At 36.0% G+C, this 144,179-nt stretch overlaps 5 protein-coding genes and 1 pseudogene across 15 annotated transcripts; 3 read left to right on the top strand and 3 right to left on the bottom strand.

The window, feature by feature from the left end:
- Positions 1–19,314: 19,314 nt before the first annotated feature.
- LOC108990121 (auxin response factor 4) lies at positions 19,315–28,899 on the top strand. 3 transcript variants are annotated; one of them, XM_018963988.2, is made up of 12 exons: positions 19,323–20,200; positions 20,353–20,409; positions 20,615–20,800; positions 20,906–20,990; positions 21,067–21,157; positions 21,508–21,672; positions 26,183–26,302; positions 26,403–26,478; positions 26,919–27,081; positions 27,176–27,915; positions 27,999–28,189; positions 28,446–28,899. In XM_018963988.2, the coding sequence occupies exons 1-12, from the start codon at positions 19,859–19,861 to the stop codon at positions 28,627–28,629; spliced, it is 2,400 nt and encodes a 799-aa protein (XP_018819533.1). In that variant the 5' UTR covers positions 19,323–19,858; the 3' UTR covers positions 28,630–28,899. The 3 variants fall into 3 exon arrangements, with proteins under 3 accessions (XP_018819534.1, XP_018819533.1, XP_018819532.1); XM_018963987.2 differs by having other exon boundaries at positions 27,173–27,915; XM_018963989.2 differs by lacking the exon at positions 28,446–28,899 and having other exon boundaries at positions 19,315–20,200; positions 27,173–27,915; positions 27,994–28,082.
- A 22,762-nt stretch (positions 28,900–51,661) lies between these two features.
- LOC108990130 (transmembrane protein 209) lies at positions 51,662–56,839 on the top strand. Its single transcript, XM_018964000.2, has 7 exons — positions 51,662–52,018; positions 52,818–52,873; positions 52,967–53,880; positions 54,600–54,798; positions 54,909–55,094; positions 55,235–55,611; positions 56,496–56,839. Exons 1-7 carry the CDS (start codon positions 51,828–51,830, stop codon positions 56,634–56,636), a joined length of 2,064 nt encoding a protein of 687 aa, XP_018819545.1. The 5' UTR covers positions 51,662–51,827; the 3' UTR covers positions 56,637–56,839.
- Positions 56,840–71,545: 14,706 nt separating this feature from the next.
- On the top strand, positions 71,546–75,903 carry LOC108990087 (general transcription factor IIH subunit 2). 2 transcript variants are annotated; one of them, XR_004798337.1, is made up of 6 exons: positions 71,704–72,126; positions 72,379–72,669; positions 73,359–73,820; positions 74,073–74,448; positions 75,302–75,530; positions 75,615–75,903. XR_004798337.1 is itself a non-coding variant. In XM_018963938.2 (5 exons), the coding sequence occupies exons 2-5, from the start codon at positions 72,385–72,387 to the stop codon at positions 75,448–75,450; spliced, it is 1,272 nt and encodes a 423-aa protein (XP_018819483.1). In that variant the 5' UTR covers positions 71,546–72,126; positions 72,379–72,384; the 3' UTR covers positions 75,451–75,903. The 2 variants fall into 2 exon arrangements, 1 of the variants encoding a protein (XP_018819483.1); XM_018963938.2 differs by having other exon boundaries at positions 71,546–72,126; positions 75,302–75,903.
- A 900-nt stretch (positions 75,904–76,803) lies between these two features.
- LOC108990085 (E3 SUMO-protein ligase SIZ1-like) lies at positions 76,804–98,347 on the bottom strand. Of its 3 annotated transcripts, none has more exons than XM_018963935.2 (18): positions 98,179–98,347; positions 97,902–98,052; positions 96,122–96,202; positions 95,648–95,690; positions 94,766–94,835; positions 94,347–94,509; positions 94,073–94,203; positions 92,725–92,793; positions 91,865–91,952; positions 91,664–91,739; positions 91,464–91,537; positions 91,137–91,244; positions 86,224–86,382; positions 79,607–79,711; positions 79,421–79,501; positions 78,105–79,332; positions 77,232–77,629; positions 76,804–77,146 (listed from the first exon to the last, which is right to left on the bottom strand). In XM_018963935.2, exons 2-17 carry the CDS (start codon positions 97,923–97,925, stop codon positions 77,493–77,495), a joined length of 2,637 nt encoding a protein of 878 aa, XP_018819480.1. In that variant the 5' UTR covers positions 97,926–98,052; positions 98,179–98,347; the 3' UTR covers positions 76,804–77,146; positions 77,232–77,492. The 3 variants fall into 3 exon arrangements, with proteins under 3 accessions (XP_018819480.1, XP_018819481.1, XP_018819482.1); XM_018963936.2 differs by having other exon boundaries at positions 76,872–77,146; positions 98,140–98,343; XM_018963937.2 differs by having other exon boundaries at positions 76,872–77,146; positions 98,202–98,343.
- On the bottom strand, positions 93,188–93,307 carry LOC118344621 (annotated as a pseudogene).
- Positions 98,348–101,328: 2,981 nt separating the features above from the next.
- LOC108990084 (E3 SUMO-protein ligase SIZ1-like) lies at positions 101,329–133,865 on the bottom strand. 6 transcript variants are annotated; one of them, XM_035685510.1, is made up of 19 exons: positions 133,686–133,865; positions 133,437–133,582; positions 131,813–131,893; positions 131,330–131,372; positions 130,564–130,636; positions 124,404–124,566; positions 124,109–124,239; positions 117,869–117,937; positions 116,910–116,997; positions 116,664–116,745; positions 116,466–116,539; positions 116,132–116,239; positions 105,629–105,787; positions 104,083–104,187; positions 103,916–103,996; positions 102,614–103,832; positions 102,137–102,231; positions 101,840–102,049; positions 101,329–101,754 (listed from the first exon to the last, which is right to left on the bottom strand). In XM_035685510.1, the coding sequence occupies exons 2-18, from the start codon at positions 133,458–133,460 to the stop codon at positions 102,026–102,028; spliced, it is 2,619 nt and encodes an 872-aa protein (XP_035541403.1). In that variant the 5' UTR covers positions 133,461–133,582; positions 133,686–133,865; the 3' UTR covers positions 101,329–101,754; positions 101,840–102,025. The 6 variants fall into 6 exon arrangements, with proteins under 6 accessions (XP_035541403.1, XP_018819477.1, XP_018819476.1 ...); XM_018963932.2 differs by having other exon boundaries at positions 101,840–102,231; XM_018963931.2 differs by having other exon boundaries at positions 101,840–102,231; positions 133,707–133,865.
- Between the last annotated feature and the right edge of the window lie 10,314 nt (positions 133,866–144,179).

The following is a 144,179-nucleotide window of genomic DNA, read 5'->3' as shown; positions in this document are numbered from 1 at the left end:
CAACGGCTATATTATTTCACTATATTTTATGGATGAATATTTAAAGATTGGAGAGACTACGGAATTAAGAAGCCTAAAACTGTTTGTCAAAGCAGTTGTTTCAATTTTTTCTGAAGAGTACTTAAAGAAACCCAACAATGATGACATTGCTAGACTGCTTGCAGTTGATGAAAAATGTGGATTTCCATGTAAGTTAGGGAGCATCGATTGTATGCACTGGAAGTGGAAGAACTGTCCAACTGCTTGGCATGATATGTACTCTGGTCATATCCATGAACCAACAATTATTTTAGAAGTAGTGGCTTTTTACGATCTATGAATTTGGCATTTTTTTTTTGGATTACCGAGATCTCATAATGATATAAATGTGCTTGATAAATCATTTATATTTTCTGAATTGCTCAAGGGCTTACTCCGACTATTAATTACACTATTAATGGTCATAACTATGCAATGAGATACTATCTTGCTGATGGCATTTATCCACAATGGGCAATATTTGTTAAGACCATCTCAGCTTCCCAAGGAAACAAGAAAAAATATTTTGCTGCAGCCCAAGAGTCCGCAAAGAAGGATGTGGAGCGTGCTTTTGGTGTGTTTCAAGCACGATTTGCTATAATTCGTGGACCTGCACGGTTTTTTCATATTGAAACGCTCAATGATATTATGATGTAATATTACATAATATGATTATTGAAAATGAACGGGCTGACAACGAAGAATAAGAGTTCGAATATGAACAATTGGCAAAAAGCACACATGATCCAGTGTCAACTGGCCCTACACCTGAATTTAGCGAGTTCATTCAACGCCATCATGCTCTTAGGGATAGGAAAATTCATTGTCAACTCCAAGCAGATCTCGTCGAGCACTTATGGCAACAATATAATGACTCATAATGAGTTAAAGTCTATGGTTGTATGTTTATGGTTGTATTAGAATCTATAGTTGTATTAAAGTTTATGGTTGTATTAGAATTTATGATTCTTGTTCTATAGTTGTATTAAAGAAGCTAACAAACATAAATGTGAAGATAACACATCAAGTAAACGTTACTCCATAAAACATAACCAACAGGTCACAAATAAAACATTACTCCATAAAATACATAACCAACATTAGAGTCAAAGAAGGCAACAAACATAAAACACTTATAAGTTCAAATCACAAATAAAACATTACTTCATAAAATACTTAATAGTTAGTTTTTCCTAGCACGACTTGCAAGTATTTCCATTTGTCATTGAAGATATTATTGTTGTAACATTGGAGGCATGGTACTTGTATTTAACGTCATAATTCTTTCATCTTCTTTCTTTTCTTCATTCCATACCTTCTCTTGCTCAAGTAGCACATTCTCTTTCTGAATACGCACTTCTTCTTCCCTAAGACTCACCTCCGATTGTCTAAGACTCACTTCTGATTGTCTAAGACTCACTTTCTCTTGCCTAAGACATAATATCTTATTGTCATGATCACGTGCTTCTTGCATAAGTACGAGTTTACTCTTTCTAATTTCTTTCATCTCATTTAGTACCACGAGAGAATCGGACTCCGTCATTTTTTTTTATCTTTCGTTTCTCTTTTTCTACTTTACGACCAATTGGTCGATCCAAATTGGAAGATGCTGCATGAAAATCCTCATATTCACCTAAATTTATTGAATTTGGTATCGAACCATTCGAACTTGGTTTTTTCTTCGGCTTCAGTATTTCCATTCCACCCACTTTGGATGGAATCTCAACACCCGCCAACAATGAACAAAATTAAAAGTTTTCTTCTCTAACTCTTGGAACATGACATTTGCCATGCCAATCTACATACATAAGGCACCATGGTTACTTCATAAGATCAAGTATTTTAATAAATTACTAGCATATTAAAAAGTCAAAATAAAAGGTGGAGAACATAACTTGTCTTGCTCGTTAAAACCACTTGGATGCATTCCCTCGACTTGTGCCAAATAACCACAAAACTTATTTACCGCTTGTTGAATCGTTGACCACCGATTCATTAGACATGAGTAGTTACGTAAAGAGTCAAATTTCTTGTTTTCCTCAAAATATTTATGAATTCTTTTCCATAACATTGTATGTTTTTTATCTTTTCCTTCCACCGCATCTAATGAAATTTCAAGTCATCCCTCCACAAGCATCAAATATTCCTCGTTAGTAAAATTATTACCTCGTAGTGGTTTTCATCCACTCAGTTCAACCTCAATAATCTCAGTTCTGGCACTCATCAAAAAGTCATTATTGTTTAAAAGATTTGTGAAGTAGGCATCACGGTGAGTGGATGGATCCATTCCTAACGAGAGATGTGAGAATTGATAAAATTTACAACTTAAAAAAATGTTTTATAAAATAGAAATGCTGAAAAATGCTGCCGGCCGACTCAAAACAAGACTTGATGAAGTTGGAACAATACTTATCGGTTTCAGTAAAAATAAAAGGAAGTGGGAACAATGCTTATCGGTTAAGGAAACTAAATTCTTACTTTATTGACTCGTAGCAAGACTTGATGAAAAGTCTATCAATAAATAGAATAACAGGGTATATCTATCAAGAAATAGAAGAATAGGGGTATATCAATAAGGATTCACTGATATATTTATTGGACTATTATCTATGTTATTCACTCATATGCAACTCTATATGGGTGAGTACTAAACGATCGAATTTGGAAACTCCAGCGAAGTCTGCTCTAGAAGAAGCTTCCCACATGTTTGAAACTATGGAGCATTTTCACAAACACAAAAAAGGCACATGAGAAAGAACAACAGAGTTCTCTGAAATAAATAAAAAATTATCGCAAGCAAAATGTGGTACCGCATTTTCACAAAACAAGCAAAAAAAAATGAAATAAATCGCAAGAAATTAAGGTTCTACGTAAGGAATTATTGATTGCTGAAGGGGGAAAGAAAAAAAGTAAAGAGATATAATTAGGGCCCCATCTGCTGTAGTTTTCTGGCTGAGTCGTCATCCAATTCCAAGTAACTTTAAAGTCTTGGCTACCAAATACTGAAATAAAATAAAAAATAAGCAAGAAAAAAAAATTGAAATAAATCGCAAGAGATTATCACATTGTTATGAACTTTTTCCTTGGTTACCTGGGAAGGCGGGGTTGAAGATTGAAGATGTCTTGCGATGGTCTGCATCGAGCCTTTGTTTTTTGCAATCATGGATTATGTTCAAACTACACTGGAAAGGAAGAGAGCTGTCTCAAGTTTATGGATTTTTTCTACTGCAAGGGGAAGAGAAGCAACGAGAAGGAAATATTTTAGTCAAAAGTAATATTTGGCTAACCTCCTTTGATTCAATAAATTTAGCCAATCAATTCATCTAAAATTAAAATTATTGTACATTTAACTAGCTCATTGGTACACTTTATTTTACATTTTAATTATTCTTAGATTAAAATTTGATTTTAATTAGCTAGTCACTATTAATGCTCTTGGTACACCAACCTGGACTTGATCAGTCGTTAAGTACTTCATAGTTGTTTCCTATGAACTTGCATTGGGCGTTGTGTCCTAATTATCCTACACAATGATGGGCTTGAGCCACTCATTTTCCTTAGCCTTTATTTGTCCTTTTTTTGTTTTTTTTAGGTTACCAACCTATTGCATTTGCAGCTATGATATTTCATTAATATATCATCACTTGCTTAAGAAAAATAAACACAGTGTTTTGTTATAATGTATAGCTGTTGGTAGGCCAGGCAAACTTAACTATGCATGAATTTATTAGTTGAATACTTAAATATAAGCTTTGTGATGGAGATAAGTTAGATAACCATAACCTTATGCTCGGCAACAAGGCCATCAATCACAGTACTCATGCATAATCCTGTTCTAAAGGCGATTACTTGCGCATGAGAGGCTTACTTGCCGACAAGGGTAGAACAGCATGAGCTAGAGATGAAAGTTCTAAAGGCGGGGGAGCTCATCCATGCCGCGTATATGATAGCTAGATGGAGGCTGAAATATTAAACGGTGGCTTGTGAGACTCACATATAAGTAAAGCCCGGATTTTAGACAACAAAAACAAGCAGCACTAAGACAAATGTGGTAACCCTCCTTCACAATGTGCTCCCTACCTCCCGTACCATATCATGTTCATAAAAAAGATAAACTTTAAAACGACAAGCTAGCCCACTGAATTGGCCATGCCATTATGAGCAATCTTAAGCAATTACCATGCAGCCTGATGAAACCCTGGTTTTCAGTTTTGGAAACGAACATGTTGCCAACAAGATGTTGGAAATTTTAACCCTAGACACAAGACAGACAAAACTCTTCTACCTGAAACATTTGAAGGGAAAGTCCACTCATTTCCCGATCATGCCTAGTACATAATATCAGATACCCCCGATTTGTGAATGGAACTAAATCATGCATTCGACAAAACAAAGAAATAATTGGAGCTAGCGCTCCACTCTCTGAAAGTTATTAAAAACATGTTGGCCCAGTAATGCAAGTGCAGTTGGAGTTAAAACCCTGCCACGGAATTTGACCAAAACAGGAACTTGATACACTACTTGCTGGCCCAAAAGAAAGGCAAAAGAAAATAAATAAATAAATGGTCACTCTTGTTTATCATTATAAAGCAAAATACATCAATGTGAGGTTAACATGGTTGATCATCAAAACTTCAAAAGTCAGTTGGACTTTGGTTTAAGTTCAGTGGCTTCCAGTTATGCTGATCAAAGGTTCTTAATTCATTCTGCACAAAACAAAACATCTTTTCAAGCTTGTAGCCAGCCAATTGCTATAGAGGAGAGAGATTAGGACCCCAAAACCAGACCAGGAATGACCATTAGTTTTTGTCAGGTAGCCCAAAGATTTGATGGGTATAACAGTTGAAGATGATGTTATAACCAATTTGCATGAGGAGATTTGCAAAGATATGGAGAGACTGGATCTTATTCCCAAAAGGACATGGTCACATGAAAAGGGGTCACACACCTTCCTTTGTGTCTGGAAATCAGGGAATCCATGTTTTGGACATCTAAAAGGTCACACACACACACAGAGACACAGTTTTGTTTTGTTTGAAGGTTGTATTGTATATAGGTACCATGGAAGCAGGGAAACAAAAGAGATAGCAAGCTCTGCCATAAGCCTGATGGAAACTGGTTTCCCTGCAAGGCTAAAGCCAACCCAACATAATAACCCAATGCTTTTCCTTCCAATCGACCAAAGCGGCCCCTCGAAATTAGAGTAACCCCGAAGCTCCCTTTGCTTATGGAAAATTACAAGGAAACAGTTGTCTTCGACAACGCCCACTTGGGGCCTGTCCTACATAGTATTATATACCTTTTTTTTTTATGGATTTGTTTATGTGAAATTCTGATCCTAATGATGTCATTCAACCAAATGTCATATCCACACTAACGTTATGTCGATGTCTTTGTTTTTTATTTTGTCCAATGAAAATAATAAAAAAGATTATAGGTATGTTATATTACTCTTCTCAAATTATCAAACCGACAGAGGATTGTTATGGTTATGAATTTTTTCCTTTGTCAAAAAAAACATATCTTAGCCCCAGACCACAAGATCTTTTATCCATAACAATGTTTTTCAATTCAGTATTATCCTTAAAAAAATCAATGATGAATAATAAGGTGTGACCTTTACTTTAATTATCTTTTTCATCAAATATTAAACTTTGCTAATAATAAGGTGTGACCTTTACTTTAATTATCTTTTTCATCAAATATTAAACTTTGCTAAAAGCAGCTTAGCTAGTTTATATGCCTCTGTGATGCTCCAATTGCATGTTTGTAATAATGGGGATACCATTTGTCCCCTCGAAAAGAGGCCCACAGGGTCTATTTTGGGAATCGGACAGGCACCTTAACCTAACTTAAATCGGCTTTTTAAGCTGCACTGCAACAACCTCTTCAGCTTGGGTCTTTTTTCTTTCCTAAATAAGATAAAATTAACTAAAATTAAAAGAAAGTTATGTAATTGTAATTTTTTTTTTATAATTCTTTATACAAGTATGTTTTAAATAAGAGATGTTTTTATAAAATTAATTTATAAAAATAACATCGTTTTACAAAAATATCATCAATTTAAAATATGATTATATTAAAGATTATAAAAATGATTATACATGTATCATTATTCAAAATTAAAACTGTATTAAGCAGAGAATTAAAATTCCAACAAATACTTCATGCATGAAATAATTCTAACAAATGCTCCTTGTATAGAATGAAAAAAATATTTGTCCCAAAAAAAAACAGTCTTGATAAAGATCTCTTGTCCTGTCTCTATAAATAAGTGTGAAATTATTACTTATTTTAAAATCTTAAATGGTTGAAAATGGTAGATTTCATTATTTATATTTATATTTTAACATTTCACTTACGTGTAGGTTAAATTCTTCCTTACTAAGTGAGTCTAACGGCCCACACGTGAAATACTTAATTAAATGAATGAAATCAATACATAATATAAAAATTTAAAGTGATGAAAAGAAATAGATTTTATTATTTATATTTATATTTTAATAATAAGAGAGTATACGTTGATATCTCAAGACAAAAGAGGCTTCCAATATCACTCAAACAGAGTGGTATATTAAGGTTAGGTTTGGATAGTGAGTTGAGATGAAAGTTAAAAGTTGAATAATATATTGTTATAATATTTTTTTTAATATTATTATTGTTTTGAGATTTGAAAAAGTTAAATTTTTTATTGTATTTTATGTAAAAAATTGTAAAAGTTGTAATGATGAGGTAAGATGAGATAGATTAAGAGTGTTTCTCAATCCAAACTGAGTCTAAGTGTGATTTGAAACTCCAAAAGCACAAACTAGCCATGGGAGGTGAGGGCGAAAGACCGCCACCAAAAATAGGGCGGCTGGCTCGCTCTGCTGGAATGGTGGCCTCAGCGGTGTGGTACGGTGAAACTAACGGGCTGCAAATATGGTCGAACGACACATACCATAAGGCGATTGTTTAAAACAAGCCACAGATTTAGGACATGTTAAAAGCACTCTCATTGGACTATGCAAATGCAAATCCAATGGGGTGTTTGGCTAATAAAGTCTCAAAATGTGTTATATTGTATCATACAAATTTAAAAGTGGATGACTTTTTGCTACAATAAGTTAGTGTTGTTGGTCAAATTTGATAGTTACTGTAGTATGGTTAAAAGAAATAAAAAAAAAATATATATTTTATTTCTTACGTCCTACCATGATTTGGTTGTAATAGTCTTTTAGAGCTATAATATTATTACTAATTAACATATAATCAGTAGTATAGTAAAATATAATAAAATAAAATAATTTTAAAATTTTAAAAAAATAAATTAATATTATTTTTTTATTATATAAAAAATATATAGATAATTCAATGTAGGAATTAGATGTGAATGGAATAGACAAAGATAAATTCATATCATATTAGCTAAAACTTGAGTTTGAGTTTAGCTATTCCAATAAGAGTGCTCTAAGACATTTGAAGTATCTCGTAAACAATAAAATAATAATTTGAGTGAAAATGTACTTATATTGAGTTTTAGATAAGGAGAGAAAAAAAAATTAAATAAAACTATTATAAGATTAAAAAATTGTTTGAATATAATTTATTTTGAAGTTTTTAAATTTTTGTGTTTGAATCATCATTAGATAAACAAATATAAAAATTAAAAATTATTTTATATTTGATCGATGTTTAACAATAAAATTACAAGAAGTTTTAAGAATCTCGTATTGCCCAAACATACTTAAAAAAGGATAAATTAGAATAAAGAAACAAGAAAAAATAAAGAAATTACAAAAGAAGAAAAGAGAGAACAATATTGAAGAGGGATCCAATCTCAAATAGTCTGGAAAAGTACGATTGAATGACGGCTCATCCGTGCAAGTTAAAAGAGAACCAGTCATAATAGGTCTAACCTCTTAATTTCAAACAAAATGAGAGAAAATGTGAAAAATGGAGAAGGGAAAAATGAGTTGAGAAAACCTCTTAATTTTTTATAAATAATTGTGAGTTGAGATGATCGAAAGAGTTTTGTAAGACTCACTTAAAATAAATTTTAGATGTGTTTGGATGTTAAAATAAATTTAGATATATTTATAGAAAGTTAAAAAAAATTTTGAATCTCGTATATAAAAAAACATTAAATTAAAAAAGATTGTGAGTCTTACATATAAAGAAATTTTAAATTAAAATAAAAAAATATTTAAAAAAATCTCACGATCTAAATTTTGAACACAACTACAATGAAAAAATGCTTTAATTATGAAAATAAATTTATAAATTAATATATAATACTTAAATTATAAAATTATTCTTATTATAAAAATTATTTTAATATATTATATTAAATTACAATTCATCTTGTATTATTCCGAAAGAGAATATTATGTCACCAGCAATGGACAAGTGTATGCTAACAACCACCACCAGCACGCTGCAGGCATGCCTATTGCCTATTGCCTATTGCCTATTGCCTAGCTAGTAAGTAGGGGGCATCCAATAAAGGCATTGGGCCTAGGGAGAGACATTGACACATGAGAAAGGGTACGATGAATGCGGGCGATTATAAATTTAAGCAAACAAACAGACAAAATGCAAAGTTAATATATGTAATTTATAAAACTTATTTTTTCAGTTATTTTTTTATTTTTTATTTTAAATTTTAAATTTCATAGTTCTTAATATATATCTTTAGGGAAATAAATTTTATATATATTTTTTAAAATAAAATTAACATTTAAAAAAAAAAAAAAGTAGTAAACGACACGAGTCTCGACTAAGCTACATTTGCTTTGCCAGTGTTTCGTGTTGGTCTTTTAAGAAAGTAGTTATCTAATTATATTCAGCGACAAAAATGTTGGTGTGACATCTCAGTATCTGTGTCAGAATGTCACTTATAGAAAGAAAGTATGCATTCCTCACGTGCATTCAACAAGGCGTGGATCACATTGCTCTTCTATTCACCATTTTAAGTTATTTTATAAACAAATTAATAAAATAAAATTATATTTAAAATATTATATATTAATAAAAATAATTAAGAGGATAAAATCTAAAATAAAGAAAATACTTATAAGCAACGAAGTTATAAGGTTATATAATTGAATAAAACTGTACTAAAAGATAAATGTGATAATATACAAGGATGACGGCTGCGTTTGAATATTAAAATGAATTGAGATGATAAAGTCAATTTAGCTAAACAATGTGATACACCATTTCCTTCTCTCTTAATGAAATTAATTTTCCAGTAAGCTCTATTTTTAAACACCCTCTTTACATCTTTTATAATATGTCCATACCATGTCCAATTTTTTTAGGGTATTTAATAGAATTGATTACCACTTGTGAATCCCCATCAAATATTACTTTGTTGAAACCCAATTCTGTACACACATCTATTGCTTTCCACATAGCTCAACTTTATGCCATAATAGGTTGAGTCACCATAGAAGATTGATCAAAGCCAGATGCCATTATTTCACCTGCACTATTTTTTATTTAGAAATGCTACAAAGCAGCTATTGTAGTTGTGCACACAATGCACACACTACGTGACTATTTTTGGTCCTTACATTTTTTTTTTCAATCTCTTTCCCGTTCCTCTCTCTCTCTCTCTGTGGCCCGATTCTCCTCCACACCCGATTCTCCCTTCAACCCAGCCCAACGCCGCCCAGCCTCATCGCCACCACTGGCAACTCCCCCTCATGCCGGCAACCAAGCCAACCACCAGCGATCTCCCCCGCGTGCAACTCTCTTTCTCCCCTGCGGTAACCCAACCTAAATGGGTATCACCCATTTATGTTATATCACATATTATACTAATTTTATGTTATAAGATTAATAAAACTGAATAATAAGATTAGAATTTTATGTTATATTAATTAGTAATTTAGCCATATAATATATATAATATAATATAAGAAATTATAAATATATATATCGATCCGGTTCGGTTTGAACCGGTTTTCAAAATATGAAAATCGGTACCGCACCGATTTCAATTTTTAAGAACCAGTACCGCATTGGACCACTTAAAAATTGAACCGAACTCACTTGTTCAATCCAGCACTCTTTGAAACTCCCATAAAACCCTAGCTCTTCCAATGAATTCCTCTATTTCATTGATTGCTTCCCCACCAAAATTTTGCCAACATAGATGAGATCTCTTGACACGGTTTCTTGGGAATATTAAACACACTCATTGTATAAGTAGGAGCTGCCTGCAGTATAGCCTTGATGAATACTTCCTTCGAAGCCTTAGATAGAAAATTGTTCTTCCAGCTACTAATTTTCTTTCATATTTTATCTCCATGTGACCCCTCATTCTTCAAACGCTTTATTTCATACGAGGTCAGTGATATGGCTTTTCTCTTTCCTTGAGTATCTTTCAGCATAGGATCTATTATTGAGCTTCCAAGAGAAGATGAACATACACGAGTCAATTTCCTCCCTAGTCTCCCTCGTTTGGGCTGGAAAGTTGGATCAACTAGGTCCAATTAGTCCACTAATTTAAGCCCACCACCTGTCATGCGGACGTCTGCATTAACTACATTTGAAACTAATGTGCCCTTAGTGACCTTCCTCAGATCTGTTACACATGTCCCTATATTGATGTCATTTAAAACAACATCTCCTCCTTTCATAATCTCCTCCCGAGAATGTTGCATAACAGGTGCAATTAAAACTGCAATAAGATCTTTGGTATCCAGATTTGCAGCTTCATGATCAACCATTACCTGATTATCCGCCACTTTCCCCATCGGAGAATCAATTCCTAGTTCTTCCATTGGAATAGGGTTATTCTTCGTCGAGGATGAAGGTGGCGAAAAGCTACATTGTATGGCCTCATTCGATCTTGTTGTTTTATGAAAGCCCTCCATGGACACACCGACATGCAACCTGGGACCGAAAGGCAACATTATTTCATTGTTAACATCCACTAGGTTCGGATTATTCATAGTGACACAATCCTTGTACTAATGACCCACCTTTCCACACCCATAGCAGAAATTGGGTAGCCGTTCATACACAAATCGAACCCAAAACACTCACAGTGGACCAATATCTACATGAGTACTCCTCATCAAAGGTTGCGTAATATCTATCTTCACCCTAATACGCAAAAAATCCCCCCAAACTACACCATCTGGAACACTCTCAAGCTCCTCTACTATGCCAATATGTTCCCCTACAAGCCTTCCTACATTTTCATTCATCGCATTGAAGGGTATATTATACACCCTTATCCAGAACGAGGCTTCAAATAAACGAACCTTTGCTACCTTCAACGCACCCTCCAGTTGTTTTAACAAAACCAAATTACTATCAAAGGACCATGGGCCCCCTCGAAGAACCTTCTGTTTATCTCTAACATCATCAAATTCTACCAGCAACATTTTTGCACCCAACTCCTTGAAAACAATCTTCTAAGAAGGCTTCCATACCCACTTCATTTTATTCTTGAGTGCCTCTCTGTTAAAAAATCGACCAGTTACCAAAAACATAATCAAACAATGTTCTCCACGTGCAATATTAGATTCCAAAAATGAAGAATCAATAGGAACAAAATTTTTCTCTTTCTCTGATAAGGACGAATGTTGACACAGAACATCTAGATTTTCTGCCACGAAGACAGCAAAAAACCTGTATGAGAGATAGGAGAGAGACCTGTACTCGGAAAGGAGAAAACTACTTAAAGTTAAGAAAAAATCCATATTCTATCTTTAAGCCCTCTAAAAGTATTTTATTTGGATTAACCAAACATAGAAGACAAGTCCAAATATTTCTCATAACTACCACAAGCCACTGAACCTGCTTCTTTTATAATCAGACTTCTTATGCCCTTTCTAGTATTACTACTAAAAAAGATTGAAGTCTAGTGTCTATTCAATTTTTGCCCAAAAGCTTTTTCATATACATCTAGTAATGACCATAAATTGTTCCAATCTAATTGTCTAGCTCTACAAAAAGATAACACAATCATATGTAGAGACCAAATGATTAATTCTTGGACCCCTTCTTATTATGTTTACCCCTCTAATTAGTCCTTTCTACTGATATGTTAATAAGTGAATTTAAACCCTCTCCACATAAGATAAATAAATATGAAGATAGATGATCTCTCTGTCTCAATCCTCTTTTAGGAGTTATAAATTCACTAAATTGCCCATTTACCAGCACAGAAAAACTCACTGATTTAATACAGTTCATAATAAGGGAAATCCACTTTTGTTCAAACCCCATCTTCCTCATCAAAGCCTCTTAGTAATCCAACTCAACAAGGTCATAAGTTTTAGACATATCCAGTTTCAAAGCCATACTACCCTAAGATCCTGTTTGCTTTGTCTTCATAGTATGTAATACTTCATATGCTACTATTATGTTATCCGAGATGAGTTTCCCTGGAATAAAAGCACTTTGAGAATATGATATAATAGTAGGTAGCACATTTTTTTAGCCTATTTAATATAGTCTTTGAAATTAACTTATAAAGTACATTACAAAGACTTATAGGCCTAAAATCATTTATAGCTTTTGGGTTGTCAATTTTTGGAATAAGTACGTAAAATTCAGTTCTGGCAACATGACCACATTACTTTAAAAATCAATAGCTGCAGTACACACCTCATTCTATATTAGACTTCAATGTTGGAGACTTTAGAGGAGACATCTATCTAAGTGCTTCTTCTGTTTCTGTTGTTTCAAACTTCTGGCCGAGTTCTTCATTCATCTGATTTGTGACTCTAGTCCTAACATTTTCCAAAAAAGCTTCAATATCATTTGTTGATGGAGATGTCAAGGAATAGATTTCTTCAAAATACTCTTTAAATTCCATTTTAATTTCTTCTTTCTATGTGAACATGATTAGATCGATGATTAATTGTAGAAGAATTGTAAGTGTATATCATTACCAATACTTCATTTTTTTTTATGTTTTTTTTATCAATCATAATACTCATAACTAAAAAGATGCAGAGTATAACTTATGCAAAGAAAAATAATAAACCTATATGGGTACGTAACAACAGGCTTTAGATAGCTATGATGATCATTAATTTTCTTCTTCGGTTTCCCAAGCACAGCTCTTTAGGTAAAGATTGAAATACATATATTAGACTAATCCAAAATGTTCAACATAATAACAAACTAAAAATTTAATTCTCTAAATACTTTGATTTTCATAATTATCAAATATTTAAGAATTTTTTTTTATAATAATCAAAATTTTTACCTTATCACATGATGTCTATATATATATATATATATATATTTAATCACAATTGAAAATAGTAAAAATATAGTCATTATTACAGTCTCTCCCTTATTTTTCTCATTCTCTCGTGAGCATCTTCATCTTAATTTCTATAATTAAAATATATAAAGGTGTAACTCTCATCAGCAAGGGTTCGTCACCATCAAGGCTTGGGTTTCAAGATTTTCTTTTGATTTGGATAAGCTCTTTGGTTGTGATTTGGACTGGAATATAGATATATATATATATATATATATATATATATATCTCTCCCCATCGAAGTTTGCATGATTAAACAGCTAAATATATGAAAGTCAAAAGCAGAGACAAGCTTTTAGGCGATGTCCATATCAAAATCTGTCGTCTTCCTTGCATGTGAATACATGTGCATTTCAATCGAATATATAGGAACTTTTTTCTTTTTTTTCTCTTCTTGTCTTTTTTTTTTTTTCATGTGAATTTGTTCAGTGCTTTCAGGTCAGAGGTCCGAAGATGTGGCATTCCATTAATGGAGAAGCTAGCTAATTGGAAACCTAGGTTTACAGCCTAAGTTCAGACAAAACATAGCTAGCTAGGATTGCGATGATTAGAAGCTAATGTATAATAATATGATCATAGAATATGTAAATGAAGAGCTTGAAAAAGTACTTATAATAAATAATATTTTTATATGTATTATGTTATTATCAAGCGGATAACATATCATTCATATAACTTAAATAATTATAATATTTAAATTTTAAAATTAAATCATATCATATAACGGTACGTGACATAGAAATCTTAGAATAGCAACATTCTATACCAAGCGAAAGCTTAATTTCCCCTTTTTACTTAATTAGGAATCCCAAATTTGAAATAAACTACATAAAATAGGAAATCCATAAATAAATATACATGAGTTGCAATGATGCATGGTATTTATAGTGTAATTCATTTGATTTTGATCTCTTTTCAGATTATGATCCGTATTTTGTTTCCGGATTCGTTTGGATCCTAAACTCATCTCAACTCATCATTACAACTTTTTCAAATTCCAATACAAAATATAATAAATAATTCAACTTTTTCAAATTTTAAAATAATAATAATATTAAAAAATAATATTCTAACAATATTTTATCATCTCAACTCAACTCACTTCAACATTTAAATACAATCTAAAATGATGTAGAATCATCTATTATGTAAATTACTTTTGTCACGTACTATTATTCGGCATCTCTTTAATCATTAAGTGAAAAAAAAAAAAAACGACCGTCGGAATCGCCCATGTGTGGCTAGTAGCTTTAGCATTTCTGTTCTTCTTTTTGTCTATTGCATTTGGCAACGAATTAAGCTAGGCTGTCTGTCACGTAGCCATCAAAGAATTTGCCATTCATGGGCTAAATTCTCCCTATATATATAGTGAGTGGCGCTTATGAGATTGTTGTACAATAATAGCATCTCTTCTTAGGGGACATAAAATACCATTTTTAATTTAATTCATAATGCACAAAAAGAATAATAATAATAATAAATAATGACAAAATGTTACATTAAAGAAGCTTATTTTAAGTTAATTATTTGATCTCCATAGCAATTATCAGTAGTATTATAGTTGTAAACAAATAATTCCAATGATCTATAAGTAGCTCGAATTCGACATGATTATGTTTAGTTACCAAATTCATCTCAATTCATTATTATAATTTTTTCAAATTCCAACACAAAATATGATAAACAATTCAACTTTTTTCAAATCTCAAAATAATAATAATATTAAAAAATAATATTCTAACAATATTTTATCATTTCAACTCAACTCAACCCAGTTTAACATTCAAACGTAATCTAAATTCTAATTCAACTCGATTCGGTTATTAAATAGACTATTTGTGAATGAAGAGTTAAACTCAGTTATTAAATTATACAAACATGTATAAAACTAGCTTGACGCAATTAAAGTTCGTGAAAAAGATTAATGTATAAAACTCATGAGCTCAAATATAAAAAGTACATCCTATTATATATGATATGTGTATTACTTATGATGAACATATATATTATATGTGATTCACTATTTTATGAGTATAATTATATAAATATTAAAATATACTGGTATTTAATACAAGTATAATGGATTAGAGTTGGATAAGAGTTAAGTAACTATATAGTCTTGTAGCCATTTAATTATATTGGTAAATAATTATGAATGATTTTAATTTTAAGAATAAATTTGTATTTATTTGTATATTGTGGTCAAGAATATTCTGTTATTTTATTTTAGGTTTTTATTTATTTATATCTTACTTTTAAAATTTAGAAAAATCTTTAAAAAAAATTATAAATGAGTTGAGTTGGGTCAGACATAACTTTAAATTTTTAATAATTGAGCCGAGTTTGACGAATTAGAAGAAAATTATTTATTTGTAACTAATTATTTTTAGTAAAAATAATAAAAAAATAAATTTATAAACTGATATAATTTTATATAATATGTTAAATTTATTTTATAATAAAAATAATTTTATAATCTATAGAAAAATATCAAATTATTAATTTATTTTCGTAAAATTTATTTTTATTAAAATATTTCTTGATTATCGTAAATAAATAACAGAAAAGTTCTCGTGCGCTGCAAAATTTCAGTACAAGGAGAAAGAGAGGGAAGGATACTTTAGTAAATAATATGAAAGTACGAGGGCAAATCGGATTTGAAATACCAAGGCTTTAATTTGAGACCAGTAAGAGAGAGAGAGAGAGAGATAGAGAGAGGGAGGGAGAAGAATGTATGTGGTGGGCTCTACGAAACAGCGCTGAAGGCGCAGGCCAAAACCCTCGAATTTCTCTTTTCCACTCGCTCTTCACACACGTGAATTTCCCCTGCCTTGTCTTGCTCGCGCAAGGGTTTAAAGAAATGAAAATGCTAAACATAAAACACTTTTTACAATTTTTTTATATAATTATATTTTAAACGAGAGATAGTTTTATAAATTAATTTATAAAATTAACATCATTTTATATAAATATCTTCATTTTAAAATATGTTTACATAAAAATTTATAAAAAAAAATTATACGTGTATTATTACTCATAAAAACAAATTAAAAAATCATTGGAACTGAACATGACCAAACCGATCCAATTCACAACCGATTTGATCCGTTTGGATTCTTAACAATCGAATTCAATTAAGAATCAGTTTGGTTCGATTTTCCTGATTTGAAAATTGAATTGGAGGAATTGCGTAGAAATATATATTTTTTAATTTTTTATATTATATAATATATATTATACATATTATAAAATTAATTTAATATGAATTTTGAATCTTATTATTTATACTTTATTGAACATAAACTTACTCTTAAACATAAATATTAATATGTTATTATTTACTTTTATATATTAAGTTGCAAGTCCAAAAAGTACGAAAATCATTAGTAAAATCAGATGGTACTATTGATTTTATTAATCTCACATATGATAATAACTATTGTTAATATAACTAGTTTAATTATATGTAATAATCTAAGATTAAAAAAGTAAATGGATAAAGAAAATTTTTTTACTAAAAATGAATTAGGTATTTTTATATATTAAGTTGCATACTTACGTATACAATATGATATAAATATAAGAGTACATTTATAATATATATATATATATATAAAGGATAAATATATTTTTTATAAGTACTCTTTTATACATTTTTTGTGGTTATATGCATGATGTTTTTGAAATTAATGTTTTGAGCTCTATCATATTTGGGATAAAAAAAAAAAAAATCTCATTTGTGTAAGAAAAAAACTAGCCCAAACAAAATATACCTATAAAACCAAATCTAGTCAGACTGAAATCGAAAAATCAAAAATTTTGATTTTCTAGATAAATCAGTCTGTATCAGTTTTCTAAATTTAAAATCGATTTAGACCGATTCGATTCTAAAATATGTCCAAACTCAAACTGAACCGAACTGATTAAACTCCTAACCTAGTGCTTTACTTTTACCTTCCACCATTTTTTTTCCTATTTACTCTATGAAGAATACCTTTTAAATTTTTATTTGAACTGTATTATTTTGTTCCCTTCGTTTTCTATGTTTTTTTACACTTATCCCAAAGTTTTGGGAGTCATGATGCCGACACAATGGCTTGTTTGAATGATTCAATTATAAAAATGGCATAAATACTCTTATGACTTATCTTTGTACCAAAAGTCTTAAGTACATTTGAAAACTTTTCTTTAATAATGATATAAATTTGACCTTTCCATGCACAATTCAATTAAAAAAAGTTGGCAACTATTGCAATGTTGGGGTCAATGTAATCTTTTACTTCTGATTTTTCTTTTCTAGTAGTTTTTGCATGTCATGAGAGCTTGCGATTAGGTCCATTTGGATATAGAGATGATAATCTCATCTTATTTAATTATAATTAATAATTTCACTATTATTTATAAATTATCTCAACTCATCTCATCTCATCTTGCTATCTAAACGGATCTTAAAATTGACATTCTTTTATGAAATTCACAATTTTTCTTAACTTTTACTACAAAATCTCAACTCACAAAATTTAAACACAAAGGTTAATATGCTAATTTGTCCAAAGAATTATTTATACAGTACATGCTAGGATTGCTAGACCACAAATTAAGCTCTTATCATTTTTATTTAAGCACGAATTATTTTTTTCTATCTAAATAGATCTTTCTCTGCTCAATATAGTTATTTATAAATTATTATATCCCACAATATCTTGATATTTATATCAATATTTTGTGCATTATATCAATCTTAAGCATAACTGATAAATTGTATAAGCTCAAAAGAAATGGACTCAGTTTCAATTTTCTAGCCACTTCCTTTTTTCGATTTTAGTATTGTAGAAACACTAATTTCTTCCTATAAAGGCCTAATAGGAGCAGTGTGATAATTTCTTATAAAATTCAGGATGAGTTTGTTTTTAAACTATGCGAAACTTCTCAATATGCCCCTCACGTGTGGGCTGGTATTTCCGATATCATCGTGAATAGGCCACATGAGCCCATCATGAATTATAGGTTAACCTGACTCTGATACCACATAAAAATATCAATTTCTTCTTATAAAAAGCCTAATAGGATGAGTTTGATAATTTCTTATAAAGTTCAAAATGATTTTATTCCTAAATCATGTGGGACTTCTAAATAAGTATCACACATGTTCGATCAAGAAATTGAAGATATTCGTAGTAGTTTGTAAAACCATTTATCATATAATGATACTTTGGATGGCACGGGGCACAGAAGGATGAAGAGCTCCGTCTGCTAGCTGTTTCCTGAAGAAGGCAACAAGAAAGAATCGAGTCCTCAAAAAGATCCATAAAAGAAGCGTTTGGATGGCACTGCCTTTTAAGTCGAGTACTGGAAAGAGTATCTGCAGAAAAAATTATAAAAGAACAAAGAGTGATGAGACTTGAGATACAGAAAGAAAGAGTAGGACTGCTGAGAGAGACCTCTCTTGAGTCACTCGATGAGTCCTAACAACTGACAACACGCCCACGATAGTTGCTGCCAAAACTCCCCTGGGCCCCAAACTTTTGCATTCACAGCTAGCGCTCTCTCCTTCTCTCTCTCTGTTGATGAACTACTGTGGGCACTGTCTGGTCTGATATTTCAAGACTCCAAGTGAATGCGACATGAATAGAGAAGATTACCCATTAATTGAATCAGTTAGGTCCTTTTCTTTATAGCATTACATGTACCATTGTACATGCTCTTTCATTCAAGAGTAGTAATTAGAATATGGTAACAAAATTAATTATGTGAATCTACCTATAAATCCTGAGGTTGTAAATGGGTTTAGTTTTAATGGGGTAGCTTTTATTGTTGAGGTTGGCTTTCTGCTTAATTGAGAAAAAATTGCTTCTTTTTTGTTTGGTTGCATTGAATGAAAACCCCACTTTTGTCTTGGTGGAGGGCCTCACCCACAGTGAAAGAAATTATTAATAAAAGTAGAAAAAGATAAAGCTAAGACAAAGCGAAGAAGAGAAGGTGGTTTACCAAAAAAACTAAGAAGGAAAAGAAGGGGGTGGGGGGGTGTGGGTTCTGTACTGTCTTAGCCTGTCCCCCCCACCCAACACAGTCTCTCTCTCTCTCTAAGTCCAAGTCCAAAAGCCACTACCAAATTGGCTTTTTTCTCCTTTTGTTTCTGTGCTTCCTACGCAATTGTCTATGTCTGCTGCTTCTGCTCCCTCTTCTCAGTACCTGCAAATGGGGGAGGAATCATACTTTGAATTTCTTGTTATTATTTGATACCCCTTTTTTTTTCTTCTATCTTTTAGCCCTCTTGTTGGGTATCCTTCCAAACATGACTTTCTTCTTGTTTTCTATTCATCCGCTACCATTCCTCTCCTGTTTCAGCTTGTGGGCATCCATCAAAAATATGAATTCCTTACCATGATTTGACCCCATTTCCATTTTCTATAGTTTTTTGCTTTGTGCTACCCTGCTTATGACCACTTGATTACTCTCATCCTCTCGTTTTCTTTTTTCTTTTTAATATTTTGTTCGTGGATAGTTTTTTGGTTGTACTCTACTACTCCTGCTCTGCCACACAAGAACAGCACCGGGGTGTTCATGGAAATTGATCTGAACTATGCAGTGACTGAGGTGGAGAAGAATGCATATTGTAATGGGGACTGTGGCAAGGGTGGTTGTGTCTGTTGTTTGTCCTCTTCAACTTCTTCATGTTCCTCAATTTCGTTTACAGCACCCGTGTCTTCTTCAATTTATCTGGAGCTCTGGCATGCTTGTGCTGGACCTCTCACCTCTCTGCCCAAGAAAGGAAATGTGGTTGTCTACTTCCCTCAAGGTCATTTAGAACAGGCTGCCTCAGCCTCTCCTTTCTCACCCATGGAGATGCCAACCTTTGATCTCCAACCACAGATCTTCTGCAGGGTTGTAAATGTCCAACTACTTGTGAGTTCCGAGTTTTTTTTTTTTTTTTTTGTTTTCTGGGTTGAATGCTGTGTTCTTCCTTCTTACAGCTTCCTCCAATTTTGCTTTCACACAATTTAACATATTTTTGTTTCTTTTAATTTGGTAATAATATTTGTTTTCTCTTGAAACAGGCTAACAGGGAGAATGACGAGGTCTATACACAGGTTACTTTGCTCCCTCAGCCAGAGGTATTATTCTTAATTTCATACTATTGTTGCTTGGTTTTAGAAACCATCAGTGTTATAAGTCAAGAAATTTTTATCTTTTTCAGTAGGGGGTTGTATTCAATTGACATGTAAGGTTCTTATTGTTTTGAAGTTAAATTTTCTTTAGAATACTACTCTAAGTAGTTCAAATATATGCTATTGTGATGATATTCTCGGTGTTCTCTAGTTGGTGGGAAAAAACTTAAATGGAAAAGAGCTTCGAGAGTTGGGGGTGGATGAGGATGGAGCTGGAGGATCACCTACAAAGTCTACTCCTCACATGTTCTGCAAAACCCTTACCGCTTCTGATACCAGCACCCACGGGGGGTTTTCTGTTCCTCGTAGAGCTGCTGAAGACTGTTTTCCTGCTCTGGTGTGACTTTAGGATGTTATATTTTCTCAACCTTATAAAGTAAATAACTTAGCTGATTCAGTCTGATAAAGTTTTGTAAAAATGATTGAATTTCCATTATTTCAGGATTACAAGCAGCAGAGGCCCTCTCAAGAGCTTGTTGCTAAAGACCTGCATGGGGTGGAGTGGCGGTTTCGACATATTTATAGAGGTAATTTTGACAGAACTCTGTTATGAGGTCTAATTGTAGGAAATATTATTGTAATTAATGTGTAATTACTTGACAGGTCAGCCAAGGCGGCATCTACTCACTACAGGATGGAGTATTTTTGTAAGCCAAAAGAATCTTGTTTCGGGGGATGCAGTTCTCTTTTTACGGTATACATGCTTAATAAAACTTCTAATTGCATTTGGATACCACATGGTAGTCAGCCCATTTCATTTTTTATTGGAATTTTTATATTACTTTATTCGATTTAGAATAGTTACTTAACCACACATAAAACATATGCTTCTGCATGTCTTAAAAGTTTTCTATACACGAAATTAATTGTCAGATTTCCTGTGCTAACCGGTTGAGCTAAACAAATAACATTAATTTAGGGAGGAGCTTTTGATGCTTGAAAACAAAATTCGGAACTTCATTCCATTTGGTGTCCAAATGTCCCCAATTTTGTTTACTATTTAGTATTCTTAATATCTTCAACCATTTATGGTGGTCTTTCTAGGGGTGAAAATGGAGAGCTGAGGTTGGGAATTAGAAGAGCTGCAAGGCCTCGAAATGGTCTTCCTGATTCAATTGTTGGAAATGAGAATTCTCTCTCAAAAGTGCTTTCTCGAGTAGCCAATGCAATATCCACAAAGAGCACGTTTCCTGTTTTCTACAGTCCAAGGTACTACCTCTTGGCCCTCTGCTGAAATTATGCCAATAGTTAGGATGGGTGAGACCAAGATAGAAGAAATTTAGTGGTTGGAAATCCTTAAAACTCTAAAGACCATAAATATGATATTCTTCCAATACTGCAACAACAAATCGAAATCATATTGAAGTGTTTCTAAATTGTATCATGTTAGTTGAAATTCCTGTTCGGTTAGACTACTCATAACTGCATATTTGCAATACAAATGCTGTGATCAATAGTACCTTCAATTAATTAACATAGCTCATTTTTTTCCCCTGCATCTTCTTTTGTTGACTAGAGCAGAATTAGAGGGTCACAGTGTGTCCTTGAATAGTGCTTTTATTTTAGTTAGACCATAGGCAGAAAGGGCAGTTAGCATGAAAGTACTAGCTAAAGTGTGGTATCTGTCTTTCTATTGCATTAAAGCAAGAAAAGTTTGGGTAGGAGTGCATCCCTTGCTTCTTTCTTATAGCTGCTGCCCCAGATGAGTTCCACTACCAACTAACAAGTAATATTGCATGTGATGTAAAATGTCACTGAGAGCAGATCTGTTGATTAAAGCCAATCCAAACCATTACATCCATGAGAGAAGTCTAGAGATGTCCTGGAAGAGGAAGTGTAAAGTGGGACTTGGTGAATTCATCAAGACACATGCCTAACTTCTTTTCCATGCTAGTTTTAGAAGTCTTATTGATCTCGAGTTTTGAGCCAATGAGAAATAAATTTCCTAGCTGACATTCTCTACAAGTCCTACCCAAATTTGGTGCCTGTAACTGAATCAGCTTTTTTGCTGTATATATATATATATATATATATATATATATATCCTTGGGTGTTTTCTTTGAAGAAACCTTTTCTTTTAGTTTGTAATGCCACAGGAACAAAAAGATTTTGGTGTGTTGTGCACCGCTTAGCAAAAAGGAAAAAAAAAAAAAACAGAGAGAAGTCCTAAGCTTTCAGATGCCACAACAAGGAGAATAAGGAGAAAATTCTCTCTCGTGTAAAATTCATTGAGGGAACTACGTATATCTTTGTGTTATTGTTTTTTTATTTTGTATAATTTGTAGTATTCATGATCAAACGCATAACAGTTACTGACACTTGCTTTCCAATAGTTAGATAAAACCCCCACAGTTATGATAGAGTCTAAATGAGTGTCAAGTTCCACATCTGTTATTTACTAGGTGAAACTGGACTTTATGATGATTTTGAGAAGCCATAATTTTTTTATTTATAACTGGTCCTTTGAAGTATAAGTATAGAAGTGGCTCTCTTTTTGTGGGTTATTACATTGTATGTGGAATCATGAAGTATATATGAGAGTGGAAGAGCATATGGGCATGAAATCAAGGAAGCAACCACCCTTATGAGGTTTAGAGATATATTTTCAAGTTAGTGCTTCAAAGAAGAAATAATAACATTGAGATGCTGAAAATTGAAGGGGTCGAGTGTAGAGAAGAAGAAGCAATAAAAGACCATGTGGTAAATTTCTTTGAGGTGCTTCTTACTGAACAGGTGGGGTGGAGGCCTACTTTGAATGGATTGGTTTTTGGTAATATAGAGTTGGAGGAAGTTGAAAGGATGGAAAGGGTATTCGAAGAGGAAGAGGTCTATGATGTAATAAAGAAAATGGCTAAAGATAAGGCACCCGGTCCTGATGGTTTCTCCATGGGTTTTTACCAAGAATGTTGGGAGGTGATAAAGGGGGATCTTATGAAGGTGTTTCAGGAGCTTTTCTCGATTGGCAAATTTGAGAAAAGCCTCAACACCACTTTCCTTGCTTTAATCCCAAAAAAGATAGGGGCTTCTGAGATCTCCGATTTTCGGCCTATCAGTCTAGTGAATGGTACGTACAAGATCATTGCTAAAGTACTTGCTAATCGTCTGAGTGGGGTCTTGGGACAGATCGTCACTAAGCCCCAAAATGCCTTTGTAAAGGGTAGACAAATACTTGATGCAGCTCTAATTGCTAATGAATGTCTGGACAGTCGTGTGAAGACTGGTAGCCCAGGGCTTATGTGCAAGCTAGATATGGAGAAGGCATATGATCATGTTAATTGGGATTTCCTTCTATATCTACTGGGTAGGTGCGGATTTGGAGACAAATGGAGGTCATGGATCAGATGGTGTATCTCTACGGCAAGATTCTCTGTGTTAATCAACGGCAGTCCAGAGGGTTTCTTCCCGAGTTCGCGTGGCTTGAGACAAGGGGATCCATTATCTCCATTACTTTTTGTTATTGTGATGGAGGCACTAAGCAGGATGATCTCAGCCTTAGTGACTAATGGTAATATGAGTGGTTTTCAGATTGGATCGCCGAGTAGGGGTACCACCACCATCTCACATTTACTGTTTGCAGATGATACGCTTATTATGTGTGATGCCGAGACAGAACAGTTGAGGGCTGTGAGGGCATTGTTGCTTTGTTTTGAAGCAGTGTCTGGTTTAAAAGTGAATTATGATAAATCTGAGTTGGTGCCTATTGGAGAAGTTCAAAATTTAAGGGTAATGGCTGGTATAATGGGTTGTAAGATAGGGTCTCTCCCTATGAACTATTTGGGATTACCTCTGGGTATAGCCTCGAGGGCGCTTTCTATTTGGGATACTGTGATTGAAAAAGTAGAGAGAAGATTAGCAGGTTGGAAGAGAATGTATTTGTCAAAAGGGGGCAGGATCACGCTTATTAAAAGTACGCTTTCCAATCTACCCACTTATTTCTTATCCTTATTCCCTATACCGGCCAGCGTAGCGGGACGTCTTGAGAAGATACAAAGAGACTTTTTGTGGGGGGGCCTAGGTGAAGAGTTCAAATTCCATTTAGTCAAGTGGGAAATTGTATGTCGTTCAATCTCCAATGGAGGATTGGGTATTAGAAATTTGAGGATGTTTAATCGGGCACTACTTGGCAAATGGTTGTGGCGGTATAACAAGGAACCGGATGCCTTATGGAAGATTGTGATTGAGAACAAATACGGTGGTCTCGAGGGGGGTTGGTGTACTAGAGAGGTGCGAGGGGCGGCTGGAATGGGATTATGGAAACACATTAGAAGAGGATAGGTGGTTTTTCATCAACATACAAGAATGCAATTGGGTACAGGTTCAAAGATCAGATTTTGGAAGGATGTTTGGTGTACCAATTGTACTCTACAAGACAGGTTTCCTACACTTTTTGTGATTGCAAATGCTAAAGATGCCATGGTGGCGGAGGTAATGGAAGTTGTAGGTAGAAATATCCTTTGGAATATCAATTTCTTCAGGGCAGCACATGATTGGGAGATGGGGAGTTTTATAGACTTTTATAGCCTTTTATACTCTTGTCGCCCAAATACCCAGCATACAGATGATTTGTGGTGGTGTCCAACAAGGAAAGGGGTCTTCACTGTTAGCTCCTTTTACAAGGTACTCACACAAGTGCCTGACAGTCAATTTCCATGGAGAAAGCTCTGGTGCAATAAGGCTCCTATCAAAGCTTCTTTCTTTGTGTGGACAGCGGCTTTGGCGAAGATTCTTACTACGGATAATCTGAGAAGACGAAACATAATCATAGCAGACTGGTGTTGTATGTATAAAAGAGGGGGTGAATCGGTGGATCATTTACTTTTACATTGCGAAGTAGCCAGGACTATTTGGGATGCGGTGTTTAACAGAATAGATCTAGCATGGGTGATGCCAGAAACTGTGATGGATGCTTTGGCCTGTTGGACTTCAATTCGAGGAATGAGACAGATTAAAGCGGTTTGGAAGATGATCCCAAACTGTATTTTGTGGTGCTTATGGCAGGAGCGCAATGAGAGGATTTTTGAAGACAAAGAGAGATCAATAGCAGAGCTAAAAATGTTATTTTTTAGGACCCTTTGTACTTGGGCTCATGCTGTGGACTTTAATGGCATGGAGTTTCATGAGTTTCTAGTTTCTAATGTTCCCACCTAGTTAGGATGGGAGCAGTAGAACTTTTCTTTGTAATTGACACTTTTTGGATGAATATATACTTATTTTACTTATAAAAAAAAAAGGATTTCAGTCACGCGGGAAGCTAGAAACGTGTGTTAGATATCCAAATAGTTTATAAAGAAAAAGTTAATATAAAATATGATACAAATTTTGGTGACATGCTTAAAAAAATCCTTTTGTAATCTAGGGTTTGTCTTTATATATGTGTGTGTGTGTGTGTATGTTGTAGAATATTTATACATCTTTTACAAGATTATAGATGTTAATAGAGAAATCAGTTGAATCGGAATGTAAACTACCTCTCATTGTTACTCCCTTTTTTCAAGATAATTTAGTCCATCCTTTTTCCTCCATTTGAAACGATGAATTTTGATAATTCTTTTTGTTGCTTTTCTTTTGTGCCTAAGAGTTTTCCCAAATTGAGAAGTGGTTATGTGCATTTAGTTGTTGTATTACTACCATTATTTGAAATTTGTAAGCATAAATAGTCAGGCATATATTCTTGGAGAGAAAGAACTCTGTGACATATTAAAAAAATGTTTAATTGCAGGGCAACTCATGCAGAGTTTGTAATATCCTACCAAAAGTATATCAAAAGCATCACCAATCCAGTGACAATTGGGACAAGATTCAAAATGAGATTTGAAATGGATGACTCACCTGAAAGAAGGTCGTCTATGATTTGATCTGATCAAATAGCATGACCAACATGTTTACCCCCAAGATGATTATCTCATCAGAATATAACATCAGAGTATGCCTGCTTGCAGGTGCAGTGGTGTCGTCACTGGAATGAGTGACTTGGATTCCTACAGATGGCCCAACTCCAGATGGAGATGTTTGATGGTGAGTTTTGTCATCTTTCTTAACTTGAATTTATCTTTGATGATTTAATAGGCTATTTTCTTGATTTATGAATGTGCACCATTTCATCAAATTAGTGCTAAGTTTTACCAGATGCCAAAAGAAATGCTAACAAAGGTCACCTAGAAATTTTCCTTTTTGATCCAATTATCTCTTAACCAATATTCTTGAATCAAGTAATTGTCCATGGAATCACTCTTTATCTGCAGATTGTATGTCCATCCAGATGCTTTTTGGTCTATAATTGAAGTAGGTACAACCCTAGTATCATTGGATGATGCTTTGGTGGCATTTAAATGCATCTTATTAATGCCCAGCATAACCACCTTTTTTGTGTAATGGAATTAATTTTGAGAAAAGAGTTCTCTAATGACCATGTCATTACCATTTTAGTATTCATATCCTTTTTATAACATCTACAGGTCAGATGGGATGAAGATATTGCAAGTGGTCATCAAGATCGAGTTTCCCCGTGGGAAATTGATCCTTCTGTATCTCTCCCACCCTTGAGCATTCAGTCATCCCCACGGCTTAAAAAACTGAGGACAAGTCTGCGGGAAACTGCACCTGCCAACCCTGTCACTGGTACAGATCTTGCCATTGAGATACTAAAAATAGCATTTAATTCTCGGTATTTTCTAATCCATGCTCCCTTGAAATATAATTTTTCTTGCAGCAGGTGGGGGTGGGTTTTTGGACTTTGAGGAGTCTGTAAGATCCCCTAAGGTCTTGCAAGGTCAAGAAAATGTAGGTTTCGTATCACCCTTCTATGGATGTGATACTGTAAACCGCCCCTTGGATTTTGAGACGCATTCTCCTGTGTATCAAAATCGAGTATCAACTGCTATAGGAAAATCGAATATTGGAGAGTTTTTGAAGGCTCATCCTGCCACTTTTACAGGCTTTGTGGAATCTGACAGATTTCCAAAGGTCTTGCAAGGTCAAGAAATATGCCCATTGAGATCATTGACAAGAAAATCCGAATTCAATTTAGATGCTTGGGGAAAACTGAATCCTGGTTGCAATTCTTTCAATCTGTATCAAGAACCAAAACCTAATTTCTACCCCCTGCAAACAGAGAGCCTTCCAACCATATATTTTCCTTATAATGACATCTACCAAGTTGGTCAAAATCCCAGAACACGATCTTATGCAACTAATTTACCAAGAGAAAATGTCTCCTTCAACCCATCTTCCACTCAGACAGGGGTTGTGACGAATGAATTCGGGCTGCGAAAGCTATCAAATGAGCATAGGCCAGCAGAAAATGTGTCTGCTGCCCCTACTTTAGGGGCAACTATGAGGAATACAATAGATGAGAAGTTTAATGGGAATGTCCCTGGCTGTAAACTTTTTGGGTTTTCCTTGACGGGAGAAACTCCAAAGTCACAAGTTTCTGGTAAGAGGAGTTGTACTAAGGTAAGCTACAGTAGCATCAATTTTGGATAGTTCTGTGCCTTTTTTTTTTACTTGCCCACTTATGTTACATAACATCAGTGAAGGTTCATAAGCAAGGCAGCTTAGTAGGAAGAGCCATCGATCTCTCCCGACTGAATGGATATGGTGACCTGCTGAATGAACTAGAGCGGCTGTTTAGCATGGAAGGCCTTCTACAAGATCCTGATAAAGGATGGCGGATCTTGTACACCGACAGCGAGAATGACGTAATGGTTGTTGGGGATGACCCATGGCAGTAAGTATTCTCTCTTATGGGATAACCTCCTGTTATTTGTTTGACCATTTAATTAAATAATGATAATCTACTCAAATTCATATGTACAACTTGGCACGATTTAGACCCATTAAACAAGCATGCTTGCACATTTAAAATAGGTGAAGCGGTGGAAGGAGGAAACTATGAACCTTTCTTATTGTGGTTGTTTTGGACAAACTTAGAGATGAGTTGTGGCTCGTTTATGATTTTTTCTCCTTTTTTTCCCTGGTGGCAGTGAGTTCTGTAATGTGGTGTCCAAGATCCATATATATACCCAAGAAGAAGTGGAGAAGATGACCATAGGAATGATCAGTGATGATACTCAGAGCTGTTTGGAACAGGCACCAGTGGTAATGGTAGCGTCAAAGTCCTCATCAGTGGGTCAGCCAGATTCCTCTCCAACAGTGATTAGGGTTTAAAGATTAGTGTTGTGTTAAGCATTTCATGTCTGCTCCGTTTGTATGTGCAATTTATGGACACTGGACAGAGACACCTCCATCTGGTTACTTATCTCCTTTCTAGCGAGTTCCGAGTTCAGTAGTTTCAATTGCCAATATAACCTATTGGACATTGAAGTTCTCAGGTATATCACGGGTCTCCATCGGAACTGTTTCGAAACCGTTGATATGTCATGCTATTACCAGTAATAAGTGTAGACTACTATCTGTATTGGACATTGAAGATGCCTAGTTACTTGTATTCCAGAAATGGTGAAAAATGAGGCCAAGTCCATATATATATATATATATATATATATATATATATATATATATATATATATATATATATATATATTCTTTCTGTTAGGTGCCGCCATACAAACAATACGAATTAAGTTTGTATTCCCAATAGCTCTCTCCACCTTCTTCCTCTGATTAATAATAGCATGGGTGCCGGTGGGTAGTTCTCAATGGTGTTGATATCTGTCGTCCTATTCATCATCCTAACCCAAGTAGCTCTCCATCTTCTCTCTCTTAAAAACATTCAGGATGGAGGCAAGCTAGGTTTCATGAGTTGGATACAAATCATAGATGGATTTTGTTACCATGAAAGAAAAAAAAGGGTATTTTATCTCTTTAGAGGAGAACGACATTTGAGAAATCTACGGTTATATATATAATAAATGTATTGAATTTATTGGTCTTTAAGAAACTGTTTGTATTTCTAAAAGGATCGACGCAAGAGATTTATGAATCGGGATCATAACGAATAAGATACAAATGATCCAATGGAAGCAAGAATTTCCAAGAACATTTGTTAATTGGAACATCTTTTTTGTGAACAAAAGAGCCATTTTTATTTTCAATTAAGTAGAGTTTGATCATTTTTATCGCAGGTGTTATAAACACGCAAAATTGGAACATATAAAACATATATATTCCATGTCGGAAAGCCAAAGAGGAAAGGAGAAAGAATATGATACAAGACAATTTTAATGCATGAAACACGTCCACTTTTGCTAATAATTATTTAAAAGAAGGCACAAGTATGCCTAGCTCGTATGCACATAATGCCTAATTCAAACATGATAAGATCATAGATAGCAAAGAAATATATGATATTAAAATGATCTTGACTCGAGAAATTATCGTGCTAATTGTGGAGATGGTGCCGGTGCAGAAGAAGAAGGTGCTGGTGCTGAAGATGGTGGCGCAGATGATGGTGCCGGTTCAGAAAAAGAGGGTGTTGGTTCTGAAGATGGTGATGCAGATGATGGTGCTGGTGCAGAAAAATAGGGTGCTGGTGCTAAAGATTGTAGTGCAGATCCTAAAACGGGTCTTTTTGCTTGTGTTAAAATCTTGTGAGCGCAATATTTATCCAGTTTCTGCCAGAAAAATGTGTTGGAATGTGAAAACAAAGCTCTTGCTATTAGGAACTAGAAACTGAAGAAAAGATAAAAGAAATTGGAGGAAATTGACTTAACTTCATTGAATAACAAACTTGGCTATTATATAATCTTATAGAGCAAATTGAAATAAGTAAATTGAAACAAACGAAAAAACAGCCCACGTATAACAACTCCTACGACGTGGTGAGAAGCCCTAATCAACAGGTAAAAAAATTCCAAAATAAAAGGAACTTACTGACGTAGTGGTAACTAACCACTTAACCAATAAGCTAAAACCTAACATTTCCTCCTTTAAATTGAATGCTACAAGCGTCAGTCTCAGAACAAACTCCCAATTGTTCTCTCAGCTTGACAAAAGTATTCAGCTTGAGTGGTTTAGTCATTACATCAGCCAACTGCTCTTGTGTATAACAATGTACTATCTCCACAGTACCATCCTTTGTAAGGTCTAGAAGAAAATGAAAACGCACATCTATGTGCTTACTCCGACCATGCATTACTGGATTCTTTGAAAGTTTGATTACAGAGCTGCTGTTACAATGAATAAATAACACATGACTTGCTTTGATTTTGATCCAGCTTTCCCAACACCCTTTTTAACCATACTGCCTGACATGCACATGAAGTTGTGGTAATAAACTCTGCCTCTGTGGTAGATAGACTTACTACTGGTTGCTTTTTTGATGACCAAGATACTGCCCCTGAACTTAATAAAAAAACATAACCTGAAGTGCTCTTTCGGTCTTCCAAATCTCTAGCATAATCACTGTCGGTGTAAGAAACAAGTTCATCATCTTCTCCCTTCTTATAGAAAATCCAAAAGTCAATTGTTCCTGTAGATATCGCAACCCCATTTTTGCCGCCTGTAAATGTAATTCAGTAGGATTCTCCATATACCTACTAATAATACTCACTACAAACATTAGATCCAGTCGAGTAGCTGTGAGGTACATGAGACTGCCTACAACCTGTTTATAGTAAGTCTATCCACCTTAACTCCCCCTTCATCCTTCACAAGCTTACAACCAAGAACAATAGGATTATAAACAGAGTTACTTTTATCCATTCCAAACATGTGCAACACCTCCAAGGCATACTTCTTTTGACTAATAAAGATACCATCGGATTTTTGCAAAACTTCAAGACCAAGGAAATACCTCATCTTACCAAGATCTGTCATATCAAACTCATGTTCCATGGAATGTTTAAACTCTGCAAACATTAATTTATTGTTTCCAGTAAAAATTAGATCATCAACATATAAACTTACGATCAATACTTTACCTTCCTTGTTAGTCTTGATGAACAAAATATCTTCGTAGTCATACTTTTCAAAACCTTCCTTCATGAAATAGGCTTCTATGCGACTATACCAAGCACAGAGTGCTTGCTTAAGCCCATAAAGTGTCTTCTTTAACTTAGACCTTTTGCTCATTTTCCTTTTGCACATAACCACAAGACTGCTCCACAAAAACCTCTTCATTCAACTCTCCATGTAAGAATGCAGGTTTCACATCTAACTGATAAATAGACCACCCTCTTTGAGCTGCAAGTGCAACTACCAACCGGATAGTCTACCCCATATTGCTGTGTGTAACCTTTTGCTACAAGCCAAGCTTTGTGTTTGTCTACTTCTCCATTTTTATTAAACTTAGTCTTATAAACCCATTGTACTCCAATTGTCTTTCCTCCCTTAGGTAATTCTGTCAATTCCCATGTGTCATTCTTCCTTATTGCTTCCATTTCTAGATCCATGATTGTCCTCCATTTTTCACTTTTCATAGCTTCTTCAAAAGAAATAGGATCAACAGTTGCAAACATAGCAAACTGGGCTTCATTTTCTTCCTCCGAAATTCCTTCTCTTGTTTCGTAATTTTTCATCCAGACAGGTGGTCTTCTATTTCTTATTGCATTTGGATTTGGAAAGCTGTCTTGAATTGAAGAATTAATTTTTGTAGCTTCTGCAGTAGCATCGACTTCATTTTCTTCTACTTCTTCTTCAATATCAGCATCAAGATTAGATCCACTTCCTTCTTCACTCACAATTGCATCTTCCTCACAATCACCCCATCCCAAATCACACACAATGACTTCTTCATACTTCTTATCCCAACCCCAATTCTTGTCTTCTTTAAATACAACATCCCTACTTATTATGATCTTTTGGGAAATTGGATCATAAAGTCTGTAAGCCTTCGACTCTTCACTAACTCCCAACAGAACAAAACTTAAGCTCTTATCATCAAGCTTAGTTCTTTTAATGTCAGGCACATGAACATGAGAAATACATCCAAAAACTCTAAACTATTCAACTGAAGGCTTGACTTTACCCGAAGCTTCTTCTGGAGTCTTATTTTGTACTGCCAATGTTGGACTTCGATTCAAAACATGCACCATCCAGTTTATTGCTTCAGGCTAGAAAGTTTTGGAAATTTTCTTTGCTGAAAGCATACTGCGAACCATATTTATAATGGTTCTATTCTTGCATTCTGCAACTCTGTTCTGTTGTGGCGTATATGTAGCTGTCAATTGTCGTCGTATGCCATTTATATCACAAAAATTAGCAAATTCTTGTGATGTAAACTCTCCTCCTCAATTGGTGCATAAGCCTATAATAAATGAGCTTGTTTTCTTCTCAACATGAATTTTAAAACTTTTGAAAACAACAAAGGCTTCTGATTTCTCTACCAAAAAATAAACCCATGTTTTTCTATTGAAATAATCAATGAAAGTAAGCAAATACATTTTCTTGCTGTTAGAGATGGGTTTAATTGGTCCACAAATGTCAGCATGCACTAATTGAAGAATTTTTGCAGCTCTCCAGGCGCTCGTCTTTGGAATTGAGTTGTTTTCCTACCAAACAATCCTTGCATAGCTTAGAGGGAGGCTTAAACTGTGGTAAGCCATTCACCATCTGTCTCCATTGAAGAGTTTTTAAACCCTTAAAGCTCAAATGTCCATATCTACAATGCCAAAGCTGCACAATATCTTCTGTAGTTGTGTTGAAACAAGTAGATGCTATAGGTTGAGCTATAGCATGCAGTATAAACATTTGATTTGAAGACATTTTTGTATCTATGATTAAACATTTATGTGAATGAAACACCTTACACTTTCCATGTTGAAACAGAACGGTAAGCCATTTTTCTTGCAATTGTCCAATACTCAACAAATTATTCTTCAGCTCGGGCACATAAAATACTCCTGTGATGTTTTGTGCTATTCCATTCACTTGCAGCCTTATATTACACTTTCCTAGTATGACCATGCTTCTGTTGTTGCCCAGTCTCACATAATCTCTAAAAATTACATCAAAATCTGAGAAGTACTTGTTCTTTCCACACATGTGGTTGCTGTGTCCCGAGTCAAGAAACCACGTATCTTCTCTACTGGCCTTGTTCATATCCACATATGCCATCAACAACATCTCTTCTTGATTCTTTGCATAGTTTGCCTCTGTCTCCTTGTTTGGACATTCCCATGCAAAATGTCATAGCTTGTGACAGTTATAGCACTCCACTATGGCCTTACCAAAGGATTTCCTGCAGCGCCCCTTCCTCTTCCTCTATAGTTTCCACGGCCACAACCCCTTCCTTCGGAGTGTTCTCCATGAGTAATCTTCAAAGCATGTTCTTCTTCAACATGAAAACTCATACGTTGTTCATGCACAAGCAGACTACTTTGCAGCTCATTAATGGTTAAGGTGTCTGTATCTTTAGACTCCTAAATGGAACACACAACATAATCAAACTTGGGAGTCATGGATCTCAAAATCTTTCCAACAACAACAGTACTTCCCTTGTCTTCACCATTGGCTTTCATCTTGTTGGCTATGGTAAGAGTTCGAGCAAAATAATCATTCACAGATTCTCCTATCTTCGTGTGAAGAACTTCGAACTCCTTCCGAAGAGCTTTCAAGTTTCCATGTTTCACTCGTGTTGTACCTTGATATTTCTGCTTCATAGAATCCTAGATATCCTTCTTGTTGAGGATTGTCTCTAGGATTGAACGATCTAATGCCTAAAATAGATAGTTCTTCGCTTTCAAATCTTTCAACTGCTGATCTTCAATGTGCTTCCTCTGTGCATCTATGAGCACAACACCTACTACTGCTGCAAGAACTCCATTCTCCACCAAGCCCCTATACTCCTTTGAACGCAAGAAATTTTTCATGAGCATTGCCCAATGATCATAGTACCCATCAAATTTCGGAATTGTTGGTTGCACAAACGAACTCTTCGTTGTCATAGTTTAAGTACATAGAAGACTGCTACTTCTAATTAACGAGGCTCCCGTGATGGGGTTTTGATACCAAATGCTAGGAAGTAGAAACTGAAGCAAAGATAAAGGAAATTGGTGGAATTTGACTTAACTTCATTGAATAACAAACTTGGCTATTATATAGCCTTACAGAGCAAATTGAAATAAGTAAACTGAAATAAACGAAAAAATAGCCCACGTATAACAACTCCTACGACGTGGTGAGAAGACCAAATCAACAAATAACAAACATCCCAAAATAAAAGGCACTTACTGACGTAGTGGTAACTAACCACTTAATCAGGAAGCTAAAACCTAACGGCCTGGCAACAGTCTGATCCCACCAAAACTCTGTGCGTCTAGAAAGAGAAAAATATATCGTGACTGCATGTTTTTTCTTTGTCATGAAAAGCAGAAAAGCACTTCTTCAATCTAGATTGCAATGCTAGGAATGCCACAGGAAGATATAGATGATGATGAATAGGGAAAATCCATCTGAGCTGAGGGAAACTTGGACCCTGTATCCACTTTTGCGAAGTCGCTATGGCTTCTGCATCACTTGTTATTGCAAATAATAAGGAAGAAAATCGCTACAACCACACTGTTCTTCATCATTGTGTTTAATTAGAACTGATCACTCTTGTTCTCTCCAAAATATGAATCATGAACACAAAATCATATGAGATTTGGCGGAATATACCTATATATATCAGTTCTGCTGGGTACAAGCGAGGGTAACCGATTGCTTACATGGAATAAAAAAAATGAAAAAAAAGCAAGAAAAAAAAAGTAAAGAAAGAAAAATAAGCAAAACTTCTTCAGTGAGTGAGCGAGTCTTCTTCGGCAAGAAGACCACATTTCGTATGTTTCCTTCGCCTTTAAGATCTCTCTTTCTCTATCTCTTTTTTCTGCCGATTCTATCGTCTGGTTTGTTTGTTTTTTTTTGCCTCATCTCTTTCTTTACTTATTTTTTTTTTCTTGAGAAGATGTGAGAAAATTGAAGAGTCAGCCGAACCGGGATATAGCTTTCTTTGGTTTTCTTGTCTAGGTTAGTTCTGTGTTTGTTGAAACTATTTTTGCTGCTCTGTGGTTCTTCTCCGGCTCAGTTTGTGGATTTGTATAGAACTCTAGGGGTGTTTTTTTTGTTGATTTGCTTTTTCTGTCTTTGGGCTCAAGACTGGGTGTTCGAAGGTCTTAGAATTTCTTATTTCTATTTTGTTTTCCTGGGTTTTATCCAAAGAATCTAATGGAAATGTATTTTAAGAGTCTATGAGATATTTCCCTCATAAAAATCCAATATTTTGGTTATAAAATTTGGATTCTGGGCTCATTCACTGTGGTGGAGGACATTTTGTTTGTTTATTTTAATGGATATCCCATAATGTTGGTGTTGAATTTGAATTGAGGGATCCTGCCCATGAAGCTGGACTCTAAAGCTGGAATTTCTCTGATCGCCATTAAAGGTCTACTTCCAATAATAGGACATTTTTTTTTTCACTTTTTTTCCTCTTCCTTATGACCAAGTGTTGTTGATCTCTCATTAAAGTTCTGGATCTTAAAGGAATATTCATTGATTTTTTTTGTTGCTTTGAATGTATGAAAGGTGATAAAGTAAAGGCACCTCAACAATAGACCTAGCTAAAGTTTGAAATGTATGCCATTGATATTGAACTTCTGCAGCAAACGATTTCATTTTGAAAAGAAATCAGAAATCTCATTTGCTTTGCATTCAAGGTCGAGAGATTGGATGTGAGAGGGAGGCTTCAAAGGACTTTGTGTTCGTCTGTGGGAAGACGAAGGGAGGGAGGTTGTCGTTGTGGAACAATTCATGCATTATGAAATGCACCATTTTTATTTTTCCATGTTGCTAGTCGACTCCCCAGCAGTTACGCTGGGTGATTGTATTCAGCATTTCTATATATATATATATATAGATAGAGAGAGAGAGAGAGAGAGAGAGAGAGAGAGAGAGAGAGAGAGAATTAGTTGAATAATCCAGTTGCATCACATCTTATACGATTTAATTTGTTTTGTTTATATTAACCATGATCATCTAGTACTGATAGTTCAAATTAGGAAGATGATGATTATTTCAGAAGTTTGTAGAAGATATATGAGAGTTTTAAACAATTAATATCGTAAAATTCTCTTTGGGAGACTGTATATATAATTTCTAGCCAAAAATATTAAATGAAAAATGTTGTAATGGGTCTAAGTTTATGGGGGGCTTTTTGAATTTTAAAAAAGGAAAATGGTATTCCCACCAATTAGGAATATCACAATAAAAGCCACCGATTGATTCTTTTTATTTAATGATTAATGAAGTATTTTTTAATGAGTTTGTGATTTTTTTTTAAATGTTTAAGGGGTTTTAAAAAAATTGGATGTTCGGTGGGAACTGTCGGTGGGGGGGCCTTGGTGGGTGTAGCAGAACCTTTTTAAAAAAAATATCATTCTAAATTATACTATAAAAAAAATTACTTATTTATGATCAGTTATTTATTACAAAAATGACTATTTTTTTACTAAAATGAGTCTATTACCATCACAAATTGTCATTTTCGTCGCAAAAACTCATTCATCTTTCTTAGGGGTGTAATCGGTCCAGTCCGGTCCGGTTTTGGACAAAATCTAGGACCGAACCGGTATGTAGCGGTTTTGTATTTTCCAAGACCGATTACATATCGGTTACCCTCATAAACCGGTACTTCCGGTTTTACTGATTTCCAGTCCGGTCCGGTACGGTTTTCTGATTTTAACAAAAAACTGCTATAGAAAAATCTGCTATAAAAATATATTGCATGCACCATGTGGTTGGACTACATCATAATTTTATAAACCATAAGTTCCACCAAAGAAACATGATTTATTTACGCTTAAATATAATTATAAAGCATTCTAAATTATATATGAATCATATGATCGTGAATCATGATCTAATTTGTATGCATGGAATGGAAAAGGGCTGCTATTACTTTCAAATAATTGATGATCTGCTATTACTTTCAAATAATTGATGATGGTCCAATAGATGCAATGCAAAATAGATGAAATTCAAATAGATAATTCACACAATGCAAGAAAACATTGTAATGATTCTGGATTCAAAAACCCTACCCTAATATCACAAAACACAATCAACCCAATCGGCAATCACAGATTCACAAAAATCTCAATATCTCAAAACCCAATCACAAAAATCCTAATATCACAAAACCCAATCACAAAAACTCTAATATCACAAAACCCAATCACAAAAATCATAGTAGGCTAGTATGTAATTTAAAAAAAAAAAAAAAAAACGTACCGTGGGGGCAGAATCGTAAATCGGCAGAGAGACTGAGACAGGGGCCGAGAGTTGAGAGAAGAGAGATTGAGAGCGACGAGAGAGTGAAAGATGAAAGAGTTGAGAGACGAGAGAGTGAGAGGCGAGAGAGTTGAGAGTGAGAGACGAAAGAGTGAGAGACGGGAGAGTTGAGACTGAGAGCGAGAGACGAGAGCGTGAGAGACGAGAGCATAGTCAGTCACGACTCATGGGCACGAGATACTTAAACCGGAACCGGCCGGTTTTCACATTCTAAAAACCTGTTCCGGACCGGTTCTAAACCGGTAAAACCTGTCTGGTCCTGACCGATTTTCCGGTTTTTCAGTTTGAATTTACACCCCTAATCTTTCTTATAGATATATATAGATATGTCGGTTTTAATTTTTTTAAAAGTTTAAAAACACAAGGATAGGAGTAGTTTCTGTTGATTAGAAGTAAGTTTGCATCATTATCCTAATTACTAGAATTATTATCATTACAAACAATATCAAATAATCTTTTTTTTTTTTAAATCAGGGATAGAATTTATATTTGTCTCGATATGCATATATGTTATTGCATGGTCGGGATGAACATGAGTTTTAGATCAAGTTTTTAAGAAAGTATTTATTTATTTATTTTTATTTTGCTAAAAATTAATGTGTTTCTGATTTTTCCAACTGGGTAACATGCATTCATAAATAGCAATCGATCAATTATTGATTAATTAAGTTCAATGTAAAATTAAGAGTTTTTAATGAGCACATATAAGCGTTACCAATTATTCATGTTATTTATCCAACATTACTGTTCAATAATAAATTGATAATAAACACGAAAAAAAAAGAGACAAGAAATTAGTGCATGCCACATTATTTCTACATACTCTTCATTCAATTCTAGAATTGGTTCAATATTAGTAAACATTGGCGTCCCAAATAAATAGGGGCCCTAATCGACCAGCCTTGTTAGAATTGTATTAATCAATTCTCTCTCTCTATATATATCAATTGTGCTAGCTTATATATAAGAGGTCAGAGGCTATACATGAGCCTTATGCAACCAATGTGGGATAACACATATATACTAACACTAACATATCCACTAATAGCTCCCCTCAAACTCAAGGTGGATGAGAAACCACATTGCGGTTATCAACCAAATAACGAAATCGAGCCATAGTGCTGGATTGAGAGACAACACTCTATTTGTTGCTATGCCAAGAGACCAATGAGGAATCGAGAATGAAGCAGTAACCTGTGGTGGAATGGCAATTAGTGGGACCATCTGCCTAGTCATCATCAAAGTATGCTCAAAGAACTAGTGGAGACTGAGCAGAGAAGTGTAGACCATGGAAGAGAGTGCCCTTAAGATACTGAAGAATGCGTAGGACAATAGTATAGTGGACTGTTAGAGGGGGCATACATGAATTGGGTCACCTGATGAACAACATAAGAAATGTCTGGATGAGTGACTGTAAGGTAAACCAAGTTGCAAACCAACTGTCTATAAAGTGTCAAGTCAGACAATAATTCCCCACACGAGGGGGTCAAGTGTGCATGAAACTCGATGGGTGTATCAGTAACCTTATTGTAGTAAGGTCAGCTTGAGATAGAAGATTAGAGACATACTTGGCTTGGGTGAGGTACAATCTATCTGCTAAGGAAGTGATCTCCAAGCCAAGCAAATAACTAAGGTGACCAAGATCTTTCATCTCAAATTACTGATTGAGGAAGTCCTTAGATTCTTGAATGCCATTAAGATCATCACCAGTAATAATCATGTCATCCACATATAATAGTTGTAAAATGAGACATTTGTTAGAACGACGAATGAAGAGGGGCCAAGTCATAGGAACTAAGGGAGTAGCCCAAGCGAGAAACTGTAGAGGTGAATTTTGCAAATTTGGTGCAAGGGGCTTACTTAAGGCCATAGAGAGCATGTAGAAGGTGGCAGACCTTGGCTAGTTGATGAAAGAGACCAAGCGAAGGTTGCATATAGATCTCTTCACACAAATCGCCATTCAAGAAGGCATTTTTTACATCCATATGAAAGAGCTTCCATTGGCGAGAGGCCGCAACAACCAAAAGAGTGCGAATAGAGGAGAGACAGGCAACTGGGGCAAAAGTCTCCTCATAGTCAATACCAGATTCCTATGTAAAAACTTTGGCAACAAATCGAGCTTTATACCTCTCAATAAAGCCATCTGAGTGAGTCTTAATCTTATATATCCACTTACAACCAATCATAGAATTTTCATGAGGCAAATCAACTACATCCCATGTATGGTTCTTAGATAATGCATCAAGTTCCTTAGTCATTGCATCTTGCCATGAAGGATTAGTGGAGGCCTCACTATAGGAGTAAGGCATGTGCAAGGTAGCAAGGGCAGTGTAACAATGGAAACCATGTAAATGAGTAGGCAGAGATCTTACCTAAGAAGAATGGCGAAGGGAAATGATTGGTTGTGTGATCCGCAGGTGGGGCAAGAATAGGGATTGCAATCGAAAAGGGAGGCAGCTCAAGAGACAGAGATCCTAACCTAGGAGTGTCCAAAGAGTAGTAGAATGCATGGAACATCAGATATGGACACAGACGGATAATGATTGGATTGCTCATCTGAAAAAAGTTCTAAGGCAAATGATTGAGAAATAGAGGGACTAAAAGTGGATACCTCAATAAATAGGCGATATTCCTAGAACACAACATGGCGGGAAATGAAGAAGCGATGAACACTAAGATCATAACATTGATAGCCTTTCTGAGTCTTGTCATAGCCAAGAAAGCAAGAATGGCGAGAACGTGGCTCCAAATTTGTATGTTCATGAGATATTGAAAAATGACAAAACAAGCGGAACCAAAAGAACGAAGGTGTTGATAGTCAGGGGAGATCAAAACAGATGCTCATATGGAGATTGATTTAAAATAATTGGACTTAAAAAGTGGTTAATGGTATGAACTGTAGTAAGGGCAACTTCACCCTAGAATCTGCTCTTTATTTAAAGTCTTTGCTATAAAAATTCTCTGTTTGTCCAGCTTCATTAATTTAACATCTTACCATGATAGGTTAACATTGATTTTATTACTGACAGCCTATCAATTAGACTTTAATTAATTACCTTTTAAATCTTAAGGAAACAATACAAACAGAGAAAGAAGAAAAATAATACATATCATGAAGAGGTACTTTGCTTCAGAGTTTTCTATGGTCAACTGAGTCTTTCACAAAAATTAGCTAGTGGGGTGATAATGAGAAAAAGGACTAGAAAGTTGAAACAATGGGGAAAGACCTCATGGTATCATGATATCGTCTTAGGCTTGGTTTGAATTGAGAGTAGCTCACAACTTATCTCATTTCATCATTATAATTTTTATAAATCTCTATACAAAATATAATAAATACTTCAACTTTTTCAAATCTAAAAAAAAAAAAATATTTTATTCAACTTTCATCTCAACTCAATATCCAAACCTAACCTTAATCCCTAGAGAATTTTTTTTTTTTTAGTAAGCTATAGGTAGGTTGCCTTCTAGCCTTGTGAACCTCAATAGGAGACAATTAAGAGTAGAAACTCTATGATATAAGTTTCTCTCATTGTCATAGGAAGAATATTATACATCAGTCACTATATATCCTCACACTCCACACCGGATAACTTTTTTTTTTTTTCATAGAATATGGAGTAGTGAATAATGGTTGATAAGAAGAATTTTTCTTGTCATAGCTAGAAAGCTTTTAGGTAGCAAGAGTAAAAAAATTGACATTTCATCTTATAATAGGAAAAGAGTATCAAGTATTCGAACTCCAATAATATTAAATTATAATTTATCGTACTTGGCATTGTTAATCTTTTCTACACAGTTAATTTCAGATTTGATTAATCTCAAGTTCATCAAAAACAGAATCACATATCATAAAATGAGTACCTGATAGTCTAAAATCAGACACTATATGGATTGCTATTTGCTATGTAATGTTTGATCAAAGATGGAAAAGAAGTATTTTTTTTCCTTTTGGGGCAGGTAAAGTTTTTATTTTTCTTTATGGGTAAGTAAAACTAAGAGGTTGCATTATAAAGAAAATCTGCTGCTCTTCTTTACTTTTCTAAGGATTTTTTTTTTTTTGTCGTTTGGAAAATAAATTTGTTAAAGAAAGTCCAAAGCAGATTGCTAGAATTACACCACCTTTTATGCTAGCTGGATAGCTTTTTCTTTTTTTTTTTTTTTGGTTTTTTTGGTGGGGTCAAAATTGCGTGGAGCCCCTCAAAGTTATCATTCAAAGTTATTGCTCAATTATTTTAATTTTTTAATTTTTTTATTTGATGATTAAGAAATTGACTATTAATAAAATTGTGTATTTTTTTTAAAAATTTTTCTAATGATTAAGAATATTAAAAAATTGTTGAAAAAAAATGAAAAAAAAAAAAAACACTAGCGATGGCCCGCTAGCACTGTCCTTTAGATAATTCATGAACGGTGTGTTGTTTGCTATTATATTAGTACCAGAGTTGATGATTGGTAACTGTATATGGTTCAACAATATTTGATCATATAGTTTTATGTGTTTGTTTCAGACCTTTGAAAAACAGATCAGTATTTTTCAATATAGATTTATCTAGGGGTGGGCAGCGAGGCCCTGCCCCTACCCCCGCCCCCCAGCCCTTCTTCCGCTCCGCCTCCGCATGGTGGGGCGGGCAACCCCGCTCCAACCATGCGGGGGCGGGGCCCCCCGGCCCGGCCCGGCCCCACCCCCATTTATATATATATATATTATATACATATACATATATATAAACATAAATATATATTTATATTTTATAAATTGTGTATATATAAATATATATTACAATTTTTTAGACTTGTTCACAAAATATGTATTAGCAAATTTAAAAACTACATAATTTAAAAACTAATATACTACAATTTATACAAAATATGCACTAGCAAATTTAAAAATTACATAGTTTTTAAATTATATTCATATTTACAAAATTTAAATTTATAATTTGAATCTAAAAATGTATTTTTAATTACTTTTGCACTTATAAATAATTTTTAAATCAAATAAATGTAGTGTTTTTTTTAAGTAAAAAAAGGAGGGGCGGATTGGGAATCTACCCCGCCCACCGAGGCGGAGTACCCCACCCTCGCATCCCGGGGGCAGGGACGGGGGTGAAAACCCCACCCCCCGCCCCATGCGGGGTAGGGTGCGGGGAAGGGGTGCCCCCGCCCCGTAGGGGGCGGGTAACACCCATAGACTTATCAATACAAACCTTTGAACCAGACTTGGGAAAGTTACCTTATCTTGGAAATACTAAAACAGAATTAGATTTATTGGAGCCAAACTTGTTGTGATGACTATTCCCTATTGGGTCACATACTCTTTTCTTGATAATTGAATGCCTTTTGAGTTGTAAGGCATTCTTCCTAGAACTATCAGATAGAAGTGTAATAAATGGGCACCCATAGTGGCACCCCTTCCCATTCTCTTGGGGGCTATTAAGCTACTTCATGAGCCTTGATGACCGGCTCTTAATGTTTAGCCGGAGGTTACACTTAGAGGTGTTATTTACCCTCGTTTGGATGAAATACATGTGTAACACAAATAGAAAATCTCTCTCTTAAGCATGGTTCTCTCTAGTCTCGGCTTTTAGGTTGTAGAATATTTGGGTGTTGCTCTGGTCTTACTACATATCACACTAAACCATCGACGTGAAGATTTTGGATGAACAACGACGAAAGAAAATACGTGGAACAACTGCACTAAATCCAAGATATTTTCAATGAAGTAATATCGATTCCGCTGTGTATTCTGATCTAGTATTTCTAATAGAAAGTGTAGTGATGAAACATGAAGATCAGGGTGGCAACTCCAATGTGTCTCTGTCTGGTAATTCTGCAATGGATAAAGGAGCATAGATTGGAACACTCAATGACCTCTATGGTGAACTAGAGAAGAAGGTAAGTTTATATTTGTGCAAGGATGTCCATTCATAATTTCATATGGTACTTTATCCTTATTGTATTTGTTAACGTCGTGTTTCACGGCCTGGGCAACTCTACGCTGACAGTGCTACGATAGGTGTTATTTGGAGCACCCAGCAATGTTTCGGTGCGGTTGTACGGTGGCGGTTCATACGTCTATGGCGGTGAATGAAAAATAAGTACAAGGAAAGTAAAGAGAGATAAACACCAAAATTTACATGGTTCGGCAATAGGCCCACATCCATGGGGGTTTGGGGAGGAGTTTCCATTATAATATATCTGTTTACAATGACTCATGGTTCATCATATCTCACTGTATAAAGAAGGTTGGAACTCTTCCTGTTGGAGGCACTGTCTTCCTTGAGAGACTGCTTGAGAAGAAGATTTGATTAAGGGAGAGTTGAGTCGGAGTGAGAAGTTGTAAAAAATCCCTCTTTTGTGTGTTGCCTGACCCTTTATTGCACATGCCAGCCTGCCATGAGATGTCAGGTCTCCATTGCATGAACTATTTTCCTTCTTTTAACCCTATGACATTTGTAAGCCCTCATGTCCCTCTTGTCTCTCTCTTGTCTCTTTTCTTGTCTCCTTTTTGTCTCTAGTGGTGGCTTGGTGGGCTGGGCCCAATGATGGGCTATGTGCATTTTATCCCTCCACAGCATCATCCATCCTTCAATTTGCAGCTTGAAGATCTTCAGCAACTGGCCCTTAATCCAAAGTCAATTCTTGCTGAAATTCTAGGGTTTGCATATATTAAGTCAAGTGGAAGTGAAAATAGTGCATCTCCAGCATGTTGAGCTCCTCACAGATGGTTACTGCTAACAACAAGGGAGATTTTGACTCAGTCACAGCAGAATCAAGTCTAAAGAAACCCGACATTGGATTCATCAAAAAATAAAGGTGACGGAAAAATCTCTTCTCTAACTAGATGTTGCTATTTGGTGTGAGATTAACTCATTTCTTTTAGGAAATATGTTGAATGTGGCAACCTCTTGTGGTTTTAACTTTTTCCTGTATTCAGATTTGGACCCTAACAAAGAGCCACTGAGCTGGATGGTTTGTGTTCTTGCCTTAATGATTTGTGATAGCTTGGATGGTTTGTGTTCTTGACTATTTGTTGCCTATCCGCTAGTATTAATGATTTGATCAGCCAAGGAACCTCTTTCACTGGTATTATTTATGTCATGTCCTGTTTTAGCTTCAGAGTTAGTAGTTTTTATTAGCGATATAACTATTCTTTATAAGTTTTCTTTTGAATGAAAATGCAGGTTTGCTATGGGAAATATAGGCTTTATATATGAAAAACAGAATTTTGCTTTTCAACATTTTTTCCTCAAATAAATAAATAAATATAGGCTTTTAGATTATTTTAAAAAAAAAACTATGTTTTCAACATTATTTTTTTCTTGAAAAAAATTTAATAATATATATAGCCTCAAGTTAAAATTAAAAAAAAAAATGGCACAACCTGAAACCCGGATTTTTGGGTTTCAAAAATATGGATTCATCTGGGTTCTAGCTCGGGTCTGTAACAGGCTAATTTGGGCTGGGTTCTGACTTCAATTTGAAACCGGGGTTCCAATTCGGGTATACCTGGGTACCCGGGCCGGAACCCGGATGAACAGTCTTATAAAAGACCTCAAGAAACTAACTGTTTAGGTTGGTCAGAGGAGGAAACTAATGAAATGGTAGCCAAGACATTGAGCTTGTTCTGAGTCTGTAACGTTTGCATACGAGTTTCCTCGCGGATCAGCTCATTGACAGCAATATCTAGAAAATGAGTCAGAGTGCAATTAAGCAATTGACTACGGATTGACTCAAAGCCATCATATAGAGCCATGAGAAACTGATAGAGATGATGCTAATCACGACGAATGGCATACATGTCAGCATCAGTGAGATCATTTCCAGAGTGGGTCGGAGAGATCAATTTGATTCCAAATGTGACAAAGAAGATCAAAGAAGTCATTGATGGATTGGCCAGGCTCCTGTCTGAGCTGATACAATTTGACCATAAGTTGGTACTCTCTAGACCCATGAGGGTAGCATAACGTCTAGCTAACATAGTCTAAGCAAATAGAGCATCATCACAGCTACCAAGTAGGTTGGAGATAGTCGAAATGGAGGTGTTGTGCATCCAAATAAGGATCTAGTGATTATGGCTATCCCATTGGGAATGTGCTCTTGAAATAATTCTGCTTGTTCAGCTCCTTTTTGCACTAGCTTTGTCCAATCACCTGTGCAATAGAACCAAAGTTCACGATCTTTAAGAAAGCTATGAAAAGACCAAGACTACACCAAATAGTTTCTACCATCTAATATCACATGAATAGGAAAGATAATCTCATTGTTTTGCGCCATTATGAGATCAGATATGCAAAAATAGACTGCAAAAATGATATCAACTTGCGAAAATATGTAGAAAACACATGGATTGAAAAAGGTCAACGCAACGATCAATGTCAACGGTCAATAGGGGTGGGCTTCGACTCTAACGGAGTCAGAATGCCGACCTTCGACTTCGACTGGGGTCAAAGGTCCAAATGTCCTCTGATTCTGACTCTGTTCAAAATTTGGAGCTCCGATCGGAGTTGGAGTGGGCTTTGCCTTACTCAGATTGGGCCTGAGCCTACATCCCAATTTGAAATTAATCCATGTTTAAAAATCTTAAAAAAAGACAAAATATAAAAAAATAATTAAAAAATTCTAAAATACTGTGTGCAATGACTAAATCACATACAATAAAAAAATAGGTGATTTAATTTTTGTAAAGTGCAAACGATAAATATAAATTTTCAACTGCAAATTTGCAATAAAGTTAAATTTACAATACCAAAATATAAATAATAATCTGGATTTGAAATAGCCCAGTCCCGCATCAGCCCTGACAGTCCATACATTTGAGTTAATGACTCGATAGTGATCATTGATTTCTTGCATGAAGTTTTACTGATTAGATGCACTATCTTTTCTTTAGTCATCTAACTATAGATTTCTAAACTATCAGCCAAGTAATACATGACATAAATAGAAAACATTTACATTATGAACTCACCTCCACCTCTAACTCTGACGAGTTTTGCATGATGATATTAAGTTTCTCACCAATAAAGGGGTCAAAGGGTTCTCCATCCAACAATGCTTCTGTCTCAGTCATCCACAATTAGTCTGGGGTTCACAACTAGGACTACAAAATCATATAAATTATAAATTAAATAATGAAAATATTAAAATTATGTAAATAATCATTTAAAATCATAAAGTTACCTAATTCAAACCTATAGCTCTTGGCATCAACAATATCTACTCCAATGGGCGTTGAACTTAACTAGTTCTGTGTGCAAACGAGGGCCTTGATGGTGGTCAGAGACAATGAACTACAATAAGAATCCAAGACATGACCTCTGGTGCTAAACGTCGACTTCAAGACAACCGTAGTGATAGAAATGACTAGTACATCCCTGACTATTCGAGAAAGGACTGGAAACTTGCTGGAATTCACCTTCCACCAAATTAATATCTGGAATATTTCACAAGGTTCCTTGACATCTTCCATAAAGTAATACTCAAGCTCAGACTCACACTGCATAATATTCCTTGATGCACGATTTTGATGATACCATCGTAGCTGCAATAAATTTGAACTATGTGCATGAGTGTCATCCCAGAAAGATGTCGAGTCGGTCGGGCATGAGAAGCTACAATTGTAATGGCTATATAAATCATCAATATTATATTTAAGCGATCTAATAAATTGATCAGCGTCCTCATCACCGAGGACGTTCCTAATCCAATCTTCTACAATCGCCAACTTATATCGAGGGTTAAGGATCGCAGCCGCAAATAATAATTTATTTATCTTCTCCACATCCCCACAATATTTATTATATTTGTGTTTCATCCTCATAGCCATTACATTCAACAAATCCACACTGTCAGCACAACTCTGTTGCAAGTGGTCATAAAATCCTAAGAGCTCCCCGAAGTATATGTTTGTAGTATGATATTTTGTCCTAGATATTTGCATAGTTATGTCATAAAATAATTTCAAAAATTGAACAAAATACTTGTTATTGGCTCAATCAATTGTGTACGGCGCACCGAGCCTCCTTCTCCCCCCAATTGACTCCAGCAAAGCATACCTCATGCCCACATCCTGGATCTCTATTCGCTCGAACATTGTTTGGTACTTCTACGCTACATCCAACATCATATATGTAGAGTTCCATCGAGTCGGAATGTCCAGTTGCAACATACTGGAAAATGGGATCTCAAGTTGTTTAGCTATTACTTTAAACTAGTGGAGCTGTTGGGGAAAAGCTCTCACATATCTCACAAGGTTCCCGACTTTAATAATTGAATCATCAACCTCCTTGAACCCCTTAGAAACTATGAGGTTGATGATATGGGCACAACATCGAACATCATAAATTGGTTCTCACAAATGATATCCTCATTTACTGCCGCATTCCACCTGAACCAATCAATGACAGTGTCATTCGCACTGGCATTGTCAACCATGATACAAATTTTTTGATCCCTCAATCCTTTATACAATCATCCATCTCCTTGCTAATAGATGAACCCTTGTGATCAACAATTTCTTTGAAATCGATAATCCACTTGTTCAATACCTCTTCAAACAATCATGCTTCGCCATATACTGTGAAGGTATGAGAAATCGTGGCTCTAAAGTGTGCATAAATTTGCAGAAGCCTGCTTTGTCAACCGTGGTAAAAGGCATCTCATCAGTGATGATCATCTCTGCAAGAACATCTCTCAACATCTTCTCACTGTATTGAGGGATTGAAAGCTTCTTAATCTGCAGGCCACTAGTGACCGTAGAAGTCTAGTAACTCGGCTTTGTCTGACCAGTTGCCACAAACCCTTTGTGTATCCTATACTGCTGGCAGCCCGTAAGATGTGTTATTAATACTGACATGCCTTGCTTCTTCGAATGACAAGCACATAATTGCCCACAATAGTGTCATCGAGCCTGAGGGTTCTCACGATCACTGGAACTTTGGTAAAATGTTCCCATGTTCACGACCTTTTTTTACTAGGTCGTGCTGGTCGATCGGCCTCAACATTCATCAACTCTCTCTCATTAAACATATGAACATCTTCTAAATCTATTGGGACTCGACCACTTACACATGAGGTCGCTGCTCTAAATGAGGGTCTATGGCCTGAAGTACTTCTCGATGATGCCAATAGATGTACGTCATTCTCTTTGGAGAATCGCAGCGAGATGGTGTAGCATCCATAATTTGCTATGAAAATAATCTGAAACAACTAACAAACAATTGTCATTTAATAACTAGTCGTATTTGTGATTTTAAAAATAAATAAAACACAAAAACTGAACGTACGCTCGAGTGAAGTCTCGAGAGAACAATCTGTGTGATGTTCGCTCGAGCCAGACTCGAGCAATAAATCAACAAAAATGACAAAAACAACAAAATTTATAGACAACTTCAACAATTTTCGAACCCTAAAAATCATTCAATTAATAAACAATTAAAACCGTTATAACAAAATATAAAATGTAAGTCTTACAAGAAATAATGGTGGAGGATGGAGTTCCCTCTACTATGGCTAGCGGTGGTGCAAGTGACGGGGAGAGAAAAGAGACCAAGAGAGAAGAGTTGGAGAAGCCGAACCAGAGAGGAGAGAGAGAGTTGCTGTGTGAGAAGAGGTGAGAATGAAATGAAGGGGTCCTGCGGTTTGGACCCCCTTGTGAATAAAACGACGTCATTCCAAACTTCAACTCTAAACTCCAACCAAAGGAGCCAAAGTAACTCTGACTCTGACTCTGACCAAAGGAGCCTAAGTAACTCTGACTCAAACACTCCAATTTTCAAAAACTTTGACTCCATCGGAGTCGAAGCAACGTCGGAGCTCAGACGGAGTCGGAGTGGTCGAAGCTTTTGCCCACCCCTAATGATCAACAGTGCTGACGTGACTGCTAACAAGACTAGGGCTAACATCAACGATGAGATGCATGCGTGGAGGCTCATGCAAGCTCTGATCTGACTGATTTTGACTGCATTGAGTCAGTTTCAATGAGATGTTCCCAACAGTATGCCACGTGATCAAAGCAGAGCTTTAGGCACAATGATTCCAAAATTTTGTAGTAGTCCTCACAACGATTGCAACTATTTGACTGCATTTAGCAACACTTGAATGGCTTAGTTGTAGAAGACAAAGGTAACGGAAGAATGCTGAGAAAGATTAAAACTATTAATATTTAAAGGATCATAGTTGTGGCTCTGATGCCATATTAGGATTGTATTAATCAATTATATATATATATATATATACATGTATATAGATCAATTGTGCTATATAGGAGTGGCTTATATATAGGAGGCCAATGGCTATAAAAGAGCATTACTCAATCAATGTGAGACTTACATAACACATATATACTAATACTAACAAATAATTTGTTGAAGTTATCACATTATTGTAACACACCCATCAAAATGCATGTGTTTGGGTTGAGAGAAAATAATAGAAAATGAAATAGAATTTATCAAATTCAAGTATTGGCGTTCTATATTATACGAGTAATTCTACATACAACTGTGAAGTGCGTAAACGCCGCGTAATCGTTTTGAAAAAGAGTAGAGTCTACTATTAAAAAATTAATTTTTTTCATATGGGTCTCATATTTTATTCACATTTTTCAAAACGATTACGCGCCAATTGTAAAATTCACGGTTGTAAATATATTTTCTCATTTCATACATGAGCAATTCTACATACAATCGTGAAATGCGTAAACGCTGCGTAATCGCTTTGAAAAAGAGATATCCACTATTAAAAAATTAATTTTTTTCATGTGAATATCATATTTTATTCACTTTTTTCAAAATGTTTAAGCGACGGTTGCACAATTCACAGTTATAAATATCTTTTTTCTTCATACACTAGCTATGAATTAAAAAAACAGGTTGAAAAGCATACTTAAAAAGGGTGTTTCAAAGTTTCATGCCAATCTATGCTAATCTGCTGCTTTTCTTTTCCTTTCTCTCTCTAAACAAAGTAAAGTAAGGTTTATAGCCATGTAAAAAAATCATGGATTAATTTTTCCAAAAGGAAATTAGGAACTAATCATCCTTCGAGACGGTTAGATCAGTGCAGATACGCAAATTGTTTTTTAAGAAAAAGTGAGATTCCCCATAAAAAAATTGATTTTTCAGGTGGATCCCATTTTTTTAAAACAGTCTGCATGAGACTTTCATGCAACCTGTATAAATCATTTTCCATCAGTTTATATTTTCACGTATAGTTACAACCCAACCGAAGGTTTGCATGATCGATTCTCCACTTACAGTGGCAAAAAGTTAGTAGACAATTTAATTTATTTTAAAATAAAAAATACGAGTCGAGCTTAAGCTTTTCATCGAATTGGATTTTATATTTACGAACTTAGCGAGTTCGAATCCGTTCACGAATTACTTATTTTTATTTATTTTATAATCACGAATTACTTCATTTAAATATAGTGAATTATTTATATTTTATTTTATAACTTCATCTACAATTTTGACAAACGATTTTTGACTTTTAGCTGAAAAATATTTATAAAGTTTATTTATACATATATTATTGATTAGATTCATAAGAATTTCTAATTTTTTTTAATATTTTAAATGTTCTCATTGTAAATATAGAAATAATATTATAATTTATACTGAGAGTTGAACAGTTTAATAATCGATTATAATTATAATTTAGTCCTGATTTGGTCACGTAATTTAGAAGAGATTTTTTTTTAAAATTAAATAAAATATTGTTATAATATAAATTTTGAATATAATTTTTATTTTAAAATTTGAAAAAATTAAATTATTTATTATATTTTGTGTGAGAATTTAAAAAAAATCATAATAATAAAATGAGATAAGATGATTTTGTGTATATCCAAACCGAGTTTAATCTCAACCCACTCGTTGAATAATATGGTAACAATAATCTCTCGCCTTAACATGTTAAGAATGTTGCCTTAGAAACTTGAAAGGAACCGATTCCAATCGTTAAAACCCTTTCCGTTGGAGATTAGCTCCACCAAAGCGGAAGTGTTCAAAACTTCAAAGTTCAAACTTGGAACTCGCAGCTGAGGCCTCCGAGAATAGATCAGTGTCTTGGTCTCTTTCTTGGCCTCTTGCTCTCTGTTCCCAACAAACCCTAGCCCTTACCCCATTTCATAGTCCATGGAATCTGGAGCTACGAGAGACAAGGGCTCCTCGCCGCCGCCCAAGCCCTCCAAGTTCTCAGTTTACCAGAACGAAGCTCTCTCCTCTGCCCTTACCACCAAAAGTCTCCGACCGTCCAATTACTCCCTCCTCTGCATCTTCACTTTCTCCTCCGCCTCCGCCTTCGCTCTTCTCACCGTTATCTCCAGGTGCCAATTTGTTCTAGCCTTCCCCCCACCCTCACTTCTTTTTTTCCCCTTTTTATAACCGTACTTGAAAATCCGGGCATTTTTTTCTCTTAGCTTTTCCAGCTTTGATCCTTGCATTCTGTGAATTGAATCAATGTACAAAAAACACCGTGTTTGAAGCTTTTTTTGAGTGCTTTTAAGTGATAAAATTGAAGCAGATGTTGTGTTTGTTCTGAGAACTGCGAGCAGTGCATTAACTTTGAAGATTTGAGCTTTCTTTAGCTTTTGTTCTTGCAGTATAGAACTGAATTGATAAGATAATTTCTCAATTTGAACCTTGCTGCGTTTGCTGTTCAGTAGTTCATGGATATTATTTTTTGATAGGTAAATACTTCATAGATATTATTTAAATGGCTTGTCGCTTTGAGGAGCCAGAAAGCATTTTTTAAATGTAAAACGGCCAACCCCGTAGAGTTGTGTTGGGTTCTTATGTCAATACTTCTTTTTTACCAACCGTTTGAATGTGCACCAGCCTTAACAACTGGAAGGCAAAAGTTACATAAGTTCGAATGGCTTATCCTACGACTATTCAGGAAACCCTCCATTGGGTGCTAAGAATTTAATTGAGTCTATCGGCTAAGTAATGCAGATTCCAGGTTTTATTAACGATTTTATTTCCTCACCAACCAAACAAAAATTTCAAATTAGAATAATGTCTAGACCTGTCCGATTCCAGTTAATCCAATCTAGACTTGGTTGTGTCTATTGCTTTTGGTTTTGAATTCCATGTGGCTAATTATCTTCTACTGATTTGTTGAAGGGAAAACGGTTTCATTGACAGTTTGAAGTTCAAAAATGTTCCCCAGGCAGTAGCGTGTAAGCATAAACTCAACTCAAGTTTCTTAGATTGGTTTAACTTATGGTCTGATTGCTATAGCTATTTTTTGAAATCTTGTATTTGTGCTTCAGATTTGTTTGCCAAAGCAATACAAACTGTGGTGGGCTTAGTCTTTTTTGGAACAATATTTGCCCTGGTCAAAGCGATCTCTCTGCGCAGAGCAAGGAATACTGCCGATGTGCCTGTTTTATCTTCCAGTAAAGGAAATAAGGATCAAACACATCTTACGAAACATCAACTAGGACTTTTGGGTATAAAATCAAAGGTTGAACAAGTTGTGTCTGAAACTTCAAAGAAACCCCCCAAGTCTAGACCTCACTTGACACCTTCTTCAGATATCCTGGTTCCACTTCACCAGCCAATGATCAGTCCAAATCGTTCATCTCGCACCATCACAGATAGATCGAACTCAAGTGGGGGAAATAGGATGCGCTCTGTTGGCACCCCGTCCAAATCACCAAGTTCTTCATCTTCTTTATATCTTGTCCCTGGTGGTGTTTCACAATTGTCTTCTGTTCAAAATTCACCAGGAGTGGATTCATTGGTCTCAACCCCTTGGTCAAACAAGCGGGCCTCTTCTGGAAAAGAGATAACATCAGAAGAAAAGCTTGAAAAGTTCTTGGCAGAAATAGAAGAGAAAATCACAGAATCAGCAGGGAAACTGTCTACTCCACCCCCCACAATTAGTGGTTTTCGCATAGCTAGTCCAAACACTGTTTCCAGTTCAGCCAATACCTCTGGAACTACTAGGAGTACTCCATTGAGGCCTGTGAGGATGTCTCCAGGTTCCCAGAAGTTCAGCACTTCCCCCAAGAAAGGAGAGGGCGACCTTCCTCCACCTATGTCCCTTGAAGAATCTATTGAAGCTTTTCAGCATTTGGGCATCTATCCTCACATTGAGCAATGGCGTGACCACCTCAGGCAATGGTTTTCTTCGGTTTTGATTAATCCTCTTCTTAAGAAGATTGAAACTAGTCATCTTCAGGTCAATCATCATCACCTTTTACTCTTCCACTTTTTTTTCTTCAACTATTTTGTCTTTGGAGCAAGAGTATAATGTTCTTAATATATACTGTGTGAATTTGTTTTAATTAGTTTTTTTTTTTCATTGTAACCTTTTGTTTATGAAAAAATGTATTTGAAAAGCTTTCTTCCGAAATTAAAATTCTACAATGTTTTGAGGATGTGCACTTGAGTTTAAATGAAACAAGAAGCGTATGTTGTCATAATTATGACCTATACCGTACTGGGAAATAACACTGCATGATATGAATATTTTTCAGCTTTGCTTAGAAACAGTGAGTCATAATGTTCAAAAGTTGGCATAATTTGGACCGCAACTTGAAAAGGTTAGAAAATTTATAGCAGCCTGATCCCTCAAATAATAGCGATGCAAGTTCTTTGAACACCCACCCCCCTCCCATGTTCTTGCTGTTTATTGTTGGGGTTAATGGAATTTGGTTACTGGAGTGCAGATACATTGCAGCATCTATTTAGTTAGAAATTTTACTTAGTAACAAACATTTTAAATATTAAGTTACACTTATAGGATATACACATGTCACAATTACATACGAAGGTCCACATTTCCTTCTCATGCAGGATAGATTGTCATCCTTCAAAGAGGAAACTAATTAGACTGAGTAGCACATTTTCTCTCTGATGTCTATCTATTATGCTGATTAAACATTGTAGTATTTGTAGGTAATGCAAGCAGCTGCTAGAATTGGTATTTCAATGACAATCAGTCAAGTCGGAAGTGATTTACCAACTGCAGGAATTCCTGCTACCATGTTTCCAATTGATAGGACTAAGGACTGGCAACCAGCATTTACTCTAGACGAAGATGGAATTCTTCATCAATTACGAGCTACTCTTGTGCAGGCTATTGATGCTTCCTTGCGTATGCTGCTTCACCCTGTATTATTGATATTTTTATCTCAGCATTTACTTGAGTGGTCTCAATTACAAATCTTTGCTGAAAATTTTCATGGTTCTTCCCATTATATGCAGTGAAGCTGCCTTTAGCTAATCTGCAACAACCCCCACAGCAAAATCCCTTGATCCCGGTTATGCAGCAGTGTGTAGATGCTATCACTGAATACCAGAAGCTTCATGCTTTGATGAAAGGAGAGTTGGTTAAAGGTTTGCTACCTCAAATCAGCATTCAAGCAGATTATATCGTACAACGGATACAAGGTAACTGGAATCTGTTCTTATCACATTTCATGCGTCTCCAATATACATCTGAAATATGGCATGTTAATCTGGAGTAGCTCTTGTGGCAATTTTCTACCCTGTGCAATCTAACCTTAGACTACTTGCATGGAATTTATCAGAGCTTGCTGAAGGAACCTGCTTGAAAAGTTATGAGTATCTTGGAAGTGGGGAGGTTTATGACAAAAAGAATAAGAAGTGGACTCTTGAGCTTCCAACTGATTCTCACTTGCTTTTGTATTTATTCTGTGCTTTCCTAGAGCACCCAAAATGGATGCTACATGTGGATCCTACATCGCATTCTGGTGTCCAGTCTATAAAGGATCCATTGTTCTTGGGAGTTCTACCTCCAAAAGAAAGGTTTCCTGAGAAATATGTTGCAGTCATCTCTGGTGTACCTTCTGTTCTTCACCCAGGAGCTTCTGTACTGGTTGTTGGAAGGCAAAGCCCACCAATCTTTGCCTTGTACTGGGATAAGAAGCTTCAATTTTCTCTTCAGGTTGGCGGTTAATAAGATCTGTTTTGTGTTTACACTGAATTTGGTTTGCTGTTATTCTACAAGTAATTCTTTTGCTGTTATTTTAGAATGTAGAGGGATCAATCTGCTAGCCTAAAGTTATTATAGGGATTCTTGGAAAGTGCAATGCATGTCTCAGAAGATATGTTTCTGAGCACATTGTTTAATGTCTTGGCGTGATTGAAACAATAGGAACCTACTTGTAAATATGGTCCACTGATTTGTATACAAGAGTCATCTCATCTGCACTGAAGGAGCATGCATGCGAAGCTAAAAATCTGCCTGAGTGATTATTGTACTGTGGTTTTCTTTTCTTTGGTTTTTTTTTTTTTTCCTGATATTAATATATTAATTGGATTCTTCATTCATGAGCCGAAATGAGCATGCTGAACATAAATATTTTTCTTACCCGTACTTACAAGCAAGGCTTAACAGCCTGTCTGTCGCTTAACAGCCTATCTGTCGTCTTGCCTGTTTGGTCATGTCTTGATAGCTTTATTGGTTGAGTCAAGCTTCTAAATTTTCTAGACACCTTTTCTAGTGTAGATTAAGATTTGGGACCCATTCATGCATAGAAGGTAAATGTTCTCATTAGCTAATTCTTGCTAGTCTTCCATTAGAGCAAAGCAGTGTCGGTCTTGCCATTTCTCATGCATGCAAAAGCAGATATGAATATATATATATATATATATTTTTATCGGTAATCAAAGTATTTTATTCATAAAAGTAGGCAAAACCCAAGTGCAGATATGAATATACTTGATTAGATGAAATGCTATACCAGTTGACAGTTCGCTCTACTTCTATTAGAGTGGTGCAGAAATTATTCTGTGGAAAATAACAACAATTATAATCTTAATTTTCAGGGAAGAACAGCACTCTGGGATTCCATCTTGCTTTTTTGTCACAGGATTAAGGTAGGACATGGAGGGATAGTTCGAGGTATTCATCTTGGTTCTTCAGCCCTGAGCATCCTTCCAGTGCTGGATTTGGAAACCGACGACTGAGTTCTTGTTAGGGAGGCTGCGTTCTGCTTGTAATATGCTTCTCAGCGCTGACATCAGGCACAAAGGATTCACCAATACATGCTCTGATTGTGCTTGTCGGTGCAGAAGTTGTTCGACTCTGTGGAATTCATCTGATATGAGAGCTCTGGTTGATAATTTTGTTTCATGCAGCTGATTTGCTAAGTTGGATCATTCTTAGAACACCTCCTCCGAGTCTGTTGTCGATTGACTTTGGTTTGCTAGGGTTCCAACTTATTTCTATTTTTTAGGTGAAGATAAATTTTTGAAAAAAAAAAAAAAAAGAAAAAGAGAAAAAACAGGCGTAACTATGTCAGCTGTATTGTTAGTACAAATTTGCATTTAACCTCGCCATGCTGAAAGGAATGTCATGCATTCTTCCAACAAAATTACCTGATCATATGCAAAATATCCATGCTTGATGATCCAAGCCATGCTGGAGTGCATTTTGATCATGACATGAATGAAGAACAACTTGAAAAAAAAGAACAGAATGAAGAACATGATAGCGAATAATCAAATTTTTGTATGTATGATTCAATAATTGTTCATTATCCGGATAATTTTGAAAACAGTTAAGGTGAAAATACGTTTTTTGCTACGGTGAATTTCAAGCCTTTTTTGCGCATTTAATGAGTTTCCGGATCAAAGAGGCTGTAAATAATAATAATAAAAAAATGCAGCTAAGCCCTCTCAATGTTACGTTCAAAGTTACTGTTTGAATATTTTAATTTTTTTTTATTTTACAGAAAGTAATTATTATAAAAGTTGTATATTTTTTTAATCTTTTTTAATGATTAAAGATGTTAAAAATATATTTAAAAAATGATAAAAAAAGTTACACATTTATGCTAGCGGTATGCCTAGTAGTAAGTGTTGGGCAGCCCGCTAGCATCACCTATTGAAAAAGGAGAAATCGGTGAACTAGAAGTAGACCGTTCCAATTTAGCAAAATCGGTTGAAAATTAGACTGGTTTCAATTTTGATTTTTAAAAAGGAGAAATCGGTGAACTAGAAGTAGACCGTTCCAATTTAGCAAAATCGGTTGAAAATTAGACTGGTTTCAATTTTGATTTTTAAAACATCGTTTCAAACTGAATCTAACTGGTACATATATATTATTTTTAGTTTTTTATATTATATATAAAATATTTTTTACATGATTTTATATATTATATTATATGCTAAATTATTAATGAGTAATGCTACATAAAGTCGTAGAGTCCGCAAGCGCCACACAATCATTTTGAAAAAGAGTGGGGTCCACTATTAAAAAATTAATATTTTTTTCATGTAGGTCCCGTATTTACTCACTTTTTCAAAAAGATTACGTAACACTTACACATTCAATGACTGCTAATATCATTTTTCATCAATAATTAATATAACATAAAATTTTAAAATCTTATTATTCATTTATATTAATTTTATAACATAAGATTAATATAATATTAATATAACATAAAATAAGGGATATGGGTCAATCACTTCCTGAAGTTTTGTTGGAGTATGATTTTGTTTCTCTGTAAAATTGAAACAACTGGACCAAACTGAAATTGGAAAAATCGAAAGTTCTGATTTTGGTGGTGAATCGATCCGAGATCGATTCTTGAATTTAAAAAATCAGTATATACTGGTTCAGTTCTAAAAAATGTCTAAAACCGGGCTGAATCGAATTGGTTAAACCCCTAAAGAACAGCTCATGCACCAAAGTAGAAGTTGGGGATCATAGAAGTCAAACCTTCATTCTAAATTTCTTTTTCTTTTTTTAACTAGGTTTCCATAGTCATAGAAGTTCTATGGCAAGTGGCATACTGTCATACTTCAGTACTTTGGGTGGATCGAAGTTGGCTTTGGTTTAGGGGTAATAAAGATTTAGGAGAGATTTGGATAGTGAGTTGAGTTGAGATTAGACGATATGAGATTTGAAAATTGAATAAAAATCGTTAGAATATAGGTTTTTAATATTGTTTTGAAATTTAAAAAAATTGAATTTTTATTATATTTTGTTTGAAAGTTTGTGAAAGTTATAATGATTAGAGGTCTGGGCTCAGTCTTTTTGGTTATGTGTAGGCCCGTGACCCATTTCTTTGCCTTGTTTTGCCTTTTGGCCCTTCAATTGTTGTGTTTAGCAGTGTGCTTGGCCTTTGTTTTAATTGTTATTTTATGTATGCTGGCTTTTGTCTCACTAGTAGAAAATGTTTGGTCAGTATATGTAGGGGTACGAGACTCTTGTAATGCATCTAGAAATTAATAGAAACTTCTTCCTACCATCTTCTTCTTCCTCATGAATTTCTTGGAGGTCTTTTCACTCTCAAAGAGAGATATTTCATTTTATTTATTAACAATATATAGGATGTGTTACAAATTGAAATCAGAGAGACACCGATCTCTATACTATAAAAACAATGCAAGGATTTCTTGCATCAATTTAGAAGATTACGGAGCTCGTACATCAAACATAGCAAAGGTATCAAGTTTTCCACCAACATTTGAATGATTTTGGGAAGAATTTTTAGGAAAATTTAACCCAATTGGAGCACCAAGTTTGTGCTCAGATTCAGACTCTTGAGGAATTAAAGAAAAGAAATGCCAATCGCCAACAATCACAACGAAAATGGAAGAACCGAGACACCAGTATGGAACTTTTGACCTAGGTGGTTCAAAGATCAATGATGTAAACTTAGAGAGAGAAACCACAAATTGTGGATTCATTATTCGTTGAGTTAGTGTTACAACTACACTCACAATATTTCTGACACCCACAATAGCACTTAAACCCAGTACTCACATTCGAGGTCCTTATACGCCCTACACTATAAATAGTGCGAAGGTGATATTCATGAATCAAAGGCTCATGAATGAGTAGTACAAGATCCGGAAGAAGAACAAACCCTTCCTCTACGATAAGGTCATCACCCACACCCTAGAGTGCCCTTCTTTCACCGTCGAGTGGCTTCCAGACTGAGAGGAGCCGTACAACAAGGACTATTCCATCCAAAAGATGATTTGTGACACCCACATATTCGTGAACGAGCCCACTTACCTTATGCTCACACAAGTCCAGCTTCCCCTCGAGGACGCTGAGAACAAAACCTGCTAATACGTTGATGACCGCGCCGATGTCGGTGGCTCCACCTTTCTCATCTCAATCTATGTGAACCCAAGTCAGTTCTCTCCCACCAAGGACCCTTCCCATTGACTTTCATGGTGATATCCGAAAACTCATGGTTGTCCCTGGTGGCGTTGATGTGGTCTTCCATCCCCATAATCTATATGATTATGGAAAAAGTAAAACCATTGGATTAAAAGATAGAGGTAGTAACAGCGATTGGGAGAATTCTAGTGGTGGTGTTGATGGTGAGGTAGAGAAAAAATGGGTGATTACCTATGTGAAGGAGAGAGGGTTAGGGTAGGAAACATAGGTAAGAGTTGTGAGGTTGGAAAAGTGTACATCTGGGAAGAGTAGGCCACTGTTTTTTAGAGGGATTGTGATTGTTGTATTTGGCAAGAACTTGTTTGTTTTGGGTGGATTTATGGATGCTCAAAATCTATACAATGACCTTTATTCACTTGATTTCGATACATGTGTATGGGCCAAAACTGAGAGTATTCCTAGCCAGGCTAAGGCGCTTACCAATGTTAAAATTGTTCAGGTTGCCATTGGGGGTGTCACTATTTAGCTATTGATGATCAAGACCGAGCTTATGATTGAGAGGGAATGAGTATGCGTTGTTTGAAGAAATGTACCACAGAGCACCCGAGCCCGATAGAATTGTTGAGGATGGAGTCAAGTTCCTAGAGATAATGGAGTCTGTTTGAAAGGATTGGGGGGTCGAAAATATATTTAAGCCAAACATTGGTCTTTACAAGCGAGTAATGGTTTCAGTAAAATTGAAGGGAAGAAAAGTGGCAGCTGGGTCATTAGCATCCTTAGAGTTGTCAATGTAAGAATGTGCTAAAATGAATATTGGCGTTGGTGGAGCAAACCCTTTGCATATTGCTGCCAATAAAGGAAGCTTAGAGACCTGCCTCCTTGCTGAGAATTTTAGGGTAAGAAATTTTGTGCTCCTTATTTGCTTGATGTATTGTTGCTTAAGAGTGTTTTTGAGCCATTTGATAGAGCAAGAGAAAGATTTACATCGGTAACTACCAATACTTTGTTTATGTTGATGGTAGGACTTTGATTGGAATTATTAGTCTATCAAGTGATTCACGGCCCTTTCAAGAAATGAGTGTGAAGTTTGGCCTTTTGGAGTCTTATGAGTAAAATCAATCTGGAGAGCTCAATTGTATTTGAGTCACAGGATTGTCTTAAAAAATCAATATGTTGCCTCTTGTGTATTACATCAAACTAGATGGTTCTGATCTATCTCATGATGATAATGATGATGTTTATTTTGATGATTTTACTGATGTTGATGAGTATGCTATTGTACAAACCCATTTTGATAACATGGATACTCCTCCTAGAATAGAGGCACTAATTCCTTGGTTGCCAATTTTTGCTCAATGTAAGAAGAAGTCAATTACTAGAAGTATTTCACACCATTCGGGGCCACTAATCCACTTGGATTCTATGAGTACCCATGGGATGGACTCATCTCTATCTTCATGGTCAGTAAAACCAACTCATGTCAATATAAAGACAATTACACTGGGCAGTTTAGTTGTTCAAACCCAAATGGATTTAGTAGTTTAACTTCCGAAATAGTTATGATTTCACTTGGGAATCATCAACAAGTTTCAACACATAGAAGGAGTGCTCTGAACCTCCTGCTTGGGAAAGAATAATCTAAATCATTGTGGTTTTTGGAGCCTTTCAAAAGCAAGAAGAAGTCAGCTGCTTCAGTTCAATTAATTATAGCTAGGTCAGTTTGCCATCACTTTCCCATGGAGCTGATCATCTACTTAGGCGCATTATAAACCTGAAATGGTAATGAAGCAAGATGGTACGAGTATTACATGTTATCCAACTTTATCGGTGCATGCATATGCATCAAATTATCCTCCAAGAGAAGAATTTGAATGCAAGAAGTTTGCCTTAGCTACAAAAGAAGGGTTGAAACATAACCGTACCTTGTGGTCAAGGTGCTTTGAAGGGAGACGGTTTATCAAACTTCAGTACTTTTACATGAGTGGACTGAAGTCATTATGGGCTTTGGTTTGGGGCAATAAAGATTTAGAGGATTGGGCTCTAGTCCTATTGGTTATGTGTAGGCCCATGGCCCATTTCTTTGCCTTTTGGACCTTTAATTATTGTGTCTGGCCTTTGTTTTAATTGATGTTTTAGGTGTGCTGGGTCTTGACCCACTAGTTAGAAAATGTTTAGTCAGTATATGTAGGGAGACGAGACACTTGTAATGCATCCGAAAAGTAATAGAAAATTCTTCCTACCTTCTTCTTCTTCTTCCTTCTGAATTTCTTAGAGGTTTTCTCATCCTCGAAATGAGATAGCTCATTTTATTTACTAACAATCCATAGCGTGTGTTACACAAACCTTGTGGTCGTGGATTCTAAGCCCCACTTACCTAGTTGATGCATTTGAAAGGAAATGAAAAACAAAAATTTTTATGATTGTGCAAGGACATTGGATAAGCTCATAGGACATTTTCTATCTGTAATCTTTTATTTTGAGTTCTCTCCCTAAGTTTTATTGGGATAAATCCAAACGAGTTAATTGTATTTTTATCTTTCTATTGGATAGGTATCTCTGTATACTTTCCTGTATTCTTTATTACTTTTATGTTTTGGTGACATGGGAAAAATATACCCACATCTATTATATGATAAGAGAGCGAGTTTAGAGTTAAAGAAGTAGAAATTCATGTGGATTAAAATGTTCATCTTCATCTATAGATCCTACGTTGGACTTAAATGCCCTTACTACGGATGTTGATCTCACCAAAGTGTCCTTGCAAGAGACCTGTGTTAGGCTAAAATGCCCCTGTTATATAGCCAAACGGACTAATATACTCATACAACAAAACAAAATAGATACAAATAACTCTGATCCAAATCAAACCAAAATCTCTAAAAATATAGACAACTAGAAATCTCCAGATCCAGACGATAAATCTCCATAACCAAAACTAAAAAATCTCTAGAACCGATGACCCATGGCTGCATCGACCCAATGACCCACAGCACACGGCGTGGCCCACTACAGCGTCGACCTAGTGACCCATGACATTATCAACCTAGTGACCCACGACAAAGTTAAGAAAACTCATGACAGCGGTGTGACCCACAGTAGCATAGACGCAATGGCCCACGACAGAGTTAAGAGACCACAGGATCATGGTGCGACCCACAGCCACATCGAAGATGGACCACGACACCCACAACCAAGAAAGAGATGGACCATAGCGTGACCCACGGCAAAGTTGAACGATCGAGTTGACATGACGCATCGAGCACTTTTACTACGCATTATGCTCATTGGGAGCCTAGGTGGTGAGCAGTTTTTAGTTCACCTCATGGTCGAACACTTTTGCTTATCCCTCCATGGTGCTCACACCTAGGAAAGCACTTTTCCATCTTGTGCTTGCCTTGCTGGCGAGCACTTTTGCTTACCCTTGGTCGAACCTTCGTACTCATTCACGTACATATCTTTCACTCTCTTCATGTTGCTTGCTAACCAGTTTGATTTTGGACAAATTTTGGAACCAAACCAATATACACCAGTTTTAGAAATTTAAGAATCGATACGAACTGATTAATCACCGAAACCGAAACTTTCTATTTTTCCAGTTTTAGTCTGGTCCAGGTTTTCTAGTTTATCATTTACACATGTGATACTACATAAGTTGAGACTTAAGAGTCAGTTCCTCTAATGCCCGTTTTCCTCAAAAGTAAATTTATATTAATAACTTAATATCAATGTTCATGTTATATTAATTTTATGCTAAAAGATTAAAATTTATATGTTATATCAAATATTATATAAATTAACAATTTAACATATAATATATAATATAAGAAAAAAATATTTTTTATATAATATAAAAAAATAAAATATGTACATATATACCAGTCTGGTTCGGTTCAAACTGATTTTCAAAATATGAAAACTGGTACTAAACTGGTTTTCATTCAATTTTGATTTTTAAGAACCGATACCGGACTAGATCGGTTATGAACCAAACCGAACCCATGGTTCAGTTGATTCAACCATTTTTTCAATTTTTTTTGCACCTTTACTCGCCATGAGTTCAAGATATTGTTTCTAGCTTCGGGATTCAAGCCATTATTGCTTGACACGAGGTTCGAGCACTTTTTGCTTACTCCAGGTGTGAGCTCTCTATGCTCACCCCGGTATGCGAGCATTTTTGCTTGCCCTTGGACAAACTTTCATGCTCCTTCATGGTGCTCGTCGAGGGCCCGAGCACTATTGCTCTTCAAGGGGATGGGCTTTGTTGCTCTTCATGGTGCTCGCCTTAAGTATGACCTCGAGGTCAAGCATTTTTGCTCGCCCTTCCATGGTGCTCGCACTTTGCCATCCTGTGCTTTGCTTGATGGCGAGCAGTATTGATCTTTATGTTGCTAGCCCTCAAATTAAAGCATTCTTTGCTCACTTGGGGTTCGAGCTCTCTTTGTATGCCCTAGTATTCGATAAGGCCAACATTCTTGCTCTTTCTTCAGGTTGCGAACACTTTTGCTTGCCCATCCACCCAAGCGAGCTCTTTTGCTCACCCCTGTCCGAGGGGGTGAGCATTCTTGCTCTTCATGGGGGTGAGCTTTGTTGCTGGTCATGGTGCTCGCCTCTAGCGCAAGCACTTTCGCTTGCCTTGCTCACCCCGAGGTACGAACAGGGTTCAAGTACTTTTGCTTGTCCTGGGATACTTGCATTCTTTGCTTGCAAGCACAAGCACTTTCGCTTGTCTTAAGTGTGAGTTGTTGTTGCTCGCCTCAGGGTTCAAGCTCTCTTTGCTCACCCCTAGGTCCAAGCACTCTTTGCTCGCCCCTAGATCTGATAAGTCTTTGCTCACTCCTAGATTAGAGCATTTTTGCTCACCCTAGGGTGCGAGCATTCTTTGCTCACCTCTGGGTCTGAGCACTCACCTCTTATGATATTTTGAAAATGTCATTTCTTGTTTTATTTTTCTTTAAATTTCAAATAATCTTTATAGGAAGAGCCGAGCGCATGCCCTCCTACTGGTCTAGCATAAAAGGAGTCTAATGTGTAAGACAGTCAAATCACAACGGTATAATTTGATAAAATTAAAAATTAATTAATGTAATTTCTTTTGTTATAAAATAAATCTCAAATTGTGAAAAAATATTTAGTAGAATATTTAAGTCAGATCGTTTGCCTTAATATTTGTTCATTGCTCGATTAGTAGGCAATTTATTTGCTTTCCTCTAGGAGTGACAATTGATGTTGTATCATTTGAGTTCGTGTGGGGGTTACTCGGGCTAGTTTCATGAAAGACTAAGCCTCGATTGGCATAGAAATACTCTCAACTCATTTCATGTTATCATTAGACATTTTTTAAATTTTTATATAAAATATAATAAATAATTTAATTTTTTCAAATATCAAAATAATAATAATATTAAAAAATAATATTTTAACAATATTTTATTCAACTCATTTAAAACCATCTCATCTTATTTCACTATCTAAACGAGTCCTAAACTTTAACCAGATCTAAATAATTAAATGAGTCATTCAAGTTCATGTCATTTGAGTTCATGTCGAGTCAGTCGAGGTTCGTGGCGAGTCAACTTATTTTTTCAAGTCTGCGTGCACTTAACATTATTACTTACATTTTCCAATAAATGTATTAAAAACATAATTAATATATGCTTTAAGTTGTTCCTATACAAGGATAAAAGATCTACTATACATTAGCAATTATTAATTAATAAGTAATTAAAATTGATAACAAAATATAAATGTTTTATTTAAAAGTTTGCAACGTTAAATTGTTTTAAATATTTTTCTGACTTATTAAACATGACTCTAAATCTTTTATTATTTCTCCTAGAAATGATATATTTTATCATCTATATTTTTTATTATTTACATAATTTTTGTTTCAGTAAAGGAATGTTGAAAATAATTTTCATCTCATTTTATTTTCTTTTCTTTTCTTTTCAAATATTATTTAAATATAAATACTTTCAAATTAATTATTCTAATTTTTTAAATTTATAAAAAAAATAATTCAAATTTTTTAAATTCTAAAATAAAAATAATATCTATGCAGAAAGCGCACAAATAGAACCAAATCCATCATCTGACCTAGGGGTGGGCAACAGGGCCCTGCCCCCGTTGCCCCGCCCCGCTTCCGCTCCTCCCCCACATGTCGGGGCGGGCAACCCCGCTCCGCCCATGCAAGGAGGGCCCAACTCTGCCCCGCATATAGGGCTAAGTGGCGGGGAAGGCCCAACCCCACCCAGCATTTCCCTCGTCTCCATTATATATATATATATATATATATATATATTTATATTTTACGTTGTTGCGTTACGGCCTTGGAGAATTTTTTCATTAAGGGTGAGTGTGGATGTTTGGTAGTGGGTAGAAGTGTGGACTCTACGGTTAAGCTTCATTCCATTATTTACTTATTTTTTGAAATTAAAGTGTTTTATTAGCAAAACATAAAGGTAGACTCACCAAAGAGAGAGAGAGAAGAGGGAGGGGTGGGGGAAGGGGGGTTTGGGTTTTTGTTATGTTGCTAGTTCTAGAAAGGAGAAATTAATGGATAGAAGAAGAAAGATACGAATCTGTAATGGAATTTTGACAAGAATTCTCTAAATAATACTGATGAAATATAAAGATAGTTGGGTTTTCGAGGAACCCTAGCCTCCAATGTTCTGAATAAAAAATACAAGATAATCGATACCCATGACTCTGCTGCCCCACTACTTATATCCCTTCAACCCACTACTAACAAACTCTGACATTTCCCGTAGCAATTACAAAACAGAAAGCAAATGACAGAAGTAAAATAACAGAAAGTAAAATAACATAAGGTAAAATAGGATAATGAAACGGTGCGTTCCCAAATGCCTTAAACGGTGTGCTTTCCCCTCCTCGATGCTGTGTGTTTTGGACTCTTTTTTCCCTGTTTGTAAACGACCCCGTATAACCCAAAGCTTTGACTTCCTTTCTCCTTCTTGACTTCCAGCCTCAGACTCTTTTCGAATCCCTAACTCCACTTCATCTCAATGGCTATTCCTTGAGGTCATAACAAGCCCCCACAGTTAGAGAACCTTGTCCACAAGGTGGGGATGGGTTTCCTGCAACTTCCATAGGGGTTCCCATGTGTTATTCTCGGTGGTGGCTCCAACCCATTTTATGAGAACTTCGATGATGGCACGACGGCCATGGCGCTTGACCCTGCGATCCATGATACACTCCGATTCGGCTTGAACTTCACCGCTCGCATTAACTGGTGGTAATGAAGGAAATGGCTGGATCTGCTCGCCGAGCTTCTTTTTTAGGCTGGAGACATAAAACACCGGGTGAATTCGGGAGGTAGGAGGTAAGTCCAAACGGTAAGCTATCTTGCCCAAACGTTGGACCACTTAGAACGGCCCATAAAATCTTGGTGAGAGCTTGAGATTGTGACGAGGTGCCATTGATTTATGTCGATAGGGTTGGAGACGAAGGTAAACCCAGTCCCCAATTTGGAACTCTCTTTCTGTCCTTATTTTATCTACATATGCTTTCATCCGTTGTTGAGTAAAGTGTAAGTTTTCTTTCAGTAATTGCTTGATCTGTTCTCTACTTCGTAAACACTGATCTACTGCTTCATTTCTTGCGGTGCCTGGAACATATGTAGTGAGTTTAGGGGGTGGGTACCCGTATAAGGCTTCAAACGAAGAGACCTTGGTAGATGTATGATAGGAGTTGTTGTACCACCATTCCGCCATAAATAACCACTAAGTCCAACCCCTTGGCTTAGCCCCTACATAGCATCTAAGATAACATTCTAAGGTCTTATTTAGTGCATCGGTCTGACCATCAGTTTGGGGATGGTAGGCCAAGCTATAATTCAATGTAGATCCCTATAAGGTGAACAAAGAGTTTCAGAACAAACTCAAAAACAGGGGGTCTCGGTATGAAATGATGGCCTTAGGGAACCCATGCAACTTGAATACCTAGTCCAAATAAACCTTAGCCACCCCAGCAGCATTGTAAGGGTGAGACAGGGTTATGAAATGCCCATATTTGGTCAAACGATCCACTATTACTAGTATTACACTTGCCCCTTGAGACAGGGGTAACCCCTCGATAAAATCAAGTGATATTTCCTCCTCCCAAGCTTGGTTAGGAACTGGAATGGGCTGTAACAGACCCGTTGGGTGGTTTGTCTCACACTTATTCACTTGGCAAATGTCACGTTCCTTCACTAGACTTTTAATATCCCTCTTCAAGCCTTTCCAATAGAAATCTCGCTTCGCCCTTTGGTATGTCTTAAGGTACCCTGAATGGCCAGTCTATTGGCTGTCATGTATGTATTGGAGAATCTTCTTCTTAAGTATGAGGCCTTGCTGCAAAGCATAACCCTTGGGCACCTCTTGACCAGCCTGCAATTTTGCTAATAACTCTTGCATTTCTTGCGAAGTAGTATAACTCAGTTTGAGTTCTTCAATCCAAACAGGTGTGGGAAATGATATGATAGCTCAAACTGCCTCTTGTAACTCAGAAGAACCCTCATTCCTTCGGGAAAGAGCATCCGCCACCCTATTTTCCCTCCCATTTTTATATTCAATCTTAAAATCATAGTCCATTAACTTAGTCAACCATTTCTGTTGTTGAGCTACAGTCCCCACTTTCTAGTCTAATAAATATTTTAGAGCTTGTTGATCTGTCCTAACAACAAAGGACTGTCCAAGAAGATACGACCTCCATTTTTGCACCGCCGTGACCAAGGCTAGAAGTTCTTTCTCATATGTTGACAATGAGAGTGCCTTCCCTTTCAAGTCCTTGCTCAGAAAAGCAATAGGTTGGCCCGTTTGCATGAGTACTACTCCTAACCCAATTCCACTTGCGTCACATTCAATTGTGAAAGGTTTAGTAAAATCCGGAAGCCTTAGGACTGGGGGTTGTGTCACTGCAGCCTTAAGTTGGTGAAAGGCTATTTCTGCTGCCTCATTCCAATTAAAAGCATTTTTCCTCGATAATTCCGTTAATGGGGCAACAATGAGACCATAGTTGCGAATAAATTTTCTATAATATCCTGTCAAGCCCAATAATCCTCTTAAAGACTTAGTATTTGCTGGAATTGACCAATCCAGCATTTAGGCCACCTTGTTTGGGTCGGCTTTAACCCCTTCAGTAGTAACTATATGGCCCAAATACTCGACCTCTCTCACCCCAAAGCTGCATTTAGATAATTTAGCGTAAAACTGATTTTTCCACAGCACCTCCATAACCTGCCTAAGGTGGCATAAGTGTTCTTCCTCCCCCTTACTATAAACCAGATATCATAAAAAAAAACTAACACAAATCTTCGGAGAAATGGTTTAAAGATGTCATTCATTAATCCTTGAAATGTCGATGGAGCATTGGTGAGCCCAAAGGGCATCACTAAGAACTCATAGTGGCCTTCATGAGTTCGAAATGCAGTTTTGGGTATGTCTTCCGGTACAAGTCTGATTTGGTGATAACCGAACCTCAAGTCCAATTTAGAAAAAATCACCAATCCATGTAATTCATCTAAAAGTTCTTCAATAACGAGTATAGGGAATTTATCCTTAATCATCTCCTGATTAAGGGCCCTATAATCCACGCACAAGCGCCAACTACCATCCGCCTTGCGCACTAAAATCACCGGGGATGAGAATGGGCTAGAACTCGGCCTTATTACTCTTGTTTTTCAACAAATCAGTCACAATCTTTTCGATCTCAGATTTTTTATAATAGGGGTATCAGTAAGGCCGAGTTGAGATAGGAGGGGTTCCCTCCTTGAGGACGATTTTATGGTCATATTTCCTTGTGGGAGGTAATTACGTGGGTTCTGCAAAAACTTTGTTAAATTCCTCCAGCAGGAGCTGCATTTTTGGGTCTAATGGTTGCTGTTTAGTGGGAACTGGGGAGGTAATTAACTGCAGAAATAGTCCCCTACCTTTAATAACGCTGTCCCGTAAGGCCTTCTTCCCCCCCTCAAACGAATAGCTACTTAACTTCATACGCAATAGTTGAATTAGTTTCTCCCTCCAAGTGAACTTCATGGACAGTTTAGAAAAATCCCAAATGATAGGACCCAAGGTCACCAACCACTAGATTCCTAAAACAACATCACATCCACCCAATGGAAGTAGGTAATAAGATGGGTAAAAAGAATTACCTTGAATTTTAGTGGTTGCCTCCTTACAAAGTCCTTCGCTATGGATGGTATCTCCATTGGCCACCTTGACTGACAGCCTTGCTGTTGAATCTACACATAACCTTGTTCTCTTGCTCACTGATGGGTCCAAGAAATTGTGGGTGCTCCCAGAGTCCACCAAAATACCAACTTCTCTCCCCCAATCGTTCCATAAATTCTCATAGTATTTGAAGTAGGAGTTCCTATAATAGCATTAATCTAAATCTCAGGTCCCCCTTGCGCAAAAGGCAACCCTATCCTTTCCTCAAACTCCGTAGAATCATAGAAAACCTCATCAGCCTTCTCCCCTTCACCCCCCTTCACACCCTTGCAGCAAATACACCTTGGGGGATTTACATACATGGTTAGGGTGTCATTTCTCCTCACAATGGTAACATAATCATTTTTTTCTTTTTTCATCCATTTGTGTAGAGAAAACCTTACGTAAAGGAACTGTTTGTTTGGACCCCGTGGCCTCCCCTACTGAATAGTTTTTTTCTTTCCATGGTTTTATAGCTTTGTTTATACTAACCAAATACTCCTCTTGTATTCTTGCAAGGCCAAATGCTGCACTTAAGTTTAAAGGATTCAGCAGACGAAGTGTAAGACGAATCTCATCCTTGAGCCCACTAATGAAGCAGCTCAACTTGTGAGCGTCTGGAAGCCCCTTGAGCCTATTCGAAAGTGCTTCAAACTCATCTTTATACGCTGCTACCGATGAAGTTTGCTTCAGCCTCTTCAGTGCTTCCATGGGGTCGTTCTACGCAATGGTTCCAAAACGCGTTTGGAGGGCTTGAAGAAAGGTCTGCCAGCAAGTAAATTGCCCTGTATCTTCTACATCTCTATACCAAACCAGTGCTTGTCCCTCCATGTGGTATGAGGCCATGAGTAGCCTTTTGAGCTGGAGATGTTTGATGAAAGTCAAAGTAGTATGTGGCCTTAAATATCCACCCTTCTGGATCTGCACCAGCAAAATGTGGAAAACCCAGCTTGATTCCCCTCATTCCATACCTTCGATGGTCCACATTTTCCGCTTCCATGTCTCCCTTTCGATGGGGTCCTCTGTTTTGATTAGCTACCACTGTACGCAGCATATCATTGGTCTGATTTTGGGTGGCCATCATAGCCCGCATCTGCTCCCTGAGCTCCTGTATCCCTTGTTCATGTGCCTCAACTTGCCTTTGGATTGCCTCGTGTTGCTGTTTGGCAGTCATTAGGAAAGGTGTCTCTAGATACCAATTGTTATGATACTAGTTGTAGAAAGGAGAAATTAATGGATAGAAGAAGAAGGATACGAATCTGTAATAGAATTTTGACAAGAATTCTCTAAGTAATACTGATGAAATATAAAGATAGTTGGGTTTTTGAGGAACCCTAGCCTCCAATGTTCTGAATCAGAAATACAAGATAATCGATACCCATGACTCTGCTGCCCCACTGCTTATATCCCTTCAGCCCACTACTAACAAACTCTGACATTTCCCGTAGCAATTACAAAACAGAAGTAAAATGACAGGAAGTAATATAACAGAAGGTAAAATAGGATAATGAAACGGTGTGTTCCCAAATGCCTTAAACGGTGTGCTTTCCTCTCCTCGCTACTGTGCATTTTGGACTCTTTTTTTCCTGCTTGTAAATGACCCCCCTAATAATCCAAAGCCTTGACTTCCTTTCTCCTTCTTGACTTCCAGCCACAGATTCTCTTCGAATCCCTAACTCTACTTCGTCTCAATGGCTATTCCTTGAGGTCATAACAATGCTCGCCGGAACTTAAAGGAGCTGAGAGAAGGAGACGCTAGAGCCTTGGAGAAGAAGAAGCTGGAGAGAGGAGAACGTGAAGGGAACTTGAGAAGAAAGCGTTCGGCGACGGGAGGAAGGAGCTGCTGTTTTAAATTTTGAGGGTAGAAATGACAATTTACAGTTTGCTTATGTGGAGGGTGCGTAGGTGTGAGGCCTCCGTTTAGATTTGTGATTTCCTTTATTTCGTGTCACACGTACGTATTGCACTGGGCGCGCTAAATACGAGCCCTACTTTGCTCAAATGTCATGCGGCTGCAGGGTTGTGTCGCTGCCCAAGGAATACTCACCCACTCACACTTCCAACTCCAAAGAATCTCTTTCTAGGGTTCTCGTCTTCGGACGAACAGGTATCATCCTTTTTCTCTTCACAACATTTAATTTTATTTTCAGCCTTCACATGTGTTCACTCTTTAGGCTCGATTCGTTTTTTCATCGAACGATTTGCCACGAAATGTTTCATTTTATTTCGATGGATATTTATGTTATTTTTGTCGGTTAAATTTCATATCTGAGTACAGTTTTAGCGTTTTATTTTTTATATGATAAAGTTTTCTATTGATAAAAGGTTGTTTGGTTCAAAATCTGCTTTTTTGGTTTAGGGGAACATGAACAATGGCGTTGGAAAACGATGGAATGGAGGGGGAGAGGAAGATGAGGATGAGGATGAGGAAAGTGGAGGCCCTGATGGGTGGCAGATAACTTACGCAGATGAGAGGTCATGGGAATCTCTGCAAGAGGACGAGTCCGGACTTCTTCGCCCCATTGATAACAAGATACTTTACCATGCTCAGTATCGCCGGCGCATTCGCTCCCTTTCCTCCCAGGCAACTACAGCTCGTATCCAGAAGGGCCTCATTCGCTATCTATTCGTTATTATTGATTTCTCAAGGGTACTGAATTCATATCACTCGACTGCTCTTTTATTCTATGTAATTCCTTTTCAATTATGTAACTGTGATCGCCAATATGATCTGCGAGAGAGAATGTATTGGTTCCAATTCCACACATTGAGAAATGAAGTTAGTGGGGTAGGTAAAAGGTGCATTTCTGCAGTAAATACTCACTTTTAAATTGTAAGAGTTGCTTCATTGTGTTTTTGGGGTTTCCATTTATGTTCGCTAAGGCTAATGACCGTATCCAGGTGATTACAAAACTATGTAACATTTTTCTGAACCTTTAAAGATTTACCATCCAAAGTATCTAAAAGTTCTTCAGTGAACTTGAAATTTCTCGTTTATAAATTTCTAACCTAAAAGGAAAATGCTTTTTTTTTCTTCGAATTGAGTATAACTTTCAAATTAATATGCAATCCAGCAGTATATGCTTTCTCATGGATTATTGTGAGCCGGACAATGCATAAGCCTAAAAGGCATGTCAAACATATAAAAACTGCTTAAAGTACTAGAAATCTGGCTTGTAATTGGGAATTAACTGCACTGAATACTACTTTTGAAAATAAATATCTCTGCTGAATAATGACAATAGTAGATTAGAAGACAAGGATTTAGTTTTTTTGCAGTTCTTTTGATGAATTATTATTCTCCGTACTCTCTTTTGATTTTCCTTCCTATATGTTTAGGCAGCTGGAGAGACAGATTTTCGGCCAAGCCGAATGGTCGTGGTTGCAAAACTCGTTGAAGCTTTTATTAGAGAGTTCTTTGACCAGAATCCACTTAGTCAGCTTGGTCTGGTGAGTGTAAAAGATGGGGTTGCTCAGTGCTTAACAGAGCTTGGTGGCAGTCCCGAGTCCCATGTGAAAGCTTTGATGGGTAAACTGGAGTGCTCTGGTGAGTCCTCCCTACAGAATGCCCTGGACCTTGTTCATGGCTATCTAAAACAGATTCCATCATATGGTCATCGAGAAGTTCTTGTCTTATACTCTGCTCTCAGTACTTGTGATCCGGGTGATATAATGGAGACTATCCAAAAGTGCAAGAAGTCAAAAATTAGGTGTTCAGTTATTGGTCTCTCTGCAGAACTATTTATATGTAAACATCTGTGCCAAGAAACTGGGGGCTCGTACTCTGTTGCATTGGATGAGGTGAGATCAACTAAGTAGTGGGTGTTTACAGACTACATTGGAACCAAAATGATTTAGTTGTAGTATCAAGGAATGTGAGCACAACTGCCATCTAGATGATGTAATAACTTATAGGGGAACGAAAGATTGTTTTCATTGGAATCCACTTAAGTCTAAAGGGGTCCAAGAAAGTGACATTGCTATGAGAAATTATGGTGTCTAATTGCTCCTTACTGTATTGTTATCATATTTACTTATTTCTTTTTGGTGCAGGCCCACTTGAAAGAGTTAATACTGGAACATGCTCCCCCACCTCCAGCAATAGCAGAGTTTGCCATTGCTAATTTGTTAAAGATGGGGTTCCCACAGAGAGCAGCAGAGAGTTCTATAGCAATATGTTCATGTCACAAGGAGGCTAAGGTTGGAGGGGGTTACACTTGTCCAAGATGCAAAGCGCGTGTATGTGAGTTACCTACTGAATGTCGAGTATGTGGGTTGACACTTATTTCTTCACCCCATTTGGCGAGATCATATCATCATCTCTTTCCAGTAGTACCATTCGATGAGGTGCCTCCATCATTTCTGAATGATGCACATAACAGATCACCAAGATCTTGCTTTGGCTGCCAACAAAGTCTTCTAAATCCTGGTAAGTAGTTGTCAAGGAAGAAAATATATAATTTTGCAATGATATTCTATGATTAGTAAAGCTGATGTTCCATCACTCGCATGCGTGTGCACGCATATGCAGCTGAATCTTATTTCTCTATACAGACTAACTTAGAATTTTGGATATCAAAATGGCAGAGCATAAATACTCTTTTAGTAAAAGTTCTATTGTGTGTGATGCTTCAAGGTGTTCTAACTTAGTTAAATAGAACATTTTTTATTCAATAAATTTAGTTTTTAGTGCGCATCATGCAGGTCTCCGACTAGTTGAAATAATGAGTAGAGATTTAGAAGAAATCTAGCAGCTAATTTTGGTATTTTTGAATCCGACAAACCTTGGAGTAATAGATTTCTCATGGACATATTTATGATATACATTCCACAAGTTTTTTTTTTTTTAATCAGTTACATTCTACAAATAATTGATATTTAAGTTTCATGAAAGATGAGATAGGTCTACGTAGTTTGCACCCTTAGGATAGTGCTGTAGTGCCTCAATTTTGTCGTACTGTAACATCACAGGCTATATAGCCTATGGGCAGAAGGGTCAGGTCTGATGTATAGAAACAAGAACTAGGATTGGACAAGTCGTGGAACGATTTCATATTTGAGATATAATGATGTCTGAAGAAAGAAAGGAAAGAAAAAGCTGATAGACTAATATAAGCTAAGCTACTGGAATCTTTGAAGTGGCTAGCTATTAAAGTTTAAAAAAAATCCCTTGATTATTTTTTTCTTTCCTGAAGTTTGTATATTCTATATTTGTCTGTGAGTGCGTGGCATGTCCTACACTTCTCGTCTCACCCATTTTCAATTACCTAATTTTGACACAGGAAACAAACCTGGCCTTCGTGTTTCATGCCCAAAGTGCAAACAGCACTTCTGCCTTGATTGTGACATTTACATTCATGAGAGCTTGCATAATTGCCCTGGTTGTGAGAGCTTCAGGCATTCCAAGTCAGCCATTGCCAGTGAAGAATGATGGTTCTTGTGATTTTAAAATCTGCTGCCCCAAAAAAAAGTTTTATTTCCTCATGCCTTCACGAAGCAGGGTCTTTTTTGGTAACTATTCCAAGCCAAAGTAACAAGACAAATAAGTGTGCGCTTTTGGAACCATTCTGAATACCTTTCAATTTGGCCACACAGGTATGGCCTTGATTCATCTTTGAAGAAGGGATGCATAATGGCTGTATGGGAGAGAGAGAGATGGTCATTGGGACCAACCGTGGAAAGAAACCAAGTTGGTTATTTTTCGGCCTGTATTTCCTTGATGGTATTTGTTTATAAGTTCTAAGAAATAAAGTTTTTACTCTTGAAGCTTTGTATTCTTTGATGTCTCCTGGGTTTTGAATGTACCTCAGTAGCAATCCATTTCATCACTATCTGTTAGTGGAAAGTTTTCTCTTTTAGAATATCACAGATGAACTTTTATCTTTGATTGTTTCATATGGTGATGAACCACGATTTTCAATGTTTGTTTAGCTTGGCTTGTTTTGATGCTCTTTGTAATATTGAGGTCGCCATTTTAAGCATTGGTTTAATTTCATTGGATGCTCCTATTGATTCCTGAAAGAAACCGCCGATGTTAACAATTTGGAACATTGATGCTTTCGAGTGCCCTCTAATAGATTTTAGAGAGTGAAGGATGAAGCTACTGCGGTGTTTTTGGCAGAGACTATTTTCAATTGCCTTGAAAACTCGTTTCCAGACGCTCTTCCATCCCTAAATCATGATCTTACCTTTCAACTCAAAAGCTTATCGATCCAATTACAATTACAATGACATCCAAAGATCCATATTTCATTCTCGCCATTATTTTAAAAGATCTGATATTCACACTTTCTCAAAAGCAGCTAAACTCAAAATGCTAGTATGACTTCTAGATGTGCCTCCACTTTCTCAAGTTTGTAAAGCATTTCCAAGTCATTTACTTGAAAATAAGCTTTAACAACACTTAAAAAAAGACACTGTTAATTTCAACAAAACCCCGAGACCAACTCCCCCAACGTGACTCAACAATCTCAAAGGTTGAAAAGGGTTCACATGAAGCCATAAAGTTGACTTAAAGGAATACTTTATAATCAATTCAGAATCAATTCAGAAGGCATTCTCAATTTCGATGCATTCCTAAATTTCGGATCCAAACAGTTTCCGAAAATTCAGTAATTAATCAGGCTTATCATGGCTACAGAGAAATGTAAGCATTGGAAAGGTTTCCAAGTTTTGCAAGCCGTTGCTGTGAAGTGGTGGTAGATGACACAAATCAAAACCATACTTTTATGCGGTTCCAATTTGCTTGAGAGAGAGAGAGAGAGAGAGAGAGAGAGAGTAATACTTACAATCAATCATCTTAAATTATTGAACCACCAGGGTGGTCTGCCTCTCAGATATGCGACACTCAAGTAAAGGTCTATTTGAATAAACTATGAATTTCTCTATAAATAGCTCGATTCGAATGATCATTTACAGGCTATTTGGTCTCATTATAAAACAGAGACAAATCGGCAGATATATGTATTTCTAAGGGGGACTCCCCCTTCAAAACCCAAAGGTTTTAAACCAATGGGTTTAATTCCATCTATCCAGAACAAAATTACCATCTGCTGTACAAATTACCAGCACTGCACCTGCAGATCTTCAATGTGGGGGGGGATTGAACAGAAAAGCATGAACTGAACCTGTCAAACCAATGGTCATTAGAAGCACGGTTTATTAAGCCTAAACAGAAACATATGGAAATGACGTACAAGACCGGTAACTTACCAATTGTTATAACAAAAGGAGAAAACAAATTCTGCAGGTGCTAGCACAGTTTTCGCACTAGGCAATAACAATTTTCTTGATTTCTTCTGCCATGGATCATTAGACCACATTTGAAACTGCCAATCAATGCACACCAAAATGTTTGTCAACATTCTGACTACTAATCCTGAACTTCGTCCTAAGACCTATGCGACAGATCACTGGAAGTTATGTTTTCTATCCAGAAAAAGTTCAAATGCCGACAAAATAGGTCCAGTTTCTCTATTCGGAGTCTGATTCAATAGAGAGGTACAATCGCGGCCTTGAACGTTTTTGACGAGGAAATGAGAAAGGGCTATCTGATCGTTGTCTGCTTGACTTGTCGGTTCTACCGTCATTCATACCAAGAAGCAAAGAAGCTGCAGTAGGGAGGACAGAACATCAGCCTAACTATCAGAAAGGATAAACAGGGAAAAATGCACAAGACAGAAAAGGCAATATCATCTGCTTCCAAAATAAAATTCCCTGACGCTGCATTCACATGCAGATGCAGCAGGTTAAGATCAAAGACAGAAGAGTTTCTTAAATTCCAGGCTAAAACATCACACAATAAAAACAAAAAATAAATACACAAATGAGTAAACACTAACGTTGCATTCTGATGTCAAGATGTGGTATCAAATCCTGAGAGATATGTCTGGAGGAAAATTTCCAAAGCTACCAGAAAATCTCTCTAACCAAATTCCACCAGTGACCAGTTATGTCACAAAAAAAAAAAAAAAAGAACGTGCACTTGCATAAAAGATCACAGCTGAAGCATTTCTCCAAACAGCCTATCAGGATGTGATCTCTTAGTTAAGTCTGAAGCTAAATTAAAGTCAAATGGGAACATACCAGTGTCCGCCAAAGAATCCAAGGCACCCTCCTTGGATGATATTTGCTCTCTCGGATTCAAACCATTTGGAGATGCAGACTTGCCATTACTGCCACTGGCATGACCCCCAAGACTAAGAGATATCCAATCCTCAGTATGAACACCATTTGACACATCAACCCGATCTCTCATATCAGTCTGTACTGATGCATCTGAAGGTCTTGTGGGAAGAAATATTTGAAGCGACGGATCATCCCCAGCAAAACCCAAGGGATTATCAACTAAACCATCAATTATGTCAGTATCATCAGAGTGACCAATAGAAGGATCTGGTAGTAGGGTAGCAGATCCCATGGCAGTATCTGGAGCCAATGTATAGCCGTTCATTGAGGAAGAACAATTCATAGAGCCATGCTGCAAACCCACTAGGCCATCTGGCACATCTACATCAGAACTAAATAATTGAAAACCTGGGCCTGCTTGAGTTCCGGGAGGTAGTGACCAGAGAGGCATACCAAATTCATCATCATTAGTATTAAAAAGACCCAAGCATGAACTTCCACCCACACCAAGAGTAGGATCTTCTGGAAATGTTTCAGCAATCCCAGAAGGGGGAACAGAAAAGGTTACCCCACTAACATCAGTTGGATTGTTCTTGTAGACAGTTCCGGAAGATATCATTATGTCATCCTCTCCTTCTGAGTCACTCAGAACAATAACATCTGCACTCCCTATTGGTGCAGAGGAATTACGTCCAGGAAATCCACATGCTGAATCAACATTCAAAGACATCGAATCCATCTCGATCCCATTGGGGGTAGCAAAGTCAAAATTCCCACCTCCATCCTGATTTACACTTTGATCTTCACCATCCCTACCACTTCCAGTGGCACTGCTGCTCATTGGAATAACTTTCTGCTCATACTTTGCAAACCTTTCTTGTAATACATTCTCAGAAGAGGTGTTCATATCTTCAGGTTTGCTGACCTCCCATAAGCCATTACGATTCTTCCTTATTCCTAGTTTCAAACCAGTATGACCTTCTGAAATACCTTCATGTTTGATCTCCTTCAACATTTCCACTCTTGGTCTAACTGGTGTATCAGGGATACAAATAGTACCATCAGGAAAATGCCACTGCGCAAGATCACCCATATCTCTCCGTTCATTTTCATTTTTAGTCTTTACCCGCCAAGAGCCATCAGGCTTCACCTCAATCTCTGTTACGTCTTCTCCACAGAACTTCATCTGTACCACAAGAGAAGTACATAGTGTTAATTCATCTCATCAACATTTTTGTGACAAATAATTTCAGAATGCAAAAAAAAGGTAATACCATAGATGTAATACGATTGAAGTAAGGATCAATAATGATATTCTCCAACGCATAGTTCTTGAGACAGATGGGGCATTGCCACTGCATCCAAAATCCAATGTTCATTTAGACACATAAATAACTATAAAAAGGACCAAAAACAACAACAAAAAAAAACAAATATCCCATCATGTATTTGAGGCTTGCCTTTCTAGAACGTTGATTTAGCTCCACAAAGACCTCAAGATCAAAACAGCCCATGTGAGCACAAGGTTTGAATCTTCCAGCAACCTTCATTCTTGAACCACTCATCTATAAATTACATGAAAAAGTTAATAGTCATAAATTCCAAATGCCAATTACTAAAACCTTGGAATCAAGCATTTAAGTCATATAAAACTTCGAAACTGCTACAAAACTAAGAAAAGATAAAAACAAATGTATATTTATGACCAACATACCTAATATAAATTTTTCAAAATGGTGCGTGCAAATAATTTTATTTTTTTTTATAAGTAAACAATTATATTGATATGAATAGGCATAATAGCCCAAATACACAATAATTTTATTTTTTTTTATAAGTAAACAATTATATTGATATGAATAGGCATAGCCCAAATACACAAGATGGTATACAAAAGGTCACTATTCAGAGAGAAGCAATAGAAACAAGAAAATTATGAAAATCGAGGCCACGAAAATCTACAATTGTGGCCCAAAGAAAATGAGTGCTAACAAAAAATAATCGAAGTTCTTCTAGTGAGCGCTCCTTGTCTTCAAATGTCCGGTCATTTCTCTCCTTCCATAGGCACCACAGGATACAAATAGAGACCATTTTCCACACCATTGAGATTTATCCAGCTGGTCATGAGCTCTGTCACTGTGGCATGCATAACCCAAGCTAAGTCCATTCTATTAAACACTTCATTTCATAACTTTCCGGCCACCTCACAATGCAACAGTAAATTATCCACAGTTTCACTATTTTTCCTACACATGCAACACCAATCTATTATGATCACCTTACGTATCCGTAGATTATCCATCGTCATGATCTTACCTAATGTTGTTGTCCATACAAAAAATGCCGCTTGGGAGGCGCCTTGTTTCTCCATATTTTTCTCCATGGGAATTCCGTATTCTGTGGTTGTGTAAGAGACTTATAGAAAGAGCGGACCGAGAATGTAACTTTACCGGTGGGAATCCACCAATCTTGTCTACTCCTTGGGTTCTCGACATCATGGTGTATAGAAGACCAAAGAACTCCACAATGCTGCCAACTTTCCAATCTTGGGCGGCTCTAGTAAAATTCACGTTCCACAGGATTAGGTCCCCAGATAACTCCATGCAATTAGCCACTGAAGCATCTTTCTCACCTGCAATCCTAAAGACTGGTGGAAATGAATCCTTTAAGGCTTAGTCTCCACACCATAGGTCAGTCCAGAATTTTATTCTAGATCCATTGCCCAACACCATTCTTGTATGCCGATTAAAGATCCCCCACCCTCTTCGAATGTGTTTCCAAATTCCCACTCCATAAACCCCGTGAACCTCCCTAGTGCAACCCCCCTCGGGACCAAAAAAAGCCCCCATATTTGTAATCAATCACTGACTTCCATAGGACTTCCAGTTCCATAATATATCTCCACAACCACTTCCCAAGCAAAGCTCGATTGAAGATCCTCATATTCTAATGCCCAACCCACTTGAAGAGACTGGAGAACATACCTTATCCCACTTGACTAGATGATACTTGAATTCTTCTCCTATTACACTCCAAAGCGAATTACAATACAGCTTCTCAATACGGTTCACCACACTTGCTGGAATTGGGAATACAAATAAAAAAATACATTGGTAAATTAGAAAGAGTACTTTGGACAAGGGTGATCCTACCGCCTTTCGAGAGATATAATCTCCTCCAACCTACGAATCTGCGTTCAATCTTCTCCACCATTGAATCCCAAATCGATATATAGATCTTGCAACTGCCTCCAAAGGAAGACCAAGGTAGTTCAAGGCAAAGAGAGGAAACCTTACATCCAAGGATACTAGCCAACTGCCTGATGTTACAAACATTGCCAACTGGCACCAATTCTGATTTATCAAAGTTCACTTTCAAGCCGGATGCCGCTTCAAAACAAAGTAATAATGTCCTCAATGTTCGAACTTGGTTTTGTTCTGCCTATCTGCAAACAATAAATGAGATAGGTTAGTAGTGCCCCTAATAGGATCACCCACCGAGAATCCCTCAATTAAGCCACTATTCACAAGGCAAGAATCATTTTGCTAAGTGCCTCCATGACAAGAACAAAAAGGAGTGGGGACAAAGGATCTCCTTGTCTTAGGCCCCGAGAGCTATTAAAGAAACTATTCGGGCTACCATTTACCAATATTGAAAACCTTACCATTGAAATACACCATCTAATCAACGAGCACCATTTCTCCCCAAAACCACACCTCCCAAGTACATACAGTAAGAACTCCCAGTTAACATGATCATACGCTTTCTCCATATTTACCTTGCATAGGATTCCCAGGTGGCCAGATTTTAGCCTACTGTCTAGGCATTCATTAGCAATGAGAACTGAATCCAGAATTTGCTTATCTTTAACAAAAGTATTTTGGGGTTTTGAAATAATTCTCCCCAAAACCTTTTGGACGATTGACAAGCACCTTAGAAATAATCTTATATATCTCATTCACAAGGTTGATGGGTCGAAAATCCTTCACCTCCGAAGCCCCAATCTTTTTAGGAATGAGTGCTATAAATGTGGCATTAAGGCTTTTCTCAAAATTCCATACTAAAAAGAATTCTTGGAACACTTTCATCAAATCCACCCTCACCACATCCCAACAAGTTTGAAAAAATCCCATGGAAAAGCCGCGGGGCTCGGTGCTTTATCTTGAACCATTCTCCTTATCACGGTGTGGACCTCTAATTCCTCAAAAGGCCTCTCCAGCCACAAAACCTAATGTGGATCAATGGACTCAAAGGCTAGTCCATCGAGTTTTGGCACCATCCCACCTGTTAAGAAAGCAAGTGTTCAAAAAATCCTACAACATGTTCCCTAATCACAAGAGCCTCCATACATTCCACTTTGTCTATTTTCAACATCTCAATGGTTGTTAGTTCTCCTATGGGAGTTGTCCGATTTGTGAAAGAACTGTGTTACGGTCTCCTTTCAACCATAAAGCTCTTGATTTTTGAAGCCAAGAGATCTCCTCCAATAACACCACCCTTTCTAATTCTACCTTTTAACTCAGCCTTCAGAGATGCTTCGTCAATAAAAGAGTTTGCCCCTCCTGTGTCCTCTCTTCCTCTTGAAGCTTCTCTAGCATAGCCTTTTTACGATCTCCTACATCACCAAAAGATTGAATATTCCATAGCTTTAAATCATTTTTTAGAGCTTTCGTTTACCTGCAAAAATGAAGCTAGGAGTGCCATTAATCTGATAAGAATCCCACCATGCCCAACCCTTTCTACAAAACCTTCAGTTTTCAGCCACATTTTCAAACTTAAAATACCGACACCCACCTTGAATGCCTCCACAATCTAGTAATAATGGGAAATGATCCAAACATAAACGAGGCTACTCTTTTGACAAAGCCTAGGATAATGAGTTTCCCACTCTGATGATACTAAAAATCTGTCCAATCTAGACCACGTATGATTATCGGACCACGTATAAGCACCACCCACGAGAGGAATATTCATCGAACCCAAGTCGAAAATACACTCTGTCATCGCTGGTCGTAATCTACTGTCACCAGAACGTTCACTAGGAAATCTTGTAATATATCACCACCTATGCACCATGGTAGATTCCACCAGTTATGAATTCCAGCAAGTTCTTCCCATAGGATTCTTCTATTGTTGTTCATATTCAGCTCGTCAATACCAGCAAAAGCCCATAAATAATTATCATCAACATTCCTAAAGGAACATGCCACAATATACTCTCCAATAAATTCCTCCATTTTCTCCACCACACTTCTATCCCACATCACCAAAACACTTCCTGAAGCCCCGTCAAAAGCAAGATAAACCCAATCCATGTAAGTCAGCTCCATAAACTCCTGACAACTCTCCTGGGAATAAATTTCAGCTTAGTTTCCTGTAAACACACTTATGTCTGCCTTCCACTCACGAAGCATGTTTTTCACCCGAAGGCATTTATTTGCCACATTGAGCCCTCGGACATTCCAAGAAACAATCTGGGGCTTCATAAAGCTGGAGCTGACCTCCACCCTTTAGCTCTCTCTACTTGAACTTTAACTGCCCTCATAGTTTAGAGACCATGTTAGCCTCTTTAGCTCCCTTTGTTTTTTAGAATCTGACTTCTTCGACTGGCCATGTCCAACTTCAATGGTTGTTAGTAAAGCCATGAATTGTTCCTCAAAACCCTCACTCGATTCCAACACAGTGCTGGATCTCCTTTACTTTATGCAACACCCCATCAGAGACATTAACCTGGTCTGGCAGCAGGTATTTTAGTGTTATCAGATCTCCCCCGGTCCATCTCATCTCTGAATGTCCACTGGGTCTTCATCGGCACAACAAGATCTTCCACAAGGCAAATAAAGCTTCCATCCCCCTCAGAAGGGTCATTTGCAACAACTAGCAGCCGAGAAGACCCCACATCTTCCCCCCCATCCCTTTCTATCTCTGAAAATAGCACTCGGGGCTACTTTCATATAATTTAAGGAAACTATTGCTATCCTTGGGACCCCCTTCTCGCCCCACAATCCTAAAAAGGATAACAGAAGAAAAATACTTCTTATTTATAGTGTGCCAGGGAAATTGGCATTCAGGCATACCCAGTAACCCTAGAATTTTCTTGACCATTTGCCTCTTCGAATTTAAATGGCACACTTTGTCAACTCTTGTAACACTCCCAGCGCACAGCATGCAGCACATTTTTGTAATTAGAATTATAAAGAGAAGAAGGAACTTCAACATCCTCTTTATTCACCTCAAGCCTTTACACAACAAATCATTTTGTTATAAGCTGAAGGAAAACTTCCACAAAAAATCCTAAAATACCTTCTTTAATAGAGATGATACAGAAGAAACAAAGTGAGTAAATGACATCAGTCCATATACTTCACAAGGTAAATGGTACATTAAGCAAACCCTGGCATGGAATGAATATCCCATAATTTCCTTTTGTTTTTATTCAAGGAATAGGAGTAGCTATCCCATTTCGATGGCTAGGAATAGCTATTCCTATAAATGAGGAAAACAAAGGTGTTGAATTTTTTTTTTTTTTTTTTTTTATAGGTAAAAGTAAATTTTATTGAAATAAGAATAGAAAGAGAGTACCAAGGTGTTGAATTTTGTTGACAAGTATAGACGATTCTATTATTAAAAAAAAGGCAAAAGGCATAGCTCAAATACTCAGGACTAAAGAATTAAGAAAAGCTTTACATCTTTTCCAAAAAAAAAACTGTAGTACTTTTTGGTTGCCAGCCACCCAAAGCACAAAGTCATGGGGTGGTCAGACCACCCTCGAAACTAGTCTGACCACCCCCGTGGCTTTGTGTGGGTGGTTGGCCACCATGTCCAAAATGTTTTTGCACTCTTTAAGAAAATAGAAATTTTTGGTTGTTTTTTTTTTTTTTTTTGGAAAAAAATGGTCTTGGGAATTTTAAGAATTTTAATCACAATCTAGTGAAGACAGTGTTGTCACCAAACCAAAGAATAAATATACTTATTCCTAATCCTAAAAGAATATTAATACCCATTCCATATATTGAATGTACCCTTATGATAATTAGATATGGGATATAAATGACGATCCATTAATTTCTCCAAGCAGTTGAGCTGCTTCTTTCAAAAAACCTTAACAGAAACATCTCAAAGTACTTTGCATGATTAGGCCCTGTTTGGATTCAGAAAGTTTTTCACCTCATATCATCTCATCATTACAACTTTGTCAAATTTTCATACAAAATATAATAAACAATTCAACTTTTTCAAATCTCAATTCAACTTTTTCAAATCTCAAAACAATAATAATATTAAAAAATAATATTCTAACAATATTTTTTCAACTTTCATCTCTCATCTAAAACCATCTCATCTCATCAATGAATCCAAACCAGCCCCAAAGTGGTAAGAAAAAAATTATATTCATATACAAATTAAACGTCAAAAGACTATTCAGAAAAGAGAAGGGGAAAGTGTAATTTGAGAACCAAAAGAAACTAAATTCCTCCCTTAGCAGTTAAATTAATTTAGAAGCTTGTTGAACATTGACAAATTACCAATTTTTTAGACTTCATTTTATAGGTATATATTCTTTAGACAAATTACTATAATTTTAGACCAATTTTTTAGACTATATACAATGGAAAGAAATGAAATTTCAAATCAATAGCTCCTTTATTGAATGAAAGGAGAAATTAATAAAAGCAAATACATATTGTTTATTAATAAGAATGAAAGCTTCACTCATCTAAAAGATTTTTTTAAAATACAATCAAGATAATGCACTGGTGAAATGCTCGATTAGGCACTTTCATTTATCAGTCAACCGGTAGCATTAAGATAATTTCTTGGTATCTTGAGTCAAAATAATACAGAAGCATTGAGAAGAGAATCATTAACATGCATTAAAAAACCTAGTTCTTTATATTCCAACTGTGAGATAGAGACTCAGTTTGCAGCACATACACTAATAATATACTTGTAAAAAAATATTAAACAGTGTACTGCACTACCTAAATGTATTATATTCCCTGTGAGTACTGCCATACTCTTAACAAAATCAAAGAAAACATTTCCACTTCATCAACAATTCTGAAGAGCAACTTACTGGACACCGTAGATTGACACCAAAATAATCCGCAACAACTTCCACATCACTGTCACTGTCAGCATTATCTGTAGCTGTTCCACCGCCGAGGCGACAAACGCGAGAAAGAGAATCTTCAAAACGCTCACCATCAGACTCTTTGGGAATCATGCTGAGAATCTAGACGACCGAGGCAAAATAACATAAACTCAGATATTACTAAGAAAATGGTAGGTAAATTCCAAGCAACATAAATATCAGTTAAAAAAGTTTTACCAATGACTCAAAACGTGAAGAAAAAGAATATGAAACTTACAGAGAAATTATTCAAGCAAGACAATCATTCAACAAAACATGTCATAAGAAAACACAAAAAGAACAACCAAGGATGCCTCATCAGTGCACATAATGCTTGTCCTGAAGCATTATAGTTCAGGAAGTATCAGAACAAATAACATTTTTTTTTATATATAAGTTCAGAACACAGATAACATTTTTTTTTTATATAAGTTCAGAACAGATATCATGATCCCAGAACAAAAGAAAACTTCTTGTATTCAAAGTCAAGGACTGAGAACCTTAAAAAAATGTACCCTCAAGCCCATCTAGGAAATTACTGTATGAAGCTCATATGGTTTCACAATCAAGTTTTTCAGCTATACCTAACAGAACCAGAGAAGGGCAAGATGAAAAACCATAACATAACTATTGATACATTCCTTGGGATAAAAGGGAAAAAGAAAAAACCAGATATATGGCTGAGTATACATTGAAAAAGACACCCAGAGAGGTAGGATAGCACCATATTTACAAGAGTTTTATAAGCCTATCATTACTGGAAAAGTGTCCAGATGTGATATAGAAGAATGGATCAGGAAAAACAAACACTCGGTAGCATAAGTTAAAGATAGTACGATAAAGATATACAGCACTAGACCCAAGCACCAGCATACCATAGAAACAAATCAGAATATATCAAAAGGCTATAAAAGCTGAATGTGCCTCATCTCGTTCAGATCAGAATCAGTAGCAATAGCAACAAGAATTTTCTTGCTTTTTCTGTAAGTGATTTTATGATATACCCCATACTGAGTAGTGTGTATAGGATAGGATCCCACATTGCTTGGGCCTTACCTTAGGGTGTTACAAATAGAGTATCGTAACCAACCCCAACCAAGAGTGTGGGACTTGAGTTATGCCACATATGATGGAATAACCCAATGAGGATGTTGGGTATTTAAGGGAGAAATTGTGATTCACCTCACCAAGTAGTGAGTATATGAGGTGTATGGGGTCCTACATTGAAGTTCTTGCTCTTTATAAGGATTCAAACAGGGCTTCAATTGTACCATTGACTAGTCCTTTTGGAAAATCGCCTAAATGTGGCTTGGGCCTTCCCTTAGGGTGTTATAGATTTTCTTGCTTTAATTTACAGCAATTTGCTGGGATAATCAGATGCTTGCAAATAAAGAAATTTCAGATTAAGGCTCGGTATGGATTGAGAGGAGCTCTCAACCCATCTTATCTCATCATTACAACTTTCACAAATTCCCACACAAAATACAATAAACAATTCAACTTTTTCAAATCTCAAAACAATAATAATATTAAAAAATAAAATTCTAACAATATTTTATTCAACTTTCAACTTTCATCTCAACTCATCTAATCTCAAACTCACTATCCATATATAACCTAACTCATTTTATTGTTAGAGATGAAGTGAGAGGTAAGAAATAAAGGTGTGATACCCCCATATGATAAGAGAATAAGGTAGGTTGTGTATGGGATCCCACATTGCTTGGGAAGGAGAAGTTTTTGCTCTTTATTTTATTTTTTTGATAGGTAATAAGAGATTTTATTCCAAGTAAATAGGCAATAGCCCAAGTACTAAGGGAGTATACATGAGAATACACCTAAATACAAACTAAAGCAAAATATAATTAAAATAAAGCATTACAAGATATTCATGTCCTTCACTAGATTGTTCACCCAAAAATTTAAAGCTCTAAAGAAAAAAACCCTAAATTCCCCCATTGTGCGTTCACAATCTTCGAAGCACGTCCCATTTCTCTCCAGCCATAGGCACCAGAACAAACACAAAGGAATCATCCTCCATTCAGCTTTATTGCCTCCACATCCCGCAGCGCCTAGCCAACTAGCCAAGAAATCCACTACTTGAAAAGGCATCACCCAAGCAAAGCCTACCCTTGCAAATAACTCATTCCATAAAGCAGTCACCAGTTCTCAATGAAGAAACAGGTGATTAACTGATTCGCCATCCTTTTTGCACAAGCACCAATCCATCACATATAAACCCATTTTCCTCAAATTATCAGTTGTTAAAACTTTCTCCAGCGACACCAACCAGCAGAAGAATGCAACTTTACTGGGCACTCTAGCTTTTCAAATGCATTTCCAGGGGTATGTATTATTATCATGTCTATTTAACACCTTGTAATAGGAATTCACCGAGAATCTGGATTTATTATCATGAACCCACTACATCCTGTCCTCCCTGATCAGATCAATCTTCGAATCATAAAGTTTTACAAAGAAATCAGCAGCTTCACTCACTTCCCAGTCCTGTAAATCTCTAGTAAATTCCACATTCCAATTCAGCATGTTATTAGAGAATAAATATGAATCAGCCTCAGCAGCCCCTTTGTTTTCAGCAATCTTGAAAAGACTAGGAAATGCTAATTTAAGAGGTAAATCACCATACCAAACATCGTGCCAGAAGAGAATATTAGTCCCGCTCCCCACTTTGAAATTAATATTTTTAACAAAATCGCCCCATCCCAATCAAATGGATTTCCATAAACCCACCCCAAATACCCCTTTTATATCAATAGAACACCAATTCCCCCACATCCTTCCATATTTAGCATCTACAATCTGTCTCCACAATGCATTTCTCTCATTGTTGTATCTCCAAAGCCACTTCCCAAGAAGAGCTTTATTAAAAAGCTTTAGATTCCGCACACCTAAACCTCCACAAGACACCTGAGTACAAACCTTATTCCAACTCATCAAATGAAATTTTCGTTCCTCCCCAATGCCATCCCATAAGAAATTTCTAAAAATCCTCTCAATTTTTTTAACCACCCCTGCTGGAATAGGGAAAAGAGAGAGGTAATAAGTGGGTAAATTAGACAAGGTGCTTTTAATTAATGTAACTCTTCTCCCTTTGGACAAATATAGCTTTTTCCATCCAGCTAGTCTCTTTCAATCTTCTCAATCACCCCATCCCCAACAGCCACATATTTATGAGGAGCCCCAAAAGGTAACCCAAGATATTTCATGGGAAGAAGATACTTTACAATCCAGAATATTAGCAAAATTATAAATATTGCTCACGGGAACAATTTCAAACTTATTTAAATTGATTCTAAGTCCAAAGACAGCTTCAAAGCATAACAATAAAGCTCTTAAAGCACGAAGATGATCCTTGTTAGCATCACTGAAAATTAGAGTATCATCCATGAAGAGAAGGTGAGAAACCATGATGCATCCCCTAGAGACGTCTCCCACCTTGAAGCCCGACATAAAACCTCTTACAACTACCATTTCAATCATATGACTCAAGGCATTAATGATTAAGATAAAAAGGAAAGGAGATAATGGGTCTCATTGCCTTAATCCACGGGAGCTATTGAAAAAACCAGCCAAAGAGCCATTCACCAAAAAAGAGAACTTTGCCATCGAAATGCAATGTCTTATCCACGAGCACCATTTCTCCTCAAATCCAAATCTCCCAAGCAAGTAGAGAAGGAAATCCCAATTTCCATGATCAAAAGCCTTTTCCATGTCCAATTTGACTAAAATTCCAGATTGTCCCATCCTTTTCCTACTTTCAAAACACTCATGAGCAATTAATACCGAGTCAAGGATTTGTCTTCCCTTCACGAATGCATTTTGAGGCTTTGTTATAATCTTGTCCAAAACCACGCAAAGGCAGTTAGCTAGCACCTTAGAGCTGATATTGTAAACCCCATTAACCAAGCTAATAGGGCGAAAATCCCTCATATCAACAGCACTCACCTTTTTAGAAATAAGAGTTGTGAAAGTTGTATTAAAACTTTTTTCAAATTTTCTGAAGGAATGAAATTCATCAAAAACTTTCATAATATCATCCTTCACGATATCCTAGCAAGCTTGGAAAAATGCCATAGAAAAACCATCGGCCTTATCCTTGGACATGACCCTAACTACATTAAGAACGTCATCTTCCTCAAAAGGCCTCTCTAACCAAACTGCAGTAGAAGGATCCATGGGCCTCTCTTTATAATGTTCCAATGGGATTCTAATTGTATCATTGACTAGTCCTTTTAGAGTATAAGTCATGTGGTTCGGGCCTTCCATTGGGTTGTTAGAAATGGTATGAGTATATCCCAACCAGAAACGTGTGACTTGAGCCATGTCACCTACGACAGATGGGCCGAACGAGGATGTCGGAAATTTAAGAAGGGGAGATTGTGATACTCCATATGATAAGAGGATAAGGTAAGTGGTGTATGAGATCCGAATGAGAAGTTCTTGCTCTTTATAATGATCCAATGGGGCTCCAATTGTATTATTGACTAGTCCTTTAGGAATATAAGTCATGTGGTTTGGGCATTCCATTGGGGCGTTAGAAAGGTAAACATAATTTCACTCTATCAAGGAAAAATTATAAAAAATTAAATCATCGGACACACCAATAAATCAGATTTTATATGAAAGATTAATGATCAATGCATCATATATGCAATTTCTAACCACATGAACGGGCATCATGTTTTACTTTCATTTCAAGATAAATGACCATGCAGTTCCAAAGTACATCATTCCAAACTCCATCTCCAAAATCCCATAAAAATAGCATTCTAAAGTACTGCATGGCAATTTCCTGATCCAATACCAGAAGATACTGAAGGAACAAGCAATGTTACCTGATGAACAGTACGCCTCTTTACAATTCGAACACCTACACAGAATATGCGAGTATCACATCCTGTTAAGGAAATCTTATTAATTCCGTCTCTCGTGTACGACGTGATCTGACAAAAAAAAGTACAACAATAAATTAAATAAAAAATCAAAGGAAGAACCACAATAATTCTATATTAATCTTCTAATTGGAACATGTGATGTACTAATGAACCAAGTCTCAATCATGCACAGCATTCTCATAGAGGAATAAGCACATTAAGTGAACCATAACAAAGATGTTGAAAACTACAAGAAAAAGTTTCTATCTAGGACAGGTAGATACTCACAATTGGACCATCATCACGACCATTAGCTCCAAGCAGCTGTGAGCCAGGTCTATTGATTGCACGTACAGGCATGCCTATAGGTGGGTTATAGGCATATACAAGACATGAACAAAAGTTATGATTTAAACAGAACCTAAAGGCACAATCATTCACCATACACTAATGCAAAAAATGCAAAGTTTTTTACTAGATCCCCATACCATTAACTTGAAGATCTGCATATTGCGGCCACTGCATCCTAAATGGAACCTTGTCATTCAGAAGCATACACCAGGCCTAGTGAAGTATCATTATGCACAAATCAACACAACTATAAGTGAATAGGTCATGAGTTCATTGCATGTTATTTTATACAATAACTATGGTGTAAAATCCATCATTGGCTAAACAATCAAACCAACCTGAACATCATATTCTTGTTTTGCCAATAAGTCCTTGTCAGCCCTCGTGAGTTGAAACGTTTTCTCCAGACTTTGCACAGGGTTTGTACTAGATAAATCACAAAAAGGATCAAGACAAAAAGGTAAATATAAAGTGATAACAGGGAAGTGATGATAACAAGACTTTGCACAGGGTTTGTACGAGACAAATCACAAAAAGGATCAAGACAAAAAGGTAAATATAAAGTGATAACAGGGAAGTGATGATAACAAGACTTTGCACAGGGTTTGTACGAGACAAATCACAAAAAGGATCAAGACAAAAAGGTAAATATAAAGTGATAACAGGGAAGTGATGATAACAAGTGAAGATTGCCTTAAAACTCCCAGGACGATGTGAAGCTATGTTCACAATATGACCAGATTAAATTTGGGAAGAAAATGAAGCCAGATTTTAATGGCATCTTTCATTTAGCTCAGTGAACAGAATCAAAATCAATCCTGTTACATCCCTGGCTTAAACAGCTAACATTTTATTTGGAAGCACTAGAATGACTCGTGATTAATAGGTAATTACAAATAGGCATATTGTGTCACAAAAAATAAAAAAATCAAAAACAAAATTAGCAGAAAAACTATTTCTGAACCAAATCTAATGTTGTAGTCAAGGAGAACAATACGTCTGCATAACTACAATCATTTTCTTTCTTTCCTTCTTTCTCTTTTTCCTTTTTTTTTTTTTTTTTTTTTTGAGCACTACAATCCTTTTCTTTTTCTTTCAACAATTAAACTGAGTTCCTACTTCCAACTTTCTCCACTTCCAAATTATCAATAAAGACCCAACATCAGAGGAAAGATTAAAAACTGCCTGACCCACTCACCCATCAGTTGGAATATTTGTAGTAGTCAACTTCAGAGGATATAAAGGGTTTGCCACTGTAACCCAAAAGCTGTATACAAATTAACACATTAGAAAAATTATAAACACAAAAGGAGCAGAAGTTCATAAAACGCAAGTTGCACACCATAACAAGGGGGCAGGGGGAGGAAGAACAACTAGGTTACACACGACAACTTAATGCACAGTGAGGTAGCATGCAAATACTATTGACTTTAGCACATCAAGTTACAGTTGAAAGTGAGTACAGCAGAGAATCCTAAAAACTAGTAAGATGGCTTAAACCCAAACAGCTCTACTTCTACATCAAGCCATATCCAAAACCAATACCATCCAAATTAAACACCCACCAGCTCAACTCATCATCTCAAATGTCACAGCCTCTTATTCACCCATGGGTCATATCTACATTAACAATGCCAGAATTTTTCTTGATAGGTAAAGGAGGTGAGCAACACGAGGGGTCTCCCATGAGGTCACCCATCCAAGTACTACTCTTGCCCAAGCACGCTTAATTGCAGAGTTCTGATGGGATTCGGTGCATTAGTGCTAGTATGAACGCACCCACCATAATTTACATAACACAAAACTTTGAATATATAAATAAATCATAAGTACCGAGTTTCCTGCTTCCACTTCCACCGACCAATAGGCACTTTTGCACATCATCACTTGCACAATTCTATTTTAAGCAATCTCGAATCCGGACAGCCTAGCACATGTATTAACCGTAATGTCTGGTCAAAATTTTTAGAACTTCTTCCTAATTAACCCGAGTTTTCAATTGAGAAATAGAGTGACTGCATCAGAGGATCCCTATTGTACCATATCTCATCCAGTTTTTACACCCACACAAGAAAGCTATTATTGCTCAATCCCCAACCAACTTTCTAATTTAAAAATAATTCACAACTTGTATGATACTTTTCTAACATGCATGTGAAAGGTTCTACAACTAAATGAGAGAATGCTGATGGCTGGATCAAACATGATAGGCCTTTAATTGCACACTGGTCGGAACTTAAAAATGTTTGGGATATGGCTATTATAAATAATAAAGACCAACTGAAAGCAAGTACATAAGAACCACAGGTCACATAAAATATAAAAAAAATTACATGATATAATAAACTCATGCATGCGCATATTTAATACATGAATTACCCCCCTCCCCTCATGAAAAAAACAAAATCCTAACAACAAAAGAAAAAATGATGTTGCCATCAGGTATAGTAAAGACCGAAATAGTCACATGCCAAGGAAAAAAGTCATTTGAGTGCCCACCTCCCCATATACAGTACAATAAACAAAAATGAACATGATATACATACGGGTCAGCACGACTCAGTCGACAAAGTTCACAATAAAACAAGTCAGGAACTTGGGGATTCACTTCCGTAGGTTTCTCCATAATTATAACACAACCAATGTGTTGCCACACATGGCATCTCGGATCCTCGCACTGCCAATTACAAAAGGGTGACAATAAAAGGCATTACCAATCAATTGAAGAAGTTAGGAGGAATTGTTACTCACATATTTATTATTTATATCATTCTGAAAGAAATTGAACAACCTAAATGCAATCCAAAATATCAAATATACCTTGATCATTGACTCTGACTCCAATGAATTCCCACAAAGGCAGCGAAATTTTGTATCCGATTGAAACTGGTCATCAATCTCCGCTTTAACTATCACATTACTACTATCTGAGATACCTTGTCCCTTTGATGCTAAATCGGTAGCCCCAGAGACCTGCATTTTTCTGGGGAAAAAAGAGACATGTAATTCAAAGAGTGGGAGGTGGAAAAAATTAAGAGTTAAGTACCACTGAGTAGACAGAAATCATTATGAAGCATAAACTACGGCAAGATTAGAAACCAATACATGGGATAGCTGTGAGAATGATGCATCATAACATTTTACAGAACTAAAACAAAGTATGAGTAGAAATAAAAGCACGCCATCATTAACTTGCCAATAAAAACAATGAAGAAAAGTATCGAATAGAGAAGACGAACCTAAATATGTCATCTACAAGTTTCGCCGCCTGTTCCTTTCCAACACCATTCTTTGGCCACATTTTTGAAACTGTAAAAAAATAACATTTGACTTAATTTTTTCTCAAACTGATCAAAAGCAAATTCAAATTTAGGAATCACGAAACTAGGCAAAAAATTGGAAGAATATAAGTGCATAGTGAGAATCAACATGATTCAAAGATGACCGACACATTACAGATAAGACACGTGCATTCAACTTCCCCGCCACCAATAGAAGAAATAAGGCACACCACAACAATTTAAAACACCCGAAGCAAAGTAACATGAGGAGCAAAGTTGGTTGCATGAGCACAAAGATCTCATCATAAGAGAGATACAGATCTGGAAAATGAATTGAAAAAAGGGACCAAAAAGCAAAACTTGATTCTATGCCATCAATGGAGAGGGAGAATTAAGTTTGTTCAAAGAAAGAGGCTTGTCTCCAACATCTTGAGATTCTACGATATCAGGATCATAATTGCTACAGGTTTGTATATTGGTCACAAGATTCTAAATAAAAGTAACAGGACAAATAAGAACCTACTCAAATACTACTAGCCACCACAGGGGGAAAGCATCGGGGAGACATGTCACAAGTACAAAAAAAGCAACAAATCTTTGCAATGCAGAAGATTGAATCAAAAGGTTAATCAAGCATCGCAGAAATTTCCACTAAGCTTTTATGAGTGTTATTCAATATAATCAGTATAAATTTGTGACATTTTCCCACAACATATAAAAGGACAACATAGAGGATCGTAGGAAAGTTAAAAAAAGAAAATACATAAAAAACATGTGAGTTCGGTGGAAACAATATATCCAGTTTAGCTACGGAAGAATACTATGGAAGAAGGCTTATACCTGGCTCCTCAGAGAGAACAGCTAATATCCGGTCAACAAGGTTCTACACACAATAAATCATGGACAAGTCAAATTATTAAATCGAATCAGAAGACTAAAAGAGACAATAAAAATTATTCTAATGCATGGTCTCATAAATCAATCGGCAATGAATCAGTGAGACTAGGGCTAAACCTTTTTCCAATTTAATATCATCTCAGCAGAAAACCCAGCGAATTTATATCCACAAATAACTATCCTTCTAGACTGTTACAAATTAAGCAAGCTCCTATTGGTGGTGCAAAGGCAGCAAGTGAAAGAAAGATAAATGGAAAGATTCCAAACTAAGTGAGCTTTTTTTATTCTACATATTAAAAAAATACACAATGTAGGTGCAAAACTTAAAAACCCATTTCATTAGTTGATGTAATTACATCATTAACTAAGGAAATGGGTTTATAAGTAGCACCAAAAGAAGTAATTCTGGCATCTCACCTGCTTCTTCCCCTGCTTTGAAAGACCCAACTGAGTGAGAACATCCTTGAGCTCTTTTATTCGAAAATATGCCAATTTATCCTACAAGGGGAAACAAGAAGCTGATATAAAAATCACTCCAATGAGAGAACACCGACCAACAATCTAAAAATACCCTATCCAAAGCTTGCAGGTAATAGTGACACCAAAAGCACACAGCATTTGAACAGAAACCCAAAAATAGAACATCTATTTCCTTTCCAGGTTTAAGGTCAAGTATACTTAAAGCTAACAATAGCAAAATCCAAAAAGACCCTTAACCACGTAGATTCCAGCCATTCTTCTTTCCCACACTAACAGTATATGCTTCAATTTTGAAAGAAATCAATACCACAACTTGTTCACAGTGAAAAGTTGCATATTTGCAAGCACACCAAGACAATGACAGGGAGAGAGAGATTAACCCAGAAACTCCAAATCTACAAACAATGCATCATCTTCTGCGAGACCAGTATAGTAAATTATAATATCGAGAAGACGTCTAAATGATACAAAATCAGAGTTCGACAAAGGGGAACGAGAAAGAGTCCCCAAAATACATTAGATAGAGGAGGACTTATTCAATCACATACTATAGGCTCCAAGATATGGTGCCCAAGCATGCATTGCTTCAAACAAAAAAAAGTAGTTAATAAGTTCATTTTCTAATGGACACTCAAAGGTTGCGATTCAGACTCCGGAAGTTATTCACAGGACGATGACATGGCATTTGGTCCAAGAAAAATAAACATGAAGTAAATAAGTTGACAAAATTTATCATATTTCCTAATAGGATTTCTTCAAATTAGAATTATTGAAGCAGCAAAGAGGCTGCATATATTGCATGTTGAAATTTTGAGGACAGTTAGAAGACTAATTTTTCGGGACATCTTTTTCTTTTCTTTTTTATTTTGATTAAGTTTGGGACATCTTGAATGCATGTTAAAAGCTCTATGAGACACCTTATTTGCTGCTAAACAAAATAAAAAAGAGGGGGGCAACAGAAAACTAACACGAGTGATGTAATCATTTATATTAAAAAAGCATAACAAACTACAATTATATAAATACTTTATGGGTGATAATTTACTTATTCACATTCCTGCAATATTTCCCTTTCCTTTCCTTTCCTCTCATAACTAGCATCACGCGCACTCTATAGGAACTGACAAACAATACCTTTGATCAATCAGCAAGTAAAGCCATTTGAGTTTACAACAAAATCCAATATTAAAGTTAGTATTTGCAGACTAGCAACCAAATCAAACATGTGCTTGCGCCTCGATCAGTATGTGCCAAAACTGCTCTATCTTAAGCTACTTTCACTAGGAGAGTCACCACTACACCATTGCATTAACTTGTTCTCAACATTCTCAATAGCAAGAAAAATGTTACGTACTAAATTCTCAAGATTCTCAATAGCAAGAAAAATGTTACTTACTAAATTCTCATTATGCTGATATAGCATTGTCCATCAACCTTTGAATTCTTTTTGTTAAACAAAATCTGATTCAATGTTCAGTGCCAACAGTGGAATGGAAATAGGATTGGGTGTGGCAGTATAAACTCCAACAGAAAATTAACTATTCTACACAATTGCATGATTCCATAGCATACCTCGAAAATAACAGTAATAAAATCAACACAAACATAATCGACTGGTATTTTTTAATAAAAAATAATCAACCGGTAAATTGTAGAAGTTCAAAAACTATATAAAGGGAAATATTAGAACAAAAATTAGCTCAGAGTGGCTAAATACCTTACAACTAGCTGCCAAATCCATTTCTTTTACGCCAAAAAAAAATTAAGCCCAAGCCAGTACAAAGCCTGAAGCCGGAACCACGGATTAACAGCACTACAGAGCAAACCAATAAAACCAGCGAAAGTCTCCCAGGAAAAAAACAATCGATCTGGTACAAAAACATACCCAAAGCTAATCAGATTTCAAAACTAAATCACAGAATTACCGAAGGTGCAAAAAAAGAAACGAAACCCACGAATTCCGCCAAAAAACCCGAAATCGAAACCAGATGTACCGAGAAACGATGGGAATCTTTACGTGCGTGATGGAATTGAAGGCTGATGGTGTAGAATAGGGTTCGGAAAAAAGGGCCGCGCCGACTTTTTCTTTTTTTGTGCCCTTTCCCACTCGTCCCCGTCCTGTTGTTTGTGATTAGCGTTTCCTTTTTGACCGAGACCCACCACTTCCCCAACCAGGAAATCCCCAACTACGACGTTCGGACCTATCCACCATTTCCAATCCGATTTTTTCACGCGGACAAGTCCGGGTTGGGTTTCGGTGCGCTCACGTGTAAAAAGATTGTCTTACACGCCTTATGCAATTATTTTACTTTTAAGCTAACGTGGTAGTGCATATAATTCTTGTTTTTATTAAATAATAATATATCAATTAAAGTGGAATTAAAAACGGGATATAAATATAATATATATAATCACTCAATTTGTGATATTATTAATAGAGATTTTATAAAAATAAATTTATAAATTATTATAGATAGAGATGTCACAAAAATAAATTTATAAATTGACGTAACGTGATGTATACGTTAAATTATAAAATTATTTTTATTATAAAATAAATTTAACAACGTATTTTATGAAATTGTGTCAATATATGAGTTTATTTTTATAAAAAAAAAAATTATAATTGTATCACTTCTTAGACAGCTTCAATAACAAACTGTGATGCATAAAACCTTTAAAGCAAAAAGAATTTGGTTCAACCCAAGCACAGCAGGACAACAAGCGAGTCCCGCAAGATCCAAGTTGCCAGGCTTTTTATTTTTTCTCTTTTTTTTAAAATGATTTTCTAATTTCTTTTAAATGTAGAACTCCATCGATGTATTAACAAACTGTTAATAATATAATAAAAAGAAAAATGCTTGGTCTATATATAAATTTATAAATTAACGTAATTTAATATAATTTATCTTCTTTTTATCATATAAAATATATTTGATGTATTATATCAAATCACGTCAATTTATTAACTATCTTCTATAAAATTTTAATTTTGCTCTTAATCTTTAGTCTTCAGGAGGATTTGAGAGACATTTTTTATTTTAGATGAAAGTTTAAAATATTATTTTGTTAATCTTATTATTATTTTAAAATTTTAAAAAAATTAAATTTTTTATTATATTTTATTTAAAAATTTAAAATAAAAATTATAATAATAAGATAAAATAAAAATTATGTATCTCACCCCACTTGTCAAACCTATCCTTCCAATTAGGAATTAACTTTACTGCAAGGGTCTACTTTACTCATGTAGGTCTTCAATCTCAAAATGGAACCGACATCAAAGATTCAACGATGGTAGAAGGTGTAATACGGGGAATAATCTTTTGTTGGGTACCTCCAAAGATTATCAAATTGGTGGCGTGATCTAAAAGGTAAAAGAAAAGTCCACCAACCAGTCAATATTTAATAAGAAGAAAAACAAAAACAGGCCACGGCACTCCAGAGTCAAACAAATGTGGGGAGAATACCGAGGTGATCTAAGGGCCAAGCCTATAATTTTTTAAAAAAATTTATTAAAAAAATGAGAGCATATTTTACTTTAGAAAAACCTGTGTTATTTCTCGGGTTTGTGAAAATAGAGTTTAATTGGAAGATATTTACAAAGAAAATTAACTAAGATGTATATATATAAAATAATAACACACTTTCTATATTGTTATGTCTCTCTACGATATAAAGGTATTTCCTACGCACACTTAGGGCTACAACCCGACTAAAACCGTTTAGTATCTGGGCCCGACAACCCGCATGATTGTGGAAACAACTTAGCCCAGCCCGACCCGATATCGGGTCATCCTGTTCTTAATGTTTTCTTGCAAGAAAAAGGCTGCAACAAATGTACACTCGAACAAGGAGCAAACAAGTCCGAAGCTATTGAAAGGGCGAAAAATGCAATATCAGGTGAAGAACATCAAGTCAGAGAGCAACGAAGAAATCCAAAATCAAAATGAGGAAAACGAAGATGGAGAGGAAGGTGAAGAGGAGGAAGGGTTTGTAACGATTGTTAGGTTCACGGAGTAAAACCCAACTGGAAGAGCAACGCTTGGAGCTAGAGATTGGGGTTCTGTAGCATTCATCTTTCATATTACTTCTTCAATGGCTCCAATCCACTGGGTCTCTCTCGGCAAAGGGAAATCCCGACCTACCCACTCTTGACGAAGCACATGCAGTTTTCCAAGAATTTTACTTCTACTTTCTGAAACTTTCTAGTTCGGTGGTGGGCTGAGAGGAGTTGGTGGTGCTTCGTCTCAAGTCTTTCGATGGAGCAGGATGTCGGCTGCCTCAATCTCATCGGCAATGAACTCGTCGAACAGAGTGTCCTCAGCGGCCTCAATCCTTTAACAGAGAAAAATGGAGAAAAATGAGAGAGAGAGCAAGAAGTAAAGAGGGTAAAGGATTGGGTTGGGAACACAGAGGCAACGAGACAAAGCTAGGGTTTGATTTGCGTGACTTTAGGGGGGGGTTTCCACACCACGGGTTCGACCCAAAAATACTTTTAACCATTTATCAGCCAGGTCGGGTCGGGTCATTTGGACGGGTTGGGAATCTTCTATTCTAAACTTTACCCACAAAATACAAGACATCTACCCGAGTCTCATATACTTTGAAAGTCTGCTTTTACCAACAAAATCTTCTATTTTACCCACAAAATACTTGTTAATTTCAATAAACGGCCGAGAGCAAAGTTCTTGCAACGTCAAAATATAAAGGATCCACCAAACGTAACTCAACAATCTTCAAGGTGTCATACGAGTTCTAATATATTCAGGCAAGACAGACAAACCTCTAGCATCTGTAACTAAACCAGCCACCATGCCGTTTCAGTAATATTGGCCAACATACAGGAAAACTAATAATCAGGTAGAAGACATTCTCGATTCTGAGACATCCCTAAATTTTAGGATCTGCACGGCTCCGAACATTCAGAAATAAATCACACTGCATCTCATGGCTTCCAAGTGTGCGATTCATATCAGAAAAATGCAAGCATCAGACAAGTTTCCAAGCTTTGCAAGTGAAATGGTGACAGAGAAAACAAATAAAAACCATACTTTCAAACAGTTCCAATTTGCTTCAATTCAATTTAGAGAGAGAGAGAGAGCAGCGAGAGAATAATAAGAAGAAGAATAGGGTAATAATACTTGCCAAGAAGCACTCACTTTGTTTTTATTTCAACGATCTTGAATCCTTGATATGGAGGGTTCCCCAACAAACCACCAAGTGCTTTTTAACATAAAACTTTACATGATTGATTGTGAAGACAACAAAAAGTTTGAATACCATGCAATACTCGAGTAAAGGCGTCTATTTGAATAACTATAAATTTTTCTAAAAATAAAACTCGATTCAAATGAACATTTACAGGCTATTTGGTCTCATAAAACAGAGACAAATCGGCAGATATATGTATTTCTAAGGGGGGCTCTCCCCCTTTAAAACCCAAAGGTTTTAAACCAATGGATTTAATTCCATCTATCCAGAATAAAATTACCATCTCCTGTACAAATTACCAGCACTGCACCTGCAGATCTTCAATGGGGGATTGAACAGAAAAGCATGAAGTGAACCTGTTAAAACAATGGTCATTAGAAGCACGTTTATCAAGTCTAAACAGAAACATTTGGAAATTAAATAGAAGACCAGTAACTTTACCAATTGTTAGTACAAAAGGGGAAAACAGATTCTGCAAGTGGTAGCAGTTTTCTCATTAGGCAATAACAGTTTTCTTGATTTGTTCTGCCATCGATCATTAGAACACATTTACATTCGATGCACACCAAAATGTTTGTCAACATACTCACTACTAATACTGAACTTGGAAAGCGACCGATCACAGGCTCACTGGATGTTGCGTTTTCTATCCTGAAAAAAAGTTCAAATGCCGACAAAATAGGTCCAGTTTCTCTATTCAGAGTCCGATTCAATAGAGAGGTACAATCGCGGCCTTACAGAACGTTTTTGACGAGGAAACGAGAAAGGGCTATCTGATCGTTGTCTGCTTGACATGTCGGATCTACTGTCATTCATACCAAGAAGCAAAGAAGCTGCAGAAGGGAGGACAGAACATCATCCTTATCAAAAAAGATAAAAAATTAAAGACAGGAGAGTTTTGAATTTTCTGGAATTCCAGGTTAAAAGGGTGCTCAATAAAAATACAATAAATAATTTAACAAGTCAACACCAATGATGCATTCAGATTTCAAGACGTGGTTTCAAATCCTAAGAAATATGTCTAAAGGAAAATTTCTGAAACTACCAGAATAATCTCTCTAACCAAACTTCCACTGATGACAACAGTCACGTCTGCAAAAAAACCATGCACCCTTGCACAAAGATCACACCTGAAGCATTTCTCCAAAAAGCCTACCAGGATGTGTGAACTCTTAATTAAGACTCAAGCTAAATTAAAGTCAGATGGGAACATACCAGTATCTGCCAATGAATCCAAGGCACCTTCCCTCGATGGCATTTGTTCTCTTGGATTCAATCCATTTGGGCCTGCCAATTCACCATTACTGCCGCTGGCACCGCCCCCAAGACTAAGAGAAATCCAATCCTCAGTACGAACACCATTTGACACATCAACCCGATCTCTCATATCAGTCTGTACCGCCACATCTGAGGGTCTTGTGGGAAGAAATATTTGAAGCGATGGATCGTCCCCAGCAAATGCCAAGGGATTATCAACTAATCCATCAATTATGTCAGTATCAGAGCGACCAATAGAAGGATCTGATAGTAAGGTAGCAGACCCCATGGCAGTCTCTGGAGCCAATGTATAGCCATCCATTGAGGAAGAACAATTCATAGAGCCATGTTGCAAACCCACTAGGCCATCTGGCACATCTACATCAGAACTAAATAATTGAAAACCCGGACCCGCTTGAGTTCCGGGAGGTAGTGGCCAGAGAGGCATCCCAAATTGATCATCATTAAAAATACCCAAGCATGAACTTCCACCCACTCCAAGAGTGGGATCTTCTGGGTATATTTCAGCAATCCCAGGAGAGGGAACAGAAAAGTTTACCCCACCAGCATCAGTTGGATTGTTCTTGTAGACAGTTCCAGAAGATATTATTATGTCATCCTCTCCTTCTGAGTCACTCAGAACAATAACATCTGCACTACCTACTGGTGCAGAGGGATTCCGTCCAGTAAATCCATATGCTGAATCAACATTCAAAGATATCGAATCCATCTCGATCCCATTGCGGGTAGAAAAGTCAAAATTCCCACCTCCATCCTGATTTACACTTTGATCTTCACCATCCCTACCACTTCCGGTGGCACTGCTGCTCATTGGAATAACTTTTTGCTCATAGTTTGCAAACCTTTCTTGTAATCCATTCTCAGAAGAGGTGTTCATATCTTCTGGTTTGCTGAACTCCCATAAGCCATTACGATTTTTCCTTATTCCTAGTTTCAAACCAGTATGACCTTCTGAAATACCTTCACGTTTGATCTCCTTCAACACTTCCACTCTTGGTTTAACTTGTGCATCAGGAACACAAATAGTACCATCTGGAAAATGCCACTGTGCAAGATCCCCCATATCCCTTCGTTCACTTTCATTTTTAGTCTTTACACGCCAAGAGCCATCAGGCTTCACCTCAATCTCTGCTACATCTTCGCCACAGTACCTCATCCGTTAACAAGAGAAGTACGTGTTAATTCATCTCATCAACATTTGTGAGAAGTATAATTTCAGAAAGCAGAAAAAGGTACTACCATAGATGTAATACGATTGAAGTAAGGGTCGATAATGATATTCTCCAATGCATAGTTCTTGAGACAAATGGGGCATTGCCACTGCATCCACAGTCCAATGTTCATTTAAACACATAAATCACTAAAAAGGACCTGAAAAAAAGTCACATCATGTATTTGAAGCTTGCCTTTCTAGAACGTTGATTTAACTCCACAAAGACCTCAAGATCAAAACAACCCATGTGAGTACAAGGTTTGAATCTTCCAGCAACCTTCATTCTTGAACCACTCACCTACAAATTACATGAAAGAGTAAATAGTCAAAAACTTTACATTTTTTCTAAATTTGAAAAATTGTAATACTTTTGGGCGACCAGCCACCCAAAGTAAAAATCAATGGAGTGGTCAGACCACCATGTTCAAAAAAGTTTTCACATTTCACTTTTAGAAAATAAAAATTGTGGTCTTTTAGGGAAAAAAATATCATGGGTATTATAAGAATTTTAATCTTATTCCAATGAAGACATCGTGTTGTCACCAAATTAAAGAATAATATACCTAGTCCTGATCCTAAAAGAATACGAATACCCATTCAATGCATTAAATGTACGGACAAAAAATGTATTACATATTCCCTCATAACAATTAGATGTAGGATATAAATGACGATCCACTAATTTCTCCAACCAGTTGGACTGCTGTTTTCAAAAAACCTTAGAAAAAACATCTCAACGTATTTTGCATGATAAATGTGGTAAGAAAAGCATTATATATATTGAATCTCAAACTTTTCACTAAAGAGGAGAAAGTGTAATTTGAGAAGAGAAACTTAGGAGATGTTTGGAAACAAATCTCATCCCCTCCCATCTCATCTCATCCCATCCCATCTCATTTCATTCTCAAACATCATTTAAACACAAACACTTTCAAACTAATCATTACAACTTTTTTAAACTAATCATTATGACTTTCCTAAATTTTCAAACAAAAAACAATTCAACTTTTTTCAATCCAAAAAAAAAATTATATTAAAAAAATTATATTGTAACAATGTTTTAACTTTATACTATTTTTTATTCAACTTTTTCTCTCTCCTTTCCCAAAACCCAATAAATACTTAACTCAAACTATCTCACTGCCATTCACAAACCATCTTACTACTATTCACAAAATTCTCATCTCATCTCATTTTCCAAGTATCCCCTAAATGTTCCCTTAGCAGTTAAATTAATTTAGAAGTTTGTTATACACACTAAACAAAGGGAAAGAATGAAATTACAAATCAATCACTCCTTTATTGAATGAAAGGAAAATTTGATAAAATTAAATACATAGTGTATTAACAAATGAAAACTTGACTCATCTAGAAGACATCTTTTTAAAAAAAAAAATAGAATCAAGGTAATGCACTGATGGATCCTCGATTAAGCAATTAGGCACCTTCTGTTATCCTTCAACCAGTAACATTAAGAAAATTTCTAGGTATCTTGAGTCTAAATAATACAGATTCATATGAGAAGAGAATTCTATAGATGCATTAAAAAAAAATTGTTCTTTATATTCTAACTGTTAAAGAAAGACTCGGTTTGCAGCACAAACACAAATAATAAACTCGTAAAAAATATTAAATAAAGTACTGCATAAATGTATTATATCCTGTGAGTAGTGCCAAACTCTTTCAAAAAATCAAAGAAACCATTTCCACTTCACCAACAATTCTGAAGAGTAACTTACTGGACATTTTAGATTGACACCAAAATAATCTGCAACAACTTCCACATCACTGTCACTGTCAGCATTATCTGTAGCTGTTCCACCACCGATCCGACAAACACGAGCAAGAGCATCTTCAAAACTCTCGCCTTCAGACTCTTTGGGAATCATGCTGAGAATCTAGAGGACCAAGGCAAAATGAGATAACTTCAGGTATTACCAAGAAAATTGTGGATAAATTCCCAGCAACACAAAGATTGCATTAAAAGGTTTTTAGCAATGACTCAAAACATGAAGAAACAGAATGTGAAACTTACATGTAAATTCCTCAAGCCAGATAAAACCATTCAACAAAACATGAGAAAAAAACAAAAACTGAAAGCACAACCATGGATGCCTCATCGGTGCACATATTATTGTCCTCAAGTAGGGTTGTAAATAAACAAGGCTACTCGACAAGCCGCTCAACACCGACTCAGTTAAACTCAAGTTCAGCAGAGTGGGGGCTTATATAACCCACCACGGTTAGGGCTGGAGTTGTCACCCCCGGGCAAGAATTTGAGGTCCTACACTCACTCACAACCGCTTATTTAGTTTATATTCTTGGTTATGGCCCGTGGACATCCCATACTATTTCAGGGGATATTGCTATGGTGCAGACAGTTTGTATGGCTACCCCCATTTGTGTCAAAACCGGGGCCACTCTAACCCATTAACTGATTCTCCGGATATCAACCCTTTGGGAGGTAAAGTTGTTGATTCTCTGGAAAAGAAAGAGGCTCGATTCGTTTATTAAATAAGCTTTCATGAACATAAGATTATGACCAATTATTTTTTTATAGGTAAAAGTAAAATTTTATTGAAACATAATGAAAGGCGCTGCCCGAGTACACTTTTTTTTTAATCGGTAAACAAGATTTTAATTATCAAAATGATAGGCGAGAGCCCAACTATAGGGACATATACAAGAGCTATGCCTAAGCATGCTAGTTTAGAGATACAAGGATTCATGAAAAGTCATGCTATGAAAATCAATTACAATAGACCAATGGAGTAAGTATTGAAAAATAAATTTCTAAACTCATCTATTGACCGCACTTGTCTTTCAAAACTTCTTTCGTTCCTCTCCCTGCAAATACCCATCATATACATATTGGAACCATCTTCCAAATTGATGTGATCTGAGAGTTACCCTGAATGTCTATCCAAGAAGCTAGGAGATCAATTACCCATTTCAGCATCACCCAAGCTAATCCCATCCAAGGAAAGACTTTATTCCACAATTTCCTGGCAATCTCACAATAAAGTAGTAGATGGTCAACCAACTCTCCACTCTTTTTGCACATACAATACCAATCCATGACTATAATTCGACATTTCCTTAAGTTGTCTAGGCTGAGGATCTTCCCCAAAGAAGTTGTCCATACAAAAAATCTTGCCTTTGGGGGTGCCTTTGTCTTCCAAATACTCTTACATGGGAATGGATTTGTATTGTGCTTGGTCATGGCTTGGTAGAAAGAGCGGACAATGAACTTCCCTTTCTTAGAGGGGCACCAAAAGATCTTCTCTTTGACTCCCCCAACAAACAGGTGGAGTACAATAGGTCATAGAACTCCAAAAAAAACCAATTTCACAATCTTGAGCATCTATAAGGAATGTAACATTCCATTGGGGAATACCATTAGAGTATGAAGAGGTCCGCAATCGAGGCTCCTTTCATACTTGCTATACCATAAGGTTGTGGATAAGTTTCCATGAATGCCCTATTACCACACCATACATCGTACCAAAATTTAATTTTGGATCCATCACCCACCGTAAAGCGGGTATATCTTGAATGTGTCTCAGCCTCTTCTTATATGCTTCCATAGCCCTACACCATAAGGCCCGCTCACCTCCTTGGAACACCGTCCTTCCCATGGTTCACCGTGCTTCAATTCGATGACAATTCTCCACAAGGCCTCCCTTCATTGTGGTATCTCCATAGCCCTATTACCACACCCCCCAATCTCCCCAAAATAAGAAGTCATGCTGGAGTTTCTCCATGCAATGAGCCACCTTGGTAGGGAGCGGAAATAATGAGAGGAAGTAGGTTGGCAAGATTAGGGGTGTAAGTTGAAACCGGAAAACCGGTCCGGACCGGACCGGTTTTACCGGTTTTGAACCGGTCAGGTGCGGGACCGGTTCTTAGAATGTGAAAACCGGCCAGTTCCGGTCCGGTTCCAGTTTTAAGATTTTTTGGACCGAACCGGACCGGACCGGTTGATAAAGTTTTAATATATTAATATATACAATATTTATATTATTGTATATATAAGTTTTATACAAAATATAATATATATATTAATATATAAAAGTTGTTTTATATATTATGTATAATTATAATTTTTTATGTGAAAGTTTTATATATAATTATATATATTTATATATGAAATAATTTCTTATTATAATTTATAAATTATTACATAAAATGTTAATACTAAATCACTAAAAGTTTATAACTAATACTAATATTAAATATATAGTTTATAACTAATACTAATATATAACTTATAATAAAAGTATAAAACAATATTTTTTAAATTATTATTATTTTTTTTTATAAACAAATTTATAATGACAAATTGTGAAACTTACATTTTAAAAAAACCGAAAAATCGGACCGAACCGGACCGGAAACCAATAAAACCGGAAGTACCAGTTTAGGAGGGTAACCAGTACGTAATCGGTTTTGAAAAATACAAAACCGATACATACCGGTTCGGTCCTAGATTTTGTCCAAAACCGGACCGGACTGGACCGGTTACACCCCTAGGCAAGATGGAGTGCTTTTGATTAGGGTGACCCTACCACCTTTGGATAAATACATCATCTTCCAACTAGACAATTTCCTCTCCAATTTTTCTAAACATTATCCCAAATTAGGGGTGTAAGACTATCGGTCCGGTCCAGAAAAACCGACATGACCGAATAGCTAGGTCTGGACTAGACCGATAGTCATATTAGTCGGTCTCGGGGTGTATTTTTTTAGACAGGACCGGACCGAGACTGACCGAATGTGTATATATATATTTTTTTAAATATTTTATATATATATATATATAAATATATTATTCTATATAGTAGTTGTATAAGTTAATTATGTAATTTTCATCCAAGGGATCACCATTGACCATATATACAATGAAACTTATACTAGTCTATTTATATTACAGTATAAATATATTATTTTATAATTATTAGCTCATACTAGTACATTATTGAATTTAACTACATTGGTTCTAGTCATATAACTATATAACTATTATAGTATATATGATCAATATAAAGATAAATGCATATTTTTATAACATATTTACAATATCGAAGTCGGATTCAGAGTTGGAGTTGGAGGGCAACTTCAAAGTTGGATTGGAGTCGGAGTTGATCTGGCGACACCTCCGATTCAGACTGAAAGATGAAGGAAAAAAAAAAGGGACTCTTAACTCTGTTTTGTTGGAGTCGAAGCATAGTTAGTGCAAAGTCGGATTTTTAGATTTTTGCTCAACTCTACCTAAAAGAATACCAAAACAGAGGCATACATCACCAACTGAGACACTCACTAACCTGCAAGCCAAACCACTCGTCGGAAACCTACCCAGACTACATAGAAAGTTCTGACCGATCACCTCCAGTCAATCTCACACGGCTCTAGTAAGCCCACGAACATCCCCTTTGCTTTGCCGGTTTCTCGATTTAACGACACCAAACTCTTTCTCTCAGTATCTCACCACCACGTTCAGAGGAAATCCCAGCCACACCACCGTCGTAGCCTCAACTCAGGCACCCACCATTACCCTCTGCTCTCCTCTCAGTAAACCTTGCCACACGTTCTTTCCTATTCTCTCTCAAGTGACTACTTGCTTTCAAATTGAAAGGGAGTCTTTTATTTCTTCTGTAAACCTATTACTCTTACAACTAGGGGTAGACCTTAGTTATTTTACAGTTGTGTCCCTTAAGTAGTAACTCTCGGTGACGAGCTACGAAGTAAGATTCAGGAAGCAGCGCTACGAGGTAAGTAGCATGATCATAACCATTACATGAAAAAGGTGTTGTTTACCTATGCTATGTACAACCAATTCAAGGTTAGCCCCTTTTTATGAACCCTCGATAAATTATGACAATCTGCTTATGGATGCAATTATGTATGCTATGTTGATTCGATTGTTTGTTAGAATGGATGTTGTGTCACGAAAATCATACTTATGTTATGTTATATGATGCTTATGTTATGTTATGTTATGTAATGCTCATGTTAATATGCCATGTTTAGTGCTATGCCATGCATAGGAGTATGACACGCCATGAAAATTCATGAAGTCAACATGTTCACGTGCATAATGATAAGATAAGTAAGAAGTCATGTGAACTTTAAGGCTGCGTTTGGTTGCAAGACTCAGCTGAGCTCAGTCTAATTTTAAGTTGTGTCTAACATCAAAACACCCAACTCTCAAATTATTAAACTCATCTCAACTCAAAACCTCCTTACACGTGGGACCCACAATTTTTTTCAACTTAACTCATCTTTATACGTGAGACCCACAACCTTTTTCAACTTCTCATAAAAAGTATTAAACTCATCTTAACATCTAAACACACTTTAAACTCAGTTTAGATATGCTCTACATAACTCCCTCCACTACTCAACTTCCTATTATTCATAAAGAACCGAGCTCAGCTCAACATCCATATGCAGCCTAAGTAAGCTTTAATGATTGACCTTATATTATGAGCGGAGGTGCAAGCCACGGACCTAATCGTGGTCCACCATATGTTATGTTATGATTTATGCGGAGCCACGGACCTAAGTGTGGTACGCCATATGTTATGCTCTAATTTTATGTGGTGCCACGGACCTATGCATGGTACACCATATGTTATGCTTCGATTTATGCGGTAAACAACAATTGGACTGATGCACATATGTTATGATGGCCACTATACAAGTGAAAGACAAGATGAATAAGTCATGCATGAGTCATATGGGATGCATGGAGTCAATTATTCATTCATCCATGTTATGTGAAATGCCATGATTTCTTCCTAAATTCGGCCTATGTTACTGATGAATGATCCATATGCTATGTATATGCATGATTATGCATGAAAGTTTTCAAAGTCAGGCTTAAGGTCAAGTTAAATTAAGTTTACAATATGATGTGTTATTACTGAGTCTTTGACTCATTTGTTTGTTTGTTTTATGTTTTGATGTCCCAGATGATGATGTCATGGACACCTGGCAAGAGTTCCAAGAGTAGATTTATGTTCCACAGAATTAGACCTTGAATAGGTGTTATTGCGACACGGGATTAGTTTATGCTTAGACATTTGAATAAGTGTTACTGCCACATAGGACTAGTTCATGTTTACTTTATTATGTTTTAGCCTTTATATTATAAAACCCTGTTATGCTAAGCTAGTTTTATGATCCAATAAATGAGGTATTTTTATGATGTTGAATCTCTTTACCAACCATAATGTTACAAATGTATGTGACATTCTTGACCCACAGGAAGGGATGTTACAACACAAGAAGTATACACAAGAAAACACCTAATTACAATCTAGGAACTAGAAAATGATACAAGGAAAAAATTACGATCAATTATTAAATGATACAACTCATATAAAGCTCGACTCAACTCGTATAAACTCAAATAACTTCATATTTATTATAGTATTATCACTATAATACTATATAGTCACTATAATATACTATACTATATTATCACTAAACTCAAATGATCCACCGATTCACCCCCTCTTTTACACATACAACACCAGTCTGCTATAATTATATTTCTTTTTCTCAGATTATCCATAGTAAGAATCTTCCCCAGAGCCGCTGTCCACACAAAGAAAGAAGTTTTGAGAGGAGCCTTATTGCACCAGAGCTTTCTCCATGGAAATTGACTGTCAGGCACTTGTGTGAGTACCTTGTAAAAGGAGCTAACAGTGAAGACCCCTTTCCTTGTTGGACACCACCACAAATCATCTGTATGCTGGGTATTTGGGCGACAAGAGTATAAAAGGCTATAAAAGTCTAAAAAACTCCCCATCTCCCAGTCATGTGCTGCCCTGAAGAAATTGATATTCCAATGGATGTTTCTACCTACAACTTCCATTACCTCCGCCACCATGGCATCTTTAGTATTTGCAATCACAAAAAGTGTAGGAAACCTGTCTTGTAGAGTACAATTGGTACACCAAACATCCTTCCAAAATCTGATCTTTGAACCTGTACCCAATTGCAATCTTGTATGTTGATGAAAAACCACCCATCCTCTTCTAATGTGTTTCCATAGTCCCTTTCCAGCGGCCCCTCGAACCTCTCTAGAACACCAACCCCCCTCGAGACCACCGTATTTGTTCTCAATCACAATCTTCCATAAGGCATCCGGTTCCTTGATATACCGCCACAACCATTTGCCAAGTAGTGCCCGATTAAACATCCTCAAATTTCTAATACCCAATCCACCATTGGAGATTGGACGACATACAATTTCCCACTTGACTAAATGGAATTTGAACTCTTCACCTAGGCCCCCCCACAGAAAGTCTCTTTGTATCTTCTCAAGACGTCCCGCTACACTAGCCGGTATAGGGAATAAGGATAAGAAATAAGTGGGTAGATTGGAAAGCGTACTTTTAATAAGCGTGATCCTGCCCCCTTTTAACAAATACATTCTCTTCCAACCTGCTAATCTTCTCTCTACTTTTTCAATCACAGTATCCCAAATAGAAAGCGCCCTCGAGGCTATACCCAAAGGTAATCCCAAATAGTTCATAGGGAGAGACCCTATCTTACAACCCAGTGTACCAGCCATTACCCTTAAATTTTGAACTTCTCCAATAGGCACCAACTCAGATTTATCATAATTCACTTTTAAACCAGACACTACTTCAAAACAAAGCAACAATGCCCTCACAGCCCTCAACTGATCTATCTCGGCATCACACATAATAAGCGTATCATCTGCAAACAGTAAATGTGAGATGGTAGTGGTACCCCTACTCGGCGATCCAATCTGAAAACCACTCATATTACCATTAGTCACTAAGGCTGAGATCATCCTGCTTAGTACCTCCATAACAATAACAAAAAGTAATGGAGATAATAGATCCCCTTGTCTCAAGCCACGAGAACTCGGGAAGAAACCCTCTGGACTGCCGTTGATTAACACAGAGAATCTTGCCGTGGAGATACACCATCTGATCCATGACCTCCATTTTTCTCCAAATCCGCACCTACCCAGTAGATATAGAAGGAAATCCCAATTAACATGATCATATGCCTTCTCCATATCTAACTTGCACATAAGCCCTGGGCTACCAGTCTTCACACGACTGTCCAGACATTCATTAGCAATTAGAGCCGCATCAAGTATTTGTCTACCCTTCACAAAGGCATTTTGGGGCTTAGTGACGATCTGTCCCAAGACCCCACTCAAACGGTTAGCGAGTACTTTAGCAATGATCTTGTACGTACCATTCACTAGACTAATAGGCCGAAAATCAGAGATCTCAGAAGCCCCTACCTTTTTTGGGATTAAAGCAAGGAAAGTGGTGTTGAGGCTTTTCTCAAATTTGCCAATCGAGAAAAGCTCCTGAAACACCTTCATGAGATCCCCCTTTATCACCTCCCAACATTCTTGGTAAAAACCCATGGAGAAACCATCAGGACCAAGTGCCTTATCTTTAGCCATTTTCTTTATTACATCATAGACCTCTTCCTCTTCGAAAGCCCTTTGCATCCTTTCAACTTCCTCCAACTCTATAGTACCAAAAACCAATCCATTCAAAGTAGGCCTCCACCCCACCTGTTCAGTAAGAAGCTCCTCAAAGAAATTTACCACATGGTCTTTTATTGCTTCTTCTTCTCTACACTCGACTCCTTCAATTTTCAGCATCTCAATATTATTATTTCTTCTGTGAGAATTTGCAATTTTATGGAAGAACTTTGTGTTCCGATCCCCTTCCTTTAACCAAAGGGCTCTTGATTTCTGGCGCCATGACATCTCTTCTTGTAGAATTATCCTCTCAAGATCTGCAGCCAAACTAGATTTATGTACTTGTTCCTCCTCAGTAAGTGGTCTCCCTTCTTGGAGTCTTTCTAACTCCTGTATTTCCTCCCATTTTGTATTTTTATTTTCTACATTGCCGAAAGTATGTTGGTTCCACACCTTTAGATCTCTTTTTAACTCTTTCAATTTACTTGCAAAAATGTAGCTAGGTGTACCTTCAAGATGATACGAACTCCTCCATTGTTTGACCCTATCTACGAAACCTTCAGACTTCAACCACATATTCTCAAACTTAAAATACCTTTTACCGCTACGAATGCCTCCACAATCAAGCAAAATTGGCCAATGATCTGATGCTAGGCGAGCCAAACGAGTTTGCCAGATATCAGGAAAATGACTTTCAAACTCAGGTGAAATTAAGAAACGGTCCAAACGGGACCAAGTCTGATTATTTGACCAAGTTGCTCCACCCCCAACAAGTGGAAGGTCGATCAAATTCAAGTCGAAAATACACTCCGAGAACTTCAAACTTGCTGGTCTCAATCTTCTACTTCCAGAACATTCACTTTGAAAACGAACCACATTGAAATCCCCTCCAATGCACCAAGGGAGCTCCCACCAACTATACACCCCTACAAGCTCATCCCACAACATGCTTCTGTCTGAATCTAGATTAGGCCCATACACCCCTGCAAATGCCCACGAAAAACCATCTGAAACACATTTAAATGCGCAAGCTATCAAATAACTCCCTATATATTCCTCCACTTTCTCCACCACTCTCTTGTCCCACATCACCACCATTCCTCCCGATGCCCCTGAAGAGGCCAAATAAACCCAATCTACGTATATGTTGCTCCATAAACTCCTCACAATCTTCCTGTTGATCATTTTCAGTTTTGTCTCCTGTAAGCACACAATGTCCGCTTTCCACTCACGAATTAAATGTCTAATTCGAAGACGTTTCTCTACCACATTGAGGCCCCGAACATTCCATGAAACAATCTTGGGCTTCATTGAGAAATATTCAGCCCCTTCCCTTTTGCCCTATTCCTACTCGAACCACCTTCCGAATTCATCGACCACATCAATCTTTTCAATTCCCGGCTTTTATTCGATTCCCCCTTCTTATTTTGGCGGTGACCAGCTTCCATAGCAATTAACAAAGCTATGAACTGCTCCTCAAACCCATCACAATCTATCCCTACCACATTTTGAATTTCCTTTGCTTTGTGTATTACCCAATCTGAGACTTGGTCTGGAAAATAATAGTTCAATGGGATTGGATTCCCCACTCTGTTATCCTGAAAACTACCCCCTACCGAAAGCTCCTCAAAACCGCAAGCCTCAGGGATGAAAAGTTCATCCTCCACGGAGTGCATCAAATCATCCGAATCATTCTCCTCCTCATCCACCTCAAGCTCCTCCAAATGTCTCACAGAGAGGTCCACCGGAGTCGAGAACCCCCCACCGCCCTTCATCGGCAGTATCTGTCCCACGTGTGGCGGAGAAAGACGATCCTCGAAACCCACCAGCGCCTGTTGCGCGCAGAACACCGGCGTCGCTTCATCGGTGACATCCTTTACCACCGTCGGCACTGTCTGTGTAACCGTCGTCTGACCCAGCGCCGTCGGTAGGCTATCCGGCACAAAGCCGAGGCTGCTCAGATCGGGTGGAAGTCTGCTAGGGCTCGAGGACGATACGGGTTTAACAGAATAGATCTAGCATGGGTTATGCCAGAAACTGTGATGGATGCTTTGGCCTGTTGGACCTCAATTCGAGGAGTGAGACAGATTAAAGCGATTTGGAAGATGATTCCAAACTGTATTATGTGGTGCTTATGGCAGGAGCGCAATGAGAGGATTTTTGAAGACAGAGAGATCAATAGCGGAGCTAAAAATGTTATTTTTTAGGACCCTTTGTACTTGGGCTCATGCTGTGGACTTTAATGGCATGGAATTTCATGAGTTTCTAGTTTCTAGTTTCTAATGTTCCCACCTAGTTAGGATGGGAGCAGTAGAACTTTTCTTTGTAATTGACACTTTTTTGGATGAATATATACTTATTTTACTTATCAAAAAAAAAAGTATTATCACTATATTTATAATGAGAATAATTTTCATATTTAAACAGATATGGGAAATCATGTTCCTAACACTAAACATGTTACTTGAATCATGATAAATATAATCATTCATATATGTATATATAAACTTCACAAAGATCATCCGGCACACCAATAAATCAGATTTCTTTACAAAAGATTGATGATCAATGCATCATATATGCAATTTCTAAAACAAATGAACGGTCATCACGCTTTACTTTCATTTCAAGATGAATGACCATGCAGTCCCAAAGTACATCATTCCATGCTATACTCCCATCTTCAAAATTTCATAAAAGCATAGCAATTTCAAGATCCCATACCGGAAGATACTGACGGAACAAGCAAAATTACCTGATGAACAGTACGCCGCTTTACAATTCGAACACCTAAACAGAATATGCGAGCATCACATCCCGATAAGGAAATCTTATTAATTCCATCTTTTGTGTACGGAGTGATCTGACAAAAAAAGTAAACTAATAAATTAAATAAAATCTCAAAGGAAAAACCATGATAATTCTATTTAATAAATAAAAATATTAATCTTCTAATTAGAAGATTAATGAACCAACTCTCAATCATGCACAGCATTCTCACATAAGAATTATAAGCACATCAAGTGGGACCACAAGAAAGATGTTGAAAACTATAAGAAAAAGTTGCCTATCGAGAGGCAGATACTCACAATTGGACCATCATCGCGACCATTAGCTCCAAGCAGTTGTGAGCCAGGTCTATTTATTGCACGTACAGGCATACCTACAAGTGGGTGATGGGAATATACAAGACATGAACAAAAGTTTTGATTTAAACACAACCTCAAGGAACGGTCATTCACATTACACTAATGCAAAAAAGCAAGTGTCTGACTTAATCTCCATACCATTGACTTGAAGATGAAGATCTACATATTGCGGCCACTGCATCCTAAATGGAACCTTGTCATTCAGAAGCATACACCAAGCCTAGTGATGTATCATTATGTACAAATCAACACATCTATAAGTGAATAGGTTATAAGTTCATCATACATTATTACTTATAAAAGAAAACAAAAAGTTCATCATACATTATTCCATACACTAAATATGGTACAAAATCCATCATTGGCTAAACAATCATAACCAACCTGAACATCATATTCTTGTTTTGCCAGTAAGTCCTTATCAGCCCTCGTGAGTTGAAATGTTTTCTCCAGGCTTTGCACGGGGTTCGTACTGGACAATTCGCAAAAAACAAATCAAGACAAAAAGGTAAATATTTTTTTATCGGTCAACAAACTTTGATTGATAATAAGGATAGGCAATAGACCAAGTACAAAAAGGAAAATATTAAAACATATTTATATTTAGATTAACACATTGATATACAGGTATGAAGTGTGCTCTTCTGTGTATACACATGGATCAAAAAACAATTAGTTAATGGGTTGGATGCATATCCACTTCAGTAACTAAAACCAGCTTTACAGACAAATCCTCCAAAAATTTTCTTTACTTTAAGTAACTAAATTTTCCTTACTGCATATCCGCTTATCATTTCTTTTTTTGATAGGTAAACATTCACTTGTCATTTCTTTGTGCCTTGTGGGCTAAATATACAGTGATAACAGGGAAGTGATGATAACAAGTGAATCTATGCCTTAAAACACTTGAGAAAATGTGAAGCTATGATCAAAATATGACCCGATTAAATGTGGGAATAAAATGAAGCCAGATTTAATGGCATCTTTCCTTTAGTTCAGTGAATGGAATCAAAATCAATCCTGTTATATCCATAGCTTAAACAGATATCATTTTAATTGGAAGCACTTGAATGACTCATGAATAATAGATAATTACAAAAAGGCATATTGTGTCACAGCAAAATTGCACCAAAAAATCTTTACAGTAAAACAATTTCTGAACCAAACCTAATGTTTTTAGTCAAGGAGAAGAACAAATTGTCTGCATGGTTACAATCTTCTTCTTTTACTTTCAAAAATTAAACTGAATTCCTATTTCCAACTTTCTCCACTTCCAAACCATCAGTGAATACCCGGCAGCAGAGGAAAGATTAAAAACTGCCCCAACCCAGTAACCCACTCACCCATCAGTTGGAATATTTGTATTAGTCCACTTCACAGGATATAAAGGATTTGCCACCGTAACCCAAAAACTGTACACAAATTAAAACATTAGAAAAATTAAAAACACAAGGACCAGAAGTTCATAAAGTGGAAGTTACGGTGCAGGGGGGGAGAAGGAAGCATGCAGATACAATTGACTTTAGCACATAAAGTTACAGTTGAAAGTAAGTATAGCAGAGAATCCTAAAAACTAAATCTGTCTTAAACCCAAAGAGTTCTACTTCTACATCATGCCATATCCAAAAGCAAATACCATCCAATTAAACAACCACCACCGCAACTCATCATCTTGAATGTCAATGCCACTTTTTCATCCATGGACCATATCTATGTTAACATTGCCATGATTTTTCTTCCTGATGAGTAGCCATAATTTACATAACCTTCAAATAAGTAAATAAATGGAGAGTACTGAGTTTCCTGCTTCCAACTATCTTTCCTAACATCCAGTAGGGAATCGCGCACATGGCATGTGCTAGATCAAACATGATTCTTACATCTAACTATCGTGACTTGAGACAACAACACACCCAGAAATCTTCAATTTAACATTTTGAAATAAGGAAAAAAGGCAAAAGAAAAAGAAAAGGCAGTGATAACAAGACAGCACATGAATATTTTCTCATTTCAAAAAATGTTTGCATTCAAATACCTCCACATATCATTGAAGGCTACAACTGTATTAATCATTTTTTTTATATAAGTAAAAGCCACAATCCAAATACACAGGACGCATACAAGTGATTCACCTAACTAGAAAGAGAAAAAGACGCAAGAAAACCATGTAAACTGAGACCATTGAAATCTATAGAAGCTGTCCTAAGGACAAGAGTATTATCAACTGAATCAAAACATTTTTTTATTGGCACCAGGTGTCCAATAAGAGCATCTCAACTAATCCCGAGGGTGCACAGGTCCTCGGCAAAGAGTTTCCCACAAGTGCACCTCGAATAATTCAAGCAGAAAATCCTCTAGTCCGATGGCCCATAGAAATTGTTTGCATCCAAGAGGATTCGAACCTTAGACCTGGAGGGAGCATACCACTAAGATCAAAGCATTTACCACTTGAGCCAACCCCTAGGGGTTATCAATGGAATCAAAACATGCCAGTCACCTCTACCCTTTTTCAGATAAGTAGAACAGAATTTTATTAATGCCTGACAAAGGCATGGTCCAGGTACTCAAAACATATACAAGAAAACATCTAGTTGGGAGGTAGAGATAGATAGATACAAGGAATTCGTCAAAATTTAGATTGTTGAAGCCTCAAACAATTGCCCACACAAATAGGGTGTTGAAAAAGAAACTTTCAAGACCATCCAATGAATGTCCCCCATATTCAGAGCTCCGGTGATTCCATTTTGTCCATATGCACCACAAAAGGCAAATAGGGGCCATTTCCAGATTGCTGCAATTTGGGGATAACCAAAAAGACCTCTCTAGCTTGCAAAATGACCAACCACCCTCCCAGTTATTCCCATAGAATCCCAACTCCAGTGAAAAAATCATTCTAACTTCACTATACCTAGAGGGGTGACAGCAACAAATTCTTCAGCTATTTTGTTTTTCAGCAGCTGTGACGTATTGAAGACGCAACATTGTTGTCTATCATGTATAGTAGCCAACATTTCACAAATTTTCTATTTTGTTTTATTTTATTTTATATTACAAGTACACCAAGTTTCACGTTCACCAATCAATAAGCACTTTCGTGATTCATCACTTGCACAATTATATTTTAAGCAATCTCCACTCTCGACACCCTAACACATATATTAACCGTAATGTCTGCTCCAAAGTTTTATGACTTCTTCCTAATAGATCAGAGTTTTTAACTGAGATATAGAGTGACAGCATCAGAGGATCCCTATTGTACCATGTCCCATCCAGTTTTTACATCCACACAGGAAAGCTATTATTGCTCAATTGCCAACAAACTTTCCAATTTGAAAATGAATGGACAATTTATATGATACTATTCTGATGACTTTGTGTGCGCATTTGCAGATATTTACAGGCCGAATGCAGACAGCACCCGAGGACTATTATGGGAAGACTTAGCTGGAGTACATAGTTGGTGGGACCTCCCATGGTGCATAGATGGCGACTTTAATGTCATAACATTCCCAAGTGAACGTTCGGGAGATAGCAGGCTGCGACCAACAATAACAAAATTCTCTGAATGTATTTTTTATTGGAACTTGGTGGACCTTCCGCTCATGGGGGATACTTTCACGTGGTCTAATAATCAGACGTGGTCTCGATTAGATAGATTCTTGGTCTCACCAGAATGGGAAAGTCATTATCTGGATGTATGTCAAAAGAGACTATCTCGTCTCTGTTCGGATTATTTTCCTATCTTGTTGGATTGTGGAGGGCATCGGTACTTTTAAGTTCGAAAATATGTGGCTGAAAACTGAAGGTTTTGTGGACAGGATCAGGCAATGATGGTCCTCATATCAGATACATGGTACCCCTAGATTCATATTTTCGGGTAAATTAAAGCTCTAAAAAAATATTTAAAGCTTTTGTAATATTCAATCTTTTGGTGACATAAGGGAACACAAGAAAGTCAAGTTGGAGGAGACTCAGAACTTAAGAGAGGATACAAGAGGAAAGGGTTCTCTCCCAAAAAGAGCTATCTCGAAAGATAGACTTGGTTTTAGATTTAGAGAGAATTATCTTATTAGAGGAGATTTCTTGACGCAAAAAATCAAGAGCATTATGATTGAAAGAAGGGGATTGAAACACGAAGTTCTTCCACAGAATTGCGAACTCACACCGGAGAACCAATACCATTGAGATGCTGAAAATAGATGGTGTAGAATGTAAGAAGGGCCAAGTGATTCATGAACATGTTGATTTTTTTGAAGATTTGCTTATAGAACAATAGAGGTGGCGGCCAACACAAGATGGCCTCAGTTTTGAGTCTATTGAGCAACATGATGTTTCTTGGTTGGAGAGGCCTTTTGAGAAGGCGGAGGTGCATGAAGTGATGAGAATGGTAAAAGACAAGGCACCAGGTCCGGACGGTTTTTCTATGTGCTTCTCTCAAACATGCTGGGAAGTAGTGAAGGAGGATCTAATGAAGGTGTTTCGAGAACTGTTCTCAGCTAGAAAATTTGAGAAAAACCTTGACGCTACTTTTATTGCATTGATACCTAAGAAGGTTGGGGCATCGGATGTAAAGGAGTTTCAACCCATTAGCCTGGTGAATGGGTATACAAAATAATCGCCAAGGTGCTTGCAAATCGCCTAGGGGAAGTTTTGGGGAAGATTGTTACAAAACCTTAAAATGCATTTGTAAGGGGTAGACAAATCCTAGATGCAGTACTTATCGCCAATGAATGTCTGGATAGTAGACTAAAAGCTGGCACTACAGGGATCCTTTGCAAGTTGGATATGGAGAAGGTCTATGACCATGTTAACTGAGACTTCTTACTATACCTACTTGGGAGGTGCAGATTTATGGAGATGGCGGTCATGAATCAGATGGTGTATATCAACGGCAAAATTTTCAGTTTTGCTAACAGCAGTCTAGTTGGCTTTTCTAGTAGCACCCGAAGCTTAAGACAATGGGATCCGTTGTCTCCTCTTCTTAGCCCTTGTCATGGAGGCGCTAAGCAGAATGATCTACACTAGTTATTAATGGCTTTATGGCGGGTTTCCCAATTGGTGGCCCCAATAAGGGTCCTATTAACATTTTTCATTTGTTGTTCACAGATGATACACTAATCTTTTGTGAGGTAGACCAAAACCAAGTTCGGGCACTGAAGGCCCTCCTACTTTGTTTTGAAGCAGCATCCGATTTGAAAGTGAATTTTGACAAATCAGAAATGGTGCCAATTGGAAGTGTTTACAACATAAGACAGTTGGCTAGCACGTTGGGATGTAAGTTTGCCTCTCTCCCCAGGGAATACCTTGGCCACCCATTGGGGGCTGCCTCAAGAGCTATTCCAATATGGGACACAGTAATCAAGAAGATAGAGCGAAGATTGGCAAGCTAGAAGAGATTGTATCTGTCAAAGAGTAGTAGGATTACTTTAATTAAGAGTATGTTGTCTAATTTACCTACTTCCTATCTCTATTCCCTATTCCTGCACGTATGGTGTCCTGGATTGAAAAACTTCAGCGTGATTTCTTGTGGAGTGGAGTAGGAAATGAATTCAAATTACATCTAGTTAGTTGGGACAAGGTATGCTCCCCAATCTCCTCTGGTGGGTTGGGTATTAGAAATATGAGAGTTTTTAATCGAGCATTACTTGAAAAATGGTTGTGGAGATATAAGAGGATGGGGGTCTTTACTCGACATAAAAGATTCATTCTGGGAGAGGGCACTAGGATTAAATTCTAAATTCTGGAGCAACATATGGTGTGGAAATAGTGTTCATTTCCTTCTGTGTTCCAAATGGCATGTGAAAAAGAAGCTTCAGTGGCTAATCTCATGGTGATATTGGGGGAACAAGTCCAATGGAACATCAATTTCAGTAGGGCGGCCCAAGATTGGGAAGTGGGCAGCTTTAAGGATTTTTTCAGCCTACTGTATTCCATAAAATTGAGAAACCAGCGAGTTGATGTATTGTGGTGGATACCTACAAGTAAAGGTAAATTCTCGGTTCGCTCTTTAAGTCTCTCGCACACTCGCCAAATAATCAATTTCCATGGAGAAGGATTTGGCAACATAAGGCGCCTCTTAAAGCGGCATTTTTCACATGGACAACTTCCCTGGGTAAGATCCTGACAACAGATAACTTTTGAGGAAATGCAGGGTGATTATAGCGGATTGGTGTTGCATGTGTAAGAAAGCTAGGGAGACGATGGATCATCCATTACTATGCTGTGAGACTGCTAGTGTTATGGAATGAAGTGTTCACTAGATTAAAGGTGGCTTGGGTTATGCCCGCTACAATGGTTGTACTATTGGCAAGCTGGACAAATTTGAGAGGCATTCAACAAATGAAAGTTGTGTGGAAGATGATCCCGATATGTATTTTGTCGTGTCTATGGCAAGAGCGCAATGAACGGACATTCGAAGACGAGGAGCGCACAATAGAGGAATTAAGAGCTTTGTTTGCTAGAACTCTATGTACATGGGCCATAGCTGTAGACTTTTATGGCCTCAACTTTCATGACTTTTTTGTCTCTATTGCTTCAACATAGATAGGACGTACCTTTGTATATCATCTTGTGCACTCGGGCTATGCCTTTCACTATTCAATAAAATTGTTTACTTCGGACTTGTTTGGAAAAAGTTTCTATCCCAAAATTATCATCTCATCTCTTTTCCAAACATCACTCAAACACATATACTTTCAAACTAATCATTACAACTTTCCCCAAACTTTCAAATAAAAAATAAAAAACAATTCAACCTTTTCAAATCCCCTAACAAAAATAATATTAAAAAACTAAATTCTAACATTATTTTAACTGTATAATATTTTTTATTTAACTTTTTCTCTCCTTCCCAAAACCCCATAAAACATTAACTCAAACTATCTCACTATTATTCACAATCTATCTTATTACTATTCACAAAATTCTCACCTCAGTTCACTCCCCAAACTATCTTACAACTTTTTTGTTTTGGGATTTGAAAAAGTTGAATTATTTTTTATTTAAAAATTTAGGAAAGTTGTAATGATTAATTTGGAAAAGTTGTAATGATTAGTTTGAAAGTGTTCGTGTTTAAATGTGAAACGAGATGGGATAAGATAAGATGAGATGAAAAATTTTTCCAAAAAACCCCTCAGTGTATACTCCCCGTGTACTTGGGCTATGCCTTTTTCTATTAATAAAGTTTTACTTTTAATTATAAAAAAAAAGTATACTATTCTGACCAGCATATAAAAGGTTCTACAGCCAAAAGAGAGAATTCTGACAGCCAGATCTGACGCAATGAGCCTTTAATTTCGCATCCGTGCACACTAAAAAAATGTGCAAGATACCATAGGTCACATAAAATATAAAAAGTCAATAAAACAAACAAACTCATGCATGCACATGTACCATACGTGAATTGGGTTTTTTTATGAAAAAGAAAGAAGAAAAAGTCTCATAACAACAAAAGAAGAGAGGCCACAATGTTGCCATCAGGTATAATAACAGACCAAAATAGCCACATGCAATTAAAAGAAATCATTACAGGTCCCCCACCCCCATATACATTCAAAAAACTAAAAGGAACATGATATACATACGGGTCAGCACGACTGAGTCGACAAAGTTCACAATAAAACAAATCAGGAACTTGGGGATTCCCTTCCGTAGGTTTCTCCATAATTATAACACAACCAATGTGTTGCCACACATGGCATCTCGGATCCTCGCACTGCCAATTACAAAAGGGACACGAAGTAAAATAAACATTACCAATCAATTGAAGAAGTTAGGAGGGACTCTTACTCACATAGTTATGATTTAAATTATTCTGAATGAGATTTCACAATTTAAATGCAATCTGAGCATCCAGATAAAAGAAAAAGTATCATATACCTTGATCATTGACTCCGACTCCAATGAGTTCCCACAAAGGCAGCGAATTTTAGTATCTGGTTGAAATTGGTCGTCAATTTCCCCTTTAACTTTCACATTACTACTATCTGACACACCTTGTCCCTTTGAAGCTAAATCAGTGGCCCCAGAGACCTGCATTTTTCTGAGGAAACAAAGAGACATGCATTTCAAAAAGTGGTAGGTGGAAAGAAAATAAGAGGTTAAATACCCCCAAGTAGACAGAAATCATTATGAAGCATAAAGCATGGAAAGAATATATGCAAATATATTAGAAAACAAGACATGGGATAGCTGTGAGAATAATAAATCACAACATTAACTAAAACAAAGTATAAGCAAAATTGTAACAACCCGATCCAATATTATTAGAGATGAGATATGGATAATTTTAATGGGCCTAAATTAAGTTAAATGAGCTATTTTTGGATAAGCCCACAAGCTACTATAATTTTGTTGCGGCTGGCTAGGAATTTTAATCAAGCTCGTAGTCCCAAAAGTTTATTTTAAAACCCGTAAAGGTTTAGTGGATGATTTTGGATAGTACTTACTAATGGGCCAATATTTATAGAAGCACAATTGAGGTTTATCGGGTTATTTTGGATAGGCAACGTGCCCATAATTTATTATCGTAGATTAATTATTTGTATTGAGCCCAATCATTGGATTTAAGCTCATTTAATATTTATAGGCCAAGTGGACCTGATTTAGTCAGCCTTAGGTCCAAGAATTGTTTTAAAAGCCCAAAAATGTTTATTGGACGAGTTGGGCATATTTTGGACCCAAGACCAGGCTCATTGGAAATTATTGAATGCTTGGCCCATGAAATCGACCCAAACCCATGAGAACCAAGGCCCAGTTTGTTTACACATCCATTGTAACATACGGGTCTAAATTTAGGGCTTAAAATTAGTATTTTATTTATTTATTTATTATTAGTATTTTATTGTCTTTATATTTATTTATTTTTATTTATTTATCATTTTAGATTTTGTGCTAACATATAGATTAAATTAGTGATTCCTTTCCCTTAAACCTTCGTATATTCTATCCACTTAGTCCCCGTACTAGTTTCGGTTTCTAGTGTGTGATCAACTCCAATTCAAACTCTTCAAACTCTCTCAGAAACGGTATCCACGTGAGAATAGGTTCATAAAGTCTAGGCAATTTCAAATTTCAGCCAATCTCCTAAGTGTTCACGTTGTTTCCTCCCATCGCCTATAAGAAACTCTCAAGCCTCTGTGATGCACGCGTTGAAATATCAAGAGAAACAACATTCCCGCATAAACCATATCTCTGCCCAGCCATCGCCGACCTCCCCGGGACGTTGGAGCCCTACCCACGGCGCCAAAAAACGCCGGCCAACTCAACCCCGTTGAACCCACCCCCTCAGGTAAGCCCCTGCCGCCGCGCACCACCTTCCTCCCTTTCAGTTATTTGAGTTTCAAACCCATCTCTCTCTAAACTCTCCCTTTTTCTCTCTCTCTCCCTCTCTCGGTGTCGCACCATCATAGGGACCCCCCAGTCACGTCGCCGGTCACTCCCAGCCACCCAGAGCCGCCGTTGCACACTGCTCTCCCTCGGTGAGCATCGCACAGCTCTCTCTCCCGTAAGCCTTTTTTTTCTTGTTTTTATTTCTTGTGCTTCAGTTTCCCAAAAAGCCCTCCATTAATTCTGTAATTCCATGCATGCCCTTTTGACCCGTGAGGGTGTAATCTCCTGAGCCTCTACTTCTTGGGGCCTTAAGTCAGTCAGATAGTGTTTTCTTTAAGTGGGTAATATTTGGGTCGATAGAAACTGGTTTATAATTTTAAAGTGGGCTAGTTATATTTTCAGAAATACATTACCTTTACATGGGCTTTATCTACTTGAATAATTATCAGCATTTAGACTCAATTTTTATAAAGATTTTTGAAGGATTTCAAAGCGTTTGTTGGAGTCTATTAGTAGTTAAATTCCTTATACGTATTTAATTACGTAGAGTATTACGACACATTTTGCTAGGAAGTTATTAACGTCTAGAATCTCGTTTAGGTAACGCGCTACAAGTTGGAAATCAGGAAGCAGCGCTAAGAGGTAAATAGTATGATCATATTAATAAATGCGTATTGTGAATATTATTATTATATATGAAAATGTGATGTGCTTATGATTGTTAACTACGCTACGCTAAGAGGCAAGTCAAGGTTAGTTTACTTTTCGATCTTTGATGAAATATGAGATTATGTTTGAGTAAAAGAATTTATTGTTTGATTGATTTAATGTTACTAAATTCATATGAAAGCCATGAAATGTTGAAATAGTAGTTCAAAGTCAAGTATGCCATGTAATAGTCAGATTACGCAAGCCATGTTCATGAAATGCTTAGGTTATATATGCCATGTTTGTGTAATACTTAAATCATGTATGCCATGTTCAAGTAGTACCTGGATCATGTATGCCTTGGAACGTCATAAAACATTCATGGCATGTTATGTAATATCACGTTATACTATGCCATGTACAAGAATATGCCATGCTAAATCATACAAGAATATGCCATGTACAAGAATATGCCATGCCATGTCATGTTACGCTATACCATGTACAAGATTATGCCATGTTAAAGATGTTCATGAAGCCTAGTCAAATCTCATGCATTAAGAAAGATAAGAAATGTAATGGTACCACAGACTCAAGCGTGGTTAACCACAAGTTTAGTAAAACACGGACTCAAGCGTGTTTCACTCCATGATATTCAAGTTAAATGAAACGCGGACTCAAGCGTGTTTCATTTCATGATATGCAAGTTTAGTGAAACACAGACACAAGCGTGTTTCACTCCATGTTATGCAAGTTAAGTGAAACACGGACTCAAGCGTGTTTCACTCCATGTTATGCCAGATAAGTGGAAACACGGACACAAGCGTGTTTCACTTCATGTTAAGACAAGATAACCAAGATATTATGCATTCACAATGACATGTTTTGATTATATATGCTTCCGCTTATGTTAATAACGAAAATGTATGCCATGTAAGTCTGTGATGATATATGTATGTAAAGTCTTTCAGAAGATCATGTTACGTATTTGATTGAAATTCATGAAGTTGTATGTACGTTATGAAGGGTATCATAGAAATGAAATGTATGTTAGGCAAAGACTATATTTTACGATACGATGTACTACTTACTGAGTATTCAACTCATTATTTTTGTGTGTCTTCTTGTTTTCTTCCATGTATGATTCTCGCAGATGATGTCTCTGATGATGAAGAGCTGGATGGCCAGGAATAGATCTAGTACCAAGACTTAGGAATGAGTAAGTGATTTTATCACCAGAATTAGATTTCTTTTACATCATGCATAGGATTAGTTTATGTTCCTTTATATTTCGTTCAGTTTCCAAAACAATCATGTTCAGTTCAGTTTTAACGTTTTGAAGAATTTCAATAAATGAGGTAATTCAGGATATGAATCTCTTTACCGGGCATTATGTTCTAAAGGTTGTAATATCTCTATCCTACGGGAAGGGGGTGTTACATCCATGCACAATCCAACCCCCTCACGCACATAGAGAAATTCCAGCCATTGCTAGGGTTGCCGTCGACCCACCTATCTACCAAGCCTCATGTTGTTGCTGTCTCCCTAGTCCACAACCAGCACCCTCATTGCCTCCCCTCTAACGCCCTGTCGCACGAAACAACAACCTCCAAGAAGACCCACGCCGCTGCATCGTGAGACAACCAAGTCCTTACAATAGCCACAGCCTCACACAAGTTGTTGTCGTTTGAACCATTGCAAACAACACAGACTAGTCTCACAGCCACTGGCCACTGGCCACTAAACACCCAGACCACTCCCTTGACCCACCGTGTAGAGGTTGCATCTAGAGCCACAAGCCTCCACATCTCGGCCACCGCCACCCCCTATTTTTTCCTAAACCCGAAACAAAGTACCTCAACCCAACCGCAACGCTTGCGCTACCGATGATAGAAGCTCCATCACCTGCCGAAGCAACCCACTGCAAGTGACGTCCAGCCACCAAAAACTGCCTAGACACTACCTAGAGTCGCCCAACTTCCTCAGCCACGTCCAAGAACTATGCAATGTACCGTGAACCAACCAGCCTTCCTCGTTACACTAGCATTGAAGACCACATAACATAGGCTCCTCCACCGTCGGCCACCCTCCATCCACACCGAGCCAGGATACCACAGTGAAGAGCTCAAGCCAACCATCAGCAATAGCTCCAAGTCGTAGGTGATTGTCAGACTGCAGCCCCCCCCACCGCTTGGTCGTGCTCCTCCTCTCAACACGATTGACTACCTAAGACAACTCACTCTCAATACAACTTATTCTCCCTCTCTCTCTCTCTCAACGTGAGACACGCACACTCTCTCTCTCTCTATGTCAATGCAGCATGTCTCTCTCTCTCTCTCTCTCTCTCTCTCTCTCTCTCTCTTGTGAAGTCAGCCTCTAAGTTTTTCATGGGTTGGATATATGGGTTGAGGTTATAATATACGTGGGTGGACCCTAAAGGTGATCTTGATTTGTTATAAACACACCATGGGCTTGGACTTATGTTTTATGGGTATAATGGGGAATATTGATGTATGAGAGTTCGGGCCCATAAAAGGTTAGACTATTTTTGGGGTAATTGACGGAATGTCAAAAATTAAAGTTGGACACATGAACACTAAATTTACAGTTTTAGCGTCAATGTGATTTTTTTAGGATTTTAAGCTTTAGGAAATATAGGTTAATTTAGTATTTCAAGTTTTAATTACAAAGTACGTGTTTGATTATACATTGACGAAAGTTACATGCCTATTTCATGGGTAATCGATTTCCCCTCAAAAATATTGGGTTAAAACTACAAGATAAGTAACATGATCATACCCTTACACGTATGTACAGTAAACGGCATATCTTTTATAAAAATATTATGCATGTACGCCTTCCATTGGAAGCCCCTTTTTACATACTCATGTCATGAAGGAAATTATTTTTGACTGTCATGATAGATTTATAAATGCCATGATTTTATGCATAAGTTTCATGTTAGTTGCACGACATATGCATCAAAATATTTTTGAAAAGCCATGATATTATGTTAAGAGTTATGCATCAAGATATTTTATGAAAAGCCATGATTTTATGTGGAGCTATGCATCAAAATATTTGTGAAAGGTCATGCTTTTATGTGATGAAACATGTATCACAATATTTTATGAAAGACTATGATTTCATTTAAATCTAAGATATGATAAGATACGATTTCATTTAAAATCTATGATATGATAAGGCAAGACATGACAAAAAAGTATGCATTTATGATATGATGAAGTATGACTAATGAGATATGTAATGGTCTATGTTATGATATGAAGATGGTATCATATGTTTAGGGAGCATATTGCACTGCCAGGATGTACACACTGGTAGTGCATCCATTGTTGTCTTCTTTATGTATGAATTTCCAAACCCGCGGCCACTGGTAGAATCGGAATCTTTTAAGATTCGCTAACCCTAATTCACGAGGGTCAACAGTGGGTACCGACCTATAACAAGTGAAAGACAAGTTAAGGCATTTCATCCACAGATCAGGTTTATCTTCATGCTATTTATGTATGTAACCATTAGCATGCATGTTTTCCAAGGACCCTTGTGTTTATATTATGTTTACTGTATGATGTGTTGCTTATTAAGTCTCCGACTCATTTTTGTATGTTTTTATATTTTAACCATCCCAGACGATGATCTTTGTGAGAATGGAGCTGCATGACAAGACTTGGCCCAGGGAGGCAAGGTAGAGGCCTAGGCAATTTATGACATGCTCAGTTTCATGATTTTTAGTTTAATAAGTTATTTTGTTAAGGACATGAGACTTGACTGATTTTAATAAGTGCTTCCACGTACTCTTTTAGATTTTAAGTACTTTAATAAAGAATGACTTTGTTTTATTTTATGGAATCTTTTATACTTGGTGCTTCATTAAGAAGAAAATTAAGTCAAGTTTAGTAGCACGGCGTTCCCTTAGATTTCTAAAAATGATGTTTTTCTTAACCCTAGGGGTTAGGGTGTTACAAAAATAAAAGCACACCATTAGTAACTTGCCAATAGAAACAAGGAAGAAAGGTATAGTATAGAGAAGACGAACCTAAATATGTCATCCACTAGTTTCGCCGCCAGTTCCTTTCCAACACCATTCTTCTTTGGCCACATTTTGGAAACTGTAAAAGAGTAACATTGAGACTTATCAAACCTATCGAAACCAATTCACATTTAGGAATCATGAAACTAAGGTAAAAAGATGGAAGAACATAAGTGCATAAGTGAGAATCAATATGATTCAAAGATGTTCAACAAATTACAGATAAACTTGTGCATTCAACTTCCCTGCCACCAAGAGAAGAAAGATGGCACACCACAACAATTTAAAACACCTGAAGCAAAATAGCTTGAGAAGCACAGTTAGGTACGTGAGCACAAAGAATGAGGCTTGTCTCCAACATTTTGAGATTCTACAACATTCGGATCATAATTTATACAAGTTTGTAACTTGGTCAAAAGATTCTAAATGGAAGCACAGGACAAATAAGAGCCTACTCAAATACCACTAGCCACAACAAAAGGAAAGCGTAAGGGAAGATGTGCCACAAGTAGAAAGAATACAGATAAATCTTAGCAATGCAGACGATTGAATCAAAATGCTAATTAATCATAGCATAGAAATCTCCTAGGCTTTATGAGTGTTATTCAATCTAATCACTTCAAATTTGTGACATTTTCCCACAATATATACACTAACAACAGAGATGATAATAGGAAAGTTAAGATAGAAAATACATGATGAACACGTGAGTTCAGTGTCAACAATTTATCAAGGTTGACTCCAGAAGAATAATATGGAAGAAGACTTATACCTTCCTCATCAGAGAGAACGGCTAATATTCGGTCAACAAGGTCCTACACACAATTAATCATGGACAAATGAAATTATTAAACCCAATTCAGAAGACTAAAAGAGACAAACTTAATAAGAAGTTATCATAATGGTCTCATAAATCAACCAGCAATGAATCAGTTCCACTTGGGCAAAACCTTTAGCCAATTTTATATCATCTCAGCAGAAAGTCCAGCCAATTTTAATCCACAAATAACTATCCAGCAGAACTGCTACAAATCAAGAAAGCTTCTACTGGTGGCGCAAAGGTAGTAAGTGAAAGAAAGATAATGAGATCGATTCCAAACAAAGCAAGCTTTTTTTATTCTAAGTATTAAGAGAAGAACAAGCATAATGTAGTTGCAAAACTAAAATACCATTCCATTTTTCACACAAGACAACCATGATTGCACATTAGTTAATGATGCAAGTAGAACCAAAAGCAACAATTCTGGCATCCCACCTGCTTCTTCCCCTGCTTTGAAAGACCTAACTGAGTGAGAACATCCTTGAGCTCTTTTATTCGAAAATATGCTAATTTATCCTACAAGAGGAAATAAGTTGACATAAAAATCACTCCAAAGAGATGAACACTGGCCAACAATCCTACAATACCCAATCCAAAAGTTAACAGGTAATAATGACACCAAAAGTGCTCAGAATTGTAACAGACAACCAAAAATAGAACACATATCCCCTTTACAGATTTAAGGTCAAGTATATATAAAGCTAACAATAGCGAACTCTGAAAAGACCCCTTAGCCGCCCAGATTCCAGCTATAATTATTTCCCATACTAACAGTATATGCTTCAATTTAGAAACAAATCAATGCCGCAACTTGTTCACAATGAAAAGTTGCATATTTGTAAGAGCATCAATACAATGTCAGAGGGAGAGAGAGATTAACCCAGAGTTGAAACTCTCAATCTACAAACAACCCATCATCTTCTGCAATGAACAGTATAGTAAATTAATATATCAAGAATATGTCTAAACAATACAGTTATCAAAGAAAATGTCTAAACAGTACAAATCAGAGTTCGACATGGGGGAGGGAGAAAGAGTCCCCGAAACATAACCGATAGAGAAGGATTTATTCAATCATGTAGTTTAGGATCATAGAATATGGCACCCAAACATATCTCGCAGCTCGCTCTCCAGAAGTTATTAATGGGAGGAGAACATGGCATGAAGTAAATAAGTTGACAAAAATTATCATATAAATTCCAAATGGGATTTTAAATTAGAATTATCAAATCAGCAAAAAGGCTGCATATATTGCATGCCGAGATTTTGAGGACAGTTCAAACTTAGAAGACTGATTGTTTGGGACACATCTTGAATGCATCTTAAAAGCTCTATGAGACAACTTGGTGTCTAAAGAAAGAAGAATGAGGAGTTGATAGAAAACTAACATGGGCGATGCAATCATTTGCCTTATACTCCAAACAAGCATAACAAGCTAGATTAAAAGCAATACCTGGAGGGTGAAAATTTACTTATTCACACCCCTGCAATATTTCCCTTTACTATCCTTTCATAACTAGCATCACATGCTTTATAGGAACTGACTAGCAATACTATTGATCAATCAGCAACTGAAGCCATTTGAGTTTACGACAGTATCCAACATCATATTTAGTATTTGCAAACAAGTAACCAAACCAAATGTGTGCTTGCAATAAGCTCGTGCCAATAGTACTCCATGTAAGCTGATTTCACTAGGAGAGTCACCAATACGCCGTACATTAATTTGTTCTCTAGATTCTCAATAGCAAGAAAAAAGTTACGTATTAAATTCTCAACATGTTGATATAACATTGTCCATCAGCCTTTGATTTTTTCTAAAATCTGACCCAAAGTTTGATTTCAGTGCCAACACTGGATGGATGGGTTGTGGTATAGTATAACTCCAACAATAAATAAACTATTCTAGAAAATTACACGATAGCTCATACATATTGCATGATTGCACAGCTTACCTCCAATTTAAAAGTAATAAAATCAACACAAAATCCACCGGTATTTTTGTAATAAATATAATCAACCAGTAAATTGTAGAAGGTACTTAACAATAGCTAAATACCTTGCAACTAGCTACCAAATCCATTTCTTTTACGCCCAAAAAAAAAAAAAAAGCCCAAGCCAGTACAAAGCCTGGAGCCGGAACCACGGATTATCAGCAGCAAAGCAATAAAACCAGCGACAGGCTCTCGGAAAAAAAAAGTCGATCTGGTAAAAACAAAAAGAAGGCTAATCAAATTTCAAAACTAAATCACAGAATTACCAAACGGGGAAAAAAAGAAACGAAGGCAACGAATTCAGCCAAAAAAACCTGAAACGAAGGCAGCAGTACCGGTAAACGATGGAAATCTTTACGTCCGTGATGGAATTGAAGGATGATGGTGTAGAATAGGGTTCGGAAAAAATGGTCGCGCCGACTTTTTCTTTTTTTCTGCCCTTTCCGACTCGTTCCCCTTCTGTTTTGTATTCTGCGTTTCAGTGTTTTGACCGAGAACCACCACTTACCCAACCAGGAAATCTCCCAATTACGACGTCCGGACCTATCCACCATTTCCAATCCGATTTTTTTACACGGACAAGTCCGGGTTGGGTTTCGGTGCGCTTACGTGTAAAAGGCGTCGGATTTTTTTGAAAAGTGAGATAAGAGGGAATAAGAATTTTATAAATAATTATAAAATAATTTAAAAATAATAATAAAATAGTTTGAGTTAAATATTTTTTAAAATTAAATAAAAATATTATAAAATTAAAATATTGTTATAAAGTAGTTTTTTAATATTATTTTTATTTAAAAATAAAAAATTAATTATATTTTATTTTTTATTTGAAAGTTTGAAAAAATTATAATTATTAATTTAAAAATATAGTAATAATTAATTTAAAAATCTTGTATTTAAATTATGTTTGAAAATGAAATGTTTAGATGAATTTTATTTTCAAACAAACTCTTAAGTTTCGTTTAATTATATGAGAAGAGATAACAAAAATTATTAATAGTAATAAAATAATAATAAATAATTTAATTTAAATTTTTTATAGAATTTTTTAAAATAAAAATAATTGAATAAAAAAATTTAAAAACTGGGAGAACTGATGCAGTGTGAATCCTATTCTACGCCACAATCGTTGACATATTAGAGCATTAGTTTTGGCTTCATTAAAATTTTAGAATTTAATGAAAAGTATGTATTTTTCTTAAATCTAAAACTTTTCTAGTCATAATTTTACATTGAATTAATCAAAATAATAATATAATATTATTTTATTAATAATAATATTTTTTTTTTTTTTTATTTTATAATTGCACTAACTATATGTTAATTAATAATAATATTTTAAAACTGAATATAAAAATGAAAGTGAAAGAGCATTCGAAGGAAGTAAAAACTATGGAAAATGAAAACTAAAAAGCAAAGCAATTGGGATAATTTTTACAATAAAATATTACTTTTGAAGATAAACAGTACTCAAAATTACTGTAGCTAATAGTTCAAACTTTTACTTTCTAAAAAAGTCAATGTAAATCATTTTATCTAAAGTTGAATAGTACTTAAAATTATTATAGCTCATAGTTCAAACTTTTACTTTCTGAAAAAGTCAATATAGATCATTTTATCTACATTTTTTCAAATTTTGAATATGCATTGGCTTTTGAAGAAGCCAATGCATTTGAAGATGAAACTTGTCGTGTAATTAGAGCATTAGCATTGGTTTCTCTATATGCATCTTTAAAATTACATCTTTTAAAGATTGATTTTACATATCAAGAAAAATTCTCATATTGAATTATGCATCTTTGAACCAAATAATAATAAAATATTATTATTTTAAATTTTTTTTCTTAAACTTATTATTTTTTATATATTTTACAATTAGCATAATTTGCTCAAAAATACAAATTTCATATATCTAAATATTACCAATTTTATATATCAAAATGACCAATTTTATCAATAAATATTAATATGTACTAAAAAATACTTTGTATCATCAACTTAATACAAATTTCATATATCAAAATCATCTTAATACAAATTCTACAAAATTGATTTTAATGGGTAGGAGAGAGAAAACAAAATTAAAAATAATGTTTGAAGAGTGAATAGTATTTCTTCAAACTTGAAGAAGTACTATTCATAGCTATATAAAAATTTAGATGTGCATAAGTCAATATAGATGAATTTAAAAACATATTATGCAAATATGAAGATAAAGATAAAGATGAATAAGTCATTGCTAGTGCTCAAGCATCAATTTCAATTACATCTTTGATTTTGCATATGAGATGAGATGAATGAAAATAAAAGTTAAAAATTAAATAAAATATTGTTAGAATATATTGTTGCAATATTATTTTTAATTTAAGATTTGAAAAAACTGAATTGTTTATTTATTTTGTGTAAAAATTTAAAAAAAGTTATAATGATTAAATTATATGAAATGAGTTAAAAAGTGTTATGAAAACAAACAAGACTTCATTTGTTGGAGTTACCTTTCTCAAATCCGGTGAACACACTCTCCCTCATCTTCTCTATTTCTTTTTTATACTTCTCAGTTTTTTTGCATCTGCCCATTATCGCAAAAGTGAGCCTTCGAACCATAAGGACTCATTTGGTTACGCAATTTAGATAAAATGTGATGAAATATTTTATTAAAATTTGAATAAAATATTGTTATTATATGACTTTTTAATATTATTTTTATTTGAGATTTAAAAAAATTAAATTATTTATTATATTTTGTATAAAATTTAAAAAAATTATGATGATTATATAAAATAAAATAGAATAATTTGATTTTACGCAAGCAAATGAGTCCTAAAACTTTTCCAAAAAATGGTGCTCTCTCATGACAATAAAAAATGGCATTGGAATGATTTAGGCTTCGTTTGGTTCCTCAAATACTCTCAACTCATCATTACAACTTTTTTAAATCCCAACACAAAATATAATAAACAATTCAATTTTTTCAAATTTTAAAATAATAATAATATTAAAAAATAATATTCTAACATTATTTTATCATCTCAACTCAACTCAACTCAACTCACTTTAACATCCAAACACAACCTTAAAGGGTCGTGTCAATCTTTTTACGTGCCACCCTTTTCAAATCCCCTGTAAGTATAACCATTTTTGGTTAAATAAAATATTTAAAATAATATCCGTTGAATGCCTTTGGCCCTTTACCCAGAACCAGAGTATTTCTTTTCTAAAAAGTGGTCTTTTTTTCTCTTTGATTTCTAAACTTCGGTAGTTTTACATTTTTTGTTGGTAAAATTGGATTGAAGCTGGTCTGAAAATGGTGGTGGGTGAAGAGTGCTTAGAAATAGAAGATGCAAGAAAGTGTGGCCATTGATGTTCAGAAACAATTTTTTTTTGAAACATAAAGGGTTTGTGGGTTATGTAAAATGCTGAAGTTGAAGGATGCTGCAAATGAAGGTCTACACTGGACTGATTTTAAAGATAAGCCAACGAACCCAATGACTCATAGCTACACCATTGCAATTAGATCTCTATGTGCTTTTGCAGCAATCTGTTCTATGCTTTGATTTCTTTTTTATATGACTAATGTTTTGATTAATCATTAGAAAGAGAGATAAGAGAATGGGTAAAAAAGTGAGGAAAGAAGAGAAGGAGCGTGAGATTGACAAGGAGAAGAAAATTGGGAGATTTGGAGTGGAGATTGCACAACGAAGAGTATGGTTTTTTTTTGTTTATCTGCGTGACTCTATAGAGTTGAGTAAAAATCTGAAAATTCGACTCCAACTCCTATTCCGATATCGTACATTTGTTATAACATTATATGTATTTTTTTATATATTAATCATACAAAATTTATATAATTGTATCTTATATAATTAGTTAAATTCAATAATATACTAACATGAGTTAATTATTATAAAATAATATATTTATACTATAATATAAATATACTAAATTGACTAGTAATATTTTAGTATATGTAACATTAATGTATAATAACATTTAATATTAATGTATTACATGATTTGGAGTCAAAACGATAGACCAGCCTACACTCCACGTAAAACGACATCATTTTTATAGGGTGACGTTTTACATGATTTGGAGTTACTTAAGGCCCTAAGGGTTTCCCTTTCCCCCCCCCCCCCCCCTTCCTCAAGTCGCCTCTCTCTCCCTTTGAGTTTGTGACCCTGTCTTTCTCGAATCCTAGATTCCTAACCCTAGCAACATGGCTCCTCCCCTCCCCCGCGCACAGTTTCCACGGCCTCTCTCTCAGAATCCCACCTCACTACCCCTCTCTCTTTTGGAGACACAGTAAGCCTTTCTCTCTCTTCTCCCTTCGTCTTCTCTCTCTTCTCTCGTCGTCTTCTTTGTCTATCTCTCTCTTTTGTGTAATTTTTCACTTTCTCTTAAATTCTTCAGGGTCTCGAGACTAACGAAGCTTTGTGAAATTTCTCTCGGGTCTTAAGGCTAGCGAAGCATTGAAAAATGCTGATTTGATTTTAAAGTGGAAATAAAAGATGGAAAATGTGAATCTGATCATGAAGCTTTGGTGAATTTGTGTAAATGAAAAATGTGAATATGTGTTAAAGCTTTGGTGAATCAATGTAAATGAAAAATGTGAATCTGTGTAGTTGCTTTGGTGAATTTATCATCTGTGTAGATGGGTAGTTGGTAGATTTGACTGTGAATCTAGAAAATGGGTAGATGCTTTGTGAATCTGGAAAATGGGTGGATGATTATGAATTTGTGAAATTTTGTGAATTGTATAATAATGTGTAATTTTGTTTAGAATCTTATGGTTCTGTAATCTGATTGTTTGTTTGTGAATCTGTAATGTTTTGTTTAATTCTAGGTAGATGCTTTGTGAATCTGGAAAATGGGTTGATGCTTTCTGAATTTGTGTAATTTTGTGAATATAACATGTGTAATTTTTTTTAAAATCATTGTGGGAGTGTAATCTGGTTGCGTTGCGAATACTTTTTATTACTAATTTTATAATCTGATTATGAAGCTATTTTGTTTGTGTTGTGTTGTATTTTTGTTTTTAAATCATAAATGTTGGAGGTACAAGAACACATACGTCCACCTCTGCATTTTGTCTAGAAAGACCACAATAGCCTCTTGAGGCTCCCATTATCAAGAGTCTAGTAAATCATTAGACTCTTCAGTAGGCACTCTTACTACCTTATGTTCTACTCTCACCTTCGACCAGGTAGTAGAAACCCCAAGAATAGGTCTGGGGTATAGGATCACTTCACAAGAGTCACTAATTGTGATCTCGATGAACATACAACAACTTGTAATCATTGTGAAGGTTGTATAAATATCATCCCAAGAGACAGGACACTTCAACCTTGAAGGCACACATCTACCTTTACCTTAAAAATCATAAGAATAGATTGGACAATGGTCAACAATTCTTAGTTTTGGAGGAAAAAATTGAAGGAGGGGAATGGGAGAAGAGACTAGGGATGACCAAGTATAATGAAAAAAAAAATTAGGGTTGCCCTTGATAGGATAATGATAGTTGATGAGTTGCATTTTTCAGTTGTTGAGGGCCAATGATTTCAGGACTACACTAAATTCATTGATCTTAGGTTTCTTATTCTTGCTCATTTTACGGTAATGAGAAATTGTATGAGACTATTTTTTAGAGAGAATGATAGTTTGAAAAAAATATTTTTGACTACCAAGCAAAAGGTGTGCTTGACCACCAACATTTGTACTTCTATCCAAAACATTAATTACAAGTGTCATGGCTCATTTTATTTATAGTAGTGGAAAGTTGAATAAGCGAATAATTTCATTTAGTATTATTGATTACAAAGGGGCAACGATTAGGAGGGCATTGGAGGAGTGTATGCTTGATAGGGGCATTGACAAAATTCTTACAATAATGGTGAGTAATGTTACCTCTAACGACTCCGTTATTGATTGGTTGAGAACAGTTGAAGTAGGAAAAACGGAGTGTGTTGCGGATCACAACTTTATTCACATAAGGTGTATTGCGTACATTTTAAACCTTAATGTCCAAGAATGTTTAAAAGAAATTGATGACTCAATCACAGAGATCCGCAATTTGATTAGGTATATAAAGTCTTCTCCCAAAGACTTGCCACTTTTAAGTCATGTGTTGAGAGATTAAAAGTTCCATGTAATAGTTTCTTATATCTTGACATACCTACTAGATGAAACTCAACTTTTCTTATGTTAGATCTGGCTGAGGAGTATAAAAAAGTCTTACAACTTTTGCATGATGAGGATCCGTGTTCACGAATTTATTTGTCTGAATATGGGCATGGGAGAAGGGGATTAGAAGGTCCAAAGTCTAATGATTGGGAGGCTATCAAAAACTTTTCAAAGTTTTTAGGAGTATTTTACAACATCACATTGCGCATTTCTGATACATTATATGTCAACGCGAATCTGTATTTTCTAGAGCATATTAATATTCATGCAAATTTGAATAGTTTTTGTGACAGTAATAGTCACGCTTAAGTGTGACGACTTTTAGAATGAAAACAAAGTATGATAAATACTGAATGGATCTTGGAAAGATAAACATGTTGTTTACTAGTACCATTCTTGATCTACGGTATATGTTGGTTACTCATACATATTGATTTGATCAAACATTGGGCAATAGGAAGGGTGAACAATTTGTTGAAATCCTCAAGAGGGATATGAAACTTTTGTATGAACAGTAATGTTACATTTGGTGGTGGTTACATAGGTGGGTCTAAGTCAAGTATTTCTGACACTCGTAATAGTATCTCAATAGGGAGTAGCTTTTCAACTGATCCATCGGCTTTTTTGAGAAACTTCTATAAAGAACGGAAATCAGTAAGTTTAATGATTGTAAGTCAGAGCTAGAACGGTATTTGATGGAGGATATTGAGATTCTTACGAAGAGTTTTGACATTTTAATTTGGTGGAGGGTTAATCACTACCATAGCATCTGCGTCAATATTTAGCATAGGAGTAGGGGTGTAAACTCAAACCGGAAAATGGGACCGGACCGAACCGGACCGGTTTTACCGGTTTTGAACCGGTCCGGTCCAGAACCGGTTTTTAAAATGTAAAAACCAGCTGGTTCCAGTCCGGTTCTGGTTCTGGGATTTTTTGGACCGGACCGGACCGGTTGATTAAAAAAAATAAAAAATAATATTTTTATATATAAGTTTTATACAAAATATTTTATATATATTAAATATTAATATATATAAGTTTTATATATAATATATAATTATAAATTTTTATATGAAATTTTATATATAACATATATATTCATATATGAAATAAATTCTTATTATAATTTATAAATTATTACATAAAATGTTAATACTAAATCACTAAAAGTTTATAACTAATACTAATATATAACTTATAACTATACCAATAGTCTAATATTAATACTATTATATAGTCTAATATACTAATAAAAGTATAAAACAATTTTTTTTAAATCAAAAAAAATTTTTTTATAAACAAAATTTTAATAACAAATTGTGAAATTTACATTTAAAAAAAATCAGAAAATTGGACCGGACCGGACCGGAAACTGGTAAAACCGGAAGTACAGGTTTAGGAGGGTAACCGGTGCGTAATCGGTTTTGAAAAATACAAAACCGGTACATACCGGTTCGGTCCTAGATTTTATCTAAAATCGGACCGGACCGGTTACACCCCTACATAGGAGGCCGTGTCCTAGATCTGTTTTGGAGCTCTTTAGCTCCAAGAACTGTAGAGGCTCTAGTGTGTACAAAAAACTAGTTGAAGTTCATTCCTATATGTTTGAGTCAAAATTATTTGCATACAATTGATGATGAGGAGAGCTATAAGTTAGACTCATGTAATATATTTCAAAATTTCTTTTTTTGTTATATATCTTGAGCTGTCATTTTTTTATACTAATTTTTTATATTTTAACATCTTAATGTATAATTGACCACTAGTATGACGAATTTACTACATGAAAACAGTTGAGGGTTGTGGTGCATTTGTGAAATTTTGTAATTTTTTGTTTGTTCAATTTTGTTTTTTTTATTTTTATAAATTTATATTGTATCTTAAACCCTCACTAATCTTATCCTTTTTTCTTCAAGCATAACTTGGAATGTCATTCAGTTTATTGTTTCTTTTGTTGTTGGAATGAGAGCATCTTGTTGTAGATAATGGATTGGTTTGTGAATTTGGGAGGACAGATGATGGATGATAGATGGGTTGAATGAATGGTATATGGATGATAGATGATAGATATTGTTGGCATTATTTGGTTTTATTTGTTGTTGGAATGAGACAATAACATGGAATTTAATTTGTGTTGTTGGTTGTTATTGTTGTGAACAACTAACAATATTTGATGGCTTCTAGATTTTAGTTTTTTTATATTTTAGTTTTGGCTTGTAACATCTTGTTGTAGTAAATTAGTACTTGTTAGTTATAGATTTAGTTATTTTTTTAACTTGTAGTGAGTGAATGATTTAGTTTTGACATTTTGGTTATATTTTTTTAACTTTTAGTGATTCTAATGAATGATTTATTTTTGCAATTTTGGTTATGTATTTTTAATTTATATGAATGATTTACTTTTGCAATTTCGGTTTTATTTTTAATAAAATTAAAATTTGAAAAAATATTTTTTGAAAAACACGAAAATTTGAAAGCTCAAATTCAATCAGTGAGAGCCCAAAATTGCTAAACTGAAATTTTAAATGGTCTAAGAAAAAAGCCCAAATCCAACAAGTCGGAATCGGAGTAGAGTCTACAGGTACCAAAGTCGGAGTCAGAAGTTGGATTCGGCCTCTTACAAAAGTTGGAGTCGAAGCCGAAATTATGGCATTCGAACTCCAATAATGTCACTACTCAGCCCTGTGAGTGAGATCGTGTGGATTTCTTATTTATTTGTTGGGACTTAATCCAGAACGTGTCATCCTCCCATTTAATGGTATAAAGTATTGGTTTTCATCATCACCAATCCAAAGATTAACTCTAAAAAAATTATAAAATTAAAAGAGGTTAGAATATAATTTTTTAATATAATTGTTGTCTTAGGATTTGAAAAAATTAAATTTTTTTGTATTTTGCTTAGAAGTTTGAGAAAATTATAATGATTAGGTAATGATTAGATGAAAATATGAAAATTTGAAATTAAAAATTGTTTGTGTTTGAATTATATTTGGATGTTAAGATGAGATAAGATAAGATGAGATGGTTTCAAAGGTTTATAAAATCAAACCAAGCTTTAACACCTTATGGGTACCCAATTATATACTAAGGGGATGTTTGGAAACATATCTCATATCATCTCATCTTATCCAATTTTATTTCATTCTCAAACGTCATTCAAATACAAATATTTTTAAACAAATAATTATAACTTTCCAAATTTTCAAAAAATAAATAAAATACAATTCAATTTTTTCAAATTCCAAAATAATTCTTATTATTAAAAATTTATATTCTAACAATATATTAACTTTATAATATTTTTATTCAATTTTTTCTCTATTATTTTCTCAAAACTTAATAAATAATTAACTCAAACTATCTTACTACTATTTGCAAACCATCTTACTAATATTCATAAAATTCTCATCTCATCTCATACTCTAAACATCCCATTAAGAAGATGTTTAGGAAGTGAGACGATATGTAAATTTTTTAGATTTCTGTTAATAGTATTAAGATGGTTTGCTTTAAGATGTTTGAGTTAGTTTTTTAAAAGCATATATGTCCCATTGTAAGATATGTTTGAATGTAGAAATGGGATGAGCTTTTTATGAGCTTTAAAAATGTGGTGCGTCTCACTAATGATTATAAAGTGTATTTAATGATTGTGTAATATTTTTGAATATATTTATTTTGAAAATTCCAAACAATAATTTTTTCTCATGTTGATTTATTTCCAAAAACTCCAAAATATTCAATTATCAGTAAAAATGACATTTTTTTTTTCTTGCAAGAACTATGGGGAGTAATTTTTGGTAAAATTTTCAACTTTACAAAATAGTTACAGTTGTCAACAAAAAAATAAAATTAGACAATTCCAATTATCCATTACAGCTTGAAAATTTCAATCTTTATTTTTTCCAATTTTATATATTTTTAAAATTTCAAAAATAATCACTACCAATTAGTAAAAACACACCATTATTAATCTATTTGTGTATAGGGTGGAAAATCTCCAAGTTTATACTGAGATGAGGTAAGATACATGGGACATTTGAAAACAGAGATGAGATATTAAATTTTCAAAACTACTCATAATTTCACTCTCAAACAGCACTCAAACATAAAATAATTTTTTATTTCAAATTTTCCACTAATCATCATCTAAACACAAAAACTAATACGTCTCTTACAAACTTCAAAACAAAATACAAAAGTCAAGACGACTTTTATAAATTTCAAAACAAAAATAATATTAAAAATATATATTGAAATAGTTTTTTAACGTTATAATATTTATATTCAACTTTTTATGTCACATTTTTCGAAACCTAATTAAATATCTTAATTCAAACAATTTCACCAAGTTTTGAAATACTTTTAAGTGTCCAAACGAGGCCTAAAACTTCACCACTAGGATGAGTTTTAAGTTCATTTTGAAGATAGTATGCACTTTTAACATAGAACACTCTACTTGTATATTTCCAAACCAACTTATATGCACTTCTAAAAGTACTCACTAGAATGTGCCCTATATTCTCTAGATCTTGCTTAGTAAAAACATGTATGATTAGAGGCTTGTTTCACCATTTCACGTTGTTGTATATAAGTTTCGCAACCATAGCTTCCTCATATAGTAAACACAT

Source organism: Juglans regia, chromosome 14, assembly GCF_001411555.2.
Source record: "Juglans regia cultivar Chandler chromosome 14, Walnut 2.0, whole genome shotgun sequence".
Classification (NCBI taxonomy): Eukaryota; Viridiplantae; Streptophyta; class Magnoliopsida; order Fagales; family Juglandaceae; genus Juglans; species Juglans regia.
The sequence above is the reverse complement of the archived record's forward strand: the minus strand, read 5'-3'. Positions and strand labels throughout refer to the sequence as shown.

What these genes read in the sequence shown, in the direction of transcription:
- LOC108990121 (XM_018963987.2), top strand. Translation starts at nt 19,859, where the DNA reads ATGGAAATTGATCTGAACTATGCAGTGACTGAGGTGGAGAAGAATGCA. An exon ending in TTGTAAATGTCCAACTACTT is followed by an intron (nt 20,201 to 20,352) that starts GTGAGTTCCGAG and finishes CTCTTGAAACAG; the next exon opens with GCTAACAGGGAGAATGACGA. An exon ending in CTTTGCTCCCTCAGCCAGAG is followed by an intron (nt 20,410 to 20,614) that starts GTATTATTCTTA and finishes GGTGTTCTCTAG; the next exon opens with TTGGTGGGAAAAAACTTAAA.
- LOC108990130 (XM_018964000.2), top strand. Translation starts at nt 51,828, where the DNA reads ATGGAATCTGGAGCTACGAGAGACAAGGGCTCCTCGCCGCCGCCCAAG. An exon ending in CTTCTCACCGTTATCTCCAG is followed by an intron (nt 52,019 to 52,817) that starts GTGCCAATTTGT and finishes GATTTGTTGAAG; the next exon opens with GGAAAACGGTTTCATTGACA. An exon ending in GGCTATTGATGCTTCCTTGC is followed by an intron (nt 54,799 to 54,908) that starts GTATGCTGCTTC and finishes CATTATATGCAG; the next exon opens with TGAAGCTGCCTTTAGCTAAT.
- LOC108990087 (XM_018963938.2), top strand. Translation starts at nt 72,385, where the DNA reads ATGAACAATGGCGTTGGAAAACGATGGAATGGAGGGGGAGAGGAAGAT. An exon ending in TTATTATTGATTTCTCAAGG is followed by an intron (nt 72,670 to 73,358) that starts GTACTGAATTCA and finishes CTATATGTTTAG; the next exon opens with GCAGCTGGAGAGACAGATTT. An exon ending in ACAAAGTCTTCTAAATCCTG is followed by an intron (nt 74,449 to 75,301) that starts GTAAGTAGTTGT and finishes ATTTTGACACAG; the next exon opens with GAAACAAACCTGGCCTTCGT.
- LOC108990085 (XM_018963935.2), bottom strand. Translation starts at nt 97,925, where the DNA reads ATGGATTTGGCAGCTAGTTGTAAG. An exon ending in AACAAGAATATGATGTTCAG is followed by an intron (nt 91,740 to 91,864) that starts GTTGGTTTGATT and finishes ATACTTCACTAG; the next exon opens with GCCTGGTGTATGCTTCTGAA. An exon ending in TCAATCGTATTACATCTATG is followed by an intron (nt 79,333 to 79,420) that starts GTATTACCTTTT and finishes CTTGTGGTACAG; the next exon opens with ATGAAGTTCTGTGGAGAAGA.
- LOC108990084 (XM_018963932.2), bottom strand. Translation starts at nt 133,460, where the DNA reads ATGGATTTGGTAGCTAGTTGCAAG. An exon ending in CGTTCTCTCTGATGAGGAAG is followed by an intron (nt 130,637 to 131,329) that starts GTATAAGTCTTC and finishes ACTCTTTTACAG; the next exon opens with TTTCCAAAATGTGGCCAAAG. An exon ending in GGATTCATTGGCAGATACTG is followed by an intron (nt 102,232 to 102,613) that starts GTATGTTCCCAT and finishes TCCCTTCTGCAG; the next exon opens with CTTCTTTGCTTCTTGGTATG.